Genomic DNA, 144,179 nt, shown 5'->3' on the forward strand with positions numbered 1-144,179 from the left:
AACTCAGGGCAATTCTCCCAAATGCTGAGATTTCAAGCATCACAACCAGCTCTTGCTAGGAGTTTTGTGATTACTGACTCAGTTTCCTGAGTTGGCCTATTGGATTGTCTGTTCCTTTATGAGTCACTGTTGGTGTTGTGTACCTCTAGGGATTTGTCCCTTTTGCCTAAGGCATATATTGTGTCGGTGTTTAGCTGTCCCTGCAGTTCCTCCCCACCCCCATGTGATCCCTTTGTTACTGTGATGGACAGTGGATATATATGTATTTGGAAAACTGTTCTCAGAATTCCAAATAGACCATTTGTAGTGGTTTTATTCAGGTGTCCCCCATAGTTAGGTGTTTTGAATGCTAGGTTCCCAGCTAATGGAGATTTGGGAATTAACACCTCCAGGAGGCAGTGTATTGTTGGGGGTAGGCTTATGGGTGTTATAGCCAGCTCTCTGTTGCCAGTGTTTGGCACATTCTCTGTGGCTATTGTCCACCTTATGTTGGCCAGGGGGTGATGTCCACTCTGTGCTCATGCCATCATTTTCCCCTGCTATCATGGAGCTTACCCTCGAGTCTGTAAACCAAACTAAACCCTTTTTCCCCCAAAGCTGCTCTTAGTCAGGTGATTTCTGCCAGCACCTAACTGCAACAGTAAAGTGGTACCAAGGAATGGGATTGCTGCTAGACACCTGACTGTGTGGCTTTGGCCTTTTGGAGCGATTTTCAAGAGGAATGTGGAAGAGATGCCTTGCTGTGCTATAAGTACAGCTTGATGGTCTACTCTGGTAAAATTCAGACCTGAATGCAGTAAGAATTATGGACTGTGAGGTTTGGCTTGTGAAGGTGAGTTTTGCTTGGACTGGGCTAGAAACAGTTTGTCTGAGAGGCTTGGTGTTATGCCCGTGTCGTGAGAATTTGTGCAGGGTTGCATTGCGTAGAAATGGACTGGTGTGAGCAGAGGGTTATGGCACAGAAAGAAATCTTTAGGCCCAAACTGCTGCCTGTTCAGCTGCAATTGTGAGATGACAACCATTGAGATTGAGCTAGCTGACTTGCACTGGGCAACAGGAAGAATGTAGACTCTTTTGAAGGGGCCTGAGTGCTCAAGAAGTGTCCTGTTCTTCAAAGTCTGCTTTATTCCCTCCTAGGTTAACAAATTGGCACCCTACCTGGTATTGTGGAATATAAGAAGTGAAGGAAAGAGAGGGTCTTGTGTTTTGGAAACAGCCATGGGCAGTGTGAAACAGGTTTGCTGGACGCCTTCATGGAGACCCAATGGAGCTGTGAGGATGAACCGTAGTTTGCAGTGGAGACCTAGGGAGATGCCAGGACCATGAGATGGCTGCCAAGGAGAGCTGTGGGCCCAGGATGAAATTTTCCAGGACTGTAAGTAGCCCAGCTGGAGGGGTAGAATTGGAACTCCAGAGACTTGTTGCTGGTTAGAATTATCAGACTTGGAGACTTTCCACTGACTGGAGTTGTTGTTGGACTTGGAACTATAGCTTGATGTTTGCCCTGTTTAAAGCTTGTATTGGTTGAATATTTCTTTGCTATGCCCAGTGCCATCTTTTGCAGTATGAATGTTTATTCTGTGCCATTATGGTTTTGGGGGAGTTTTTTTTTTTTTTTTTGGCATTATGGCTCAATTAAAAGACCTTGAATTGAGCCAGGTGTGGTGGCACACGCCTATAATCCCAGCACTAGGGAGGTAGAGGTAGGAGGATCATCATGAATTCAAGACCACCCTGAGACTACATAGTGAATTCCAGGTCAGCCTGGGCCAGAGTGTGACCCTACCTTGAAAAACAAAAACAAAAACAAGAACAAAAAAAAAAGATCTTGGATTAGAGGGATTTTTGAACATCACTGGATTGATCAAAACTATGGGCACTTCTAAAGTTGGACCGAATACATTGCATTTTACATCATGGATGGTTATGAGTTTATGGGGGCCAGGGGTGGAATGTGGTGGTTTGATTCAGGTGTCCTCCATAAACTTAGATATTCTGACTACTAGGTTCCCAGTTGATAGATTTGGGATTAACACCTCCAGGAGGCAGTATATTGTTGGGGGTGGGCTTATGGGTGTTATAGCCAGCTCCCCCTTGCCAATGTTTGGCACACTGTCCTATTGCTATTGTCTACCTTATGTTGGCCATGCGGTGATGTTCACCCTCTGCTCATGCCATCATTTTCCCCTGCTATCATGGAGCTTCTCAAATCTATAAGCCTCAAATTCTGCATCTATACATACTATGGGAACACCCACCTCAGAGTAGTTATGAAGATTGAATGATAGCTCAGGGAAATAGTGTTTGACCTAACAATGAGAAGTACCCTTTTAATCTTTAATTCATGCCTACTTGTTTAGTGTATTGATGTTACCAGTATATTATTTGCACGTGTGCATGCGTGTGTGTGTGTATGAATGTGCCAGAGTCTCTTGTCACTGTAATCAAATGCCTGTCTAGCTTTATATGGGTGAATAGGGAATTGAACCCACACCAGCAGACTTTACCATCCCAGGCCCAACAGCCCACAGATGAGAATGTTCATGCCAATAAGCGCACAGAAGTTGGTGTGATAGTGCCTCCTGGTGGGCACACCTAGACTGCACCTGATAAGTACCTATGGCAAAATTCAGCTTTCTTCCAGTTACCCCAAAATACATCAGTATGTACTTTATTTTTGAGACAGGATCTCACTTTGTATCCCGGGCTGGCCTAAAGCTATGTAGTCCAGGATAGCCTCATACTCATGGAAATCCTGCCTCCCCCTCCTGAGTACTGGGATTACAGGCATGAATCACCACACCCACCTTCAGTGTGTACTTTCCTGTGTGTGCATCTTTACTGTGTGCAGGTGCATGCATGCATGTGGAGTCCAAAGGACAACAGCAGGAACACTGTCATCTCTTTTTGAGATTGGGTGTTTTTCACTGGTCTGGGGGCTTATCATCTAGGTTAGACTGCCTACTTAATGAGCTCTAGAGATCCTCATGTCTTTGCCTCTGCGGGGAGGGGGGGCACCTCAGGAACTTAAAAGTATATATATCCAGATTATTACTGTTGTGCATACCATGCCTGGCATTTTACATGGATACTAGAGATCAGACTCAGGCCCTCCTACTTGCAAAGAAAGCACCTTGCCCATCGAAATATCACCGAGCTCTTCAGTGTTTAATCAAAAGCAAATTTTAGCCAGGGGTCGTGGCACACACATTTAATACCAGCTCTTGGGAGGCAGAGGTAGGAGAATCCTCATGAGTTCAAGGTCACCCTGAGACTACATAGTGAATTCCAGGTCAGCCTGGACTAGAGTGAGACCCTACCTCAAAAAACAAAAACAAAAAATTTAACTTTGAGAAAATACTATTATGTAGCCCACACAATCCAGGTTCACAAAGTGCCAGCTACCTCTGTAGTTACTCATGGCTTATTGTTTCCTGATCCTCTTGAGGGTTGTCTGTGGCATTTGATTATCAGATCTCATCAGTATCTTTCACTCCTGAGCCATTTCTTAGCCTTGGCATTGTTGGCGCTTAGACCAGCTATTTGGCAAAATATCTCTTGATAAGAATGTGTCTCCATTTGCTCAGGCTCAAGAAGTTCATAGGTGTCACACTTAGTCTTCAGAGCATATCAACTCTGGCAATGTTAACTCTGAGTATCTCACCTATAAAATATAGGACAGCTGAGCTCCACAGCCAAGGCAAGCTGACTTGCCTACACACAGCTAGGATTTAGCCCCGGGGCTTGACAGCATAAATGAGCAAAGTCCTCCACCGCCATCTTGGTTCTTCTCAGAATCTCAGCTGGCAGAAACCTAAGGGCTTGGCTTTTATAACACAATCCCATGTCAAGTGGTCTCAAGCCTCTTTTTCTGCTTCTGGTTCTAGAAAACTTTTTATTTCATAAATGATGCATGAGTACACTACCATTTCATGGGGAGGGAAAAAACATGTTTCCTTTAATCCCAGCACTTGGGAGGCAGAGGTAGGAGGATCACCCTGAGTTTGAGATCACCCTGAGACTACACAGTGAATTCAAGGTCAGCCTGAGCTCGTAGAGTGAGACCCTACCTCGAAAACAAACAAAAAAAACCTGTTTCAAAACATGTAACATCCCCTTTGAGAACTCTCCCCTTCCTAGTCCTTCCTCCTTCCTCTACAAGTAGCCACTGTGATTGGTTTGGTGAGGAATAATTATTCATATTACCAGTAGAAACACAACCAGTATTCTCGTTCCATAAGTGGTCATATTGTATACATCAGTCTTGCAGAAATTTCCCTAAAGACTGAGCTAATTTTTTTTTTTTGAGACAGGGTTTCATATTTCCCAGGCTGAGATGGTCTTGAAGTCATGCTCTTCCTGCCCCCATAATCTCCATCTTCTCAACAGCATCTTCACGTTCCAGCAAATGTATATATGAGAGGTTACTTAGCAGATCCCTTATGCATGGGTATCTAGGTTATTCTCAGCACACCACCCTGTGTACATGATCCAGTTTCTCCAAGGGAATGGTGTCTGAAAAGCCTGGATCAGCTGTGTGTGGTGGCACGTATCTTTAATCCCAGAATTCAGGAAGCAGAAGTAGGAGGATTGCTGTGAGTTCAAGGCCACCCTGAAACTACATAGTGAATTCCAGATCAACCTGGGCTAGAGTGAGATCCTACCTAAAAAAAAAAAAGAAAAAAAAAAAAAGCCTGGTCCAATTCAGGTGCTCTGAATAGATTATTCATGGTAGGAGCTGAGGAGGGTATGATGGGCTTTCATTCACTGAAAACTCTTGGGAACTCCATCAAGTGCTGGGCTGGGTTTTCATGTTCCAAGGGATCTCAGGATTCCAAGATAGGATAAGAGATGTGGAAGGGTTGATCTGGTCAGAATCCAGCCCCTCACATTCACTTAGCTAGAGTACGCCTGCTTTACCTGGTTTCCTCCTAAGTTTGCCTCTCAAAAGAATCTCAGTTATTTTTAAATTCAGAAATTTCTGGTGCAGCCTGGCCCCTCAGTGGGTGAAATGTCTTGTCTTCAACAGCTCCTGGTAGAGCAGCCTCAAGCTATATTCTGTTTAATGATGTCTCATGACTCACACCGTACTTGCAACTGACCAACCCAGAAAGGCCTCTGCTGGTGGAGAGGTTGGTATGTTCACTTGGATGCTGTGGTCCCCACTCGAGCCCAGCTGTGTCCCCAGTACACCTTTCCTCCTCAACCTCTCACGAGCTCTGTGCTGGGTGTGTGTGTCTTGGTGGTGGGGAGGGGGATCTTCTCTGATTCACACATGGAGGTCTGACTCAATGTTCCCAAAACTTCTGCCTAAGCATCATGGAGTTTATTAAATACACACAGTTGGGTCCCACTCCCAGAAGTTCTGAATGAGCCCAGGGATGTGCACTTTAAAAATAAAAACAATATTTTTATTTGCGACAGAGAGAAATGGGGAGGGGTGAATGAGTATGGGTCCAATAGAGCCCCCTGCCATTGCAAACAAACTCCAGACACATGTACCATTTTGTGCATTTGGCTTTACATGGGTACTGGGGAATTGAACCCAGGCCATCAGGCTTTGCAGGCAAGTGCCTTTAGCACTTTTAGAGCTTCCCAAGGATATTCTCTGAGTAGGCCTAGGCCCCTTCCTTGTGACTAGCAGGCCATAGTCTCTCTGCCTGGTAGGTTCTGGTCTTCCTCAAGATAATCTCAAGACTTGCCCTTAGTGATGTTGGGAGGCCTAGAGACTCACTTTTTTTTTTTTTTTTTTTTGGTTTTTCGGGGTAGGGTCTCACTCTGGCCCACGATAACCTGGAATTCACTATGTACTCTCAGGGTGGCCTCGAACTCATGGCAATCCTCCTACCTCTGCCTCCAGAGTGCTGGGATTAAAGGTGTGAGCCACAACACCCAGCTGAGACTCACATATTTTGCCCAAAGTTTTCTTGGACAGTGGGGCTCTCTCCCTAATTAGAACCCTCAATAACCTTCAATCTGTCCTACTAACACCAACTGAAGGTCAATCTCCCTGGGAATCTGCATCCCAGGCAGTTCTCCAGGTGAGTCCTTTAAGTCCAATTCCCTCCACATCCCTAAAAAGACAGCTCTAAGAATCAAGTCAAAGTGGTATGTGTGTTAGCCAGGCATTATGGTGCATGCCTTTAATCCCAGTACTTGGGAAGCAGAGGTAGAATCACTATGAGTTCAAGGCCAGCCTGAGACTACATAGTAAATTCCAGGTCAGACTGGGCTAGAGCAAGACCCTACCTAAAAAAAAAAATAAAAATAAAAAAATAAAAAAGTGGCTTCCTGATTGAAGTGCCCCCAGGCCCCAATTCCCACATACCCTGCAAAGGAGGGTGTGCGCTGTGGGGGCAGAAAGGTAATGAGAGCGGAGGAGATAAACCACCCCTCGCATTTCAGCCAAGCCACGGCTGAATGCACAGAAGAATAGGGAGACAAGCAGCAGTGCTGCTTCCATACTGTTCCTGATAATCAACACCAATGTAGGAGACAGACCCTGAAGATACTCAACACCTAACAAAGTAGAGATCCACAGGCTTCTAAGGACTCATTACTGAAGTAGACCTAAAACTCACCCACCACCACTCAGGGAATTTTGAAGAAGAGGGGGCGGAAAGATTTCAAGAGCCATGGTTGAGACATCATGCCCAGAGGCATTCCCTTCCTCCCCCAAAATAACTGACTACTGCTCCCACAAAGCACGAACTACAACCCCTGGGGAATACCTGTAACACCCTGGGGAGGGTCCCCAACATAATGGGGGCAGGGATGAGGGAAAAGAGGGTACCAACACATGATGTATCCATATGAAACATCTTGTTAATAAATTTAAAAATAAAGAGAGTAAAAATAAAATATAGAGGGGTTGCAGAGATGGCTCAGCAGTTCATGCACCTGCTTGCAAAGCCTGATGGACTGGGTTCAATTCCCCAGTACCCACACAAAGCCAGATGCACAAAGTGGCACGTGAGTCTGGAATTAATTGGTAGTAGCAAGAGGCCCTGGCATACCATTCTCTTTCTCTTTCTACCTCCCCATCTCTCTTTGCAAATAAATAAATAAAAATATGAAAAACAAAAAAAAATGTGGTTTGTCCAGCCCCTAGTCATGATATGTTGTTTTAGTGGCAAAAACAGTCCTGGACTATGTGTCTCTCCTGAAGGCAATGCCCACTCCCCAGAACTCTGTCAATCCAGTGTGTGCAAAGGCTTTTGGGTCATCTGAGATGCCATATGGCTGTCAGAGCCGAGGTTCAGCTGTGTTTGAAAATGTATCGGTTTATAACCCAAGTGAATGAACTTGACCATGTCAGGATGTATACTGTGTAGCTCTGGACCATGTATTCAGACCTCTCTTCTCTACCATCCCCTGTAGGTCTTTCAGTAAGGTTAGACAAACAGACAAATGGAACCAATGTATATAAACAGAACCCCACTTTATTAGCAGTTAGTTCAAGATTGTACATTAATGGAGGAAGGTTCCCCTGTTTAACACAACCCAAAACGGCTGGTTTAAGAGCCCTCTTCAGGTGAGCTGGGTAGCATGCCCTCTGCAGCCCCTCCCCACACCCTCAGGGAAGGAAACCTCTGTCTGCTCCCAAATGTGCCCCCCACCCACTCAGTTGGCCCTCTCTTCTCCTCTCCCCAGAAAAACCACATGAATTTCATGCACAAATTACAAAAAGGGGCCTTCTTGCCCATAAGAAAAGCTAGCTCAGTCATAGAAAACCCTCTCCACCCTCAGGCTCCTCCAGGTCAGAAAGAGCAAGAGGGGCAAGTTTCTTAGGAGAAAATAATATGATTCTCCCCAGCCCTCATTCCCTGGCTGTCAGCAGAGACTGCACACAGAGCTGGTGCCCAGCCCACAGGGGAACTAAGACATTATAACCTGCCCTTGGAACTGACTGGGGAGGCATCCAGCCCATAGCTGACAGCCCTGAACTCCAGCACTGCCTAGAGCACCTGGACTGCCACCCTCACTGCAACTGGAGCACAGATGCTTCCTGCAGCCCCCATGTCCTCATTCTATAGAAGAGAAACTAAGGCCCTGCAAGACTCTCACAGCCACCCACTGTAGCCAATTAGGACAAAAATGTCACAGATCCTGCTTCGAGTCCACTGTTCTTGTCCTCAACACAGCCTGAATAAAGCACTCTCCATGTAGACCCTTCTCAGCCCAGTAAGAGGCCAATCTCTGCTCCAGTGCACACAGACCATCTAGAAAATGAAGGTCCCAGGACCACAAAACAGAAAGGTGGATGGATAAAACAGAGATGAACGGATAGAAATGGAAAACAAAAGAGAGATAAATGCTATGTTTGGTGCACTGCAGCCAGTCCTTGGGGTCAAAGTGGGCTGCCCACCTTCTCCAAGCTGTAGCCATTCACTCTGACAGTTCAGTGCCCCAGCCCAGCCTCAGAGCCCGAGTCTCTGCATGCTGCAGTGCCCTCTTCCGTCCCTTCCTTCCAGGCCCAGCATGATGCTGCCTTTCCAGGAAGCCCCTTTCCCTCCCCTGAATGGTTTGGCACTTGCTACAAGAGTGAGACACACCTTAGGCAGGAGGAAAATGCCAAATCAACAAAAAAGGCAAAAATATCCCTAAAAATACAGGGGTTAAAGAAGCTAGTATGAGACCAACAAGAAACAATCAGATCTGGAATGTGGGATTTCTACATGACAACAGACCCACTGGCCTTAAATATAGTATCATTTAAAAACACTGATGGGCAAACAGACTTTTCAGCAAAGAGATTTAAAACACACATACATACACTTATAAAATTCAATGGCTGCACCCTGACTTGATCCAATTCTAAAGCCAGGTATAAGTTATTTGGAGGACAACTGAGGGAACTTTGAATACAGATTTCACAGCAGATGCTATTAGGCAATGACTATTATCTTGGTTGTGGTCTTGGTCAGTGAGTAAGAAGACCTTATCTTTTATAGATGCAGGTAGAAGCACCAAGGGGTAAAATATCATGACACCTGCAACTTACCTTTTAAACTAAATCCAAAGCCACACATACACAGAAAGAAAGAGAGAGAGAGAGCAGGAGAGGGAAAGAAATGTGGCAAAATGTTAATAATTTTAAATCTAGATGTTGAATGGTGGGCATTCATCGTCAAATGTTTGGTTAGCCATTCCTGTACTTACTCCTCACTAACACACTTGTGGGGATGGATCTGTGGCGGGACCCATTTTTGCAGGTGAGGCCAGCAGTGTCTTCTGCTGGGAACCAACAAGGCCTCCTTAGAAAACTCAGAAGCACCACTACTTGGCTATCAGGGCTTGAAAGGGGCCATTTTAAACCTTATTCTTATCTTCCATGTGGTCACATGTTTGCCCCATGGAAAGCTCCAGAACCCTGAAAGACTGCAACGGCTGTAGGTGATGCCCACAACTGCACTCACCCTAGGGTAAAAGTGATGGTGAGGACAGCAGCTAGGACAGGGTGGGGGAGTTGCCAGCACAATTTAAACTATTTCTCTCTCACTTTTTTTTTTTTTTTTTTTTTTTTTGGCCAAATGTTTGCAGTGAATCAATGGACATTAAGGATAAACAATACTGCCTGGGCTCACCTTGGCCTTTCTCATCTCCTGGAACTGAGAATACCTAGGACAACTTATCCACATCCCCAGCCCCAATATCTGTAACTGTGGCAGTGTCTGGGCCCAGCAGGGCCTCAAGAAAGACTGGTTAGAGGGAGGGGATATAGCAGCAGCAGCCTACAGACTTACAGAAGGTAGCAGGACCAACACCTGCTCTCAGAAGGAAACTGACCAAAATCTGTAATATCTTTTCTGCTCTCCCAGGGTCTCAAACTGTCTGCTGTCACCTCACACTAGCATCAGGAAGAAATGGAGCTGCCTGACCAACAAGGGTCACTCTGGCTAGCCCAACTCTACTCTTGCAGAATTTCATACCAGAAGGTAGACATCAGAAGAAGGGAGTTGTCATTCTCCCAGATCACAGACCCAGTTCTCACTGAGGGGTGGGAAGCAAGGCTCAGGGTATGCACTGGGGAAGTCTTTGACCCATAGTGAGTCTGTTTCTGGCTTGCAGGCAAGGCATTGTGAGCATGGAAGCAGACATGTCCTCAGGTACTCAATAGGGTTCCAAGGCCCCAGTGAAACACATGATGCAAACATGGCTCTGCACAGTGAAACTGTGTGCTGGTCCCACTAAGCATCCCTCCTTCTTCTCCACGCCAGTGGAGAACTTGAAAAGACAAGCTTGGAATAAAGACCAACTTGGTCACTGGTGGGGAAGGACCTCCCAAGGTGGGAAGAACATGATAAGGGAGCAAATGCAAGTCTGGAAAGGAGAAGGTTCAAAGGCACCTGGCTGGGAAGGAGTGGTTTATCCCCATATCCTGGAATGACCATGGCTGTGACTGAGGAAGGGACAGAAACCTGGAACACAGTAGGGTATCAAGGGTGGGCTCAGAGGCAGTGTAGCATTGGAAGATGAGCACTGAGCTCAGAATCAGGGGTCCTGAGTTCAACTCTTGGCCCTGCTTCCAACAGCTAGGTGACATCAGCCAGTGAGCCACCTGCCCATCCTGAATCTGCTTTATAAACACCACAGGATCCTTCTAAACCCACGATGCTAACATCTTCTGAACAAGACCAGGCTCTCCAAAAGGAATATCCTGGGTGTCAAGTGAGAGCTGAATTGGCAGTTGCAGGGGACCAGGGACAGCCACCCCAGCCTCAGTTACTTCACATTGTTAAAAGGGGAGCAGGAGCAGAACCTAAGCAGAAAACAGCCCCGAGACCCTGGGGTCTACAGAGACCAGCAACAGATCCCCATGGGCATCTTGCTCTAGGGCAGCTCCCAACCTAGCACCATGTAAGGGAGAATGCAAGCCAGCTCTGGGCCCCCCAATCTACTACCCTATCCCTGGCTATTCCCTGTGGACAAAACATCCCAGGGACATTGGGCTTTGTAGATTCAGACTTCCTGGGGAGAGTTGGTCTTCCCTGTTCATGTCACCATCTCTGTCCCCTCTATGAGACAGGGAACAGATCTTCATCCCATCTCCCTAAGGCCCAGACTTCCCTCCCTTCCACCTCATACCTAGCCTTAAGATACCCTTTGAGGCTGGGGCTTGCCACCATTGTGTATGACTGACTTAAAAACAAACATAACCAAAAAATAAAATATGTGTGTGTGTGTGTGTGTAAGTATGTATGTATGTATGTATACACATATACATACACACACACATACATACATATATATGTATATATACATATACACACACACATATATGAAACACAGTGTAACCCTAGCACCCAGGGTATAAACTCTGGCACCAAGAACAAAAACAAAATATTAAACTACTTTAGCTTCTTAGTATTTGGGAGGTTAAGAGGAGGTCTCTGGGGACCCTCAGCCACAGGTCACTGGGCAAAGCAGCAGATGGCAGTCTTGCTAACTGCCATGACTGCCAAGCTAAGGTGGTGGGTGTGGGATGAAGTATGTACATGGGAACATGGACACTGGCAGACTCCCGACCTGCCTCAGCCTTTACCACAGGAAACACCACATGTCACATCCAGAGTGAAGAAAAGGGGCAGAACCAAAGCCTGAGTCTCTGGCCCAGTGGCATGGCCTAGAGGAGGCCTTGAGCACTGGAACTTTGGGTGGGTACTGGAGGGACCAGAGAGTCTTTTCCCCCAAAGGAAGGTGAGACTTGACAGTATTAACCCAAATGTCCTTTCAAGGTGACCACCCTCACATACAACCCAGGGACTGCTTCTAGGTGACCGGCTTGGCATGGCCTGACTCAAAACCCTTAGGAATGTGGCTAGTCTTTTCTCCCTGGTTTGACAAAAGACCCAGCTGCACTCAGGGAAACATGGCAGCTAATACTGAGGGGACATCCTGCTGGAGCAGGGAGCAGTGGGACAATGGAAAGGGAATGGGTGGTAGAACACAGTGAGGAACAGGAGAGAGTCTCCTGGACTCCTCCCTCCAGGAAGCAGCCTTCCACCAACAGGAAGTGGCCTCCTCAGCTGGGAGGCTGTGAACGGAATGGACCTCTGGCATCAGGGAGGTCCTGTAGGCCACAGATCCAGCAGTGGAGGCTCCAAGGCGCTTGTGGACCTGCCCAGGCTTCTGGCCCCAAATGGACCTTAGCAGAGTATTGCTGATCGTGCTTGGCCAGCAGGGCCCAGCTTCCCTCTTGGCAGGTCAGTCTGGATCAGTGTGAGGCAGGACACTGTGGCCTGCCATCACAAACATCTGTCTGGCTGTGGTGGCACGAGGCTACCTGGTGTTCTGGAGGTCCTCCCGCAGCCAGGTGGGCAGTGTCTGGCCCATCTTGTACAGCAGCTTGGAGAGCTCGATGTTGTGGTCCCGGTAGTAATCCTTCAGGAAGGCTCGGGACTATAGCAAGAAGAAGGCTCAGGTTGGGAAGACAAGCAGGTTCAAGCGTGACCCTGCCGTTAACCCCATGATCTGGCCTCAGGCCATACATTACTGACTTATTTCCAATCTTCTTGTGAAGAGTAGCCTCAGAGAAAACACCCATGTGGGAGAAGCCCCAAAGTACAGGGCACAAGGTCAAAATTTTTGTGACAGGCAAAAGCAAGCATTCATCAGAACCAAAGGAAAACAGGAAGAGGGAAATAGAACAAGATCTTCCTGTGTATGTGTGTGCACACAATGTCCTCCCCTACAAGAGTGATCTAGCCTTCTATTCCACAGGCCCAAATCCTTGGGTACAGTCCCCAACTTGACCTCTTTACTCCATAACTACACCTTGCCCAGCACATGTATGGACACCCCCTTCCTTGGGCTCCCCCTGGACTAGGGAGTCCTGGGAGGCAGAGCATAGCATCTGCTTCATCCTCAGGACCTACAGAGCTGCTCTGTGCATAAGGTAATTGACACTTGCTTGACTAGAGCAATTCTGACCACTATGGCCGAGCCTGCATTTCCTCCTCTAGATAATGACCAATGCCCAAGAAACACAAAGGCCAGTGCCATGCTGCATGGCATAAAGGGGATAAAAGGCCTCCCCCAAGCAGAACCCCTCCCTACTCACCCCAATGCCATGGGCAGTGTGTCTACTACTTACATCCAAGTCCATCTCTGGGTATTTCCGTCCCTTGCTTTTGCCCAGACACTTGGTTTTTCCTCCTTCAAGCAGTTGGCACCAAAACCCTTTCTTTGGGTCAAACCTATGGAGATGGGAAACCTGTGGGTGAGTGCCCCAGCCCTCTCCCCCAAGAACACGTCCACAGACCTGTAATACCAGCAGTCTCCACCCACCCACCCACCCATCCACACACTGGGTCATATGCAGACTTTAGGCTGACATGTGCCACCTATGGCCTAAGTGTGGCCTAGACAGGCTACGTGCCTTTCTCCCAGCAAAAGCACCCCATGTTCCAGACCACTTGAGACTACACAAACAGCTCAAGTTCCTTTCCAAACTCATAATGTGGACTCTTTCCCTTTCTGCATGATCCTAGGAGGTGTTTTCAAAACATTCCCTAATTTATCTCAGAGAAGCCTCTTTCATTTTCTTTTCTGTTTTTTATTTTTAAACCCAAAATAGTCTTCTTTACCCTCGCCCCAACTTCAAAATGATAGCAGCAGCCAGGTGTGGCAATACACACCTTTAAAGCACTTGGGAGATTGAGGTAGGAGGATCACCAGGCTAGCTTGGGCTACAGAGTTAAATTCCAGGTAACTCTGTGGTAGAGTGAAACCTTGCCTTAAAAAGAAAAAAAAGAAAGTGCCGGGCGTGGTGGTGCACACCTTTAATCCCAGCACTTGGGAGGCAGAGGTAGGAAGATCACCATGAGTTCAAGGCCATCCTAAAACTACATAGTGAATTCCAAGTCAGCCTGGACTAAAGTGAAACCCTACCTCAAACAAACAAACAAAATGCCAGCCACATACATACTGTCATTAAATACAGTGACCCTCAAAGGTAAGAGTTATACCCTACAGAAGGGGAAACAGAGGCTTCAAAATCCAGGGTCACAGAACTTAGTGATGGGTTTGGGGTCCTAATGTAGACATTGGTGACACATTACCCATACCCAGGGTGCCACACTTCCTACATCCAAGTAAAGCACTGACTTCCTTGCTTCACCTTCAATACCCATGACAATGAGAAGGGAATATTCCCAGGAAAGCAGCCAATAAGAATGACTTTCAAAGGGGAAAGTGGGGGTGGGGAGGGAGGGAATTACCATGGGATTTTTTTATAATCATGGAAAATGCTAATAAAAATTTTAAAAAAAAGAATGACTTTATTCTTCCTTCTTTTGGGACTCCTCAGACTGCAAATGTCACCCATCTGTGACACAGCACTGGAGGGCAGCCTCTCCCAGTACCAAGCCCTTGTAACCTAGGCCAGTACTTACTATGAGAAGGCATTCTCAACACATTTGTCCCAGGTTCTAGGTAAGTGGGCCTATGAACTTTCAACAGTAGTATTTCTTTCACTAACATGACACTTAAAGTCAAAGCCTAATGCTAGAAATCCATGTGGAAGTTGGGGGTGCTTGCTGGTCTACCTCACATAGATAAAACACCTTGAAAATGTTCAGCCCAGACTGAACCGAAATGAACTGAACAGTAGGCTCCAGGGTAGGGTGACCAGAGCAGAAACTTTTCTCAAGTTTACAGCTTTGATAGGACATAAGCCACATTGGCATTAGCTTTTCTGCTGAAGGGTCATCATGGAAGAACTATTGTATGCTCTCTCAACCTTGCCATCTTCACCAACCCTGTGTCTCTCCCAGTGATGCAAGCCTTTATTTTCTTGGCCCAGGTGCCAGGCCAGTGAAATTACCCTGTTGGAAGGTCAAGGGAACACTTACGCCAAGGTTTTGTGGTAGTCAATGGTGCTGGTCACTCCAAGGAATTTCTGCACCGTGTCCATCACTTTGGCAGGTTCTGTTCGCAGCAATTTGCCATCCAAGACCAGAATCTAGAAAGAAAGGAGAAAAGCTCTTTGGACTCATTTTTAGCCCAGGGGCAAAGTTCCATTGTAGCAAGAACAAGGTGGGCTACAAACACACTTTACACCCTTCTCAGTATACTAGCTCCTCGAACTTGGACCTGCAGGTATCTCTGACCAAGGTTCAGTTCTCTGTGCCTAACTCCCTCTGCCAGCTTCCCAGACCCATGTAACCCACTCCCAGGATATAAGCTAGTAACATAGGCCTGCCTACACCTAACAAGTCTACAGCATTCCCCCTCCCCTTCCAAGCCTCCAGCCCACACCAGTTTTTCAGTCTGAGGTTTCTCTAAAAGGCCTCCAATGATCTAATGTCTACCACTCCCATCAGGCTCCTCTTCCCAGCTTCCTACTCAAGATTTTCCAGGTCCCCTTAGACTGAAGTCACACCCCATCCCAAAAGACAGGGAAAGACAGCTACCTGGTTGGCATGAAAGGCGCCGAGCCAGCGCTCAATGTGGGTGGCATACCAACCAGGAACCAGGCAGCGGTTCTGGAGGGCACGCAGTTTTGAGGACACATCAGGGCCAGCTGTGATCACCTCATGGAAGGTATACTTCAGGGCCACTGGGTCATCATGGGCTCGCTGGTGCTGTAGGCAAGGGAAGAAGGTAAGTATGCCACAGGAAGCAAAAGGAACAGGCCTTTGTAAAACAGAAGCCCATGATGTGGCCAGGAGGTCCTGGGCTGATGTCTTGGGTCTGTCTCTCATAGCTGTTTGGCCTTAGGGTGTCACTAGCCCTAGAACCTCAGGATCTTGTCTTTTTAGGGTGAGAGTTGAGCTACATCAGGTTCCCAAACAATGATCACTGAAAGCCTCTGAGATTCTTGCTGTACAATAAACCAGCACATGCCAATGTCAACATTGTTTTTCAAGTCAATTTACTTTAAAAATACCTTAATACCACCTCTATAAATGGAAAACTAGAATCAGGTATCATTTGCAAATGCCAGCAAATATGAACATCTGCTCCAGGCCCTATAGCCAAAGCTCCCACAGCATTTGTTGAAACAGAGTATGGCCTGTTAGAAAGGACATGAGAGCCACTGGCACCAAATGGAGTACTTTCCTTTATGAAAGCCCTGGATTTTATCCCCACCACCAAAAAAATAAAAATAAAAGCCGGATGTGGTGGTGTACACTTTTAATCCCAGCACTCAGGAGGCAGAGGTAGGAGGATCTCCATGAGTTCGAGGCCACTCTGAGACTATATAGTTAATTCCAGGCCAGCCTGGATCAGAGTGAAACCCTACCTCAAAAGACCAAGTAAATAAATAAATAAATGAATAAATAAATAAATAAATAGATTGGGAAAAACTATAAAAGGGGTAATGGCAGGTCTGATATATGTAGAACCATACTGTGGACCATCAGCATCTGTACAATTCTTACAGTCCAACGCCAGAGGTCAGGGACCTGTCCATCAGGTGATCTCCAACCTACCCTGTTCATTGAGGATCACACATAGGGCAGGATGGGCCAGGCAATACCATACATGATGGTATCCCACTCTTCCTGACCTCCTTAAGACAGGCCAGCACCCTTTCTCTCCTCCCAGCACCTTCTTGGATTATTCACTCATCTGACAATAGACATGAAAAAGAATAAGGTCTTACGTTTAACAAGACCTGTATTCAAAATGTCACCACATGAAACCTGCTGAATCCTGGCTTTCTTATCTGTGCAAAGAGGACAAATATACATTCACTGTAGTGGTTTGAATTTAAATGTCTCCCATAGCCTTAGATATTTTTTATTAAGAGTAAGCTTCCTTGAGCTGGAGAGATGGCTCAGTGGCTAAGGCACTTATCGGAAAAGCCAAAAGACACAGGTTCAATTCCCTAGTAACCACGTAAAGCCATATGCACAAGGTGCATCTGGAAATCATGTGCAGTGGCTATAGAGGCCCTGGCGTGCCCATCCTCTTTGCCTCACCCTTCCTCTCTCTCTCTCTAATAAATAAAGTATTTTTAATTTAAAAAAAAAAGATTAAACTTCCTACTTAGTCTTTAGCAGGCAGAGCTTTGCCAGAGGAGGTATATCACTGGGGATGGATCTTCAGTCCAGCCCTACTAGGTATGTTAAGAGTCACCTTGTGCTTGTTGGTGTTGGCTTCTCTTTCTCTGCTGTGGATGTATGCTGAAGTCAGCCAGCTTCTTCTGCCATGACAAAGCTTCCCCTGAAATCTCTAAGCCTAAAAGAAACCTTTTCCTCTCATAAATTGCTTCTGATCTGATGTTTTTACTAGCAATGAGAAGGCATCTGCAATACACTCACACACACACACCCTCTTGCCTTCTAGAAAACTACTGTGACATTCCAGTGAGGTTGCGTAAGTCAAGTGTTATCATGAGTGTCATGAATACCAACCAGGGGACTGACTGGACACTTGTGATTTTCTTGATGGCCTACATGCTCACACATGAAAGCAGGCCACCAGCCCTCAGTGTCTTGCTGGAGGCCAGGAGCACAACAGGCAAGAAGAGAAGCTACATTCTGGATTTCCCTGAAAGACAATGCCCACAGGAAAATGGGTTATCACAGCATAAGCCAGGTCCTTAGAGTACAAGAGGCAAAAAGGGCGCCCCACACCCCATTCTCAGGGAGTGACTATAGGGTGTCTGAGAGAAAATCTGCCCTGTGGACCACACAACACAGCAAGGTCCCAGGAAGAAGCCACTGAAGCATCAAGTGAGGATGCAAGTAGGGTGGCAGGGAAACTGCAGGCCACAAGAGACCTTTCCAGCCAGGACAGTGGACATCTCCCAGGTTATGGGCTAAAGCTCAGATGTCTCCTCATACCAAGGCACCAGGATCATTTCTAAGTTACAGTTCTTGGTGGTGTGGGACACTCTCAGAGAGACTTGTGAGCAGAAGAAGGCCACCCCCATCAGCCTCCACATCAGACTAGGAAACATCCCTGGAAGCCCAGCAGACTGCCCTCAGAAAAAATTGAGTCAGGTCACAGAAAAGCAAGGAAGTTCTGCTTGCCACACACCTGGTGTGAGGACTATGATTCATTTTCCTCAAGCTCATATTATAGGCCAGGTGATCTTTTGAATTCCCTGTCCCCTCCAGGCAAGTCCCATCCTCCTCTGAGCTATCTCTGCCTGCCACCATGACTGGTGAGGAATCTACAGTTAGCATGGGCTAGATTGCTGCTTGTCAAATCCAGGCTGTGTTGAGCTTATGGATTTTGTGGCGGGTAGAATCCCAGGCAAGACCCATGTGAAGCTGGGGATTGGCAGGTAGCTGGTGGTTGACATTAAGCATCAATTCTGCCTGTCACCACTGCTAGGCCAGAAGTGCCGTGGAGGCAAAATGATTCTCCCCCATTACCATATACCAGGCACCTTCCGGGCTGTTCACAGTGGTGCTCGTCCAGTATTGGTTGGGTGAGCTTTGCACAAAGCCCACATGCCCCTAGGAATCTGGCCTTAGCACACTCACCTGGTACCAGGAATAGGCTCGATCAGCTGGGTTGATGAGAATGGTAAGGATCTTGGCTTTGGGCAACAGGGCAGCTGCCCGTCGTGGTGCCACTTCTGAATCAAAGTAGTTGGCACTTTTCTCAAAGTAGAAGTCAGATGTGGTGTTGGAAGGGATAGGAAAGAACTCCATGTACCTGCAGGAAGCCCAAAGGTGGAGCTCAAGGTCAAAGCTCATGAAGAAGGGGCAGGAGGAATGCAGCATGACAGGGTGAGGGTTGCTGGGGAAGGAGAAATACTTCCTCAGAAAGCAAGCAAGTCACACTGCCCCAATCAATTAGGGTTTGTTTCTTTCTAGGAGTGGCTATTATTCTAGGAATGGTCTCATACTCCAAATTTGTTCCTTTTTAGTGACCATGGAGTCAGGAAAATCTGAAGATTCGTGAGGGTGTGAAGTGGGTTGTGGGGCCTGGGGAGAGAATTCTGTCATACATCCTAAACTCTAGGCACTCTCACAGCTAAAAGGCCAGGCCTGACTTCTGCCTCTAGGGCAAGCTAGGCTCAGAGCAACACCCACCCAGAGTAGACCAGCCCAGGAGAGAGAAGCCCTCACTGCTTCCAAGCCTGGAATGGTGTTTTCTAACCTGTCCCTGTGGACCTGGAAACAGGGGAAGGAGACCCTCCTGCGACCCCTACCCCCAATCCAGCCCACTGTGGGCGAACACAGCTTTCCATCTAATGTCAAATCTCCCACCCAGAAGTCCACACCCTCCTGGAAACGCAAAATCAGTATACAAATTTGGGGATTTGTGAAAAACAAAGTATAACTTAAAGGTACAGCATCTCTTCTCTTCTGTGACGGGGGTTTCTCCAAAGTTGTCCTAAGGATCCTTTAGCAGAATTATCTGGGGCTTGAGTCTAACAAATCTTGGGAATGGGGTCAATAAATCATCTCTCCCTCACCTCTTTCTCCCTCTTTATCTCCCTCTCTTGTGCGTGTGGGGGGTATGTGTGTGTGTGTATGTGTGGTGTGCATGCACGTTTATCTATTGTGGGTATGTACAAACGTAGTATATGTACATGTGGAAGCCAGAAATAGATGTCAGGTATTTTCTTCTGTTGTTTAGCACTTTATTTTTTTAAGAAGATAATAAATATTCATTCATTTGACAACTATTCTGTGCTTGGCACTTTTTTTTTTAATCATGGAAGATACAGCAGTAAACAAAACCTACCTAGTCCTTTTCTTCCTGAAATTCACATTCCTATGATAGGACTGTTTTTTCCTTCTATTTCTAATTTTTTTCGTGTGAGAGAGACAGAATTGGCACACCAGGTCCTCTAGCCACTGCAACTGAACTCCAGACACATGTGCTACCTTGTGTACATGTGTCATCTTGTGTGTCAGACTTATGTGAGTTCTGGGGAATCAAAAGGCATCTCTCTAGACCTCCACCTTATTTTTTGAGACAGGGTCTCTCACTGAGCCTAGAGCTCACCCATTCAGCTAGACTACCTAGCCAGTAGGTTCTAGGGATCCTCCTGTCTCTGCCTCCCCACCACTGGGATTATAGATGTACTTGGCTTTTACATGGCTGTATGTACAGCAAGCACTTTATCAATTGAGCCATCTCTTCAGCCCCTCCTCTTTTTTTTTTTAACCAATTGTCTTCATTTATAATTATGACCTCAGAAAATACAGGCTGTGTTTCCTAGGCTTGGAGCTATACATTAGCAAACCTAACCTTTAACCTTCTTGGTGTAAGTGTTCACATACTACATGCTAGCGAGCTGCTGAATGCCCTGGGGTAAGATGGTTGGGTAGAGAGGCCTTTACCATGTGGACAGCTCACCTACATTAACCTTTCTAAATTCCCAAACGTGCTGACTTATAATTATACATCTGGCCGGGCGTGGTGGCGCACGCCTTTAATCCCAGCACTCGGGAGGCAGAGGTAGGAGGACTGCCATGAGTTCAAGGTCACCCTGAGATGACAGAGTTAATTCCAGGTCAGCCTGGACCAGAGTGAGACCCTACCTCGAAAAAACAAAAAAAAAAAATAAAAAAAAAAATAATTATACATCTGGCCACAAGAGGCTCTAGGTAAGAGAGTGGCATGTAAGAGAAATTTAGAAACATAGGACAGATAAATAGGCAGATGATAAGTAGATAAAAGAAATAGAAAAAACACGCCCCCCCCAAAACACATAGAAGGCCTATATCCCTCTACCCAAGGAACTTATTACATAAGAATAATAAATAATGGTAACATATGAACATATAAGTCTTATAAAAGAGATAGCAAAGAAAGATACAAATTGAAAAACTGGATAGAAAAGCTATCCCATGTTGCCCTTCCCTGTATACACAACGACCTCTAGGGAAAGTTCTGGTGGAAAGTGTGACTCTACTGACCCCCAGGGAGGCCCTGCAGGGCCCACAAGAACCCCTCTTTCCTTGCAGCTGGGCCTCATGCTTATGAAGGGCCAGCTCTATCAGATACTTGGATTTTCACCCTGTTGTAACCAGCCGGCCTTGGCACTTGGGCAAGACCTTCCCTCCTGAGGACTCAGATGTTGCTGTGCAGATAGGGAGGGACTGGACACCCCTTCAGCACTCTCTGACCATGAGCCATACTGCAAAGGGCAAAGGACATCATCTAGTGTCCTGTTTGCAATAACACTCTCACTCTGACTCAAAGGTCAATGTGCCTTGTCTCTGTTTACAGGAACTTCAGCTGCGTGTGAGCAAACACCAGCTGCTTCCTGCTGTGAACACAGAGGCCTCCCCAGCTGGCTCCATGATTGCCTTCCTAGCCTGCTGGAGATAGAAAGGGCACTCACTCACCAGTCGATGCCTTTGTGATAGTTGTGGCCATTAAAAAACTGGATCTCCTCAAAGGTCTCAGAGCTGGGGTAGTTGCTGCTGAGGTCTGGGTGCATGCCCAGGAACAGGTAGAGGGCCGTGGTGCCTATAGGAGGGGAGGCAGCTGAAATTTTGGCCCAGCCTCCAACAGAACAGAGTCTGCATTTTGGGCCTAGCTCCCCAGTACTTGCTGGGAGGTCCTAGGAAAATCGTTCCTTTCTCTGGGTCTGTTTCCTTATCAGTACAATAGAAGACTGTATTAAATCCAGGGTGGCAAATACAGGGCACCCATACAAACACCCTGACTCTTGTACCCTTACAGACATGACTAACCCATTATAGCCTCCTTCATCATTAAACAGGGACTCGGCCTCAGCATCTCTCTCATCATAGCACTCTAGTCCCAGCTTACTGTTTCATCAGAATCTCGGAACTAGATCTTCCTGTGGTGTGGTCAGCTCTTGGCCTTTGTCCGCATGGACAGTTGGGAACAACCCAAAGAAAAGGAAGCTCAGGCCTATTGATGTGAAATTCTTTCTCTTTTTTGTTTTTATTTGCTTATTTGTTTGTTGCTGTTGTTACCTAGCAAGGTCATGCTGTGTAGCCCAGGCTAACCTCCAATTTACAATCCTGCTACATCAATTTGTTTTGAGTACTAGGACTATAGACATGTGTCACTATGTCCAGCTAATATGAAACTCTCCATGAGCCAGGAAATCCATCCTCTCCTGTGAGTGCCTCTCCTCACTCCAGCTTCTCCTCTCTTGTCCTTAGGAGACCCTTCATTCATTCCCTGGGTGTTCTTCCTCTTCTCTCTTCCCCAGGAGACCCTTCATTCATTCCCAGAGTATTCTCTCTGTAACCCAGAAGGAGGCTATAGGCTTTGGAATCATAGAGAACAGGCCTAAGACATGGAACTGTCATTTGCAGAAAGTCACTTAATTTCACTGAACCTTGAGTTTCTGTCTGTAAAATGCAGCTCCCATCTGTGCCTTACACATTCATGCCAATGGAAAATGCCTAGCAATAGTGTTAGTGCTTCTTTCTCCTGTACTTCTGGCAAACATGATTAAATGACTCTTTGCACTGACGCAGTTTTGACAAACACTGCTCAGACTTGCAGAGCAGCTGATCTGGACTTTCTGCCTGGGCTCAGAAACTTCCAGAACATGGAAAGCTCCCTGAGGCTGTGGTTCAACACAAACAGAACACCATATTTTTTCCTCTACTTTCACCACCCACACTGATAAGAAATCCATGCTTGCCCCAACTCTGCCCCCACCTCTGGGGAAAAAGATAAAATATTTGGGAATGGGACCACAGCAAGGCAACTCCCAGAATTCTGTGGCTAAGAAAGCAAGTAGTAGGGAGACTGGGCCAAAGATCAAGAGACCTGCCTGTTTTCTGGGGGCCAATGATGAGGAGCTTTGGGAAACGGTCACACGTTTTCTCCTTGGACCAGATGTCTTTGTGGCGTTTGTCCTCACAGGGGTCCTAAAATAACAAAGGAAGGGATGTGAGAGAGGTCCAGAAACCCATGAATGGACTCTCGCTGCAGGTAGGGTGTGGCTCTTAAAGCCCTGTCTGACAGACCTGACACCTCCCTAAGCCTCATCACATCCCCACCTCTAGATACCATGTAACAACAGGCAGGGACCACTGTGAGTTAGTATCATGTCCCCCACAGATACCACTGTGAGTTAGTATCACGTCCCCCACAGAGACCATTGTGAGTGAGTATCACGTCCCCCCCAGAACCTGGCAAGTGTTCAGCTGTGGGCTTGGAGCTAACAAGAACTCACAAATACTTGTTGACATTAGCTAGACAAGCACTGTCTGAACTAGGGTTCAGTAAACTCTCTCTATGGAGCCTGACAGGCCTCTTGGGAAATGTTCAGTAAACACTGTAGGCTTGAAGTATTCTCTGGTCTCTGTGGCAGCTTACTTGACTCTGCTGGGGTACCACACAAGTAGGCAGGTAGACTAAGAAGGAGTATGACTAGCTGCCAACAGAATGTTTACAGAGACAGGCCAAGGGCCAGATTTAGCCCAAGAGTGATTGTGTAAATTCCTACTCTGACTATAGCTTCTGCTTTCAATTTTTAGTAGCCCCCAAGTACAGACTTACTTTCCTCAGGACTGCCCCAAACTTGCCCTTGAGCCCCTTTTCAGTGGCTCTGAACCCATTGCAATTAAAGGGCAAGAAGAGACTATGTGAGTGTCCACTCAGGCAGAGAAGATGCTCTTGATACTTTATCCACATGAGGCTTACCCCCAACTCTGAGGGGGCATGCACACAAGTCTGCAGGGGGAGACATGTATGATATGTACACTGTACATATGTGTGCCCAGGAGTGTACCAACACTGCTGAGCAAACATACTCAAGAGAGTATGAGGTGTGAGAAAAAAGCCTCAAGCCCACACCTGAGGCAAATGTCTGGGAGCAGAGGGCATGCTATCCCTGCAGCAAGGTGCTAGGCCATCCTGCCCACCTGCCAGAGTGGGTCCTTCTCCTCAGAAAAGATCTGGAAGTACTTCTGGGCCAGCTGCACTGGGGGCAGCGTCTGCAGCCTCAGGTTGGTCCAAGAATGCAGGAAGCGCACCAGGTGCTTGAAGGTGTACAGTCCCAGGCGGTCATTCCCATAGTTGGATAAGTGTGTCATGAAGATGCTGATCTGCTCCAGGGAAAGTGAAGGGAAGCAGTACTTACTGGTCAGCCTCTGAGCCGCTCTCACCCCCACCTCTGACCCTTCAAGCTACTGGTGACCAGTGTAAGGTATACTGGTGGGTCACACAGGACCTAAAACACAGCCAGGAAAAACTGGGGTCTGATGGGCTGCTAATTACAGGCTTAGGGTAGGAGGCTGAGACAGGACTTATTTGTAATAAATCTGGAGCAGGAGGTATGCACAGAAGATGAGGAATGATACTTATTCAATACTGCCAAAGTTAACATTTGTTAATAGCAGTTACTTCTAATTTACAGGTAGGAAAGAGAGGTCTAAAAAGCTCCAAGTGAATTGTGCATATGTATATGCATGTGTGTGCATGGGCATACAAACAAATAAAGACTAGATAGAGAACGTGCACCAAAAAAAGCTAGTACTTCTGTATTAAAGTGTACAATTTCAGGGCTGTAGAGATGGCTCAGTGGTTACTTGCAAAGCCTAACAGCTTGAGTTTGATTGCCCAGTACCCATGTAAAATCAAATACACAAAGTGGTACATGCGCCTGGAGTTCTATATGCAGTACTAAGAAGTAGCAAAAGGCCCTGGTGTGACCATATTCAGTCACTCTCTGAAACCCCCCCTTTAAATAAATAAATAATTTTTTTAAAGTATACAATTATGGGGGCTGAAGAGATGGCTTAGTGATTAAGCATTTGCCTGTGAAGCCTAAGGGTCCTGGTTCAAGGCTCAATTCCCCAGTACCCAGGTAAGCCAGATACACAAGGTGGCACATGCATTTGGAGTTCATGTGCAGTGGCGGAATTCCCTGGTGTGCCCATTCTTTCTCTCTCTCTCTGTTGCTCTAAAATAACTAAATAAAAACAAAAAAATTTAAGTGTATAATTACATGAGCTGGAGAGATGGCTTAGCAGGTAAGGCACTTGCCTTCGAAGCCTAAGGAGCCAGGTTCAATTTCCCAGTACCCACATAAGCCAGATGTACAAGGTGGCGCAAGCATCTGGAGTTCCTCTGCAGTGGCTAGAGGCCCTAGCGTGCCCATTCTTTACCTGCCTTTCTTTCTCTCTGTCTAATAAACAAATATTTTAAAAGTATACAATTACAACAGAGAAAAAAGAAAGCTGCAATGCTTTAGTCCAAATCACACAGCAAGGAGGGCCAATGCCAGAACTGGAGAGTGGACTTCCCAATACCCAGGCCTTTACATTTGCTTCTCTACTTTTCCATAGCAAGAAGCCTTATCAGCTATAGGCAGGCTGTCAGTGCCCAGCCCCACAACCAGCCTCAGGAGAAGCACTCACAGGATTGAGAAGCACAGTAAGGAAGAGCTCGCCCCCATTAATGATCTTGTCCAGCTCACTAGAACCACCAGGATACTCATTGTAGAAGATGGTGTGTGTGAAGAGGCCACAGGTCTGCCGTGGAAGGACCTGAAAGGGACAAAAAGGGAAGCTATGGCACAGTCAGTGGCCAAATCCTACCTGGACAATCACCTCTGTGACATCCTCTACCACCTGCCACAAACAGTCAGAACAAGCCTTACTCTGAGCCTTAGCACTTGCTGCTTTCGCAGGCCTGGATGCTCTTCCTATTATAGACTTTACACTATTACGACTTTATTGTCTACCCCTGCCACAGACCAGAGGCTTGTTAGGATTTTGTGTATTTCTGTGTCCCATGTCCCCCAAGAAGGGGCAGATGCATAGCAAAGCTCAAGAGGAGTTTTTGTTTTGTTTTTTTTCCCCAAGGTAGGGTCTCACTCAAGGCCAGGCTGACCTGGAATTCACTATGTAGTCTCAGGGTGGCCTCAAACTCACGGTGATCCTCCTACCTCTGCTTCCCGAGTGCTGGAATTAAAGACACGTGCCACCATGTGCAGCTAAAGAGGAGTTTTGAAACAATCAAATGAATGTGACAGAAATCTGCCTCACATCCTCATCAGACCCCTTTTAAAGAATGCTCACTCTGACCATGTGTGGTAGCACACGGCTTTTAATCCCAGTATTTGGGAGGCAAAGGTAGGAGGATTGCCATGAGTTCAAGGCTGCCTTGAGATACATAGTGAATTCCAGGTCAGCCTGAGCTACAGGCAAGACCCTACCTCAAAAAAAAAAAAAAAAAAAAAAAAAAAACCTCACTCTGATCACCTGTCACAGAAGCTAAGGAGCCTCAGATGCAAAGCTGACCCTAAACCAGGTAATCATAGCCATGCCTCCTAGTGATAGGAATTGGAACAAATTCCTAGTTTGAAGGTAGTCAGTCAGGGTTACCAGCCCCAAAAGAACTATTACAAGTCCAAAGAAAAGTCCTGACTTACCAAGATCCAAGATGTTGGCTGACCACCAACCCTTGTGCCCATCTTTTTTTTTTTTTTTTTTTTTTTATCAACAGCCTCCATATATATTCAAAGTAGCCAAACCCAACCACTCTGACTTGATGCCTAATTTCTATCCCCCAGGGTAAAACCTCCTGACCTAATGCCTGATTTACATCCCAGCCAACAAGTGGGGTTACCCCTTGGAAGCTTCCTACTTTACTTTCTAAGAATAAGACCTGCTTAACTTGCCCTTCTACTTTGTCTACACCTAGCAATCCATTGCAGGTTGTACAACAATGGACTAGAAAGCCACTGGCTTGGGAAGTTCTAGTGACTGTTGAGTATCCAGCACTATAACCCCTAAGCCAAGACCAATTAGAGTTCAGAAAAGCTCCAACACTCTCAAAATCTGTAACACATGGACACAGAGATTCTATGTCCCCAGCCACAGGGACACTTGCCATGATGCCATTGTGGATGAAGCCACGGCGATAGCGAGCAGGCTTCAGGTGGGGGTATTCCTCAGTGCTGGTCACCCGGATGCTCCACACCTGCTTCCAGGCCTCATACAGCTGCACATGCACAGGATACACACCTGAGTGATGGGGCGCCACTGCATAGCCCATGTCTGTGGGAATACCATGCTCCTGGGAAGAGAACAAGCAGGGTAAGATGAACATGGAGTCCTTACCTTCAGGCCTGCATCCCCCTTTGTAAAACATAAAAGAAAAACAAGACGTTAAAATGACAGAGCAGTTGATCTAAGCTCATATGGTACAGAAGGGGGAACAGGCCTGGGATAAAAAGGGAGAGATCTAGAATCTCAGAGTGAGTGAATAGCAAAGCTGAGACTAGAGCTCTGGTCTTTAATGCACATATCCTGCATCCAGCTCAGAGGATTCAAGCTCTTCAAAGTGAGGGAATAGGACTAGGGCTTTTCCTGCAGTCATCTGCCTCTGCTTGGCTAATAAGCCCAGGTCAGTCTTTCTAGCACCCACCTTCCTCCCTGAGCACTTCTGTCAGCTTCCTAGAGTCTCCTCCCTGTCTGGAGATGAGAGATTGAGTTCTGGGGTGACCTCCCTGAGCCTCGGTTTCTTTTCTGTTTTGGTTCTTTGAAGGGGGTTGTTTTTATATTTTGCTTTAGAGACAGGGTCTCACATAGCCCAGGCTAGCCTCAAAGTTGCTATACAATGAGTCTGCCCTTGAACTCCTGATCCTTCTGCCTCTGCTTCCTAGGTGCTGGGATTGGACATGTGCCATCATGCTGGTGAGCCTCAGCTTTTTGACACAGAGTAGCCGTGAGGCTTCTGTTAGGAGACAGCGACTATCAAAACAGTTCGACCCAGGCCCTAGCTCAGAGATGCCATAAAAGTATGTCAGACTGAACCTTAATAGCAGTGAGAGGGCAGCAGTCCATGACCCCAGCCCAGCCCCTAGTCCCCCCAGCTTTGCCCTGCAGGGAATCTTACTCACGACAGCGAACTTCTTGTTCAGGGCCATCTGCTCAGCCAGCACGGACTGGTTATGGAAAAGGTGGGGCTGCATGTGGCTCCACATGTGGGGGAACCACCAGAACTCCTTCACATAGGAAAGCAGCAGATCATCTCCAGCATCTTCAGCATCAGTACCTGCAGCCCCACATACAAAGCTCAGCACAGCTGGCTCCCTAGGCCCCAGCCCACGGATGTCATGCACAGCCACAGCCATGACCACCCAGGAGCTGTGTGGAAAAGTCCTCTGAACCCTAGCATAGAGCCAGGGTTCCAGACTGGACTGCCTTTGCCTCTGTGGGCCCTGGCATTTGACACAACAATCTCATTTCCTCTATCTCTCACATACCTGGTCTCATCCTATTCTAGTAATCCAAAGTAGGTCATTTCCCCTTCTACCCATTGACTTGTAGAAGCTTCTGCCTCATACTTACCATTGCAATTACCTCTAAACTGCTAAGAGCTAAGAATATTTTTTAAAAATTGCAGAAACCACAAATAAAATTCCCAAGGTGGCTTTGGGCCATCTTGCCCACACTCCACCTCTACCTTTCACTGATCAAATCAGTCCTGCCTAGAGACCCAGAAGCTTTCTTCCCAGACAGAGGGCAGTGCGAGGGATGGGCTCTGCAGACAAGTTCAGGACTGGTTCTCATTCCCCCTCCCCAGAAAGGCAGCATGTGAGGAACTTGGGAGAGCCCCAAAAAGGAAGAATGATATGAACAAGTTCTACACTTACAGCCTTTAACCTCAGCCTTGCTACTGTAAATGAGATTCATTATGCTGGTCATGTTGGGGTATGCACAATTACAGGGAACATTCATTGTCTATACTATGCACTTCTGTAGCATTCTTAAAATTCAACATTTCTTTTAGAAGGGGAAATCATTTTAAAAGATAGAGGTAGGCTGGAGAGATAGCTTAAGCCAAAGGACCCAGGTTCAATTCCCCAGGACCCAGGTGAGCCATCTGATGCATGCATCTGGTACATGTAAGGTGGTACATGCATCTGGAGTTGTTTGCAGAGGCTCAAGGCTCTGGCATGCCCATTCTCTTTCTCTCTCTCAAATAAAAATAAGTAAAAATTTTAGAAAATGCTAGAGGTAAAGGAGAGACAGGAAGAAGGGGATACAGTGTAGTGCAGCACAACCAGAAACCAGGAAGGGCCACATGGAAACTAGTTGATGTTACTGTCCCCAAAACACCCTCTGCCTGAGAGTGGGCCACAAGCTCTTTGCCCCATAGGAATGGTAGGCTTATATGGAGCCCTCTGAGAAGGGTCCTAAGGTAGCAGGTGAGGAGGAACCCCTAGAAGCTGTAAAAAAGATAAGGGGAGACCACATACCTGTGTGGAAGAATTTCCCTGAGTAGCCCAGGTTGAAGGTGAAGTTTGGGATGTGTGTGCGCAGTTCGTTCTGTGTATCAAACAGGGCCTAGGATAGGAAAGAAGATAGGCAGCAGTTACAGGAGGCCAGTGCTATGACCTCTCTCTATGATGGCCTGAGGGGTGTCTGGCTATAATTTAACCAACTACAAAGATGGCAGGTCCCACCAAGACATGAAAATGTACAAGACTGGCAGTGTAGTTCTGTGAATAGAGCCTTTGCCTGACACCCAAGGTCTGGTCTGGGTCCCATCTCCAGTACCCCCCCCCAAAAAAAAGCAAGACCCTTGCTCAAAAGTTACAAAGAATGTCATGCAGGTCTCAGCAGAACATCTGATCACACAGAAGCCAACTGTCTCAGCAAAGGTCCTGTGTTATAGTACAGTTGAGAAGCCAGCTCTGTGCCACCACTTCTACCAGGCTCTTTCAGGCCTGAGACCTGAACTCCAAGCCTGGCTCTGCTACACATGCCTAAAAAACTCCAAAACTTCTCTAAGCATCAACTATAAAAGGGGACCAAAAGATCTCTGTTCCTCACAAAGCTCTTGGGAGAATTAAGTGAGATATGGCCTATAAAACTACCTGATGGGCTGGAGAGGTGGCTTAGAGGTTAGGGTGCTTGCCGACAAAGCCTAAGGACCCAGGTTCAATTCCCTAGTACCCACATAAGCAAGAGGCACAGGGTGACACATGCATTTGGAGTTCACTTGCAGTGGCTGGAGGCCCTGGTGTATCCACTCTCTCTCTTTCTCACTCTCTCATTTCTCCCTGCTTGCAAATAAATAAATAAGGATTAAAAAAAAAAAAGCCTGATATGGCCAGATACAGTAGCTTACTCCTTTAATCCCAGCACTCGGGAAGCTGAGGTAGGAGGATCACCATGAGTCGGAAGCCAGCCTGAGCTAGTTCAAGGTCAGCCTGGGGGGGAAAAAAAAAACAACTTCCTGACATGTGAGTGATGAAAAATGAGGATCATCGCAATATCACCACCATGAGTCTCAGAGCTTTCATGTGAAGTATTTCTCCTCATTGGTGGAATGCAAAGCTAGTGTGACAGGATATACCACTTGCCCTCATAGCCATGCTCCTGTGTGACACTCCTAGTGTACTGCAAGGCCACAAAAGGGTATAAACCCTGTGAAACACATGTGCAGCTATCTTCCAGGTTAGGACTACAGGGTTACAAAAGGTGTGAGAAACTGCAAGAGCCCAGTGCATCTGACCACCATCTGGTAGACACACATGCTCCAGTGGTGTGGCCTTGGGCAAGTCACTTCGCCTCTCTGAGCTATAGTGCCCTCCTTTGCAAAATGGAACTCCTAATAATACCCTCTACACTATCTACTATGAGAACCCAATAAAGCAATGCCCACAGATGGCTAAGCTTGGAGCTTGGCTCTCACTAAAGTTTGGATGACCACTTCTGTCAGCTCTATGTAAACTGTGTTGTGTGAACAGTACTATACAAACTAGCGAAGGAAAGGTACAGTTGTTACCTGTTCTTGGTACGAATGAGAAAATCTATATCCCTTTCAGACTCCAAAGAATCATTAAGGGGAATGAGGCTGGCTGAAGAAGTACTTAACAGTCTGCTCTGAGCTAAGTACGCAGAAGAGGGTATCTCAATTTGTTGTCTATAAACATGGCTCCTAGCTGCTACTGCTAAATCACCTGTCTCTTTAGGAATGGGGGAAGTGAGCCAGGCATGGTTACACAAGCCTGTAATGCCAGTACTCAAGGCAGAGACAGGAGGATCAAGAGCTCAGGTTCAAGGTCATTTTCAGCTGCAGAGTAAGTTCCAGACCAGTCTGGGATACAGGAGACCCTGTCTCTTCCCCTTCCACCCCCGCCCCTCAAAAGGATGAGGGCCTGGAGAGATGGCTCAGGCTCAGCCGTTAAAGGCCCTTGATTGCAAAGCCTGCTGGCCCAGGTTCAATTCCCCAGCTACCCACATAAAGCCAGATAGATATTCAACTGCAGCAGCAAGAGACCCTGAGGCACCCATACATACATACACACACACACACACACACACACACACACTCACACTCTCCCTCCTCCTCTCTCTCTCTCTCTCTCTCTCTCTCTCATGGCACACATACAGAAGCAGAGAAAGAGACAGAAAAAGGATAGAAGGACAATAAAAGTCAAGAGTATTTGGGAGGATAAGCATAATGAGGTTGAGGCCAACCTAGCCTACATAATAAAGGAGAGGGGGAAGGAGGAAAGAAAGAGAGGCAGAGAGAGAAGAAATGAGGAAACTAGTACTTCACAGGAGGATTGCTGAGAGTTCCAGGCCAGTCTGGGCTACAGTGTGAGACCTCGTCTCATAAACCATAAACCATGGCTCCATGGATAAAGTATTTCCTGCTCAAGCCTGAGTACCCAAGTTTGATCCTCTCTAGATACCATATAAAAAAATCTGAAAGCTTGGCAGGCTTTTGTGACCCCCGCATGCTAACAGTGGGATGGGTGGTGGAGGCAGAAGAATGTCCATGAATTTCATAGCAACACAGCCAAGAACAGCAGCAGAGCGAGATCCAGAGAGACACCCTGCTTCAAACGAGATAGAAAGGTATGGACTGACCCAAAAGTTGTCCTCTCACCTCCACACATGCATGTGCCCTCACTCTCTCTCACACACACAAAACATGTACACACACATACACACACAGGGACATACAAACAAATACAAAATACGTAAATATGAATGAGGAAATTAAGAAACCAAAGCAAGTGACCCAAGGCTCACATAGGATGTGGTAAGCCTAGTAACTGAACTGACTTCCTGAGGAGTTCACTCTGGACCACAGTCTCTAGGGCACTCCCCTGCTCAAGAAGTGATGACCTAGGTTGTAGTGGAGGAGGCACAAGCCTGAACCACTGAAAGAGCATGTTAAGCAGAAAGCAGAGCCCTCTGCTTTGCTGGAAGTTGGCCACACATGGCATGAAGATGTTTAGAGGGAAGGCTCAACTGGAAGGAACTTATATCTTCCTTCAGCAGGACAGCCCTTGAGGAATTAAGTGCCTGGTGGGAAAACAGTGCATAAAAGCAGTTCAAAGCAATACTTACCCAGCAAGTCCAGCCACAGCAGGCGGCCTGCAGGGCAAAGCCTGGCCATGTGGACATGCTCCCCACCTCTGTGCAACCCCAAGTAAAGAAAATAGCCTAAAGCCTTCCCCTAACTCCTCTCATTGCCCAAGTCACCTAGTCAATCACAGTCACATTGGGACTTGATTCAAGTGAGGTCTCCACTCACAAGTGCCACCTAGTCTGCTCTTCTCTTCGAGGTTGTGAAGAGGCCTAGAGCAGGACAGGAACGCAAACCCCAGTGGTACCTTCCCTCCAGACCAGCCTTGCCTGAGGTTTCAGGTGCCAGGAAGATAACAATAACAAGTCTGCAATGCTCAGAGTGTGCCTGCCAACCCTGTCTAAAGCCTCCCACAGCATCAGAGGGCCCTGAGTTTGGTGCTAATACATAATAAACCCTTGCTAATCTCCTATAAGAGAGGACACCCGGTCAGCAGGCAGCAGTGTCTCTGGAGAATTTAATCCTTTGTTTGGTTTTTGTCTCCTTTATTGTTATGCTTGCCCTCCACTGTGGCAACCCACACTGATGCCCACTTGCACTAGCATGCCGTCTCCTAATAAAGGAAAACTGCATTTTCAAGATTGCTTTAATGGTCTCCATCTGCAGGCTTATCTTTCTTGGTGATAGTTTGCATGTGTACAATCTATGCTTTGCAAAGTACTTTCCCAAACAGTTTTGTTTGGTAAACAGTTTTTGAATCAACACACGATCTAACTATCTGTACACCTCAGTTAAAACACAGTGGATATGTCACTCTCAAGCTCTCATTCTTAAGAATTTTGTGTGAGTTCTGATAATGGCACAAACATTTTTAGGAGTTAAAAAATTACATCTGGATTAAAAAGCAAATAAACAACCTAGCAGAGATAGACCCCTTTTATGTTTCTGTGCCTGGGTCTGTTTCCTTAGATAACCACCAGACCAGAGGGTTAAAGTTTCTCCACATTAGCCAGGCGTGGTGGTGCACACCTTTAATCCCAACACTCAGGAGATAGAAGTAGGAGGATCACCACGAGTTGAAGGCCACCCTGAGACTAGAGACTACATAGAGAATCATAGTGAATTCCAGGTCAGCCTGAGCTAGAGTGAGACCCTACCTCAGAAAACCAAAAAAATAAAAATAAGAAATAATTGAGGTTTGCTACACCCCAATCTCACCTTCACATCCTCCACCTTCATGCGTGTGCCCTCCTTGCCCACGAAGATGTCGTCGATGTCCACCAGGATGTAGCGGTCCAAAGGCAGAGAGAGGCGCTTACCCGTGAGGAAGGCCACGGCATCCACGAAGACCAGCTTGTGCAGCCAGAAGTTGAGGTTGTTGCCGAACAGCACACGTTGGATGCCATCATGGAGGCCCAGGTCCTGGACCACTGTGGCATGCAGTGCAGCGTGCAGGCCAGCATCCGCACCCAGATGTGGGATAGACTCAGATGAGCGTGTCTTGGCCAGCAGCACCGGCTCATAGGTAGAGTGGTTGGACTGGAACACAGTCCAGTCCTCACCCGGTAGCACACCCTTCTCCACCTCACTGGGTCGTGTCACGTAGAGCAGTGGGGACTTGGGGTTGATGCTGCAGTCCTTTAGGCCCAGGTTTGAGTGCAGAAAGAGTGGGAAGCCCTTGAGCTGTGCACTCAGCAGGCTGTTCTCATTGGCCTGGAGCAGGGGTGGAGTGGAAAGGAAAATATCCATCAGCTCCAGAATCTCAGATGTAGACAAATAAGGGTAATAACAACAATATTCAAAATCCTTGTGCCCAACCCTCCCATACTCCACTCCCGTGACCTGCCAGCAGACTCACCGATGCCGGTTAATAGGTTTCTACACTTTGCTTGCGGAATGCTATTAACACACCCAGTGACTCATGGAGTGGCAACTGCCACACTCATTTTACAGATAAAGGAGACTGAGGCCCAGAAAGGACTAAGGCAACACATAACACAGTCTAGCAGTTAACAACATGGACTCTGCTACCAGCCCGTCTGGCCTTGGGGTAATCATGTCACCTCCTTGGCCTTAATACTTATCTCCATCTGGGTGGAGGGTTAAACACTGGTAGCTTCAGCACTTAGTCCATCAGTCTTTCCAGTAGCTTTGTTATCCAACTGCACATAGGCAGAAACTGATACTCACAGAGATGCTGTCTTTAGCGACACAATGGGCCATGTTTCAAAGACAGGAAGTCAGGCCCTGGAGCTCAGTGGTCTGGAGTTTCTAAATGGGCTTTGGGCTACACCCCTTCAGGAGACTTGCATGTACGCCAGTGAAAATCAAAGCAGAGATGTCTTACCTCACCCATCCCTGGCATGCAAGACCACCCTCCTGCTGAAAAGCAGCATCCTCTCTCCCCTCCCCAGCCTCACAGCTCCTCATGCCCTCACATGCTCAGATATTTGACATACAATCATCCTTGTTCTTATGCCAATTCCATTCTCTCTTCCTGGGCTGGCAAACTCTTGCTCATCCTTCAAAACCTAACACATATAAACTCTTGTCTGCAATGGCCTTCCTATCCTGGCCAAGCCTCAGCTGCTATCCTATGTTCAGTGTCCTTCTCTTATCAGCCCACAACCACCTGAGGACAGAGGCTTTATCTTCATCTCTGGATCTCTAACATCCAGTAACTGGATTTTAAGACTGAAAGAGAAAACAGACGGCTGCTGATACCAAACACAGAACAGCTAATGGTTACAGGTTTCATTTGTTCATTCCACAACTATTTGCTATACTAGGCGCTGTTACATTAAGTATTCAGTGAGATTCAGTGAGAAAAAAAAAAAAATTGGCCCTTGTCTTCATGAACCTTAACTTCAGCATGGGGAAGAGATATTCATCAAACCATAGGAATAAGAACAAAATATCATGGTATGCCTATACAGAGAAGGTCACAGCTACAGATAGATACAGCTGGCTCTTAGAGAAGGGGGTTTGTGGAGCTATGTAAAAATAAGTAATCTAGTCAGGAGAAATTGCTCAGCAGTTAAGGCTTGCTTACAAAGCCTAACAACCCAGAGTTCAATTCCCCAATACCCACATAAAGCCAGATGCATAAAGTGGCACATGCACCTGGAGTTTACAGCAGCTGGGGGCCCTGTCATGCCCATTCTCTCTGTCTGTCTCTTTTCTATCTCTCTTTGTTTGCAAATAAATAAATTATTTTAAAAAAGAAGAATGAGCTAGGTATGGTGGTACATGCCTTTAATCATAGCAACTTAGGAGGCCACCTGAGACTACATAGTGAATTGCAAGTCAGCCTGAGCTAGTATGAAATCCCACCTCAAAAAAAAAAAAAAAGAAAGAAAGAAAGGGGGCCCTGAGGCAGGAGAGAGTTCTGCTTGGTCAGAAAACAGAAAGGGGCCACAGAGAGATCAAGAGAAAGGAGGGAAGAGGCAGAAAGGCCAGCCAGAGCCAGACCTGCAGATCTTTGAAGATCTGATGAGAGAGAAGATTCCATGCAAGAGTCTGAGGTAGAAGTGACATGTTTCAGACACACACACACACAGACACACAATAATTTTAAAGCCAGGCATGGTGGCACATGCCTTTAATCCCAGCACTCAGGAGGCAGAAGTAGGAGGACCACTGTGAGTTTGAAGCCACCCTAAGACTACACAGTGAAATCCAGGTCAGCCTGGGCTAGGGTGATACTCTACCTCAAAAAACAATAATAATAATAATTATTATCATTATTATTATTTTAAAAATACTACTAAGATATACAGAATGAGTGGCACCTACATGGTGTCTCATGCCTTTAATCCAAGCACTCAAGAGGCTGAGGGAGGAGGATCATCATGAATACAAGGCCAGCCTGAGCTACATACTGAGTTCCAGGTCAGCCTGGGCCAGAGTGAGACCTTGCTGAAAGAGAGGGTGAGAGAGAGAAAGCCCACACAGTGGGCAAAAAAATGAGTCCATAAGGGTAAGGTAGCATTGCAAGCAAAGTATCAAAGGGCTGCTCTGGTAAGCACCATGACAGGGCACATAGCCAAGCAGTGAGTAGGGGGCTGGGTCTAGGCTTGTGCCTTGTGCAAAGTTGTGCCAGTCAGAAGGTGCCTTTTACTAATCATCTCCATTGGCAGGCTTTCTTCTTAGGCCCACAAAGGCTCTTCCAGGACTGGTCTTGTAAACTGATACGGAGCCACACTGGATCTCCAAATGTAAGGTACACCTAGCAACCCTTCCCCATCCTAAACCAGCCTGGGTGTTGGGGCTCAGGGATGAGCACCATCTTCAGTGTATCTCCCTCAGTTGCTAGCTTCCCACCACCCCAATTCAGCACTAGCCCAGGGTGAAATCTGCATGTATTATGTGGGGCCAAGACATGTCAGGCCCTGTCTACCACCACTAAGCACTGGGGAGCCACCCGGACACAAGAACTCAGGGATCCCATTTCAAAGGCCCTGAGCTCAGTGCCAGGTGCTAGCAGCACATCCAGCTGTAAAAACACTTTAGGAAGGAATAACAGCTATGCCACTAGTAGCTGTACCACTGACAGGACTCAAGGAAGGAAGTAGGGGGCCTGGACATAGCAGAGACTAGCATTCTGAAGGCCCCACCAAGAATAAGCCTCCTTCCTGCTCCTCAAGACCCAAAACTAAAGTGCCTACTCCATGAGGCAGTTTTGAAAATTTAAAGCATGATAGGGTCTACAAAGCAATGAGTTCACCATCTAGCACATTCTGAATACTTGGTGAAAAGTCAGAAGCCTTTTCCAGTCCTCAGCCAGGTTGCATTCAGAGGCAGAGCATCCACAGTTGCAATGTGTGACAGTGCCAGGAATGTTGGGGGACTTGTACTTGTATTCAACAAGCAAAAGCACAGAGCTGAAGCCTGCCTTGCTGCAGAAAGAACTGAGGCATGCCTTGACCACTAGGGGGCGTACATCTGAGCAGAAATATCACAGGTCCCTGCTCAAAACCTGGGAAGGGTCTTGTCTTATGCAACCAGGTAGAAAGAGCTAAAGACCATGATTTGCCATTGACCCCAGTAAGACTCTGGGCATGTCCTTACCCCTCTCTGGGTCTCATGTTCACCTTCTCTAAGTAAGAACTTGGTGCCCCATAAGGTCAGTGCTCTCTTATACCAACTGTACCCAATGTTCTCCACCCAGTCCCTGGCATGTGGTTCTTGTATTGCACAATGCAGTACTTCCACTGAGTACAGTGTATTCAGGCTCCTGGACTCAGCATAATAAGACAAGACTTCTGGAGTCAGGCAACCTGGGCTCAAATCTGAGATAATACTTGCCTCAGTTTCCTTCTCTCTTAAATCAGTAAGCTCTCCACCTGCCTCAGAGGACAGCTTATTAGTGTGAAATAAGCTAATTTGTAAAAAGCTTGCAGGAAGAGCATGACACTGAACAAGCTCTCACTAAATGTAGGTCATTCTGATGATTCTCAGTCCTAGGGCCCCTTATCAACCTTAATGAAGTTCATGGTAGAAAAGAGTACAAAGTCCAAGAAAAAAACAAAACACACAGAGACAACCTGACTTTGTGCTTCTGTGAAGCTGTAAACCAGGCCAGTACTGACCAGAGGGTGCTCTGCGGGAGATATCAAGCCAGTTGAGAAACAAAGCCCACCAGGTCTTCAAGCCACCTGACTGAAGGACTTCTAAGGACATTCTCGGTTTTTTGTCTCACAATATCTTTGCAATAGCAAAGCCTCCTGCTGTATTAGTGTGTGAAAGAACTTGCAGCAGGAGGTTCGGAGCTCGGGCAGCCCCTCCCAGCACTGAGCATAGGGACAATGCACAGGCAGGTATGGAGTGTGGATCCCTTCTGACGCCATGCAAGAGCCAGCATTAGCCCAGTGCCCTTCCACACTCAGCTTGTTTTCATGTTCATCACTCCTGCCACAGCTTCTGTGTTGTTGATGCCAGTCACCCACATTACTCTACTGCTGCAATGTCAGCTCCATGAGAACAGGGGCTTCATCCATCACAATTCCTCTGTACTCTAGGGCCTACAGGGCCCAGGATGGGAGGTGCTCAGCAACTTCCCCCAAAGCGCCTAGGTCAAGACCCAGCTCCTCTCTGCATTCACTTTGCCTGACCACAGCCAGGGGATGCCCCTCCCACGGCTCCTGCCCCCTCCTCAAGGAAAGATTCTCTGATAAGCTTTTAGCAATGACCTCTTATCCCAGGGCTGGTTCTGGAAGCTCCACAGAGTCCAGAGCAGCACCCACATACCTACTGGGATTTCTTTCCCTTTCTTCCCAATGTAAAATGGCTCAGCCTCAGTAATTACACAAAGTCTACAAATTTCTATTGCAAAGAGGAACAGCATGGGGCAGAGCACCCAAACTACCAGTTTCTTAACCCAGAGGTTCCTAGTCTCAGATAAATAACTTAACTCTCCTGTACCTTCACTTGCTCATTTGCAAAATAGGGATGTACTCCCTCTGTTGGAAGGTTTCAGGGCACCTTGTACCTCACAAACAGCCCTGTACCTCCTTTCTCAGGTGCCCTTTGTATGCTGAACCCCATATGTAGCAGGCAATGTTCCCCCAATACAAAGTTCACCAGCAACAGGCACATACCATTTAACCTGCATGATAAGTCTAGGAGGTAAGTGCTACCCAATGTACCCATTTTATGGATGTGAAATGTCAGGTACTCGGCAAGCAAGTGTGAAAATGGGGCTCAGAACTGCCTAAGGACTGGATCCTTGCATACCTTGAAGAAGCCAATGATGCCCACACCATAGGCCACACAGTACTTGTCCAGTAGCTCCCGGTTCCAGGCATCCAGGTTGACATACTTGAGGATGTTCTCGTATATGATGAGGGCGAAGCGGCCACGGCCCTTGTCAGTGAGCGTGGGCATGTCCCCCTTGCCTGGCGCAATCTCTGTTCGGTACTTGAAGCGGCTAGATTCCAGGATGGCTACCACCTCCTGGCCTAGCTGAGAGTAGAGGCTCTCCACAAATACCAGCACCAGTGGGTCTGTGCGGGATGGTGCAACTGCCTGCACAGGCTTGAGTGGTAGTAAGCGGCTTGGGGCTACAGGTGGTGGGTCTCCACAGTCAGACTCAGGGGCATCTGCCGAAGGCTCAAGGCCCCGCTTCCAGCCGTATAGGTAGTAGGCAGAGACAAAAACACTGAACAGGCAGAAGACAAACAGCAGGAACAGAATAGCCTGTGGGGACACGTGTCTACACAGCCTCCGGAAGCATGCCAAGGCAGGCATCCTGGCCCCTGAGAGCTCAGGCAGAGGAGGCCCAGCCTGTCCTGGCCACCCCAAGGTCCCGAGAGATGTCCACTAATGGAGATATTCAGAGACTTAGGAAGCAAGATGCTCAGCGGGCAGTAGAGTGGAGGATCCGGGCCCTGGCCCTTCCTCCCAGCCAGGGGCGCAGTCTGCAGGCTGTTCTCGCTCCTTCCTTCCTCTGCGCCCCTTTATGTCACCATGGCAAACCCCCTCGTGGTCCTGTGCAGAGCAAAAGTGCCCCAGTGCGTCAGGCCCTCCTGGGGGTGCTGAAGAGCTGTCCAGAGGATAGTGGGCAGACCACTGAGTGCTGCATGCTGTTCTCTCAATCAGACCCACAAGGTGAAGGCTGTGGAAAAAGGTAGAGAGTCAGAGCAATGTTTCCAGGGTCAGGTGACTACGGACACAAGTCCTGTGAAGGTGGGCCCACTTACTCAACTTGATGCAATAACAATCTTTTGTAACCGCTATGGGCCTCGGCCTCCCCAGCTGTGAAATGAACAGACAATAAATAGTAGCTATGTCACAAAAGGTGAGAGGATACAGTCAAACAATGTACTAGAATCATTCAGTATCTGCATGTATCACCAGAAGTAGTAGCTGCTACTTTTCATTATCATTAGGCCAAGGCTAGGCCAAGAAAAATCCAGGAATAGGAAAAACAAAGTGAGACGCTAGTAGCAAGTCCTGGAAATAAGAAATGGAATTCTAAATCAGGACAAAATAGCACATCCTCCCTTCCCCTCCCCTCCCTGCCCTCCCCTTCTCTTCCCTTCCCTTCCATGGCCTTTTCTTTCTCTGACCCTGGCAACCTGACCTCACAAGAAAAGACCAAGTGTCCTGACAGAAGCAGCTATGCAGGAATCCAAACCAGGCCTGTGTGCAAATGCCCCAGTGGTTAAGAGACAAATGCATCTAAGGAGGCTGATACAAGAATCACTCAGCAACAGCAGTGATCAGCATTTTCCTGAATGCAGCCATGTGTCTCACTTCCTTAAACACATGCTTGCAGGGTCTGCCTGAGGATCCACAGGACCAATGAGGGGCTCCCCTGTATTGAGCCTTGTCCACTCAGGCATCCAGAACTCTGTGCTCAAACTCTTCCCCAGCTCAAGGGGGATGCTGGAAAGACTAAGCAAGATCACACATACTGTGTAACAGCCCAATTCCCATGTCCCACAGCAGTCCCAGGCATGGCCCTCCAATCTCTCCTATTGGCCACAGATGCAGAGAACTGGCTGGAGAGCTGACCCCACCAGCTTGGAAGCTGAAGCCTGTGCTGAGACAGCCAGGCTGGGAACTGAAGTCAAGGGCTTGGCCTTAGGGGGTGATGAGCTTTCATCTCCTTCCTAGACTCAAGACTATCTGATGTGCTCTGCATAGGTACCACATGTCAGGCAGCCAACAGATGCACTTCTAGGAATCCATCCCTATGTAATCATTGTGGAAGCACATAAAGATTGCCCCACAAAGCTGGGCATGATCATTCTCAGTGAACTTACCCAATCACAGAAAAAAAATCGACACATAGTCTCACTCATCTGCAACACCTAACCTGAATTTGCCCAAGATGTCTTACATACCCAGCAAGTACCTTATGGACTAGACAATAAGATGGATGGGAGGGCGGGGAGGGAATCAAAGGGTGGAAAACAGTAATCTGGACCCAAACGGCAATGGTACCATAAAATTCTACTTCCTAAAAGACAGACCAAATGACTGAACCTTCACTAGTCCCTTACAGGAAACACCTGAACCACAAGACACTGGAGAGGGTAGGATCAAGACTGACCTAAATCTCCTACATCTTCCTTCCCTCCCTCTCCCCCTCTCCCCTCTATCTCTCTCCTCTCTAACTCTTGTATATTAGTTATCTTTTTCCTCAATTTCTTAGTGGACACTGACCTGTAACCCCCACTTCCAGCTTGGGCCTACAATCCACAATGAGCTTTTGATCAGAGAAACCTACAAGGTTTCCCAAAACAATGACAGACTTCTGTCAGAGTAATTGATGACCCACCAAAGGTCAGTGGTAAGACCCTATTGCTGAAGACTCCATACGCAGCTGACGCGTAAAATGGAATGACGTGGCTGGAAGCCAGGAGAGAGTCAGTCCCCAGACAGTCAGCATGTCTAGTGCCAGAAGGCGCTACATAGGCGACTGGGGGAAATGACCAAGATCTGTCCAAGCAACACATTGTTTAACCTAAGTAGCAACAATTAACCGGATGTGATACCCACACAAGTGCAATAGTGGTACACAGCCATGGTGAGGAATCAATTGCTCTTGATTTGGCTAACTGATCCACTCAGTGGTACTAGACCCTTAGCTGGAGCTGGGAAACAAGTCAGAACCATACCCAAACACAAGCCCACTCTACAATATCAAGCTACCATCAATCACGGGGTATAAGAGGGCCTACACCTATCAAACTGTCTATCAAAAAAGTAAGTGTTATCTCAATTTTCTGGGTGCTAACTTACTCTCCGTTGGAGAATCTGCTTCTCTTTTCCAGATAGATGCAGATCCTAAGAAGAGAGCTGCCCCAACATACCTCAGAAGGGGCCCAACTGAAACTAAGGACAACTGGCGAAATAAGCAAGGGTGATGTTTTCCTGTGAACTGGATACCAGCACAAAGGGGAAGGAGATCAATGCAGAGAAAAATCAACTCCTACCAAATCAGAGAGCCAGAGCCTCAGAGGCCCCCAACACCTCAGCACTGAAGCAGACCAAAAATGAACCCAACATGGCTCAGGGAAATCTTGCGGAAGAGGGGGCGGAAAGAATGTCAGAGTTACATGTTGGGTCATGATTTTCAGAGACATTTATCATACTAATAACTGGGGGCTAACTCCACAATGCACGACCCATTTTCAATAACAAGGAGGGTCTAATGGGAGGGGGTAGATCACAGATGAGCCTAAATAATGGTACCAAAATGCCTGTATTTACTGAAAAGAAAACTAATAAATTAAATTTAAAAAAAAAAAAAAAGCTGGGCATGGTGACAATTGCCTTTAATCCTAGAATTTGTGAGGCTGAGGTAGAAGGATCATCTCAAGTTGGAGGCTAGCCTAGGGCTACAGAAGAAGTTCCATGTTAGTCTGGACTGCAGCAAGACACTGCCTCAAAAAAAAAAAAAAGGTGGCTAGCCAGATGTACAAAGATATACAAAGTGAGACATGCATTTGGAGTTCCTGTGCATTGGCAGCAGGCTCTGGCATGCTCACACTCTCTTAAATAGCAGTTGTGGTGATGCACACCTGCAATCCCAGCACTCGGGAAGCTGAGGCAGGAGGACCACAAGTTCAGGCCAGCCAGGACTGCAAAACCAGACCCTCTTTCAAAAGAAAAAAGAAAAAAAACTATACAAATAAAAACAGAGAAATCTCAGCCAGATGTAGTGGCACACACCTTTAATCCCCACACTAAGGAAGCAGAGATTAGGGGAATTACTGTAAATTTGAAGCCACCCTGACACTACATAGTGAATTCCAGGTCAGCCAGGGCTAGAGTGAGACCCTACCTTGAGAAACCAAAAAAAGAGAGAGAGAGAGAGAGAGAGAGAGAGAGAGAGAGAGAGGGAGGGAGGAAGGGAAGGAAGGAAAAAGAAAGAAATCTCAATATCTCAATGTAATGATGGAATCCTAGGCAGACATCTGCATTATTGGCCGATCTACAACATATACTCTTGAAATACTAAAATTAAATAGTCTTTTTTTTTTTTTTTCTTTTTGAGGCAGGGTCTCATTCTAGCCCAGGCTGATGTGGAATTCACTCTGCAGTACAGGCTGGCCTGGAACTCAAGGTGATCCTCCTACCTCTGCCTCCTGAGTGCTAGGAGTATAGATATGTAACATCATGCCTAGCTTGTATTATGATTTCTTTTTACTTATTTATTAATTCATTTACTCACTCATTCATTCATTATAGGCATGAGCTACTATGCCAGGTTTTGAATGGTTGTTTTTCCAATATTTTTATTTATTTGCAAAATAAAATTATTGTTTGTAAACTGAGATGGGGGGATATGAATATGGGCACACCAGGGCCTCTTGACACTATAAATAAACCTCAGATGCTTCCACCACTTTATGCAACTGGCTTTACATGGGTACTAGGACATTGAACCCAGGCTGGCAAGTTCTGCAAGCAAGCACTTTTACTATTGAGCCACCTCCCAGTCCTGAATTGTGTTATTTTTGTTAAATGCTTTTATGTACAAGCTAAAGACTGGTACTAAATATACACACAAAAACATGATTATCTCTAGGTGATTTTCATTTTCTGTTTTTTCTTTGTGAAATGAGGATTTGATACTTGTGCTGTTATACACCAGGTGAGCCTGAGCACGAGGCATCCCACCCAGGACTTCCTGCCTATTAGAGCAGGCTTGGGGTGGGGACCTATTTTACCTCTCATGTTGTAAACTATGTGCAGGCCCCTGGAGAAACAGAGGACACCTTTCAAGAATGCAAACATTATGATGCCAGGACCCGAGTATAGAGGGTGGGGAAGGCAACGGTGTCTGGTTGCACTGAGGAGTACTTAACCCATCCAGAGGGGTGGGGGAAAGCAGTAACTGAGCTGGCCAGAACAAGAAGGAATGGTGCATACCATGACCTGGAGATAAGGAAGTGAGTGGTGCTGTCCAGGATTTCCTACAGTTCTGAGAGTAGGGCAAGAAGGGGCAGGTGTCCTGGCACAGCCAGGAAGACTAGAGTAGCTGGCATCCCAATTATCAATGATAACAGCTATTTGCAGGTGCAGCCAGGGTCAGACCCACAGGCTGATACAGAAGCACAGGATGCCCTGGTGGGACCCTATCCACATTATTCACCCAGCTCCACAGAAGAGGAGAGTGAGCCTGGGTGAGAGTAACTGACCCTAGTCTACTCCATGGACAGCTTCTCTGACCGTAAATGATGTAATCTACCATCTCAGGCATTTGGGGGCCAGGGACTCCTGTGGAGCTCTGACAGGTTTCAGATATAAAACATACAAATGGTTGCCAGAGGCCAGGGGTCAGAGGGCCAACTAGGTGGAGTACAGAGAAGGCCTAAGATAGTGAGAGCACTCTGTAACAATGTCATAGTAGATACTATCCAGACCCATGGATAATACAAAAACCTGCTGTAACTGTGGACTCCGGACAACTGTGATGTGTCCATGTGGGCTCAACAGCTATAACAATGGAACACATTGTAGAGGACAGCAAGAAAGGGGGAGGCTGGGCTAGGGCATGGGATCATGTGCTTTCCTGTCGGTTTTACTGTGAACCTAAAACTACTTTTTAAAAAACTAAAGAGAGGCTGGAGAGATGGCTTAGCAGTTACAGCACTTGCCTGCAAAGCCAAAGGACCTAGGTTCAATTCCCCAGGACCCATGTAGCCAGATGTATCTGGAATTCATTTGCAGTGGCTAGAGGCCCTGGTGTGCCCATTGTCTCTCTTTAGAAAATTTTTTTTAAATATATTATAAATAAATAAATAAATAAAGGGGAGCTGGATGTGGTGGCACATGGCTCTAATCCCAGTACTTAGAAGGCAGAGGTAGGAGGATAGCCATGAGTTCAAGGCCAGCCTGAGACTACAGAGTAAGTTCTAGGTCAGCCAGGGCTAAAGTAAGACCCTACCTCAAAAAAAAAAAAAAAAAAAAAAAAGCCAAGTGTGGTAGTGCACACCTTTAATCCCAGCACTCAGGAGGCAGAGGTAGGAGGATTGCCGTGAGTTCAAGGCCACCCTAAGACTCTATAGTGAATGCCAGGTCAGCCTGGGCTACCGTGAGACCCTACTTCAAAAACACAAACAGCCGGGCATGATGGCGCACACCTTTAATCCCAGCACTTGGGAGGCAGAAGTAGGAGGATCACTGAGAGTTCGAGGCCACCCTGAGACTACATAGTTAATTCCAGGTCAGCCTGGATCAGAGTGAGACCCTACCTCGAAAAACAAAACAAAACAAAACAAAAAACAAAACAAAAACACAAACAAACAAAAAACAACAACAAAACAACAAAAAACAAAAAACAACAAACAACAAAAAACAACAACACAAACACCAAAAGACAAAAAACAACAACAAAAACACCAAAAAACAAAAAACAACAACAAAAACACCAAAAAACTAAAGGGGTCAAAAAACAAAAAACTAAAGGGGTTAAAAAAAGGGGGCAGTGAAGAGATGGCTTAGTGGTTAAGGCGCTTGCTGTGAAGCCTAAGGACCCAGGATTGATTCTCCAGTTCCTATGTAAGCCAGATACACATAATAGTGCATGCATCTGGAGTTTGTTTACAGTAGCTAAAGGCCCTAGTACACCCATTCTCTACACCCCCATGTCTAATAAATTAATAAATAATAAAAATACTAAAATGCTGGGCTTGGTGGTACACACCTTTAATCCCAGAATTTAGAAGGCAAAGGCAGGAGGATTGCCATGAGTCTGAGGCTGAGAATACATAGTGAATTTCAGGTTAGCCTGAGCTAGAGTGAGACCCTACCTCAAAAAACAAAAACAAAATCAAAGCCAAGTATGGTGGTACTTGCCTTGAATCCCAGCACTTCAAAGGCTGAGGTAGGAGGATCACCATGAGTTGAAAGCTATCCTGTGCTGGAATGAGACCCTGCCTCCAAAAACCAAAAAAAAAGGCAGGGGGGCTGGAGGAATAGCTTAGTGGTTAAGGTGCTTGACTACAAGCCAAAGGACCCAGGTTCGATTCCCCAGGACCCACATAAACAAGATGCACAAGGTGGCAAATGTATTTGGAGTTCATTTACCATGGCTAGAGGTCCTGATTTGCCCATTCTCTCTCTTTCTTTCTCGCTCTCTCAAATAAATAAATAAATAAAAATTTAAAAGCAAAAACAAATTTAAAAATAAGGGCTGGAAAGATGCTCAGTAGTTAAAGAAATTGCCTACAAAGCCTAAGGACCCAGGTTTAATTCCCCAGTATCAACGTAAAGCCAGAGGCTCTAGGTGGCACATGAGTCTAGGGTTCATTTGCAGTGGCTAGAGACCCTGGTGTACCCATTCTCTCTCTCTCTCTGAAATAAATTCATAAAAATATTTTTAAAAAGAAAAAAAGAGAATAAAGGGGGGAAAACAATAAAGAGTTGAGGATGTAGCTCAGTTAGGTAGTGTTTGCACAGCATGCAAGAGGCCATGGAGTAGATCTCCAGAACTACATAAAACAGGGTGTGATAACAGGAGGATCAGGAGTTCAAGGCACAAGTTTGAGGCCAACCTAGGTGACATAAGACCCCCTCTTAAACACATAAAACTTTATAAACATATATACATATATATATTGGAAAAGGTACCAACTTCAAGGAATTCAGACTAGTTCCCCAGCCCTTTCTTGCTTTCTTCTTTTTCCCCCAAGCCTGGGTATCACATAAAGGAAGGGACCAAGTCAGCTTGTAAGCTCCCATTTTCCCTAGAGACAGAGTTTTTCTTTTTTTTATACTCAGTATCTTTTTGTTGTTGTTGTTATTTTTATTTATTTATTTGAGAGTGACAGAGAAAGGAAGAGACAGACAGAGAGAGAGAGAGAATGGGCGCGCCAGGGCCTCCAGCCACTGCAAACCAACTCCAGACGCATGTGCCCCTTGTGCATCTGGCTAACGTGGGTCCTGGGGAGTCGAGCCTCGAACCAGGGTCCTTAGGCTTCACAGGTGCTTAACCACTAAGCCATGTCTCCAGCCCTAGAGCCAGAGTTTTTATGAGGTCTTGGGATATGAATGAGTATGTAATGGTTATGATTACCAATCTGAAGATAAGAAAAGGACAGCTCCCAGGCAAAATTACTTGCCAGTCACAAACCAGGTGGCCAGACACATAGATGGTAGAGCTCATCTCTGGCAGCCCTGGAATCCAGAGGTGATGCTAATTTCTCAGACAGAGAGCAAGAGTCTGAGGGGAGGGAAACTGTCCAATGTACTGAGGAACCTTGGCAAACCCAAAGCTACTGCCTTCTCCTCCTTGAATAAGACTCCCTGTAGCAGACAGTTCCATGTTCCTGGGATGAACATGCAGGCCAGGCACAGTTTAGGGGGGAAAGGGATTTATTTTAAGCTTAGAGATCCCAGAAAATTCCACCAATGGCAGAAAAAGCTGGGTCCCATTCGTAAGTGCAAGTAGAGAGAAAAACCATCAGCCTGATGAGGTTTTCCAAGACTGTGAGTAGCTTAGCTGGAGGGGTGGAATTGGAACTCCAGAGACCTGTTGCTGGTAAGAATTGTTGGATTTGGGAGACTTGACACTGGCTAGAGTTTTTGGACTTGAAACTAGAGAGTTTGATGTTTGCCTTGTTTAATTCTTGTTTTGCTTGAGTACTTCTTTACATGTCCAATGCCATCTTCTGCAGTGTGAATGTTTATTTTGTGCCATTATGGGGTTTTTGAGGTTATTTTTTTGGTATTATGGCTCAGCTAAAAGATCTTGGACTGTGGGGATGTATGAATACCACTGGGCTTGATAAAAACTATAGAGACTTTTAAAGTTTGGTGAAAGTACTGCATTTTACATCATGTATGGTTATCAGTTTATGGGGGCCAGGGGCGGAATGTGATGGTTTGAGTCAGGTGTCCCCCATAAACTTAGGTGTTCTGAATGCTAGGTTCCCAGCTGATGGAGATTTGGGAACTAGCACCTCCTGGAGGCAGTGTATTATTGGGAGCCAGCTTATGGGTATTACAGCCAGTTTCACCATGCCAGTGTTTAGAATATTCTCCTGTTGCTGTTGTCCACCTTATGTGGGATGGGGTGATGTCCACCCTCTGCACATGGCATCATTTCCCCCTGCCATTGTAGAGCTTCCCCCACCACCACCACCCCGCAAGCCTATAAGCCAAAATAAACCTCTCTTTCCCACAAGTTGCTTTTGGTTGGCTGATTTCTACCAGCAATGTGAACCTGACTACAAAAGTCTCAGTGCCCCCTACTGCCCTGGACCTTGCTAACATAACCACCAGTCCTTTCTCCATGTTGGTCAGGCAGTCAGGCCTTCACTGGAGAAGTTCCCATTGTCAAGAATGCTTCCCCCTGACCCCTGAGACACATCCTCAATCCTAATTCCAATGTCACAGCCTCTCTGACATCATTTCTAATAAGCTCCCTCTAGCCCATCCCTCAGGCTCCACCCAGCCATTCAGTGCCAAGGCTGAAAGCCAGGCAGTGCCCAGGGACAGAGAACAATGTGCATTTCATGGCTTCTTTAATTAGGGAGGCTTCACCTCACAGTCAGACCTTCTAACTCCTCTTTTTATTTATTTATTTAGGCTTTTCGAGATAGGGTCTCACTCTAACCCAGACTGACCTGGGATTCACTATGTAGTCTCAGGGAGGCCTCAAACTCATGACAATCCTCCTAACGCTGCCTCCCAAGTGCTGGGATTGAAAGCATGAGCCACCACACCCAGCCTTATTTTTTAAATATTTACTTATTTACTCAACAGAGAGGGGGGGAAGGAGAGAATGGGAACACACCAGGGCCTCTAGCCACTGCAAACGAACTCTAACATATGTGCCAGCTTATGCATCTGAGTTTACTGGGACTGGGAAATCAAATTCCAGTTCTTAGGCTTTGCAAGCAAGTGTATTAACTGCTAAGCTATCTCTCCAGTCCTCTGTATTTTTTTAAATATATATCTTTATTTATTTATTTGTAAGCACAGAGAGATAGAGAGAAAAGAGACAGAGAGAATGGGCAAGCCAGGGCCTCTAGCTGATGCAAATGAACTCCAGACACATGCACCACTCTGTGTATCTGGCTTTATGTGGGTACTGGGGACTTGAACTCAGGTTGTTAGGCTTTGTAGGCAAGGACCTGAACCGCTGAGTCATCTCTCCAACCCTTAACGCTTTAAAAAAGGACATAGAAGCCGGGCATGGTGGCGCATGCTTTTAATCTCAGCACTTGGGAGGCAAAGGTAGGAGATCATCATGAGTTCAAGGCCACCCTGAGACTACATAGTGAATTCCAGGTAAGCCTAGTCTAGAGAGAGACCCTACCTCGACAAACCTAAAATAAAAATTAAAAAGGACATATTCCAGAGACAATGAACACATGTCCCCACCAGTCCCCATTAGCTGAGGCCCTATCCAGTACCTGGCACTGAGGCCATGAATAACCTTCGCTTTCTTCTTTCTCCCCAGAAAGGGACCAGGACCAAGTCAGCATGTAAGTTCCCCCTTTCCCTAGAGTCAGATTCTTTGAGGTCTTGGGATATGAATGAATAGTGGTTCTAATTCCTAACCTACAGATAAGCAAAGGACAGCTCCAAGGTAAAATTACTTGCCAGTATAAGGAAACCACTAAATCATTATTCAAACAGCTTTCTTCCTGACTTTAAGTTTCCCAGTACCCATGTAAAGGAGTGCTCTGGAGCCTGCAGGGACTCTTGGCTAGGCAGCTTGAGTAGGACAATAGCCATGGAAGTCTCCAACCCTCATCCAGGCTCCCATCACATTCTCCCAGTCCTAGACTCAGCTTTACCTGACAAGGTACTGGAGATAAGGAATGAGATGCTCTGGTCGTCATGGAGATGCTATGGCAACGCCACACTTTTGGGAGATACCAGGGTAACAGTGGCCACTGCTCTAGAGTTGAATGTCACTCACTACCCTATCTTTTTACCTCAAAGTGCTGTGGTCCCCACAATTCTCCCCAAAGCCCATAAGAGAAAGGGGAACTTCTTATAGTCTAAGGTATCCAGAGCATTGGGAGAAAGGTAGCAAGTGCTTGGGCCCTGGATGAATGGGTAGAGTGAGATCCTGTAAGTTTCCTTACTGCAGGCAGAGAATGAGCAAGTGTGCTTTTGGTTTGGTTTTTTGATGTAGGGTCTCACTCTGGCCTCGAACTCATGGTGATCCTCCCACCTCTGCATCCTGGGTGCTGGGATTAAAGACATGAGCCACCACACCCAGCCATACAAGTGTGCTTTTGAGGGTAAGGTATATCCAACAGTCCAGCTTGTGGTACTTAGCACCCACAGCATGACAGAAGGCCCTGAGAAGGGCTGCATGCTTACCCTCCTTCACCAAAACAACTCCAAAGAACAACACTATAGTGGTCATTAGCCACAATCAGAGGCTCAGACTAAAGCCAGCATTCTGCACTGACATCTTAGCTTCATTATTTATCAGGCTTGTGAACTTTCTACAATCTCTCAACTTCTCTGTGTCTCAGTTTCCCCCTTTTTCTTTTTATTTTTTGCTTTGTTTGAGGTGAGGGGGTCTTAGTCTAGCCCAGGCTAACCTAGAACTCACTCTGTAGTCCCAGGCTGGCCTCTAACTCATGGCTTTCCTCCTAACTCCTACTGCCACCATACCTGGCTGGTGGCTTTTGGCTTTTTTGTTTTGTTTTGTTTCACTTTCCCTTTTCTATCTCAAGGGTAGCTAGGCATGATGGCTCACATCTGTAATCTCAGTCCTAGGGAGGCTGAAGGAGGAAGACTGCCAGGAATTTGAGGTCAGTTTAGGCTACTGGGTGAGACCCTGACTATTTTTTTGTTTTTTTGAAAAGTAGGGTCTCACTCTAGCCCAGGCTTAACTAAAACTACTACATAGCCCAGGCTGGCTGTGATTATCAGTGTCGAGCCACCATGCCCAGCTTGAGACCTTCTTTTAAAAAACCAAAGGAGAGAAACTCTCACAAACAAGATTATGAACCATGTTTCCATAACATGCCTTAACTTTCCTGTGATTGCTGAATAAAGTATACTTAAGATTTTATTTTTACCAATGTTATTTTTACCAATCTTATCAGCCTATACACCTATACGATGCATTTCAGAAAGCACCTTATGACCTTGTTTACTGAAGAAAGTTCTGGGGCTCGGTATCTGTAGAGTACCACGAGGTGCCAGGCACTGAAGAGCAATGCTGTTCCACAGCTTCAGGTCTTTGGTCTCTGGTGTGCTGTTGCTACAAGGTGGGTGGGGGAAGGTCCCCACAGCCTGGAGTCCTCATCCAATGCACATTTTATTTCCAGCCTGTACATTCCTGATGATGCCCTTCCCATGCACACACTCCTAGCTTCCGTGCTCAGAAATACAGAAGTAAACTCACATACCAAAGGTGTCACCAGAGGCACTCAGGCTATACAGACAGTGGAAGCTAAGAAGAACTTAGTGAGGAAAGAGCCCTGCAGGCAGCTTCACAGAGTGAAATAGTGCAGCTTGGTCAAGGACCTCATCAGACAGTGTAGTAGAGGCTCCAGACACAGGCACTAGTCCCCCAAGTATCCAGAGCCATTCCCCACAGCTGGCCAGCATCTCCCAGGCTGCCACACCCCCCAGCAGTCACACCACCACCACCACCTAGTCCCACCCCATAGCCGCCAGCCAAGCTCCACCAGCCATCCGGCCTCAGCCTGCCCCACCCACCACTATCGAGGCAGCAGAGAAAATCCTCCTCTGCATTTGCTTCCCAGCTGTGCAGGAGTCTCTCCAGCACAATTCCACCCCAGGGATGCTAAGAGCAAATCCCTTCCTCTGCTGGAATTCCTGGTGCCCCATCCCCCAAGATCTCTGCAGTGCTGCCAAGCTCCTTCCAGTCAGTCACCCCACTACCAACAGGACCACAACTACTAATAAGTGACTGTAGGCAGTTTAGACTGGTGTCATAGAGCCACTGGGAGAACAGTATACTTTGCAGTGAGTAAAGGGAAGGGAACCAGGCACTGCACTGCCTAGGCCTGCTCCCACCCACCTTAACCCCTTTTCTGGTCCATTAAACTCCTCCCCATCCTCCTTGCAGGCCAGTGCCAGTTGGAGGTTGGACTCTGCCCATTATGGGTTTCAAAAGCCCTTGATGAGCAGCACTCCTGGGCTTATCCCTCATGCCCTCTGGTTCCCCAAAGCCTTCTACTTCAGATGCTCAGGAGCCTGGAGTCCTTGTCAATTACATTTCCCTTTCAGAGTCTGCAGAAGTCTCCAAGCTAACTGCATTAATTACAGGCTCTACTAGCTGCATCCTGTACTATTATCACCCTCCCATAGCATCCTGGTTTCTATTCCACTGCTCAGATGAGGAACAGAGGCCCTCAGCCTGAGGAAACTCACTGGGGAAACTCAACCCCAAGCCTGGGCTGGGCTCTTCCTCAACACCATGGCCCCTCTGTTTACTTGAGGTGGCTGGTGTTAGCCAGGTGCCCTGCAACAGTCTGTCTCTGCTCTGCTTTCTGCATTTGTTCTGTTTTAACATCCAAGGATCCTCCTTGGAAGCAGTCCCACACAAACCCTTCTTCCCTCAGCAAGCACACCAAAGTGCTGTTCGCCTCTGCTGATCAGCTTGGGTTTCTGTCCTGGGTTCCCTGGCAGACAAGGAAAGGTATGAGAGAACTTCAGGAACAGACAGCCCACACATGGAGAATCTGCATTGGATCCAGCAGGGCCTGACTTGAGTTTATCTTTGTGCCAGCTCTGACTTAAGGTTTACCAAGCAAACAAATGGCTGGGGGAAGGGTTCTGTGGAGAACAAGGCAGGGTAGAACTAGCTGCATTCCAAGGATGACTTCCCAAAACAGGGCTCTCTCTGCCAACCCGCCAAATCTGCCTGCAATAGTCAAATCCATTTCAAATGATTTTTGTTAGCTTCTGATCACAGACATTGAAAAAGAAAAGAGTACTTCTTTATAAATATCATAACCTCCCTTGTTGACAGCCTCCAACCTTGAGGGAACTCCTGCCTGTTACCACACTTGATATTCACCCTGAGAAGTGGGGTTCTGCATGTGCATTTTACAGACAAGGAAAATTGAGATTCAGAGAAGACAAGTGTGGTGGTTTGATTCAGGACTCCCCCATAACTGTATGTGTTTTGAATGCTTAGGTCCCCAGATGGTGGCAATTGACAACTGAAGCCTCCTGGAGGCAGTGCTTTGTGGGGGACAGGCTTATGGGTGCTACAGTCAGCTTCCCTTTGTCAGTGTTTGGCACACTCTCCTGTTGCTGTTGTCCATCTGTCGTTAGCTAGGAGGTGATGTCCACCTTCTGCTCATGCCATCATTTTCCCCTGCCGTAACTGAGCTTCCCCTTATAAGCCAAAATAAACCCTTTTTTCTCCACAAGCTGCTCTTGGTTGTGTGTTTTCTGCCAGCAATGTGAACCTTACTGCAACAGCAAGTAACTGGCTTAAAGTCACATAGCTGAATGGAAGTGGAACTGGAATGGCTTCTCCAAGCCCACCATAGAGCCCTGTTCATAAACCCTGAAGGGACCCCTGCCCAGCATGTCTGCCATGCCATTCTTCAGCCAGGTCTAGATCCAGGAGGTGGCTCCTGCAAGAGATAACCACAGAGCTGCAGGCCTAACTTCTCTAGCAAGGGGAGCTTCACTCCCAGAAAGCTTGATGGGCCAAAAGGGCACTAGGCCTCTGGAAAGATAGGACCTTGGCCAGAGGAACTCCTCTTTTCCCCCACTTTAAGGCCCCCACTGAGAAATGTGGACTGGGTATATGCCTCAGTCAGCAGCCTCATGCTAAGGAAGAGGAGGAGGAAAGGATATAGGTCAAAGCAGGCCATCTTTTTTTTTTTTTTTTAATTATTTATTTATTTATTTGAGAGCAACAGACACAGAGAGAAAGACAGATAGAGGGAGAGAGAGAGAATGGGCGCGCCAGGGCTTCCAGCCTCTGCAAACGAACTCCAGACGCGTGCGCCCCCTTGTGCATCTGGCTAACGTGGGACCTGGGGAACTGAGCCTTGAACCGGGGTCCTTAGGCTTCACAGGCAAGCACTTAACCGCTAAGCCATCTCTCCAGCCCAAAGCAGGCCATCTTGGACAGCATAATCACACCAAGGACAGTGGTGACCAGTAAGCCTTCTGGGTTGGTTAGTGCCAGGTCCTAAACCCAGCACATACCAATCACTGTCTCATTTACCAGTCATTTGTTCCCAGTGGAGTGAGTAAAAATTATCCCAGGCCTTGAACTTCTCCAATCTGCCACCCTACAGGAAAGTAGGAAGTGCTGCCCATCTCCTACATGTCCACCCCAAGCTGCCAGACCTCCTCTGAGGTTCTGAGGCATAGGCACATGCCTCCATGTATGATCCACATCAGCACTCTGGGCTCCCCTATACAGCCAGGAGATCCGGAACTGAGAACAGCATGCAGGCAGAAAGCAGAGAATGGCAGGGGGATGGGGGGACAGGAGCTTTTCCTTTCTGATCTTGGTTCCCCAAATGCAGACAAGCCCACAAATTCAAGATGGTGGTGATCATCCCAAAAGCCAAGTTAAGACTTGGAAACTCCAGAATACCTCATCTTTAGCACACCCCGGCTCTTATGACCTAGACACACCTGAAACCATACACATGATAGCTGAGTGCCTTTGGGCTCACCATTTCAGGGTTGCTGTGGCTCTGGAGTAAATCTTCACCTGATCTTGTTGACCTCAGAAACAGCTATGAACTCAAACAGATGTCCTGGAAAACTGCAGGAGAAACTGAGCCCTTCTTTTACATCACACAACTGCCACTCCTCTCTCTCCTTTCTTCTCCTCCTCCCTCAACAACTCTGCCAAGTGTTGGCACACTTGCAGAACCTGCTTCTACTCTTGAATGTAGACAGAACCCTGTGCCAGACTCAGGGGCTTACTGTACACTGAGACCCCCCCCACACACACACACACATACCCACTGCACACACTAAGACCAGAATGGCAGGAGACTGAAGACAGTGGTAAAAGGGTCCAGGGAGGCCAGTACAGATAGGGGAGCCAGGGTGAGAATGCAGGAGCCACCATATATCTTCAAGAATCCAGGCAGGTGGCTGCTCAATTTCTCTGCACTTGGCTGTGGCCTTTCAACAGCTCCATACTCCTCACTTTACATGGCTACACCTAATCCCAGAGGCTGGACAAATGTCATTACTGTCTGTTTAGTTCCCTCCTTGGAGGGAGGGAGGTGGCTCTAGGGCACCCTGAGCCCCCAACCCAGTTCCCAGAAGCTTTCTGCCTCCTCACCAGTTCCCTTGAAGGCCAGCCAGCTCTGACTCTAGGACCTCAGAAAGAGGCGATCTCTCCAGGTCTGCCCAATTCCAAGGGTCCCCACAGCTAGCAGGAACTAATAATAGATGCCCTCCATACTAAAGAGGGAAGCATGGCCCTAATCCTCATGCAGTGGCTTCTCTATTCCCTCTTAGGAAAGGTGGCAGCCAGGAGCAGTAGGAGCACTTGCTGGCAACAAGGATAACTGGATTCCAGCTGTGCCGGACTTCCCAGTTAACCACCCCTCCCACATTTAGTTTCTCTGTCTGTCCTGAGAAGAAGACTGATACTCCCTCTCAGTAGCAGCTGGCAGTCAAAGTGTCCATGACATTGGCTTTTGGCTCCTGCCCCACTCCAGCTAAGCTGATAGGCCCTTCCCATTGCCCTGTCCTGCAGATGAGGAAGAAAGGTAACTGGCAGGAGTATGGAGGGTGTCAGTCTGTGTAGGTGTCCAAATACTGATCTAAAACAGTTCTTAAAGAGCCAAGGCCCAGAGACAATAAGCAACTCAACCTATTAGACAGAGGGCTGGAAAAGCATATGCCCCCTCTGGAATGGCTTCTTGGCAGAGTCCACCTAAAGGACACCCAAGGAAAGCAAAAGGCACCTTGCAAATGGCAGAGGCTCAGGCCCAGGGACAGTGATATGTAAGTAGAAAAATAGATTAACAGGGGTGAAAGGCCCAAAGTGAGGTCAGGGGAAGAGACTGAGTAAAGGAAAGGTGGAGAGATATAAATAAATCACATGGAAACCTATTTTTTTGGACAATGGAACACTCAGGAGCCACAGATTATTGCTAGAAATTTTTCAGTGCCAGGGATGGGATACCTTCTAGTGAGTTGTTGGCCAGGTAGGTCCCCAATGCCCCCAAAACATTATAAGCCATTGCTGAGGCCCTTGGTTTCCCACAAGGAATAGATGGCAAGACCCTATTGCTGAAGACTCCACATACTTGGGCTGCAAGGCCACTGAGAAATCCTGCTGCAACTGAGCTGATAACCTCCTCCATGTAGACCAGCTGACAGAAAGCTAGAAGAAGCCATTCTGCATGCAGTTCAATGGGAGAAAGAGAAATCACCAGTGAAGATACTCAACAGTAGACACCACAAGCTTTAGATTTGGCCAGCTAGGCCAAATGAGCCAACGGGTACAATAGTGGCACATCTGTCATGGTGGAAACCAACTGCCCTCTAATTGGACTGGAGGCCCCCTCCATGGGAAGGAATACATCCCTGATACTGAAAACTTAAAACAGGGGTATTCATGAGTCCTGGGGGTATAACATCTGCTGCTGTCTGGCTAAATGTATATACTATGCTTATCAAATTGCCCAGTAAGCACTTATGTTCATACCCATATATTAACACTACCCTCACTTTTAGTAGAGAATCTTCTCTTTTCAGATGGCAGTGACCTTGGGATGACTCAGAAGGCATCATGGTGCTGGAAAGAAGTGACAGGAGTGCTCAGTATTGCAATATCTCTATCCCACCTTCCAAGGCTCAGGGTCTATTGCAGAAGAGGTGGCAGAAAGAACGTAAGAGCCAAAGGAAGGGTAGGACTCCTTACAACATGCTCCTTCCAGACAGAAAATGGCCTGGATATCCATGACCTCACAGTGCCTGACACTACCACAAGACCATCATAATAGGAGGGAAAGATCATGACATCAAAATGAAAGACTGATTGAGATGGGGAGGGGATATGATGGAGAATGGAGTTTCAAAGGTGAAAGTTGGTGGAGGGAGGGTATTACCATGGGATATTGTTTATAATCATAGAAGTTAATAAAAAATAATTGAAAAGAAATAAAAAAGTAAAACCAGCTTGGAGGGGGATTCTTAGACTAAGTGGCAAAGAGGGAGATGAGAAGCCGGGCGTGGTGGCACACGCCTTTAATCCCAGCACTCGGGAGGCAGAGGTAGGAGGATCGCCATGAGTTCAAGGCCACCCTGAGCCTACAGAGTTAATTCCAGGTCAGCCTGGACCAGAGTGAGACCCTACCTCGAAAAACCAAAAAAAAAAAAAAAAAAAAAGAGGGAGATGAGAAGCCAGAGAATAGGCTGTGGCTCAGGGAAGCACTGCTTCAGAGAGAAGCAGGAGGGGATCTACAGCATGCCAGGGGCAGCATAAGGTGGGTCAGTGGTGGGGGAGCAGCAGCAGGTAAGAGCTGGAAAGTGAGGAAGGGGCAGAGAGCAAGAAATAGGAAGAATAGAAAGAGAACAAGAGAGGAATGGAAGGTATGTATATGAACAAACAGTAGGAAGCTGAGGTAGAAAGATAGATATAAAGAAAATATATGTACCTGGGTCATGAAGAAGGCCAGAAGAAGGAAAGCCCACCTGCCATTTTTAATTTGATTTTTGTTTTGCAGTAGTGTTTCACTCTAGCCCAGGCTGGCCTGGAATTCATTATGTAGTCTCAGAGTGGACTCAAACTCATAGTGATTCTCCCACCTTAGCCTCCCAGATGCTCGGATCAAAGGCATGTACCACAACACCTGACTCTACCTGCCATTTTTTAACTGGAATACACATGCAAAACTTCCTCTTGGTATCACCTGACAGCTTTAGAAAGGCCAACAGGGATTTCTTCTCCATTCTAAGATAAGGGAAGTTGGGTTCCCAAAGCATAAATGATTTGCCCAAAAGCCCAAGGGAGATGGTGTTGAATGATGCTCTTTCCCCCTGTGCAGGGCTGGGTCTATTCCACAGGCTCAGAGTGCCAAGATGATCAGACAGTGAGCCTTCATGAAAGTGAACACATACAAGAGCTTACATCATGTCAGCACATCATATATTATCAATTGACTGTCCTGACACCTACATGAGCTAGTGTCCTATATCGCATTACCACACAGATTGGATGCCAAGGCTTTGGAAGGTGGGATGTCATGCCCAGGTTCACCATGCTACAAAGGAACAGAGCTGGCATCTAAACCCAGGCAAAATGGCTCCAGACCCTGAAGCCTATAACTCTGTGTTAGCTTTGTCTGGGAGGCTCCATCCCAAGCAGGAGTCAAGAACTCAGACACATCAAGTAGTGTGTGTAGCTGGCAGGGCAGGGCAAGATGACAGTAACAGGACAAGTAAAGCTTGTGGGGGAGAGAGAGAATGGTATAAACAACTGTCTGGGCATTAGGCCAGAAGTCTGAGCAAAGGACATGGGAACAGAAAGAGGTGACAAACATGAGGGAAAAGCCTTGTAAGATTTTGGTCAAGTACTTGCTCTCTCTGGACCTCAATTTACCCAAGTGTTAAGGGAAGTCCCTTGAATATTTCCAGAGGCCTTACCATTCCTAAAGATCCTTGGACCCTAGGAAAACAAGCACTGCCCAGTGACCCTAGCTACATGCCTCAGGGACTCTGAAACGTCCTGAGTTGTCCTGGCACAGTTCAACTGCTAGAGAAAGGCTCACAGAAACACAGGGCTCTGCTGGCATGCCAGGACCAGTGAAGTGTGGGTCCTTAGGGGGTCACATTCCATTCATTGTCAACCTCTCCATGGCTGGAGCCCTGGAGCCCGCACCACCCAGCCTGGACCCAGACCAGGAACCAAAGCCCAAGTGCCTACAAGAATGCCACTCCAGCCTAGCCATGTTCATGGCCCTCCCCTCCTGGTGTTTTTTTGTTTGTTTGTTTGTTTTTGTTTTTGTTTTCTAGGTAGGGTTTCACTCTAGCCCAGGCTGACCTGGAATTCACCATATAGTCTCAAGGTGGCCTCGAACTCATAGTGATCCTCTTACCTCTGCCTCCAGAGTACTGGGATTAAAGGCATGCACCACCACACCCAGCTTCCTGTTTTGTTTTGTTTTCTTGACAGGGTCTCATGTATTCATGGCTAGTCTGGTTAGGTACCTTCAGGATGATACTCAACTTCAGATCCCCCTACCTTAACCTCCTAAGTGCTAGGATTATAGGTGTGTGTCACTATGTTTGGCTTTGTTTTCTGGTTTTTGAATGTTAATTTATATTTTATTATTTTTTGAAAACTTCATACTTGTATATACTATATTGTGATCATGTTCAGCCTTATTAGCATCTCTTATCCTACTCCTGCTAACCCCCTTTCTTTTCCCAAACAGCTCCTCCTACTTTCACACCTTTCTTTTTTCCTTATGCAGTTCTGGTGCAGGTGTCACAGCTGTGTTTTTATGATTACAGTGGTATATCCAATCTAGAAATCAGTATTTCATAGTACTCCCCTCACTCATTGGCTCTTACAGTCTTTCCACCCCATCATCCTCTTCCACCAAGAGAAAGTTTGAGGCTGGTTGGCCTTAGGGAGACAATGCCTCAGCATTTGGTGATCTTCTTGTCTGTCCCTTGAATACTAAGATTACACGTGTATACCACCAGGCCCAATTCCTGTTACCCATTTTTGTTGTTTTAATTTTTCTTGAGGCATTGTCTTGCTCTGTTACTATGGCACCCACACTGGTCTCAAACTCCCAGACCAAGCAATCTTCTTGTCTCAGCCTCTAAAATAGATAAAACTACAGACCTAGACATTACACCTAGCTGAAGAACCTTATGTGCCCCATTAAGTTCCACAATTTTACCTACCCCTCCAAGCCCCTCATAAACATTTCCCTAACCACTTGTATGCACACAAGGAGTCCTGTGAGAAACAGGAAGATGACCAACTTCCTCCCTGAGTCCTATATAAGATAGAGGTTACCATGGAAGTCAACAAAGACCCTTGGCTTAGGTCCACTAGGGCCAAGCCTGTTCTTACTCTGAAGGTAGAAGAGTCATTAAGATAGAACATGAAATCATAAGGAGAAAACAGACACAAGGGGGAAGTCTTGTGAGACTTGTAGATCAAGTGCCTTGCTCTGTCTAGATCTTAATTTGCCCAGCTGCTAAGGAAAGTCCCTGGGATATCTCCAGAGTCCCCACTTTCCTACATCTCAGCACCCATGAAAGCCCCATAGAACTATATATAAACATGCTCCTGCTCAAAAATGTCCATGGCAGACTCTTTCCAGGAGTTTGATATGTCCAAACGAGGATGTGGTGGGTCCACCAGTGCAAAATTCCGGATTTCCCTGGGTCTTCCAGTAGGAGCTGTGATCAACTGTGCGAACAACACAAGGGCCAAAAATCTGTACATCATCTCTGTGAAGGGGATCAAAGGACACCTGAATAGACTTCCTGATGCTGGTGTGGGTGACATGGTGATGGCTATAGTCAAGAAGAGAAAACTAGAGCTAAGAAAGAAGGTCCATCCAGCAGTGGTGATTCGACAACGAAAATCATACTGAAGAAAAGATGGGGTATTTATTTATTTTGAAGATAATGCAGGGGTCATTGTAAGCAATAAAAGCAAGATGAAAGGTTCTGCCATAACAGGACCAGTTGCAAAGGAGTGTGTAGATTTGTGGCCCAGAATTGCATCCAATGCCAGCAGCATTGCATGACCCTCCAATGTGTTTGTAAAATATACCCATTGAAAAATATTTGCTCAAAAAAAAAAAAAAAATCCATGGCTCTCACCACCTACTAGGTAAAGCTTCTTAAGCTGATAGACCACAAGGTCATTACTGCTACCAGCCTCTACTAACTGCATATGGTGTGTGCTAGGCCTTGGCTAAGTGTTTTCTGCACATTTCTCATTAAGCTCAATATTAACTCTGTGGAGGCTGGAGAAAAGGCTCAGCAGTTAAAAGTGCTTGCTAGCAAAGCCTGATGACCCAGGTTCAATTACCCAGTACCCACGTAAAGCCAGATGCACAAACTGGCACATGCGTCTGGAGTTCATTTGCACTGGAAGTAGGTCCTGGCATGCACATACTCCCTCTCTCGCTCTATCTGCCTCTTTATCTCTCACACACATCTTAAATAATTTTTTTAAGTAACCCTGGGTGCTGGAGAAATTGCTTAGTTGTTAAAGCACTTGTCTGAGAAGCCCAAGGACCCAGTGACCACATAAGTCAGATGCACAAGTAGCACATACATCTGGGGTATCTGGAGTTTTTTGCAGTGGCTGAATGTTCTCTTGGTCTCTTCTATCTCTCTCTGCTTGCAAATTAATAAAAATATTTTTTAAAGTAACCCTGTGAGACATATACTACAGGGGCTAGAGAGATAGCTTAGCAGTTAAGCTGCTTCCCTGCAAAGCCAAAGGACCCCGGTTTGATTCCTCAGGACTCACATAAGCCAGATGCACAAGGTGGCACATGCATCTGGAATTTGTTTACAGTGGGGCATGCCAATTCTATCTGCCCCCCCTTACTCTCTCCAAACAAAATATATATAAATAAGAAAAAAATAATTAATAAAAAACATATATTACAATTGGCCTTTTTAAATTTTTTTTAAACTTTTTTTTTTGGTTTATTTTTATTTATTTGAGAGAGACAGACAGACAAACAGGCAGATAGAGAGAGAATGGGTATGCCAGGGCCTACAGCTACTGCAAATGAACTCCAGATACATGCCCCCCTTGTGCACCTGGCTTATGTGGGTCCTGGGGAGTCGAGCCTCGAACCGGGGTCCTTAGGCTTCACAGGCAAGTGCTTAACCACTAAGTTATCTCTCCAGCCCTTAAAACTTTTTTAAGAGCCAGGCGTGGTGGTGCACGCCTTTAATCCCAGCACTCAGGAGGCAGAGGTAGTAGGATTGCCGAGAGTTCAAGGCCACCCTGAGACTACATAGTGAATTCCAGGTCAGCCTGAGCCAGAGTGAGACCCTACCTTGAAAAACCAAAAAAAAAAAAAAAAAAACTTTTTAAAATATTTATTTATTTGAGAGCTAGAAAGGGAGGGAGGAAGGCAGAGAGACAGAGAGAGGACAGGTGTACCAGGACCTCTAGCCACTATAAACAAACTCCAGATGCATGCATCCCCTTGTGCATCTGGCATACTTGGCACTAAGGAATTGAACCTGGGTCCTTAGGCTTCACAGGCAAGCACCTTAACTGCTAAGCCCTGGCCCATTTTTATAGATGAGAAATAGAGGCTCAGAGGTTGTCATTTGCCCAGAATCTCATTACCAAGCAACAGAGGAAGAAATCACTCATACTCACCTGATTCCAAACCCAGATACATAGCCTCTGTGCTATGTATTTTCTCAATGTTCCCTGCCACTCTCAAAACCCTGGGCCATGGGCTGAAGAGGTGGGTTAGCAGTTAAGGCATTTGTCTACCAAGTCTAATAACCCAGGTTTGATTACCCAATACCCAAGTAAGCCAGATGCACAAGGTTGTTCATGCATGTGGACTTAATTTGCAGTGTCTAGAGGCCCATTCTCTTTCTATCTCTCTCAAATAAATAAATAAAATCTTTAAAAAATAAATAAATAAAACAACCCTGGGCCAGGACAACACTACTATGTATAGCAGAGTAAACCAAGACACAGAATGCTTTGTTAGTAGCAGAGGCCTCCAGCATCCCTTCCCCATCAAAAACAAAACTCCCTCCCATGAGGCATGCCAGGAGCAGGTTCAGACAACCCCCCCCTCCCGGACCATCCGTCCTTTCTGTCAGAAGGAAAGGGAAAACAGATTTGCAGAGAGGATAGAACTGAGGGAGCTGGAGACCTATGTTCTCACTGAACAGACTCTCTGAGTTGGTAGGCATCCTGTGGGCACACCTCACATCCAACAGCATGAACAGCCTATGGGACCTACCACCAGCTTGCCCCTGACCCAACACAGCTGACCAGAAGCTATCATTTCTCTCCTTCGCCTTCCCTGTCTCAGTAAATGGCAATACTGTCCTTCCAGTTTCTTCTACCAGCAACATTCTCTCTCACCACCCCCATCTAATCCCTCAGCAAATCCATCAGCTCATCCAGCAAACTAAATCCAGAAACTACCCCTGTGTGCTCACCCTCCCTCCTACCACTGAATCTCTGCCCTCTCTAGTCTGGTGTCTGTGACCACTTCCAACACTTCATCTCATAACCCTCTCCCCACCACCATCCTCAGTTTCTTCTCCATGTAGTATCCAGAACCCTTATGCATGTACAGAAAAGCAGGTCAGTCCTCGGCCTCAAGCTTCCAGCAGCATCCCCTCCACTCAGACTTAAACAGCAAAGCCCTTTCTCCAAAGTCCAAACCCTTCTTCATTCGTCTTCCTGAGTTCTGCCTGCAGCCTTGATGTGATGCTCCCTCTACCTAGCATCCTCCTCCTCAGACTTTCCCAGATACTCTGTCTACTTCCTGTGGCATAACCAGGCCCTCCAGTTACATCTGCCATCCCTGAGTCTCCTTTACTCCCTTTCCAGACATTCATTTCTTGTTACTTGGCACATACATGATTCTATTCCACTGGTGGCATGACAGCCTGTGGTGATTTGACCCAGGTGTCCCCATAAACTTGGGTGTTCTGAATGCTAGGTTCCCAGCTGATAGAGATTTGGGAATTAACATCTCTTGGAGGCAGTGTATTGTTGGGGACAGGCTTATGGATATTATAACAAGTGTCCCTTGCCAGTGTTTGGCACACTCGCCTGTTCCTGTTGTCCACCTGATGTTGGCCAGGGATTGATGTCCACCCTCCGCTCATGCCATCATTCTCCCCTGGAGCTTCCCCTAAAGTCTGTAAGCCAAAATAAACCTTTTTTCCCCCACAAGCTGCTCTTGGATGGGTGATTTCTACCAGCAATGTAAACCTGATTGCAACACAGCCCCAAGACCAAATCAGTAACTTGGCCTACTTTATGCCCTACTATGTCACAGTTCTTAGAAAAAGGTCTGAAAAAAAGGCAATGTTTCCCAAAAATATGTTGAATGTGACTATTACCTTCCTCAATCAGACATGCCTTTGGTTTCTGATCCCTAGAGAATGGTCCAACCCTGAGCCAGCTAAACCCTTGAGACTAAATCCCCATTGATGACCAGTTGGACAGATGGACATATCTTTCCATCTCTCCCTGCCTAATACATTATCCTCTTGGGCCCTGGGTAGAACCTCTGTCCTGAGACTTGGGCTGCCAGAGGGAACATGGATGGAGCTGCTGCTGGCCTCCATCCTAGCCTACCACATCCACTCTGACCTCTCACCCCAGCAGGGGAAGGCAGGAGGAGGAGAAGGCTGCGGCCTTACCAGCTCTTTCCCTTCTGTCAGCAACAGGACTATCAGAAGAATTTTTTATTAGGAGAGAGGTTACAAAGACAGTTGGCCCATTGGAGGCATTACAAAGGAAGATGTTCAACAGGTCACTCACACACCCAACCAGTCTCATGCCTGCAGGGTGCTATGATCACACTGTCTTCCAGGCCCCAGCCTCCATCTCCCCATAGACAATCAGATGATTGTCCCAGCTGGATGAAATGCCACTGTGGAGGGAGGACGGGGCAGAGGAGAGTGGCACTGTTCACAGTCAGAAGAACTGCTGCAGTCCTACCCCAGATTCTCACATACACATGGCCAATATTAGCAGAGTCTCTTCCCTCTACGTACCTTAGTTTACTCAGTTATAAATGGTTTGTTCAGGTCTGGAGAGATGGCTTAGTGGTTAAGGTGCTTGCCAAAGAACCCAGGTTCAATTCCCTAGGACTCATGTAAGCCAGATGTCCAAGGTAGCACATGCATCTGGAGTTAGTTTGCAGTGCCTGGAGGCCCTGACATGCCTATTCATGTTCTCTCTGCAACTCTCTCTCTCTCAAATAAATAAATAAATAAATTGATTACATGATTTGTTCAGGCTTACACTTAATGTCTTAGCCTGTGTGCTACAAGACCACACAGTAGAGGGCCTCACTCAGGCCAGGCCAGGCCCTCCCTGTACAGCCTGACAGCAGAGTTCAGCACTTGCCCACTGAGTCCCAGGCTTCCAGCATCTGCCCCCTCCGAATCCAACCATGTCTCTCTTAGTGCACCCCTCTCCTGAGATGCTGCTGCTGCCTGAAGTGAACATAAAACCCTCTGAACCTGTCTAGTATGGGAATAGGACTCTTCACTCCACCTTCAGGGGAAGATTCAAGGGTCAGAAGGCAGGCTGATCCAGAACTGGACACAATGTGATCCCTTTACAACAAACAGGGACACACCCCTGCCACACCTTCCTTCCCACAGGAATCTTATTATGCTCCTTCAGTGTGTACAATCCTGATTGTAAGCACACCCCCATTGCCCTCAAAGAGCCATAGGAGAGAAACAGGCAGCACACCACCAAGCAGGAAAGACAGCATTTCCTGCCTTAAGGACAAGGTTGCAAACTCAGATGCCTTTGGGAACAGAAAGATTATGTAAGCACATGAAGTGGCTGGAGACAGTGGGTAGCACATGCCTCATCTGCAATACTTGCCCCTGGAGAATACAGGATTCAAGTTTTCAACTTTGGCATGACTGGGGTTGTGGGGTGGGAGACAGGGTCTCATAGAGCCCAAGCAACCCTCAAACTCCTGAGCCTCCTAGCTCTACCTCCAAAGTGCTGAGATTTCAGCCTTGAACTACCATGCCCAGCTAAAGCTTCTCATTTTTGAAGTAAAACCAGAAGTCTGGATTTTTGTGTAAAAATCTCCTACTGGCAACTACCTCAATTTTTGGCATGGGCCAAACAAAATGTGTCCATAGGGAAGATGTGGAATAACATCAGTTTTCATGTGTGTGTGTGTGTGTGTGTGTGTGTGTGTGTGTGTGTGTTTGAAAGAGACAGAGAGTACAGGCACACCAGGGTCTCCCGCTACTGCAAACAAAATCCAAATGCATGCACTACTTTGTGCATTTGGCTCTATGTAGGTACTGGGTAACCTAACCCAGGTCTTCAGCCCTTACAAGCAAGTGCCTTTAGCCACTGAGTCATCTCCCTAGCCCACAGAGGTTTTCTTAAAAGAGATAGAGAACACAAGTTGAGTTTGGAGGAGGCCTACTTCCTGAAGCTAAGGTAGCAGGGAAGGCTATCTGGGAGAGAATGTGTTGGTATTGGCCTGAAAGGATGAAAGGGAGAAATAGTTGTGAGGAGAAATCTTAAGGTGGGATTGGGGTACAAAGCTGGAAACTTCCTGGCCTTACAGGCTGGCAGGCCAGACCAGGGTCCTAAGCAACCTAGGTGGTCAGACTTTCCCTAAAACAACCTGTCCTGCTTGTTATCTGTCAAAACCCCCAAAGCAAGTGCAAAAGTACAGGCTTTGTTCTGCTCAAGATGGTGGAAGGAGGGGCTGTCAGCACAGCTAAGCTGTGGACTACCATCAATCTATAGCAGAATAGCAGGGGTCCAATTTCACTTGATGAAGCAAGCTAACAACAGCTCTGAGGAAGGGAGAGGAAGAGACAATGGAGAGGCAAAACGAAATTGAGAATCATGTCCTGCCAGGCCAGGCCCAGGTGTTGCATAACCATGTTCAGGACAAAGCCAGGGAGGACCTAGGCAGGGAGTCCCAGCATGCAGAGAACACTGTCCTTATTGCCTACCCACTACTGTTCAGCAACCTTCCTCTGCAACTTCCAGAAGACAGCCAAGAACAGGGCTGGGGAGGAGACCCAGGATCACACCACAAAGCTGCTGTGACAGCTTTGAGTCAGGCACTGGATAAGTCCTTCACAGGTGTTGTGTAAGTGAAAATATAGTCCCATAACTGCCATTTCATACCTGAGGAACCAGAAGCATCAAGTGACTTATCCAAGGTCACACAGCTCCTAAATGGAAGAGCTGGCTTAGACAGTCCTGTCTGAGTATACACTTGAAACCTTGGTGCTACACAACCCCAGGCTTTTGCCTGCCCCACAGGGCCCCTTGCATATGGCCCCTGCCCACCTGTTAGCTCTTCACAGCCATGCCTGGTTTTCTGCCAACTTAATGAAATTGACAATTCTTCCTTAAGAAAAATAATACACTGATTATACAATACAATAATATACAAAATGCTACACCTGACTTCAAGGGCTCATAGACGCCTGCACTGGCAGGGATGAGACGATCATGATCATGGAGTACCCTAGACATAGGAGGCAAGGCCATAGGAGAGGATATACCCACGTCCTCTAAGTCCCTACAGACATGGACACAATGGGAGCTCAAGGCCTAGTCATCTCTTCAAGACTGGGAAAACAGAATGAATCATAATACACAATGGCCTGTACCTCAGTATGCACTGGGTGTGACTCACAGCTCCCAGCTGCTAGACAGACAGGGCACAGCTGGGCTCAGCATCTGGACTTGGCAGTTCCATGCATCCTTCTCCCCACCACTAGCTCCACCTTGCTGCTGACCAAACTGGGCCTTCCCCAAGCCCAGCAGCGATGCACTTTTCTAAAGAGCACCCATAACGCTACCATCTCCGCAACCAGCCAGAGGCCTGTGGCTGGAAAGAGCAAGAAGACCTGGGTGCTTGCCCACATCCTCTGTCACCTCCCTTCCTCCTCTCTTCCTATCACCAACTACAAGATGAAGTCCTATCCAGCTACAAAATCCTGAGTGTAAAAACAGGTCTGACAACTTCACAGAACTCTGGGATCCTGAAGTTATATAAACATCCTTCAGAGAAACAAAAGTCAAACCTACAGACTCAACTTTTTTAAGGATATCAAGAAACCCTTTTTATAGTCCAGCTTCCCCCATCCTAATTCCATTGTTCCAAATATCCTCTCAGGACTTAAAAAATACATTTGGTTTCCGTCTGGAGTTTGGGCTTTTTGGTGCTCTTCCTTGTGAAAGCTACCCCACCCCTTCTTGGCAGCTTTATTTTATTTATTTATTTTTTTTTTTACTTCTTTTGGTTTTCCGAGGTAGGGTCTCACTCTAGCTCAGGCTGACCTGGAATTCACTATGTAGTCTCAGGGTAGCCTTGAACTCATGGCAATCCTCCTATCTCTGCCTCCTCAGTGCTGGGATTAAAGGCATGCACCACCACGCCTGGCTAAAAATAATTTTATTTATTTATTTATTTACTTAAAAAAGAAAGGGACTAGAGAAAGAGGGAGGGAGGAAGAGAGGGATGAAGAGTAAGAGGGAGGAAATGCGCACACTGGGGCCTCTAACCACTGCAAATTCCAGACCCATGCACCACCATGTGCATAGGGGTACTGGGGAATCGAGCCTGCATCCATAGGCTTTGCAAGAAAGCACCTTAACTGCTAAGCCATCCCTCCAGCCCCCTCGGCAGCTATTTATTTTATTTTATTTTATTTCATTGAGTTGACAGAGAGAGAGAGAGAGAAACAGGCAGATAGAAAGAATGGGCATGCCAGGGCCTTCAGCCACTGTAAACAAATTCCAGACGCATGTCCACCTTGAGCATCTGGCTTGCATGGGTCCTGGGGAATCACACCTGGGTCCTTTGGCTTCGCAAGCAAGCGTCTTAACCACTAAGCCATCTCTCCAGGCCCCTTTGGCATCTTTTGAACAAGGCACCCCCATCTCTCTTCTCAGCATCAACCTGGACCATCCTGACGGAACAATTATCCAGCCTGCCAAAAGGGGAAAACAACACTTTGGGAATTAAAAAACAAAAAGTCCCCTGCAAAAAATAAGAGCCAGGCGTGGTGGTGCATGCCTTTAATCCCAGCACTCTGGAAGCAGAGGTAGGAAGATCACCATGAGTTTGAGGCCACCTTGAGACAACATAGTGAACTCCAGGTCAGCCTGGACTACAGTGAAACCCTATCTTGAAAAACAAACAAACAACAAAAATCCCTGAATTCCCTGGTTGGGATAGAGATAATTTGCATGTGTGTGCGCACACGTGCATGTTCATGTATGAGTACAGGCATGTGCATACCACAGTGTGCATGTGGTAGTCAGAGCACAATTTTTGAATGCCAGTTTTCTCCCTCTGTGGTGTTTGAGGCAGAGTCTCTCTCTCTTTCTCTCTCATTCTTACTATTGTTGACTTGCACTTGCAGTGAGCCTCCAGAAAATTCTCCTATTTCTGCCTCCCATCTCACTGACAGCATGCTAAGATCACAAAACTCCAATATGGCTTCCAGGTTTTTAATTGTTAAGCCATCTCTGGAGCCCAGGCTTCCAGATTTTTATAACTAGAGCTTTAACTAAGACACTCAGGCTTGCCCTTTACCCACTGAGCCATCTCTCCAGTCTGGGACAGACAAAATTCTAAGCTGTGGTCCCAATGATGATTGTAATACTCTGTGAAGCCTGAGCAAGACCCTGCTCCTGCTCAGGACTCAGGCCTCTGAGATTAAGAGGTTCCTACACCATCAGAGAATCCCTAGAACTTGGGAAGTACCTGGGGGACACAAGCAAGAAAGAATAGGGTAGATGGCAGACGCTGATCTGAGTTGAAGTGTTTCCATGGTATATCCATCCTTGAATCTGCCTACCAGAACAAGGGGCTGCTCAGCAGATCCCCTGGCAAATCAGCAAAACCTGGTTGTAATCCCTTGGGTCTAAACTCTGGACTAAAACTGCTGGTCTCTCTAAGCCTTATCTGCTGAAAGGGGTGGTGACAATTCCATCTCCCACTATTGTCAGGATGAAGTGAACACTTCATGCCTGTAATCCTAGCTCCTGGGAGGTACAAGCTGGATAGGGAGTTCAAGGTCATCATGGATACACAGGGAGTTTGACATCATCCTTGGCTACATATGCGATGTTGTCCCCCTTCAAAAATTAAAAAAAAAAAAAAATTCCAGATAAAGTGGCTCACACTTGCAATCCCCTCTGCAAATTTGAGCCCAGATTAGTCTACATAATAAATTATAAGCCAGCAAGAAGGGATACAGAGACCACAACTAAAACATAAAAAAGGGAGTAACAACCACATTAATCACAAGTCACCTGTGTAGAGGTGACAGTTAAGCATCCTTTCTGCACCTTGATACACTGTCTAACTGCTCTGATGTGGCATCTGAGGACAATTATTGTCCCTTTCATACAAATAAAGAACTTGCCCAAGGTCTCAACAGCAACTTGCCCCCAGTCTGTTTAGCATCAAGTCTTGCTTCCATTCAACCCTGGCTTGGTCTGGGTCTTCTAGCCACCACTCCAAGGTCAAGCTCCAATCACCTCTCTCTAATACCATCCAATGCTCCCTACCTTAAAAAGTTTCTTGCCATACACAGCCCATACAACAAGGGTCCAAGTACCTAGTTATAAGGGCAGCCACACAGCCACCAGTCCAATTCATCTGGTACAGCCACCGAGGAGGACACTGAGCCTATGGGCACGTTAAGCTACATGACAGGAGAGAAAGGGAAAAGTTTAGGAGTGACAATGGCAGAAAATCCTGTCAGGCTTCCTGGAAGCAAGTTCCCTCTCTCTCTAGACCTGATGACACAACCATCTCAGCCCAGTAGGCAGCACATTCAGAATCTAACCTCTCTCTTCTGTGTTTTTTTTTTCTTTATTATTGACAAATCTCATAATTATAGCCAATAAACCATGATAATACCCTCCCTAACCCTCACTTCCCCTTGGCAACTCTACTCTCCATCATATCCTCTCTCCCTCTCAATCAGTCTCTCTTTTATTTTGATGTCATCATCTTTTCTTCCCGTGCGTAGGTAGTGCCAGGCACTGCAAGATCATGGATATCCAGGCCACAGGCCATTTTGTGTCTGGAAGAGTACATTGTAAGGAGTCCAATCTTTCCTTTGGCTCTTATATTCTTCCTACCACCACTTTCACAATGGACCCTGAGCTCTGGAAGGGATGACAGAGATGTTTCAGTGCTGAGCACTCCTCTGTCATTTCTTCTCAACACTTTGGTGCCTTTTGAATCATCACAGAGGTCATCATCTCCTCTGTGTCTTAATCACATTCGAGCTCCTGGGCTCAGTTCCTACCTCCAGACCCATCTCAGATTCTAGGGATTCTTCCCTCCATCCTAAAGAGATATCACTTCCTAACTTTCTACAGTAAAAACCAGTTACCTCTGAACAAGCCCCACCTGCTGTAATCTTTCTATGTGTCAATGTCCTTCCAAAACAGGAATATTCCGTTGTAGAAACTAGCGCCCAGAGAGTTTTAGGAATTAGCTACTGGTGGCAGAGCCGAGACTTAAGAATTTAACTTGGTAAGGCACTTGCCTGCGAAGCCTAAGGACCCAGGTTCAATTCTCCAGGTCCCACGTAAGCCAGATGTATGTGGTGGCACACGCATCTGGGGTTCATGTTCAGTGACTAGAGACCCTGACACACCCATCCTCTCTCTCTTTCTCTCTCTGTCTCTAATAAATATATAAAAATAAATCTTTAAAAAAAGAATTGAACTTGGTACTCTACTTGGAAATACTTCCTATAACTTTCTACAGTAAAAACCAGTTACCTCTGAACAAGCCCCACCTGCTGTAATCTTTCTATGTGTCAATGTCCTTCCAAAACAGGAATATTCCGTTGTAGAAACTAGCGCCCAGAGAGTTTTAGGAATTAGCTACTGGTGGCAGAGCCGAGACTTAAGAATTTAACTTGGTAAGGCACTTGCCTGCGAAGCCTAAGGACCCAGGTTCAATTCTCCAGGTCCCACGTAAGCCAGATGTATGTGGTGGCACACGCATCTGGGGTTCATGTTCAGTGACTAGAGACCCTGACACACCCATCCTCTCTCTCTTTCTCTCTCTGTCTCTAATAAATATATAAAAATAAATCTTTAAAAAAAGAATTGAACTTGGTACTCTACTTGGAAATACTTCCTATCCTTCTGGAAATGGATCCCAGACAACCCTGACTCTGGAATACAGAGCTGAGAGGAGATGAGACATGTTCATAAGGAGCTGTAGTTCAAAGCCAAGAATGGAATGCCCCTGTGCAAAGTCCAGCCAACAGGTTCACACATGAAGAGAGCATGCAACAGCAGCTCTGAGAATCAGAAATGGCTACATGGAAAAAGTGAGACACCAGAGCTGCTCACTGGCAGGGGACAACTTGAGGGTGGGAGAGAGGAAGTGCCTGGGATATAGCCTTCTCACCAAAGCAGAGCTGAAGAGGCAGAAAGGGACAAGGGCATGGCCAAGCAGAGGGAAAGAGGCAGGCTCTGCTTGATGGTTGAGAAGGGTGGGTCACAGCATGCTGCAATCACATAGTGGGACACCTCCCATAGCTTGCCCTCAAATAAACAAATGCTCATTCACCATGTACATTTTCAATTTAGATTCAACCACCCTATATCAAGTAATAAGGAAGCAACTTAGCTCAAGATCTCCTCCATTAAGAAAAGAGTTTAGGCCAGGGATGATGGCACATGTGCCTTTAGTCCCAGCACTCGGGAGGCAAAGGTAGGAGGTTCATGGTGAGTTTAAGGCCATCCTGAGACTACACAGTGAATTCCAGGTCAGCCTGAACTAAAATGATATCCTACCTCAAAAACAAAATAAAAATTAATTAATTAAAAGAAAAAAGAAAAGTTTGATGGCACACTGGCCTTAGCCCTAAGGACACAAGTTTCAAGGCTCATCCAACCCCTTCCACTGAGCTCTAAACTACAAGGCCCAAGGTGATAGACAGAGCATCATGACAACCTTCAGGCTGGAGAAAACACATGCAGTGACCCCTAGAGATAAGGAGAACAACCCCTACCACTACACCTCCCCACCTTCAACCCGCCAGCCCCTTTCCCCAATTCATTATCCAGTCACAGTTGAGGATGAGATTGACCCTAATTCACAGACAGGAAATGAAATTAGAAGGACGGTTCTTCTGTGAAACCTCAGCCCAGGTTCTGGCTGTTGCTCCAGATGCTCTCAAGAGGTTGGGCTGGGTGTACTCTAGAGAACAGGAACTCTCCAACTGCTTCTTCACACATGGTAGGTATGGAACTTCCCAAGACAGGTAGAAAGGACCACTCCAGGAGCATGAGAAGAGTGAGGCTGGGAATGGGCTGACCACCACCCAATAGCTGAGTTCTCAGGTCAAAAGGGGACTGAGCCAGGCATGGTGGCACATGCCTTTAATCCCAACATTTGAGAGATAGAGTAGGAAGGGCACCGTGAGTTTGGGGTATTTGAGAATACATAGTGAATTCCAGGTCAACCTAGGCTAGAGTGAGACCCTACCTCGAAAAACCAAAAAAAATAATAATTAAAAATAAAAAAGGGGGGTGGACTGAGAGCAGTCACCCTGGCCAGACCCTGCTGGTGCATCCTCCTGTGCCCTCAACCACCTCTTCAGTCTCCTTACACACCCTTCAGCAATGGGATCTGGACCTAGGAGGTGTACTTCCAGAGTTAGCTGTCCATCCTGGGCTCTTACCCTTATGTTATCTCTGTACTCAAAAGCCCCACAGGATCAAACTATGCCCTCTGCCCCTAGGGAGCCTTTCCAAGATTGAAAAGCAGTGATAAGGTTCTTCCCTAATCCTTAGGCTACCAGTGATGCCACCCCTCAAGGGGCATCCTGCAGTATTCTTTCCTCCCCTCCATCCCAAGGCCTGAGTCAGACTTCCTCAGCTCTGCTGGGTCATACTTAGCAGCCTCTCTGAGTTGGTTTCGGCTGTGCCACTCTTGCCACTATCTCTGACCAACTGATCCTGAGAAAAGCATCACAATAAGATACAAACAAAAAAGGTGTGAGTTCAAATTCCAATGCTTTGACTCCACCCCATTTTCCCCATCTAAAATAGGACAGGGTGGAGTGCACAGCAGTGGCTACTTTGTGGGGTACTGTGAGATGTCAATACAGTGTCTGTAAAGAGCCTGGCACCATGCCTGGCATAAGGCACAGTAATAGGCACCACCTCAATGAATGCTTATAACTGTCTTGTCAGCTACAACATAAAGCCACAACTCCAAAACAGGAATTCTGTTCCCATTGTCTCCTTCCCAGAGTCTGCATCCTCAATCCTCAGTTTCTACTGCCCTTCCAGTGGCATCTACGACTAATCTAAGGTTACACTCTGCCCCTAGCCTTCCTTCCAATCCTGGTTTGCCATCCCCTGTTAGAGCAAAAGCCTCTTCAGTCAAAATCCAGTAGAAACTCACCCCATTTCATGTCCCCAGCCACCCCAGGCACAGACATTTTCCATACGTATTTTTAAAATTACCCCAACTTTCCATCTCAAGTAAAGAGCATCCAAGTCCTCCAAACAGTCCAGTTATTTCAAGTCATACTCAAAATTACATTCCAACCCAGTAAGAGAAGCCTGCCCAGGATCTAGAGACTTGCAGACCTGGCTGTGCTCCCAAAGCATGGACATATGGCCCAGAGCATGGGCAAGCAGAGAGCCCCAAGGCCAGAACAGAGAGAGTATTGAGCTACTGAGGCATCTCTGTAGTTTCTATGGAGTGCAGTTGTCTAAACTGGCTCCTGGGACAACCCATCTTTGGTTTTTATTCCTGACTACATCCTCAATCTTATTATAAAACCGTTCTTGCACATCCCCCTGTAAATGGAGGCTCCCTCTCCAACTTCTCTTGCTTTCTGGCTTTCTTTCTTCACCTGTTGACTTCCCCAGAGGCCCTGCCTTCCCTGCTCTGATCACAAAGACAAACAAGTGAGTCTGACCACATGACAAGGGACAGCCCCAGCGCTCAGGACCCCTTTCAGCTTTCTAGTCCTCTACTTAATCCTTTGCTTTTTAGAGCTAAGTGGGGGAATTTCCACTCTTGTTCCTACAAGCTGACAGTGATGTCAGCCTGGGAGAGCTCTCTATTCCCAGGGCCCAAAAAAAGCCTACAAACCATGCAAATCCCACATTCTGTACTGGGAAGCCTTGGAGCAATTAGGGCTGTGAGCACAATCCCTTACCCCCAAAGAACTTCATCATCCACTTTACCCAACACACTTACCCTCAGCCCCAGGTTTTTAAGATGTCATTAAACAGAAATTTGTTTTCTATCTTAAGTAATTACTCAAGACCCTCCCCCTCCCCAATCAGAGCTTGACTGGTAATCATAAGAGGTCACACCTAGGGTGTGAAAACCAGTGGGAGTCTTAGTCACTAATTCACTCATGGGGTCTATCCTAAGGGCCTACAAGGTGCCCAGTTCTGCCCTAGCTGGACTCAGAAACCTGTAAAGATGGGCACCTGTATAAGAATTCTACAATTCTAAAGCTGCTCAAAGTCCACATGCATACACAAGGTCTTTAAAGGCTGAAGCACAACGTCATGGCCCTTGGTTTGGCAATGAGAACCTAGCTGTATTCAAGTTACACAAGAGCTCACTTGGTATATAAATCCATGGCCTTGAGTCTTTATCTGCCCAAGGGTCCCACTCCTGGCCCTACCTCTGCCCTCTGCTAATCTGAAAGTGACCTGGTCTGGAGGGAGATGAAAGACTGTCATCCTTTGTGTGGTGGGGAAATGTCTGTTGATAAAGCCACCAGCTGTCCCCAACTGGAGACAGGCTCCTCCCTGCCCCACCCACACTGTGAGAGTAACTGATCTTGGACCATCACGAAGCTACAGCTCTGAGTCTAGGATCCAACTGACCTCCTCTTCTCTTGCTCCAGCTGCCCAGAGTAACAAGAGCAAGGGCACAAGACCTACCTAACCCAGGCATGTGCCAGGAAGAAGGGAATATAAGGGTGATGGGGAGGGAGGCAAGTCCACAGGAGTCAACTTAAAATAAAACCCTAAGCCCAGACTGACAGATCTTGTAAGAGACCTGTCCCTGAGACACACAGGGAGGAAGTCAAATCCCAGTTCCCTCACTTCCCATTTATACGACCTTTTCCATCCAGTGCCTCAGTTTCCCCTATGTAAAACGTGGCTAATTATAATGTGGGAGAATTAAGTGAGATTATGTAATAAATTTGCTAGGTGCCTGGCACATAGTAAACTGGATACTTGTTGAATGATATATAAGTATGCCAACATTTCCCTTCATCCTCGCTCTCACAGATAATTAATTTCACTCATTTTACTAGTGAGGAAGCAGAGGTTAGGGGAAGGTAAGGAACCTGCTCAAGGTCACATACTGGGAAGTGACACACACCCAGTCAACCTGACCCTCAGATCACAGGGCAATACTGCCCCAAGATGTTCCAGAGCTCCAGTGGGGACGGTGGGGAGGACAAACAATGGGATGCGAGGAGGCTGAAGTCAAGCTTGACAAGACTGCTGGTACGGAAAAGCCAGGTGGAGGAGTCCTCCGATTGCGGGCAGGTCCCCGCGCCCCCGCGTTCTACAGGCGTCCCTCCTCCCGCCCGTCCCGCCGCACTGCCGGGCAGCCCTCGGGCGTCCTGGGAACCTCAGGAAGGAAGGGGTAGAAACCAGGCCGCTTGGGGCCAACAGAAAACCGGTCCGGCCGCCTTCCCCTTCCCGAAGCAGGGACCCGGCCTCCAAAGTCCCTCCCTGGCGACACAAAAGTTTCCCCCGTTCGGGAGCCGGGGAGGAGGCATTCCTCGTGAGTGACATTCTCCGCGACCGACGGCCGCCGCGCCGCCAAGGCCCGCACCCGGCCGGCCCCGGGCCCGCGCCGCCCCCGCCTCTTTGTCCTCCCGCCGCCCACCCGCCCGCGCGGCGCCCGCGCGCACCAAACTTGCGCCGGCGGCCGCCTGGGCCGCGCGCGGCCTGCACGCCCTGCTCCCCGGCCCGCGCTGGGCGCCGCGCGCGGCCCGCCGGCCCGCCCGGCCCGGCCCCGCTCCGGCCCTCACCTGCGGCGGCCGCGGCCGCGTGGGCCCGAGGTGAAGGACGCCTGGGTCCCCTGGGCACCGCGCGAGTCGCGAGCGAGGCCGGGGAACTCGAGAGCCGCTCCGCCCCCGCCCCGCCCCGCCTCCCGGTGCCCGGCCTCGAGGCCGCGCCCGTCCCCGGCGGGGAGGCGTCCCCCGGCCGCGAGAAGTTGGGGACCAGCCGGGCCCCAATGGCCCCGGCGCCTACCTTCCCGGCCGCGGCCGCCGCCGCCGCGAGCCGGACTCGATCCCGCGGCGCTGGGCACGGGTCACCCACGCAGCCGGGGCTCGGGCGGAGGCGCGCGGCCCGGGGCGGGGCGGGGCGGGGCGGGACCTGCGCCGGAGCCGAGCTGGATTTCTCGCTTCCAGCCGGATTCTCCCCCGGCTCTCCGGGCCGATTCCGAGCCGCTCGGCGACCACGTGACGCGGGCTGCCTTTGACCCGGGTCTGAGAGCTGCTAGGGGCGGGGGCCCGGGGGTGTCAGATGCGGGACCCGTGCAGGCCCCACGCGGCGGCCTCGGGTCCCGGAGATGAGGACCCTGCGCAGACCAAGCCCCGGGGAAACCGACAAGTTATTTGGGGTCAGAGAGGGAACCGCGCTGGGGGTCGGAGAGGCCCCAGAGGGAAGGAGGGAGACAAAGACGCATGCCCGGCAGCGCCTCCCGGAGCCTACGAGCGCTCGCCGGCCCCGGGGACCCTGGGACTAGCCCTGCTGGCCTTTTGACATCGCTTCAGGGTCTCTTCTGACAGCTCAGGACAACAGGTCCCTCCTTGAGTAACCCCTCTAGGGCAAGACCTTCTTCGCGCCACTCACCCATTTCCAGACTACAACACTCCTTTATTTCTTTTACTGTAATGGCCTGGTTCACTTAATATTTTTATTGTTTACCACAGTGTCAGTCTCCCCCAAGATGTTCGCAGCTGAAGCCTCTCTGACACACAGTAGGCAGAGGAAGAGGTCGACCACTTTATGCAAAGGCTTCTCCACCTGATTTGTTCCCCACCCCCAATGGTGACCCATCTATTCCAAGGACCTTGAAGTTGAGCCAGGCCACAATGGTGGTTCCATTAAACACATGAGATCACTGAGTTTCATGTGCTGGTAAAGGCCCCTAACAGCTAGTGCTGAGCCCCAACTGCTCCCAGCCCAAAGCAGTCAGTCTGCCATCGGTAAGCCAGTCTGTAAGCTGGGGAATGTATGGTCAGGTGGAAGTGGGGGTGTGGATGGTGAGCCCCTTAAAGGTCCTTGCAGATGACCAGGTCTCTCCCCTCAGATCCTGATTCTGTGGGTCTGTGGTGAGGCTGGGGCACATGTGGAAAAGTAGGTTGGTCTAAGGACCCTCAGAGGCCCAGGATTGTTATGGGTAGGAAAGGAAACCTAAGTACCTAAGAGCAATCAGAACAGAAAGAAAGAATGCAGAGAAGGCCATCAAGACCTGGGAGGCAAGGTAGCCCCATTCTCGTTCCCCTAAAGGGGGCCAGGTGTCTACTCATGTCTCAGGGGAGGGGGAGATGTTGAAACCTAAACTCACAGAGATGCTGGGAGAAGGGGTGTGCAGTGACTGCTCTGTGTGCTCATGTGACACCTCTGGACAGGACACAACCAGATAGGACTGCCAGATGGGACTGAGCCTAAGGGTAGTGACTGAAACTCCCACCTGCAGGCCCCATACAGACAGGCATGTGACCTGCATATCGCAGCCACACCGGTTTGCCCAGGGGAAGCAGCCACAGACCAGCAAATCTTGGTGATCTGGGTTCCTGTGGTAAGCAGTTTAAAGTCCTTGATATGGCCTTTTAAAATTTTATTTATTTATTTATTTATTTCTTGGGCTTTCAAGGTAGATTGTCATTCTAGCCCATGCTGGCCTGGAATTCACTATTTAGTCTCAGGGTGGCCTGTAACTCCTGATGATTCTCCTACCTCTGCCTCCCAAGTGCTGGGCTTAAAGGCATGCGCCAACATGCCTGTCTTTATATTTCCTTGTTTGTTTGTTTGTTTGTTTGAGAGAGAGTGGGACAAATAACGAGAGAGAATGAGTGTACCAAGGCCTCCAGCCACTGCAAACAAACTCCAGACACATGCATCTGCCATACATGGGTACTGAGGAACTGAACCTGAGTCCTTAGGCTTCACAATCACCTTAACCTCCAAGCTATCTCTCCAGCCCTTAAAATCCTTGAAAATGGCTTGAGTCTTAAGCAGATTAAGCCCCTACAAAACAGCCCAGAAAGTCAGGTTCATCTGTGTGTAGCTCTGTTAACACTATGTTCCAGCCACTGTGCTTTTGTCCAGGCAGCTGCAAAGCTGAAAGAGATGGGTCTGCATGCTCAAGACATGGGTGGGGGTGAGATAGAGAGCTTATTTGGTAGTGTGCTTATTTCCTGGGTCTGATCACTCGGGATGGTGGTTCACTTGGTTTTTGTTGTTGTTTGGTTAGTTGGTTGGTTCGTTGGTTGGTTCGTTGGTTTTTGAGAGAGAGAAAGACAGACAGAGATAGGTCTTTGCAAGCAAGCACCTTTAACTGTTGAGCCATCTCTCCAGTCCTGTGATAGTACACTTGTAATCTCAGAACTCTGTAAGTAGAGGCAGATGAATCAGGAGTTCAAAGTCACCCTCAGCTACATGATAAGGCTTATTTGGTATGTCTTTCCTTGTGTCTGAGGCTGGCCAAGCTGAGTCTATGGGGAGGAAAGTGCTAGTGCTGTGGCTCACAAAAAGAGGGGTGCAAACAGAAAAAGCAAGTGAGGGGACTAGTGGGAGAGGTGGCCCCTGAGGAATGGGTGGAGCCCCAAGATGGAAATGGACATTCTCAGTGCAACCCACAGGGGCTGAGTGGGACTGGCTATAGAAAAAGCTGAATGGAGTGTGAGGGAATAAGGAGGAAGCAGCAAGGAAAGGCTAAGCCAGAAAACTGGAGGGTGTCAGGAATAGATGAGGAGCCTGGACCTTATCCTGAGGTACTATGGGAATGAAAAGGCTGTGAGCAGGTGAAGAAAGTAGTTACCTGTGGGAGAATGGAAGGGAGATGGTCAGCTAGGTCAAAGGTACAGTTAAAACAGGCTTGTGGGGTCAAACCTGTTAGTCAACTCCATGTCCCTAACAGCCTTCCCTACTTCTGAGTTGGTCAGCTGAGCCAGACACATTCCAGCTGACTAGAAGTTACCTAGGGAGGTGGGGAAGCCTAGGCCCCAGCTAGAGAGTGGGCCCACACTAGTGTAAATGGGGCCAAGGGCCAGAATTTTCTTTTTCTTTCTTTCTTTTTCTTTTTCTTTTCTTTTTTTTTTTTTTTTTTTTTAACTTTTTGGGTTGGAGAGATAGCTCAGCAGTTAAAGGCACATATGTCTGGAGTTCCTTTGCAGTGGTAAGTGGTGCTGGCATGACCATACAATCTCTCAAATAAGTAAATAAATATTTTTTAAATATTTTATTTATCTATTTGCAAGCAGAGAGAGATAGAGAGAATAGGCATGCCAGGGCCTCCAGCCAGTGCAAAAGAACTCCAGATTCATGTGCCACTTTATGCATCTGATTTATATAAATACTGGAGAATCAAACCCAGGTCATTAGGCTTTGCAGACAAGCATCTTAACCACTGAGCCAACTCTCCAGCCCCTAAATAAATATTTTAAAACTTTTCATTGCCCCCAAAGATTTCTGCATTCATAACCCTATCATGAATGCCAGTAACCAGAATGCCAGAATGGGGGCAGAAAGAAAAGGTATAAGAGGATGGCACAAGGGGAATGGGACCAAGACCATTTGTCCATATGGTAAAATTCCTAATAAATTTAACAAAAAAACTTTTTATTGACAGCCTCCATACATATACCTAATGTACCCTGATCATTATAATCCCCTCCAGCCACCCCCATCTTGTATACTTCTCCACTGAACCACTTCTTTCCAAATAATCCCTCTTCTATTTTTATGTCATCTTTTTTTAAAATTTTTTATTTTATTTATTTGAGAGCAACAGACACAGAGAGAAAGACAGATAGAGGGAGAGAGAGAGAATAGGCGTGCCAGGGCTTCCAGCCTCTGCAAACGAACTCCAGACACGTGCGCCCCCTTGTGCATCTGGCTAATGTAGGACCTGGAACCGAGCCTCGAACCGGGGTCCATAGGCTTCACAGGCAAACACTTAACCACTAAGCCATCTCTCCAGCCCTATGTCATCTTTTTTTTTAAAAATTTTTTTGTTCATTTTTTATTTATTTATTTGAGAGTGACAGACAGAGAAGGAGAAAGAGAAAGAGAAAGAGAAAGAGAAAGAGAAAGAGAAAGAGAAAGAGAGAGAAAGATTGAGAACCGGCGTGCCAGGGCTTCCAGCCACTGCAAACGAACTCCAGATGCGTGCGCCCCCTTGTGCATCTGGCTAACGTGGGTCCTGGGGAACCAAGCCTCGAAACGGGGTCCTTAAGCTTCACAGGCAAGCGCTTAACTGCTAAGCCATCTCTCCAGCCCTGTCATTTTTTTTTTTTTTGACCCTCACTTTATGCAAGACTTGTATAGATAGCCTCAGCCACCATGAGGTCGTGAATGCAATGAAAGACAACATTCTAACACATTGCTCCCCATTGTATGGCTCTTATACTTATTCCATATCCTGCAATGGTCCCTGAGCCTAGTAGGACTTGAATTCTAACCATGCCCAAAATTCTTTTGGAAGGAGTCAAGGTAGAGGCTCACTGTAGCCCAGGCTGACCTGGAACTAACTCTATAGTACTAGGCTGGCCTAAAACTCATGGCAATCCTCTTACCTCTGCTTCCCCAGACTAAAACCATGCCAGCATTGCCCAAAAGTCTGAGAAGCACTACCTTGCCCCTCCTTCCCCTGAGGACCTATGGTCAAGCCCCTTCCTCAGGCCCTCACTGCCTGCTTGACATCCCTTTGCTGTCCCAAAGCCAGCTCCAACTCAACAAGTCAAAGGCTAACCTCATTGTCTTCTGCCCAAACTTGCTTCTCCCCATCTTCCTTTGAGCCCATACCCATGCCCAGTCCAGAACCCTGACACAGGCCCTCTTGCTCCCACTAGCCCTCCTATTGGCCTTACCTCGAGGGTTTTTCTCTCTTTCCCAATCCCATTTATCCTTCACTCCAACCTTCCTCCAGCGCAAGCCACCATGCAAATAGTCCTCATATCTCTCATTCCTCTCTCCCTTCCCCCTTGCTCTTGACCTTTGATGCTATATCATCATGCCTCTTTCCTACTGAAACCCATCAACACCTTCCCACTCTCCTAGGATAAGCACCCTCTGTGGGTATCTGGCTATCACTGCTTGTCCTCAGTGGACATATATCCCCACCTTCTCAGATTGTCCTATTCCTTGGTAAGGGTATGGACTTAAGCCAGTATTCTGGGCTTGAACTCTGGCTCTTCCACATATAAACTCTGTTGGTTAGCTTCTCAATCTATGTGTGCTGCTTTCTTATCTCTACCATGTAGGCAACAATTTTCTATGCTTCTGAGGATTGTCTGAGAATTACATGGGTTATATATGGGTTTTGTTAGGGTTTTTTGTTTGGTTTTGAGGTAGGGTCTCTGACGCTAGCCCAGGCTGTCCTATAACACGCTCTGTAGTCCCAGGCTGGCCTGAAACTCACAGTAATCCTCCCACCTCTGCCTCCCAAGTGCTGGGATTAAAGGCATGTGCCACCATGCCCACCTTAAATGGGTCATTAAATGTAAAGCCTTTCCACATGACAAATAGTTAGCTAAATGATTCACTGTGATCCTTTAGCTTCTGTTAAACTCCATTTCCTTCCAGGCTTCTCTTAACCCCCAATGCAGCCCAGGCCTCTTGGCATACACTTCACATCTCCTCCCTTGTCAACCTTCTAGTACCTTGTCGGCTTCCCAGTTCACTTATCTAATGCAAAGGTCCTTGAAGGCAGGACTGACTTTGTCTCAGACACCAGATACATGTTGCTGCCTAAACAGAGGAACATTAATAGAGGACTGAGTTTACCTGCAAAATGTCCAGCAAAGGCACCCCATACATTCCTTCATTTAACATGTTCAGTACTTTAGAATCTTCCTCACAGGGAACTGGCAAGGAATTGGGAAGAACAGACCAGATAAGCAAGACAGATGTGACTTCCATAGGTCAAGGATACACCATATTGCCTTTTGCAAGGAGAGGGCTGTAAACACACAGGAAGATATAATACAATGTAACCATCTTGTCTTAGAAGTCTGCAGCAGTTTTGTTGCCCAAAAGATTAGGAAAGGTTTGGAAAAGTGAAAGTAAAGAGAAACAAATCAAAACTAACATTGCTGTCTTTTTAGACTCCATCAGGAGTTCCTGAAAATATGGTTTCTTTAGAGCAAAAAGAGTATCAGTCCTGTTCCAAGTATGTTCTGGCCACCTCTCTTTCTGTGCCCACAGACCTCCTATCTGACCTTCAAAGTCCCATTTAAGCAGCACCTTCTCCAGAAAACCTTGTCATTCCGGCTAGAGGTCTATAATGGGCCATGATCCCAGATTTAGTGACTTTCTGTGAATGTAGTGGGAATTTTCCAAGATTAACCAAATTTCATGTTATTTGCTTTAAAAAAAAAAAAAAGATTAGGGCTGGAGAGAGAGCTTAGCAGTTAAGGCATTTGCTGGCAAAGCCAAAACAAACAGCAGGTTCAATTCCCCAGTACCCACGTAAAGCCAGATGCACAAGGGAGCACTTGCAAGTGTAGTGCCTTTGCAGTGGCTAGAGGCCCTGGTGTACCCATTTTCCCCCTTTCAAATGAATTAATTAAATATTCTTAAAAATTAAAGGTAATTCAATGGATGTATAACCACATTTAATTTATGTTTGGACTTCAGTGGAAGCACAAAATAGCCTCTCTCTGACCATGTGACCTGCTCTATGATTTTGAAAACATGACCATCATAATCATAGCACTGACCACATGGTGTAGCTTGTTTCCTCCCACTCACTGAGACATACACACACAACGAACTTTTCAATGATAAGGACATATTTGCTGCCTAGAAAAACTTTTTTTTTTTTTTTTTTTTTTAGTTTTTCAAGGAAGGGCCTTGCTGTAGCCCAGGCTGACCTGGAATTCACTACATAGTCTCAGAGTGGCCTTGAACTCATGGCAATCCTCCTACCTATACCTCCCAAGTACTGGGATTAAAGGCATGCGCTGCCACACCTGGCTTTGGTATCTGTTTTTAAAAAACAGAGATAGGTTCACCTGGCATGATGGTGTACCCTGAGACTATATAATGATTTCAAGTCTTCCTGGGCTATAGTGAGACCCTATCTGGGGAAAAAAAAAAAAAAAAACGAAGGAAGAAAAGAAACCAGAGAATGTCTGAGATAGATGGGAACAAATTAGCAGCAATTACTTTCTTTGTTTTTTCTTTTTTTTTAGTTATTGGCAACCTCCCTAATTATAGACAATAAACCATGATAATCCCCCCCCAAGTTTCCCCTTCATAACTCCACTCTCCATCCACCTCCCTCTCTCAATCAGTCTTTTATTTTGATGTCATCATCTTTTCCTGTTATTATACTGGTCTTGTGTAGGTAGTGCTAAGCACTGCAAGGTCATGGATATCCAGGCCATGTTGTATCTGGAAGAGTGCATTGTAAGGAGTCCTATCCTTCCTTTGGTTCTTATATTCTTTTCACCACCTCTTTCACAATGGACCCTGAGTCTTGCAAGGTATGATGGGAATGTTTCAGTGCTGAACACTCCTCTGTCACTTCTTCTCAGCACTATGGTGTCTTTTAAGTTATCCCAGAGGATACCGTCATCTGAAAAGAGAAGCTTCTCTAACCAAAAGTAAGAGTAGCATTAACATATGGGTATGAACATTAAATAAAGTGTTTACAGGACAGTTTGGTGAGCAAAATATGTGCATTTAGCCAGACAAAAGCAGATATTACACTCATAAAGCTCATGACCTCCCCACCATAGGCTTTTGATTTGGTGTTCAGTACCAGCCATGAATTCCCTCCCATAGAGCAGGCCTCCAGTCCAATTAGAGAGCACTTGGTTTCCCCCATAACAGACATGCTACTATTGGACCCATTTGGTCATTTGGCCTGGCTTGCCAAACTTGAGGCTTGCAGTGTCCATTGTTTTCATGGCTGGTGACATCTGTCTTCAGTAGGCCTGCACGCAGTGCAGCTTTTTCCAGCTTTCTGTCAGTTGGTCAACAGGGAAGAGGTTTTCAGCTGAGCCCAGTTTGATTTCCCAGTGACCTCAGACATGTGGAGTCTTCAGCAATAGAGTCTTACCATCTATTCTTGATGGGAAACCAAGAGCTTTGGCAATAGCCTATAATGTTTTGGGGGCATCAGGGACCTCCTTGGCCAACAACTCACTGGAAGGTATCCCATTCCTGGCACTGAAATTTTTGTAGTAACAGTCTGTGGCTTCTGGGTGTGCCATTATCCAAAAAAGTAGGTTATCATGTGGCTTATTCACAATATCCTGAATTTTGGTTATCCCACCCCCCACACTCCTTTTACTCATTCTCTTCCCCTGACCTCACTTAGGCCATTTCATCCACAGTAATCTACTTATATATATAGAATACTATCCCCTTATGTCCATCCCCTCCTCTCTCCCTTATAGCCCTTTCTAGCTTACTGGCCTCTGCTACCAATTTTTACTCTAACTCACTCACGGGTCTGAACATTTGTAACTAGGAACCATGTATTAGAGAATACATGTGATGTTTGGCTTTCTGGGCCTAGGTTACCTCACTTAGTATAATCCTTTCCAGATCCATTCATTTCCCTGAAAATTTCATAATTTCATTTTTTACCACTGAATAGAACTCCATTGTATATATGTACCACATCTTTATTATCCATTCATCTGTTGAGAGACATCTGGGCTGGTTCCATTTCCTAGCTATTGTGAATAGAGCAACAATAAATATTGTTGTGAATATTTACTAATATCACCATAAGGTAGTGAGAAGTATCCTTAGGATATATACCTAGGAGTGCTATAGCTGGGTTATACGGTAAATCTATTTTTAGCTGTCTCAGGAACCTCCAAACTGATTTCCACAATGGCTGTACCAGACTACCTTCCCACCAACAGTGCACAAGGGTTCCCCTTTTTCCACATCTTCACCAACATTTATTGTCATTTGTTTTCTTGATGATAGCCATTCTGACAGGAGTGAGATGGAATCTCAAAGTAGTTTTAATTTGCATTTCTCTGACAGCTAAGGATGTAGAATACTTTTTAAGATGTTTGTATACCGTCTGTATGTCTTATTTTGAGAACTCTCAATTTAGTTCCATAGCCAATTTTTTAAAAAGAAACTTATTTATTTTTATTTATTTGAGAGCAACAGACATAGAAAGAGGCAGAAAGACAGACAGAATGGGCACACCAGGGCCTCCAGCCACTGCAAATGAACTCCAGATGCATGTGCCAACTTGTGCATCAGGCTTACGTGGGTACTGTGGAGTCGAGCCTTGAACCAGGGTCCTTAGGCTTCACAAGCACCATTTGCTAAAGAGGCTGTCTTTTCTCTAATGCATATTTTTGGCATTTTTGTCAAAAATTAAATGGCTATAGCTGCCTGGATTTACATCTGGGTCCTCTATTCTGTTCCATTGATCTATGTGTCTGTCTTTGTGCCAAGTATCATGCTGTTTTTGTTACTATGGCTTTGTAATATAGCTCAAAATAGGGTATGCTAATACCTCCAGCCTCATTTTTGATGCTTGAAATTGTTTGGGGCTATTTGAGGGTTTTCTTGTGCTTCCAAATGAATTTTAGAATTTTTTTTCTATTTCTGTGAATAATGCCATTGGAATTTTAATGTGGATTATTGTATTAAATGTGTACATTGCTTTTGTTAACATTAACATTTTCAGGACTTCTAGGTAAGATGGTGGCTTAGGAGCCACACCAAACCAGCCTAAGGAGGGATTTAAGCAAAGCCCCAGCAAAATACACTCTTCTGAAAAGTGAAAAAGTATAGATTATTCTTAGACCCAAAGGAGAAGCCCAAGAGACTAAGACCCACCAGAAAGGTGGAAAATGCCCAAAGTCCCACTGAGGCAATCCCAATCCATGATCTGCATGCCTGCCCAGTGCAGTCCCTCCAGTCCTGCCAGGTGCAGCAGCAGCAGCAGAGACAAAACAACAGATTTTTCAACTCCATCAGCCTTCTTGCAAAGTTAAGAAATCTGAAGGAAAAACAGCTGAGATCAACTAAAGAGCTACTGAAAATGCAAGCAACTCCAGAAGTCTGAATTCTCCCATCTCCCACCATCAAAACTGCGAACCTCCAGCATTCAGCCTTCAGTGGCAGGGCAGCCAGCACAGCTGATTAGAGGTACAGCTGCACAGCACAACACTGAGGAATCAAGGCGGGCACTCAGCATTGGTGAGATTGGTAGCCACACCAAAAGGTAATGAGGCTGACAAAAAAAAAAAAAAAAAAAAAAAAAACCACATATACACAAGGCCTGCACTACAAAAGCTAATTTCTCTTTCCTTGTCAGGGCAGGTTATGGGGTATATATTCTGGATTGCTTTACCATTTTCAGTCAACCTGTATTTGGGGGTTGAAAATTGTTGCCTTTAGTGCTTTCATATATATATATATAGGGCCTTTGTTTTTTGCTTCTGTCATTATTGGGGATTGACCTGGAACCCAACTCAGAAGAGAAATCTCTACCTCCCAGATAACAAGATTAAGGGTGTAGAACAACATACACCCTTAGGGATTTTGACTTTATATGACTATCTGTTTGTTTTAATCCCCAGAACTGCATACTTTGTGTGTTGGTTTTTTTTTTTTTTTTTTTTCTGTTCTTTTATTGAGTTTTCACTCAGAGAACACAAGCCAAATACATGTCTTATGGTGGGGGGCCCTCTGGGGCCTCCAGTCTTCTAGAACAGTAAGCAGACACTCCTAGTACCATTCATGAAGTATCCATTGTCTGGACAGTCTCCTCAAGCACCTCAATCTCCAACGTGGTGACTTTCTCAGTGAGGACAGCTGTGGTCCCTTTCTCACATCTGTAATGACCAAACCTGGTCCCCTTCTTGTTTGGCACTGAGTACGGGCGAAGAAAGTCCAGCTTGCTCTTACTGATGACACACAAATCAATGTTGCTTCCAGACCCCAGGTCATTCAAGATGCCAGCTGAGATGGCTTCACTCACCAGCTGCTTAGCCTCTTCCTCCTCCATATCTGGCCTAAACTTATCTTCAAACACAGCCATAGCTGCCAAGGAACCGGAACCCATGGTGACATAAGGCAATTTATCAGTTGATCCATGAGGATAGATGCTGTAGAGATGAGGTCCAGTAACATCTACTCCCCCTAAAACTAGGGCCGCACCAATGTAGCCTTGATACCTGAAAAGCATCTGCTTCAACATCCGATTGGCCGTCACAACTCTGGGAAGGCGACCAGTGGAAAGGGAATGGAGCTCCAAGTTGGAAGAAATGAGCTGGGTTGTCATGTCTGTGTCTGCAGCTGTCCCAGCACCACAACAATAAATATTAGGGGAGATGAAGTGAATTTTTGAACAGTTCTTGTCAGCCACAACCATCCCTTCAGTTGCTCTTGTATCTGCTCCAAGAACTATGCCATCCTTATACACCACCCCCGCGATGGTCGTGCCCGTTTTCCTGGCTTTTGGAAGCTTCAGCCCCTTCTTTGCAAAATCAGCTTCCAAAACGGCATTCCTGCGGCAGTTATCAAAAGAAAAGCCTCCAACGGGCGCCTCTAACACAGACACGGCCGCCATCTTCCCAAGTTTTTTTGTGTGTTGGTTTTTATTGATTGTATATGTTACTTAGTTGAAGTTTAGAATTTGCCAGTAAATTATTCCACCCATTCCACTAGAATACTTCCTTAGCAAGCAAACTCAACACCTAGGATTAATTCTGTGGCTTGATTGGGGGACAAGAGCTACACCTGGCACCTTGAACTCATATCCTGAGGGTATATAGAGGTGGATTGCCACATCTGGGAACACTGCAGATAAGTAGAAAACCCAAGCATCAAATCAATTCAGGATGCAAAAGTCGCTACAATATAATACAAGAAACTCAAAGAATCAAGACAATACAGTCCCATCAAAAACTATAAATCCATCAGAAATGATCACCAATGAGAATGTTTTAGATGAAATGTCTGACAAAGGTTTCAAGAAAATGGTGTTATCTATGCTCAAAAGAATCAGAGAAGAAATGAAGGGAATCAAAGAAGAAAACAAAGTAATCAAAGAAGAAAATAATAAACTTCTGAAAGAGAACACAGGAAACCAGCTTAATGAAATAAAGAGGTCATTACAAGATGTGCATAAGGAAATAGAAATACTGAAGGTAAACCAGGCAGAAATCCTGGCTCTGAAGACTACAGTCAATGAAATTATAAAAAAAAAAAAAAAAAAAGAAAAAAAAAACTCTGTTGAAAGTCTCACCAGTGGAATGGGTGAAGGAGAGAACATAATATCTAAACTAGAAGACCAGATGGCAGATCTATCTAGTCCAACAAAGAGTAAGACAAGCTAATAGCAAGGTATGAATGGGAATTTCAAGATATCTGGGACACTATGAAAAGATCAAACATAAGAATTCAGGGTATAACAGAAGAAGAAGAATTTCAATCCAGAGGCTTAGTAGGTGTTTTCAACAAAACCATAGATGAAAAATTTCCCTAAATTGGGAAAGAAATGCCCATGCAGATACAAGAAGCTTTTAGAACACCAAACAGACAAAACCTGGAAAGAACCTCTCCTTGCCATGTTTATAATTAAACTACTACACACACAAACCAAAGAAAATATATTGAAAACAGAGAGAAAAAGCAAATCACCTACAAAGGCAAGTCCATCAGAATAACTGCAGATTACTCAACACAAACTTTAAAAGCCAGAAGGGCTTGGAATGATGTATTCCAAGTTCTGAAAGATAACAACTGTCAACCAAGATTACTTTATCTTGCAAAGCTATCTATCCAAATTGATGGAGAAATAAGGACATTCCACAACAAAAACAGGCTAAAGGAATTTATGACAACTAAACCAGTTCTACAGAAAATACTTGAAGGAAATATTAGTGCTGAAGAGAAAGCAAAACACACAGGAGGAAAAAGGAAAAAATAAATCACACTCAAATAACAGTTAAAACAAACAAACGGAACACAGGAAACACTACAAAATAAGAAGAATGGCAAGAATAAATGCATACTCTTCAATAATAACTCTTAATATCAATGGCCTCAATGCACCATCCAAAAGATACAGGCTTGCAGACTGGATTAAAAGGCAGGATACTGTCATTTGTTGCCTCCAGGAAACTCATCTGTCAATAAAAGATAGACATTGCCTTAAGGTGAAGGGATGGAAAATGGTATTTTAAGCAAATGGGCCTAGGAAACAAGCAGAAGTTGTTATCTTAATAACTGACAGGATAGACTTCAAACCAACATTAGTGAGGAAAGATAAAGAAGGTAATTTTATACCGATTAAAGGAACACTCAAGCAGGAGGACATTACAATCCTAAACATATATGCACCTAACATGGGGGCTCCCAGTTTCATCAAACAAATACTATTAGACTTAAGGTCACAGATAACATCAAACACAATTGTAATGGGAGACTTCAATACCCTACTCTCATCAATTGACAGGTCATCCTGGCAAAAAATGAACAGAAAGACATCTGAATTAAATGATGCCATAGAACATGGACCTAACAGATATCTACAGAAAATTCCATCCAAATGCTACAGAATATGCATTTTTCTCAGCAGCACATGGAACATTCTCTAAAATAGACCATATATTAGGACACAAAGCAAATCTCCACAAATATAGGAAAATTGAAATAATCCCTTGTACTCTATCTGACCACAATGGGATTAAACTGCAAATCAGCAACAAGAAAAGCTACAGAACATACAGAAATTCATGGAGACTAAACAGTACACTATTGAATGATCAATGGGTCATTGAGGAAATCAATAAATTCATAGAGTCAAATGATGGTGATAATACAACATACCAAGACCTTGGGACACAATGAAGGCAGTCCTAAGAGGGAAATTTATAGCTCTAAGTGCCTATATTAAGAAATTAGAGAATTCACAAATAAACAATTTTTTTTTAATTTAATTTATTAGTTTTCTTTTCAGTAAATACAGGCAGTTTGGTACCATTATTTAGGCTCATCTGTGATCTACCCCCTCCCATTAGACCCTCCTTATTATTGAAAATGGGTCGTGCATTGTGGAGTTAGCCCCCAGTTATTAGTATGATAAATGTCTCTGAAAATCATGACCCAACATGTAACTCTGACATTCTTTCCGCCCCCTCTTCCACAAGATTTCCCTGAGCCATGTTGGGTTCATTTTTGGTCTGCTTCAGTGCTGAGGTGTTGGGGGCCTCTGAGGCTCTGGCTCTCTGATTTGGTAGGAGTTGATTTTTCTCTGCATTGATCTCCTTCCCCTTTGTGCTGGTATCCAGTTCACAGGAAAACATCACCCTTGCTTATTTCGCCAGTTGTCCTTAGTTTCAGTTGGGCCCCTTCTGAGGTACGTTGGGGCAGCTCTCTTCTTAGGATCTGCATCTATCTTTTTTTCCCTCGTTGTTTGTAGTGCAGCTAGGCGGTCGCCATCTTGACCGGAAGCCCACAAATAAACAATTTAATGCTCCACCTTAAGGCCGTGGAAAAAGAACAAGGCAAACCAAAAATCAGTAGATGAGAAGAAATTATAAAGATCTGGGCAGAAATTAACAAAATAGAAACCAAAAAAAAAAAAAAAATCCAAAGAATCAACAAAACAGAGTTGGTTCTTTGAAAGGATAAACAAGATTGATAAACCCTTAGCAAATTTGATCAGAAGGAAGAGAGAAGAGAATAAAATTAGAGCTGAAAAGGGCACCATTACAACAGATGCCAAAGAAATTCAGAAAATTATAAGGACATACTTTAAGACTATATATGCCTCTAAGTTTGAAAATCTGAAAGAAATGGAAATGGATGATTTCCTTGATTCATATGACCTACCAAAATTAAATCAAGATGAGATAAACCATTTAAATAGGCCTATAACAAGTGCAGAGATCCAAGCAGTTATAAAAAGTCTCCCAACTAAAAAAAAGGCCAGGCCTAGATGGATTCACTGGTGAATTTTACCAGTCCTTCAGGGAAGAACCAACACCAATGCTTCTCATACTTTTCCATAACATAGTAAAGGAAAGAATTCTACCAAACTGCTTCTATGAAACAAGCATCACCCTCATACCAAAACCAGGCAAAGACAGAACAAAAAAAGAAAATTACAGACCCATCTCCCTCATGAACATAGATGCAAAAATTCTGAATAAAATATTGGAAACAGAATACAAGAATATATCAAAAAGATTATTCACCCTAACCAAGTTGGCTTTATCCCAGGGATGCAGGGATGGTTCAACATACTCAAATCAATAAATGCAATACATCATATAAATGGACTGAGGGACAAAATCATATCATTATCTCAACAGATGCAGAAAAGGCATTTGACAAAATCAAATATCCTTTCATGGTAAAAGTATTATAGAAACTGGGACTAGAAGGAACATATCTCAACATAATAAAAGCTATTTATGACAAACCTACAGCCAACATAATACTAAATGGTGAAAAAGCTTTTTCACTAAATTCAGGAACAAAACAAGGGTGTCCACTGTCCCTACTTTTATTTAATATAATACTGGAAGTCTTAGCTATAGCAATAAGGCAAGAGATGCTCATAAAAGGGATAAAAATTGGAAAAGAAGAGATCAAATTATCACTATTTGCAGATGATATGATTCTATACATAAAAGACCCTAAAAACTCTATCAGCAAACTGTTAGAGCTGATAAACACTTTTAGCAACATAGCAGGATACACAGAAATATGCAGAAATCAGTAGCTTTCCTATATACTAACAATAAACATGTGGAGGATGAAATCAGGGAAGCTCCATTCACAATTGCCTTAAAAAAAATAAAGTACCTTGGAATAAACTTAACTAAGGAAGTGAAGGAGTTCTACAATGAGAACTTTAAAGCACTCAAGCAAGAAATTGCAGAAGACACAAGGAAATGGAAGATATACAATGTTCTTGGATTGGAAGAATCAATATTGTGAAAATGTCAATCTTACCAAAAGCAATCTACACATTTAATGCAACCCCATTAAAATTCCAATGACATTCTTCACTAGAATAGAAAAAAAATCATAAATTTCATTTAGAAGCTCAAAAAACCTTAAATAGCCAAAATGATTTTGAGCAACAACAATAAAGCTGGTGGTATCACCATGCCCAACTTTAAACTGTATTACAAAGCCATAGTAACAAAAACAGTATGGTATTGGCACAAAGACAGAAATGTAGATCAATGGGACAGAATAGAGGACCCAGGTGTTAGTCAGACAGCTATAGCCATCTGATTTTTGACAAAAATTCCAAAAATAGACAGCCTCTTCAACAAATGGTGCTGGAAAAACTGGATGTCTACATGTAGAAAGATGAAAATAGATCCTTGTCTTTCTCCATGCACAAGAATGAAATCCAAGTGGATCAGGGTCCTTAGTATCAGACCTGAAACTCTGCTAGAGGACAAGGTAGGGGGAACCCTTCAACATATTGGCATAGGTAATGACTTTCTGAATATAACCCCAATTGCTCAGAACATAAAACCACTTATCAACAACTGGGATCTCATGAAATTACAAAGGTTTTGTACAACAAAGGACACTGTGAATAGAGCAAAGATACAACCTACAGAATGGGTGAAAATCTGCCAGTTACACATCTGATAGAGGATTAATATCAAGAATATACAAAGATCTCAAAAAACAGAACAATAAGAAATCAAACAACCCAATCAAAAAATGGGCTAAGGAACTAAATAGAGAGTTCTTACCAGAAGAAATACAGATGGCATATAAAGATCTAAAAAAAGTGTTCTACATCCTTAGCCAACAGGAAAATGCAAATTAAAACTACCTTGAGATTCCATCTCTCTCCTGTCACAATGGCTACCATCAAGAAAACAAATGACGGGCTGGAGAGATGGCTTAGCGGTTAAGCGCTTGCCTGTGAAGCCTAAGGACCCCGGTTTGAGGCTCGGTTCCCCAGGTCCCACGTTAGCCAGATGCACAAGGGGGCGCACGCATCTGGAGTTCGTTTGCAGAGGCTGGAGGCCCTGGCGAGCCCATTCTCTCTCTCTCCCTCTATCTGTCTTTCTCTCTGTGTCTGTCGCTCTCAAGTAAAAAAAAAAAAATTTAAAAAAAAAAAAAGAAAACAAATGACAATAACTTTTGGTGAGGATGTAGTAAAAGGGGAAACCCTTCTGCACTGTTGGTGGGAATGTAATCTGGTATAGCCATTGTAGAAATCAGTGTGGAGGTTCTTGAGACAGCTAAAAATAGATTTGCCATATGATCCAGCTATAGCACTCCTAGACATATATCCTAATGACTCTTCTCACTACCTTAGAGATACTTGCACAACCATATTTAGTGCTGCTCTACTCACAATAGCTAGGAAATGGAACCAACCTAGATGTCCATCTACAGGTGAATAGATAATAAAGATGTGGTATATCTACACAATGGAGTTCTACTCAGTGGTAAAGAAAATTGAAAATATGAAATTTGCAGGAAAATGAATGGATCTGGAAAGGATTATACTAAAGGAGGTAACCCAAGCCCAGAAAGCACATGTTTTCTCTTATATGTGGATCCTAGCTACAAATGTATAGACTTTTATACAATCTCTTCCCCTGACCTCACTTAAGCCTTTCCCTTCCCTGTAATCTGTTCTTCTATTACATATCTACAATGCCATCCTCTTAAGGATTAATACTTCCTTACTTAAGGTATTAATACTTCCCTCTCCTCCCTCCCTTATAGCTTTTTTCTAGCTTATGGGCCTCTGCTACTGATTTTTGGTTCCAGATCACACATTTTTAGAGTTCAAATTAGCCAATCATATTAGAAAAGACTAAGCTCACCAACATTCCTCTAGCTGTGCTTAATAGGAGCCTGCAAGCTCCTCTCAGGGTTGCCATTATGCATAAATGGTTGACCCCATGTTGGCTGATTCTGTGGAATAAACACTCTTTGTTTTTACATACTATTTGAGTCTGGGGTCTTTCTTCAGCTGTTCTTGGACCCTTACAGAATGTTCTGTAGATATCTGTTAGGTCCATTTGTTCCATGACATCATTTAATCCTGATGTGTTTCTCTATTTTTTTTTTTTTTGTTCCGGGATGACCTGTTGATTGATGAGAGTAGAGTACTGAAGTCATCTACTATAATTGTGTATATGTATACATTTTTGTTTTGTTTTGTTTTTCGAGGTAGAATCTCACTGTAGCTCAGGCTGACCTAGAATTCACTCTGTAGTCTCAGGGTAGCCTTGAACTCACGACGATCCTCCTACCTCTGCCTCCTGAGTGCTGGGATTAAAGGCCGCTAGGCCTGGCTTATATATTTTTTTAAAGTGACAATAAACTGGGAGTGGTAGCACATTCCTTTATTTTCTTTTTATTTATTTGAGAATGAGGTAGAGAGAGAGAGTGGGCATGCCAAGGACATCGAGACAAATATGCCACCTTGTGCATCTGGTTTACATGGGTCCTGGGGAATGGAACCTCGGTCCTTTGGTTTTGCAACCAAGTGCCTTAAACAGTAAACCACCTCTCCAGCCCTAAAAGTATTAAAAAAAAAAAAAAAAGAAAAAAGAAAAAGAAAAAGAAAAAGAAAGAAAACAGAGACCCAAGAATGGTATCACACACCTTTAATCCCAGCAACTTGGGAGGTAGAGGTAGGCAGGTCTTTGTGAGTTTGAGGCCACCCTGAGTCAAAGTTCTGAATTTCAGGTCACCTTGGACTACAGAGAGACCCTACCTGGAGGGAGGGTGGATTGACGGAGGAAACAGCAAACAAAAAAAAACTCAGATACCTAATTAAACATACCCAACAATGTTGATTTTTAGCTTGATATGGCAAGATGATTGTGACCTTGACACAGCATAAATGAATGTGTTATCTCTTGTGCAACTTTTGATGGATCTGGTTTGTTCTTAACAATGTCTCCTCTTGAATTAGTACCTGATTTTGTTACAAGTTTTCATCCCAATCCACTGGGAGAGTGGGGCAGTTTTGCTTTTGTCTGTTGGACAAGATCACTGGATTCTGAGTCTTTTGAGAAGATACAGTGAGGAATAGCCAGTTGTACATATCATGACAGTGGGAAAAAAGCAGAGAGCCTTTTCTTTTCTTTTTATCTATTTGACAGAGAAAGAGAGACAGAGAGAGAATGGGCATGCCAGGGCCTCCAGCCAATGCAGACCAACTCCAGACACATGCACCCCTTGTGCATTTAGCTAATGTGGGTCCTGGGAAATGAACCTGGGTTCTTTAGTTTTGCAGGTAAATGCCTTAGCCACTAAGCCATTCCTCCAGTATAGAGAGCATTTTCTTATTGTTAGGAAGCTTTGACCCAATACACCAATTCCTGGGGGTTCCACAGCAACCAGACAGATCAATGAATGTTTCCATGCCCATTTTATGGAAAAGTAAGTGAAGGTTTGGCCAAGAGTTTCCCTCAGGGGCTGAGAGTTGACTCAGTGGTTAAAGATGCTTGCTTGCAAAGCCTGCCTGCTAAGATTCAATTTTCCATACCCAAGTAAAGCCAGAGGCACAAAGTGGCACATGCATCTGTTCATTTGCAGTGACAAGAGGCCCTGGTGCACCTGTCTCTCTCCCCCCCTTACAAATAAATAAATAATTAATAAACATATGCTTTAAAAAGAATTTCCCTCAGTTTGCAAAAAAGCTGCCCAAATTCTTTCAAGTTCCTGTAATGTTTAGCTTAACAGAGAGATACCTGGAAGGACTGTGAATAACATCTTTAAAATCCTCAGAGAGAGAGGAGAAGGGGAAAGGGGAAAGAAGGGGGGGAGGAAGGGAGGGTTCTGCTAACAAATGTAAAACCCACTTCTGCAAACAAATGTAAATCAATGAATCAACTTTAAGGGTGTCCATTGTAATGTTCCAATTATAAGCTGACAAAGAAAAAGAAAAACATTTCCAGACACCCAAAGTTTCTAAGTGATCCTTAATTAGCAAGCAGTTCTACATTCTGTGAGGGTCACAGCAGTTGGAGGACTGAGCCTTGGCCTAGCTACAGAACAGGTTTAAGGCCAACTGAGGCAACCAGTGAAACTCAGCCTCAAAAGAAAAGTTTTTGTTTGTTTGTTTGTTTGTTTGTTTGTTTTTTAAACTGGGTGTGGTGGCACATGCCTTTAATCCCAGCACTCCAGAGGCAGAGGTAGGAGGATCGCTGTGAGTTGTAGGCCACCCTGAGAATACAGAGTGAATTCCAGGTCAGCCGGGGCTAGAGTGAGACCCTACCTTGAAAAAAAAAAATTGAAAGAATTGGGGGTGAGGACTGCAGAAATCACTTAGTGGTTAAAAGTGCTTGCTTAAAAAGCTTTGTGATGATGAAGATGTTGTCAACTTGATCTGTTTAGTAATCCACAGAAAGCCCTTTCCGGTAAGTCCCTGAGGTTGCTTCCAGGAAGGATTAACTGAAGGGGGAAGTCCTTCCCCCAGAATGAGCCCTTCCCCCAGAGTGGGGAGCCCTGCTCAGAGGGGAACTTTATATAAGGAAACTCGGGGTGGAAAAAAAGTCCCTTTCTTCCACTTGGCTGCAGGAGCTGCTGGCTGCCTTCCAGTGTGGACTGAAGACTAGCATCTACTGAAGACCAGTGTGGATTGAAGACCAGCGGCTCTTTAGGAAACCTACAGGCCTTCAGTGCTGGATTGGGACTGCTGAGGCATCTAGCCACATGGACTGAGAAGCTACTGGGTCCCTTGATTCTCGGGGGACTACAACTGCTATTGGACTAATGTAATCTAATCCAGTAAATTCCCTTTTTAATATAGTTCATTCTAGTGATCTGTTCCTCTAGAGAACCCTGACTAATACAAGCCTGCTGGCCCAGATTCATTCCAAGCAAGCAAAGTGGGACACAAAAAGTGGCACATGCTGGACGTGGTGGCACATGCTTTTAATCCCAGCACTCCAGGCAGAGGTAGGAGGATCATGTGGGTTCGAGGCCATCCTGAGGCTACATAGTGAATTCCATGTCAGCCTGGGCTAGAGCAAGACCTTACCTCAAAAAACAAAACAAGCAAACAAACAAAAAAAGGGCAAAGAAAAGTGGCATATGCATCTTCTATGTTTGTTTGCAGTGGCAACAGATCCTGGCACACCCATATACACACGCAAATAAATAAATCAAGTTTTAAAAAGGCTGTGGATGTTGTTTGCTTGGTAGAGTGCTTGCCTAAAATGCATGATGGCCTGGGTTTGATTCCTAGCACTGGCATAAACCAGATATATGACTCTGCATGTGAGTAATCTCAGCACTTGAGAAGTGGAGCAGCAGGGTATGAAGTTCAAGAAGATCCTCCTCAGCTACACAGTAAGTTCAAGGCCAGCCTAGGATATATGAGACCTTTTCTAAAAAAGGGGTGGGGCCAGACATGTGGTTTAGCAATTAAGGTGCTTGCCCACAAAGCCAAAGACCCAGGTTTGATTCCCCAGGACCCATATAAGACAGATGCACAAGGTGGCATTTGAATCTGGAGTTCCTTTCTCTTTCTGTATCTGCCTCTTTCTCTCTATCTCTCTCAAATAAATAAAGACTTTTTTAAAGGGGGAGGGGCTGGAGAGATGGCTTAGTGCTAAGGCACTTGCCTGCAAAGCCTAAAGACCCAGATCCAATTCCCCAGTACCCATGTAAGTCAGATGAACAAGGTGGTACATGTATCTGGAATTTGTTTGCAGTGGCTAGAGGCCCTGGCATGGCTATTCTCATTCTTTCTCTCTTCCCTTCTCTCATAATAAATAAATAAATAAAAATATTAACAGTAAAAAGACTTCTTAGCACTGAGAGGCCTCGGGTGCAATACCTAGTACAGAAACAAAGGATTTGGGACTGGGAAGATAGCTAAGTGGTTAAAGACAGCTGCTTGCAAAGCCTGGAAGTCCAGGATTCAATTCCCCAGCACCCATGCAAAGTGACACATGCATCTTTAATCCCAACATACCTACAACAATGGGAGGCAGAGTCAGGAAAATCCAATGCTTATGAGTCAACTAATCTAATATTCCCTTTGCAGTCTAGCAGTTAATTTGTAGTAGAAAGAAAAAGAAGGTGGTGAACCATTGACACCTTGAAGTTGTTCTCTGATCTCCACATGTGCATCATGACACACACATAAAAAATAAACTAACAAACAAAAACAAAGGTCTTGCCTAGGCTCCTGCTGACTTCAGAGCATAATTCCAGCAGGGCTTTGGAGAAGCATAAGTTCAGACAGGGATGGTCTCAGCTGACAACATTCAGCTCCTGAATCTGCTCTTTGATCCAGCTCTGGATCGTAGCCCCAAGTCCTTTCCAGCCTCAGTCCTACTCCATCCACACAGGAGCCCGGTTGGAGAGGCAGTCAAGGCAACTTGCCATCAGCACATAAACTCAGTGTCAAAGCCAGCTTTAAAGCTTTGTCACTGCCCCCTTTGCTATAGTCAGGGAAACTGAGCCTCAGAGAGGGCTACAGGGTATCCCAGTCCCAAGACTCAGGGGAGACCTAGCTCAGGCACCTGAAAATCCTTGGCTCGGCATCCAAACATAGGTATCCATTACTTTGCTCCCAGCCACCTTATGCTTTGCAGCTGAGGAGACAAGCAGGGAGTCATGTCAGCCACATTTTCCATGGGCAGCATGCTTCAGCCTAGGCTTCCCCTCTGAGGAAAGCCCCAAGGTTGTTCTACATCGTTAGGAGAACCAGGGAGGAAATGACAAAGATCCTGCAATAGAAAACAGCTCAACTTTGAGTCTCTGAGGATCTGACTGTAATAAAGCAGAGATGAGGAGGGGTGTTGAGGGTTCAGCAGGAAGTCAGTCCTAGACTCAAGATTTGGAAAAATACAAACCGTGCAGTGAAATAGGCCTAGGGGCAAATGCCCAGAGCTGCCACATGTGGCTAAGTGGTCTTGGATCCATAGCTTCATTTGGCTCTCTCTGGCTAGGCCCATCCATGATGAGAAAATGTTAGTGCTGCTTCAGATGCCACTCCAGGAACCTGACAGGGACCATCTGCTATGTTGTGCTGCCATATACTCCACACATGCACAAATGCATGCATGCATGACTGCTTCCAGTCAGAAATGCACAACAGGGAGGAAGGCTTTGAACTGTTCCATCAGAAGATATTGCAGACTCTGTCTTAATTTGCTGAGCAGCATAAGTTTTATAAGAACATGGTACTAAATAACCTTCTTAAAGTACTTACTGTGCATAGGCTTTGCTGAGAACTTGTGAATACTTAGCTCTCCTGCAACATTATAAGAAGGTATGATAGGGGCTGGAGAGATTGCTTAGTGGTTAAAGCGGTTGCCTGCAAAGCCCAAGAACATGAGTTCAATTTCCCATTACCCACATATAGCCATATGTACAAGGTGACACATGTATCTGGAGTTTGCAGTAGCTAGAGGCCCTGGCATACCCTTTCTCCATCTGCCCCCCTCTCTCAAATCAATCAATCAATGAAGATATGATATTATCCCTATGCTTCAGATGGGAAAACGGAGGCAAAGAAATGCTCAGTAGTCCTGAGGTTTTGTTGCAGCCAAACCCAGAGCTAACATCCCTCATTCAGGGCCCTGTGAGTCCTCGTTCAGGTTTTTCTAGCAGGCACTGAAGCTTGCAGGGACTGGACTCTTACTTTTTTGGGTTGGTGCCACTCAGGACTGCCAAGAGTTTAGAAGCAGCAGCAAATCAGCCTGTGGGGAGTGTATGTGGGAGATGAAGCAGGCCCTTTGTCAGAAACGAATTCTGCCTTCTGCTGCTTCCTACTGCATAGCAGGGCAGGAAGAAGGCCTCTGAGAATTTTGGCTTCAGCCACTTTGTTCTCCCTCCCTCATCCTCTCTCTCCCCAATCCAACTCTGGACCTTCCTCTTTCTTACCCAACCATAGACTTTGAACTTGAGGTTTACTCACAGGCATACTTTTCAGAGTGAGGGCAACAATGCAGGCCAGGACCCTAGGGAATGGGTTCTAGTTGCTACCAAGAAATGCAGAGTGATTTTCTTTGTGAGTGGGCAGAACTGCCCTAGAGGAAGAGATGAGGACCAGCCATGTGCAAAACTCATGTGTGCACAACATTTATAAAGATTCTATACACTCTCTATAGTTGTGGTATTAGACCTTCCTGGCCATCCAGGTTAGAGTTATGTTACATTGCTATTATCCTGATTTAACAGAAGAGGAAGCTGAGGCTCAGGAGGATTAAGCTCTCATTCATGATTATACAGACATTTAGGGGTAGAAATAAATGTTTACCCAGGGTTCCAGAGACTGAAGACTAAGAATAACCATTGTTATTACTGCAAATATTTAGCTATCTCTGACTCTGCCAAGAGCTTTCCTTTCATTACTTTATTTAATCCTCCCAACACTTTGTAAGTAGTGATTTCTTATTTTACTGATGAGAAACTGAGCTTCAGAGAAGCAGTTTACCTGTACATCTACCTCATCATACCCTAGTCTCATCTATTTGGAGTGTCAGAGTCATATTTGAACTCAAGTTTGTTTGGCTCCAAAGTCTCAGACTTCTTAGGCAACATATGGCCATCACCCTATTTACCAGGCAGGGCCTAGGGCAAGCCTGGCCCCATCCAGCTTCCTCTAGCACTGCTCCAAGCCTGGTACACATAATCCTGGAACTCCCACAGCAGGTCCTGGCAAATGTAACAGGTGCTACAGTATTTGGGTCTACCATCCTGGAGCTATATCTATGGGCAAAGCTTTCTATATAGCAGCAGCCCCTGGCCAACGCTAATGTGGCCCACTGAAACATGCATGGATAAGCTCCCCATGTGTACATATAGACTCATTTACCACCCACTTATTCACTCATTCATTCACCAAACACCAGCCAAGTAGCACGTATATTTCTACATATACACCTACTTCTTTTGCCAGCCTCTCCCACCATGGCCAGCTACATAATTAGTAGAACATAGTGCAAGCTAGGAAAAGTGGTACATGCTCATAATCCTAGTACTTGGAGGCTGACAGGCAAGAGAATCATCTTGAGTTTAAAGTCAGCCAAGGCTACAGAGAGACCTTGATTCAAAAACACCAACAGAGCCAGGCATGATGGCACAAGCCTTTAATCCCAGCACTTGTAAAGCAGAGGTAGGGGGATTGCCATGAGTTCAAGGCCATCTTGAGACTACATAGTGAATACGAGGTCAGCCTGGGCTAGCTTGAGACCCTACCTTGAAAAACCATATATATATAATTTATTTACAAGCAGAGAGATAGAGAGGAGAGCAACAGTGACAGAGAAAATGGGCACACCAGGTCCTCTAGCCACTGCAAATGAACTCCAGATGCATGCACCACTTTGTGTATCTGGCGTTACATGGGTACTGGGGAATCGAACCCAGGTTGTTAGGCTTTGTAGGCAAACACTTTAACTGCTAAGTCATCTCTCCAGCTAACCAGCTCTGTTCTTGACACTCAGCCCAGAAATTGGCACACAGTAGGTGTCAATAACTTTGTTAGTGGCTATGTTGGTGCATTCCTGTAATCCTATCACATAGGAGACAGAGGCAGGAGGATTACTATAAGTTTGTGGTCAATCTGGACTATGTAGTGAGTACCAATTCAGCCAGGGCTACAGTGTGAGACTCTTTGTTTCACAAACAGAAAAATAAAAAAGAGAAGGGGGACTTGGGAGAGTGATGGTTTAGTGGTTAAAGGTGCTCAACAAAAAGCCTGGGTTCAATTCTACAGCCACCCATATAAAGTTGGACAGGCATTCATTTGCAGTAAGAGACCCTGGCATGCCATTCTCTCTCTCTCTCTCTCTCTCTCTCTCACACACACACACACACACACACACACACACACACACACTTTAAAAATTTAAAGAAAATAATAACCACAAAATGTTGTAAAACAGTGAATTAATGAATAAACACACACACACACACACACACACTCCCACTTTATATCTCCCTCCCCTTCACCAGGCTAGCATAGTTTTGTTCCTCAAATGTTCTAGAATACCCAAGATATTTTAACGCGAGCAGCTGATGAGACCAAGAGTCAGGCAGCTCTCCAGGCCTTGAAACAAACAGGACAGAATGTCAAGGAAAAGAAAAGAGAGAAGGAAAAGTGTGGGGAGCCAACAAGAAGGAGAGAGAAGGAAGACAAGTGAAGCTCAGTGATAGTCCCTTAGTAGTGAGACTAGTCATTACTGTTAATACTGTGCTTCTCCTTGGCCCTTTCATCCAGGCTGGTGGGGAGGTTTAAAGGATGAAAGATTGGGGAAGCAGCTCTCAGATGCAGGTTCCAGGATTTCACAATCAGTCATTATGCTTGGCAACCCCCTTCAGTCACTCTCTTTGTCCCCCCGGGGAAGCTGTGCAACTTGAGTCAATGCTTTTCCAGGTGGGATCCAGCAGAGGACCTGGCCCTTCTGAAAGAGACAGTGGCTGCTGGGGGCAGGGCTAGAAACCCAGATAATCATGGTGGAGGTGCCAGAAAGGGGAACCCATACGGGTTGGCTGAAATGCAGGGGCCCTGACCTCAGCTGAAATTACAGCTCCATCCCTCAGGCTGACCCTATCCCCACTCACACCAGGATCTGTGAGGCTCTGGGCTCTGCCAGGTGGCAGTGAGAGCCGGGTGATACTGGAACTGGAAAATCTAACCAAAGAGTCAGAATGGCCATCCCCTCCACCTGGCCCCAGGTCATTCTGGGTCTATTCTCTGGCACCCTTGTTTCATTCATTTCCTTGAAGGGGCATCATCTCTCCATCAGCCTTGACAGCTCTCACACAGTGATGGTTGTGAGCTCTGAGCTGCCTAGACTGTGAATGAAGTACTCATAGGGGTCTCCTCCAACCTTTTTACATTAAACATTATCTAAAGGCCCCTGAAGTCACATCACAGTCCTGATCTTTCCAATGACCTCCAACTACTTGTACAGGTATTTCGACTAGGGTGTCAAACAGATGAACCCCAAACATGTTGCCCAACATAGCAGGACCTGAATTTGATGTACACCTTCACCCAAGCTAGACTTCCTTTGCGTTTCCCTGTCTTTGTACTTGGTCTTATCATCCACCTATCACCCTCAGCCCTAGGTCCAATTCATTTGAAAAGGTTAGATTCTGCTTTGAAAATCTCTCTCAGTGGATTTTGGCTTTGGGGGTATAGCTCAAAGACAGAGCACTTGTCTGGCATGTGAGGCCCTGGAATTGTTTCCAGTACCCCACATATCTGTATGTTGTTCTCCTACTTCACAGCCACCATTGTGGTCTGAGCCTTGCTGTCTCTCATTCACACAATCTACTTTTCCTCCTTTTCCCCCCAACTTTTGAAATTTTAATTTAATTTAATGTATTTATTTATGTTTTGTTTTTTTGAGGTAGGGTCTCACTGTAGCACAGGCTGACCTGGAATTCACTATGTAGTCTCAGGGAGGCCTTGAACTTATGGCGATCCTCTTGCCTCTTCCTCCAAAACCAGAGTTGACTTATTTCATTATTTAATTTAATTTTAATTTTGAGACAGGATATCACATAATACAGTCTGACTTTGAACTCCTGATCCTCCTAACTCTACCCCTCAAGTGTTGGGATTACAGGTACATGACACTCAGAGCTGACGTTCATGCACCCAGCATGCTTCCACTGTGCCACTCTGCTACTAGAGCTGACTTTTAAAGGTTACTATTAGAATGTGCTGTTCCCTCCTTAAAGCTCTTCACTGCTATCCCATGATACCTAAACTCTAAGCCCTACTCTTATGGATGAGCACAAGGCTTTTCCCTCTCCTGTCCTACTACTGTCTCCTTACATTCTCTTATAGGCTCTTATCAGGCTTTGGCAGTCTTTGGCTCCTTTCTAGCACAGTGGCCCTCTCCTTGTAACCTCAGGTCAGCTTCCCTCCCAGCACTTACGTCAGTGTGTAAAGATAAAGTTATTGGCATGTGACTTATTCAACTTTCTAATATCTCCCACATTCTATGGTTCTTTCTACAGGGAAAGAGATCCACATCTTACATTGCTTTGGCTCACTAGTAGTACCTGAACATAATGGGGTTAACGTAGGTGCAGAATGAATAGATGCCCAGGATGTGTATTTCATTACTCCCAACTGAATGGGTCTATTCTTCCCTTGGAGTGGCTCAGAGAGGATCCTTTGCAAGTCAGTCTGTGGCATGATGAGTGCACAGAGGCCTGGATGCAAGCTTTTTCCACTTGCTTGTTTCTGAAAATTAAAAATAAAAATAAAAAATAAAATTAAAATTGGCATTGGGTATCACTTTGGCCTTCTCCTGCTTCAGTTTCTTGCTATGTAAAACTAATCCTTATGTGCTGATGCATAAAGGCATAGTGTGTTCACCAAAACCCTGGTTACATCACAACAATGTGCTAGGTAGGATGTCCTACTCAAGTGCATACCTTGCCTGCCAGCCAAATAGCCAAGGCCAATCCTTCTGCCATGTGCATGGAATTAGGCGCCATCTAGTGGGCTATTGAGCAAAAGTAGGTATTTCCTCACCTTTGTGAGCTTTGATCTCATCTCCTACCTTTTCTCCCCTCAAACACACAGACATCCCAAATGTCTGAGTGATCTGCAGTTCCCTTTGCCTCTGATCTTTCTAACAGGCTGGGACGGACACACACACACACACACACACACACACACACACACACACACACACACACCCTTATCCCTGTCCTGGCTGATTACCTGTCCCAACAGACAGGTCCCAGCTAGAGATGCTTTCCCCTCACTTCTATTCCTTACCACATCACCCAAGTTTCTTGCTCAGAGGCACCATTCTGTTCAGCACTGTTCATCCAGGTAGGCCAATGACAGTGTGGAAGATGGACACTGGGGCTGTCCAGAAAGGGTGTGGGGCATAGCCTCAGCCTGAGCCAACTTCAGACTGTATTAATCCTCTACCAATGGAAGTGTGCACCTGACCCAACCCCCAACACCTGTTCCTCTGCTGCTCTTGGCCCTGTGTGTCACACAGACATGCAGTGGGTTCCGGAGCTCCATTCAACCCTGCAGCCATGACTCCGACTGCTTCAAGGGGACTGGGGAGGGGTGCAGCACTGTTGAGAAGATCTGGCCTCCCTGTCCCAAGGCCAACTGGGCTGAAGTTGGTATCTAACTCTAAGCTGTGTCATGTGAATTAACTCCCCTTCTCTGGACCACCACTTCTTCCTACTGTTCCTTCTCTCCTATTTGCAAACTATTCTCTACCCGGAGAAAAAGATGGGGACTATAGGCAAGTGAAAGCATGTGGCTTAGAAGGGAGCTTCCTGGGTGGGCTTGAGAGATCAGCAAAGCACTTGGGCTCTGCTTACTTAAGGCATATGCTTTCTTTTCTCTTTTAAAATTTAGTTATTTATTTGTTTGAGAAAGAGGGAGAAAGAATGAATGGACACATCAGGGTCTCCAGCTACTGTAAATGAATTCCAGACACATGTGCCATCTTATGTGTCTGGTTTATGTGGGTCTGGGGGAATTGAACCTGGGTCCTTAGCTTGGCAGGCAAGTGCCTTAGCCACTAAGACATCTCTCTAGCCTTCTTTTTTATTAAAGCATATATTTTTAGTTTTTTTTCTTTCTTTCTTTTGAGGTAGGGTCTTACTCTAGCCCAAGCTGACATGGAATTCACTGAGTAGTCTCAGGGTGGCCTTAAACTCACAGTGATCCACCTACTTCTGCTTCCCAAGTGCCAGGATTAAAGGCATGTGCCACAATGTCTGGCTAGTTGTGGCTTTTTTAAAAAATATATATTTTATCTACTTATTTATTTGAGAGAGAGAGAATGGGTGCTCCAGTGCCTCTAGCCACTATAAATGAACTCCAAATGCATGCGCCACCTATTGCATCTGGCTTTATGTGAGTACTGGGGCATTGAACATGGGTCCTTAGACTTTGCAGACAAATGCCTTAACTGTTGAGCCATCTCTCCAGCCCCTCGTTTTTCTGTTTTGAATATTTTTATCTATCTACTTGAGAGGTAGAGAGAAAGCAAGAATGAATATGTACATGCCAGGGCCTCTTTCCTCTGCAAACAAACTCCAGACACATGTACCATTTTGTGCATCTGGTTTCACATGGGTACTAGAGAATTAAACCCAGCCCAGCAGTCTTTACAAACAAGCATCATTAATGCTGAGCTATCTCCCCAGCCCTCTATGCTTACTTTTCATTCACACATTCCACAGTGTTTAGAAACCACCGGATCTGAAGAAAAAATAACTCAGTCAGTACATGCCTGGCATGTATGAAGCACTGTGGGATTAGTCTCGAGCACATATAAAACAGAGCCAAGCATGGTGGTGCACACCTGTAATCTCAGCACTTGGGAGATGGAGGCAGGAAGATCAAAAATTCAATATCACCAGGCCAAAAGAGCCAATGGGTGCAATAGTGGCACATCTGTCATGGTGGAAACCAACTGCCCTCTAGTTGGACTGGAGGTCCGCTCCATGGGAAGGAACACATCCCTGATACTGAAAACTTAAAACAGAGGTAGTCATGAGTCCTGGGGATGTAACATCTGCTGCTGTCTGGCTAAATGTATATACTATGCTTATCAAACTGCCCTGTAAGCACTTTACTTAATGTTCATACTCATATATTAATGCTACTCTCGCTTTTGGTAGAGAATCTTCTCTTTTCATATGGCAGTGACCTTAGGATAACTCAGAAGGCATCATGGTGCTAGAGAGAAGTGACAGGAGTGCTCAATACTGCAATATCTCTATCACACCTTCCAAGACTCTGGGTCCATTGTGGAAGAGGTGGCAGAAAGAATGTAAGAGCCAAAGGAAGGATACACAATATACATCCAGACAGAAAATGGCCTGGATATCCATGACCTCACAGTGCCTGACACTACCTACAGAAGACCATCATAATAGGAGGAAAAGATCAATAGATCAAAATAAAAGAGAGACTGATTGAGAGGAGGAGGGAATATGATGGAAAGTGGGGTTTCAAAGCGGAAAGTGGGGGAAGGGGAATTACAGTCGTGGAAGTTGTCAATAAAAAATGAAGAATAAATAAGTAAATAAGTAAATTCAACATCAACCTCAGCTAAACAGTGAGGCCAGCCTAGGCTATATCTTCAACTTCTCATAGCTTTCCACTGCCCTCAGAAGTTCTAGAACTTTGGCAGCAGACTTTCCTCTGCCTTCAGTGTTCATTATCTCTTCTCTTTCTTTCTCTTCTTCCTTCCTTCTTTGCGTTTTTAAAGGAGGGCTTCACTCTGTTTGGGCTCTGAAAGGCCCAGGCGTGAGGCCTAGTGGAAATTCCTGACCCTAGCTAAAGTTTGGCGACCTGTCTCTGGCCTAATGGCTTCTGGCCTGCCACCTTCACGTGGCAATTGTAATTACCATTTAAATAGTTAAAGTTTACTATTGGCCCTTATCTCTTCTCAGTGTGGTTTTTCTCCGGTGGCCAGGAGAGGTTTCTGAGTTGTCGGAAGCTCATCATCCTTCTCAACCCCTAGGGAGGAACCAGCAGGCCTGGTTCTTCCCTCAGCACTACTTACCTGCTCAGGAAGGCCTAGAACTCAAAGCTATCCTCCTACCTCAGTCTCTCAAGTGCTGAGTCTTTCTCTCCCCACCCCCCTTTTTGGCAGGGTCTTGTATAGTCCAGGATGGTCTAGAACTGGCTATGTAGAAGGGGCTGGTCTTGGGTCTTGGTACTCCTGCTTTTACCTAAATTCTGGGATTACAAAAGTGCATCACCATGCTGGGCTGGAGTTTTTGTTGTTTGTTTCTTTCTTCCTTTCTTTTTTTTTCTTACTTTTGTTTGTTTGAGGCAGTATGTCACTCTACCTTAGGCTGACTTGGAACTCTATAACACAAGCTGGCCCAAACTCATGATGATTCTCCTATCTCAGCCTTCCAAAGTGCTGGGATTTTTTTTTTTTTTTTTCCAGTGCTGAGGACCAAACCCAGGGCCAAGCACTTACCCACTGAGCTAAATCCCCAACCCCCAAGAGTGCTGGGATTTTAAATGTGAGCCATCACACCTGACTTCATCTTTTTAAATTAAACTAATTTAATTTTTTATTATTGACAACTTCCATAATTATTGACAATAAATCATGATTAATTCCCTCCCCCCTCACTTTCCTCTTCACAACTTCACAATCCATCATATCACCTCCCCGTCTCAATCAGTTTCTTTTTTATTTTGATGTCATCATCTTTTCCTCCTATTATATTGTGTGTGTGTCTAGATAGATAGATAGATAGATAGATAGATAGATAGATAGATAGATAGATAGATAGATAGATAGATAGATATAGATATATCTTGTGTAGGTAGTGCCAGGCACTACAAGATCATGAATATTTAGACCATTTTGTGTTCAGAAGAGGGTATTGGAAGGAGGCCTATCCTTCCTTTGGCTCTTACATTCTTCCCACCACCTCTTCCACAATGGACACTGAGCCTTGCTATGTAACCCAAGCTTGCTTCCAACTCTCATTCCTCCTGCCTCAGCCTCCTAAAAGCTGGAATTGTATGCATTCACCACCATGTGTTACACTTGGCCTCTTCTTTCCTAACCATCTTCCCTACTTAGGTCACTTGTTCCAGTGTTTTTATTAATACCTGTAAGCCTTCCCAAAACCATCTCAATCTTAGGCCCTAGGTCCAATCATCAGATTAAATGTATCAGCCAGTATGTTTGTTCAGCAATGCCTTGACTACATTAGAATCCCTAATCCATTGCTTTCAGCCTCTCCATATTGCCCCTCACTCCTTTTCCAGCCATCCAGCTACCCTCTGTCTCCATTCTTTGGCACTCACTCTCTGTTCTTTGACATACTCTCAAGTTGTTGCAAAATCACAGCCTTGGGCTGGAGAGATGGCTCCACTGTTAAAGGCACTTGCTTGCAAAATCTGACAGTCCGGGTTCAATTCTCTTGTACCCATGTAAGCCAAATGCACAAAGTGGCACATGTTTCTGGAGTTTGTTTGCAGTGGAAGAAAGCACTGGTGTGCCCATTCTTATACTATCTATCTACTTATCTTCTATCTCCTTCTGTTTGCAAATCAATAAGTAATACTTTAAAAAAATTCATAGCCTTGGTTAAACCCAACACTTTAGAAGTCCCATTCCATTCCTGAATACATGTAGCGGGCCCATCTGGAAAAAATAAACACGTAATCTCAAATGGACCCATGGTGCTGCTCAGGAATGATAACCACTCTCCTGGCCTCACCTCCAGTCTTTAGCGTCTACTCTGCACCTAACCTGACTGTTGCCTACTGCTGGGAACTTTCACAAGGTCCTACTATTACCACACATGTCAACCCTTCCCATCTTCCTTTCCATTATCCACATCCCCACTAATGACAATGTTCCACTTCTGTAGGATAGTCTCGGAACTCTCACATGCTCAAGACCAGAGCTTCAAGCATCATCTTTCTACTGAAGCATACCTGTCAATCTCCGAGATTCCCTCATCCTTTGATTTTTGGGAGGAGTGGGGGGTTTTGAGGTAGGGTCTTGCTTTAGTCCAGACTGACCTGGAATTCACTATGTAGCCTCAGGTCGGCCTCGAACTGATGGCAGTCTCCTAGCTCTACCTCCCTGGTGCTGGGAGTAAAGGCCATGCCCAGCTGTTTGGGTTTTTTTTTGTTTGTTTTTTAATTTTTAATTTTTTAATTTTTATTAACATTTTCCATGATTATAAAAAAAATCCCATGGTAATTCCCCCCCACACACACTTTCCCCTTTGAAATTCCATTCTCCATCATATTACCTCCCCATCTCAATCATTGTACTTACATATATACAATATCAACCTATTAATTACCCTCCTCCCTTCCTTTCTCTTCCCTTTATATCTCCTTTTTAACTTACTGGCCTCTGCTACTAAGTATTTTCCTTCTCACTCAGAAGCCCAGTCATCTGTAGCTAGGATCCACATATGAGAGAGAACAAGTGGCACTTGGCTTTCTGGGCCTGGGTTACCTCACTTAGTATAATCCTTTCCAGGTCCATCCATTTTTCTGCAAATTTCATAACTTCATTTTTCTTTACTGTTTGTGTTTTTTAAAATACATTTTAGGGGCTGGAGAGATGGCTTAGTGGTTAAGGTGCTCGCCTGTGAAGCCTAAGGAACCAGGTTCAATTTCCCAGTACCCATATAAGCCAGATGCACAGGTGGCACATGTCTGTGGCTTGAGGCCCTGGTGCACCCATTTTCTCCCCCCCAACCTCTCTCTCTCTCTCTGCTTCTTTCTTTCTCTCTCTCTCAAAATAAATAAATGAATTTTATATATAATTTCTTTTCGCTGGGCATGGTGGTGCACGCCTTTAATCCCAGCACTGGAGAGGCAGAGGTAGGAGGATCACCATAAGTTCGAGGTCACCCTGAGTCTACATAGTGAATTCCAGGTCAGCCTGGGCTAGAGTGAGACTACCTCAAGAAACCAAATAAATAAATAAATAAAAGAAAGAAAGATTATTTGAGAGAGAGAAAGCAAGACAGTCCCAAGCCAGGGCCTCCAGCTGCTGCAAATGAACTTCAGATGCATGTACCACCTTGTGCATCTGGCTTACATGGGTCCCAGAGAATCAAATCTGGGTCCTTTGGCTTCACAGACAAGTGCCTTTACCACTAAATCATTTTTCCAGCCCCTTGTCTTTTTGTTTTGTTTTGTTTTTCAAGGTAAGGTCTCAGTCTAGCCCAGGCTGACCTGGAACTCATTCTGTAGTCCAAGGCTAGCCTCAAATTTACAACTATCCTCCTTCTTGTGTCTCATGAGTGCTGGGATTAAAGGTGTGCACCACCATGCCTGGGCCATTCTCTCCCTCTCTCTCTTTTTAATGTATTTATTTGGAGAGAGAGAAGAGAAGAACACAACTGTCTCTTACTTCTGCAAATAAATGTTCCATCTGGTTTTACATGGGTGTCTGGGAAATTGAACCCAGGCAGGCAAGCTTTGAAAGCAAGTGCCTTTAACCAGAGCAATTCCCCAGCCCCCAAACTTTCCCATTCTTTATCTTTTTTTTTTTTTTCACAAAACTTGGGGGCTGTGTACACCTCCCTCTGTCTCCTAACCATGCTCTGTTTAAGCATTTGCATTCCACCCTGCTCTACAGCCTCCTACACTAAAACTGTTCTTGTTTAAAGTCCTCAGCCCACATCTTCCTGGAACTCTCAGTGCACTGTGGTGGTTTGATTCAGGTGTCCCCCATAAATTTAGGTGTTCTGTAGTCTTCTCTCCCTCCCTCCCTCTCTCTCTCTCTCTCTCTCTCTTCTTTTCAAGGTAGGTTTCCCCCTAGCACAGGATGACCTGGAATTCACTCTGTAGTCTCAAGGGTGGCCTTGAACTCACAGTGATTCTGCTACCTCTGCATTCTGAGTGCTGGGATTAAAGGTGTGCAATACCACACCTGGCTTAATTTTGGTGTTCTGAATGCTAGGTTTCCAGCTGATAGAGATTTGGGAATTAAAGCTTCCTGGAGGCAGTGTACTGTTGGGGGCAAGCTTATGAGTATTACAGCTTGTGTCCCCTTGCCATTGTTTGACACATTTTCCTGTTGCTGTTGTCAACTTGATACTGGCAAGGAGGTGATGTTCACCCTCTGCTCATGCCATCACTTTTCCCTGCCATCATAGAGTTTCCCCTTGAGTCTGTAAGCCAAAATAAATATTTTTCTCACAAACTGCTCTTGGTCAGGTGATTTCTGCCAGCAATGTGAACCTGACTGGAACAGCTGCCCATTCTCCCCTCTCCATTCCATATCTTCATGTGCTCCCGGTTGTATTCTCTGTGTTGTCCTTCCAGCTCACTGTTCATGCTTCCTTTTCCCTGGATGTCTCCTTATCTTATCCCATCACTGTGTAGCCCAGTCTGGCCTCAAATTCATGGTGGTCCTCCCACTTCAGCCTCCCAAGTGGGATTACAGGTGTGCTCACCACAATGTGCATGTGTGTTCCATGTGTATGTGTGGGTGTGCATGTGTGTAGAGGTCAGAGGTTGACATTGGATGCTGGATGTCTTTCCTCACTCTGTGTGTGTGTGTGTGTGTGTGTGTGTGTGTGTGTGTTTGAGGCAATGTCCCACTATAGCCCAGGCTCCCCTGGAATTCACTATGTAGTCCTAGGCTGGTCTCCAACTCACAGCCATCCTCCTAACTCAGCCTCCCAAGTGCTAGGATTAAAGGCGTGTGCCACTATGCCTGGCTACAACCTTGTTTGTGTGTTTGTTTAGTTAATTTTGGTTTCTTGAGATAAGGTCTTGCTCTTGCCCACCCCAGGCTGATGTGACATTTGCTATGTCTCAGGGCGGCCTTGAACTCGTAGCGATCCTCCTACCTCTGCCTCCCAAATTCAGGGATTAAAGGCACAATACCACACCCAGTGATTTTTTTAAAAAAAATTATTTATTTATGCTATAGAGAGAATGGGTGCATCAGGGTCTCTATCTTGTGCAAATGAGCTCCAGACACATGTGCCACCATGTGCATTTAGCTTATGTGGGTTCTGGGGAATTGAATCTTGGTTCTACAACTTCACAGGAAAGTGCCTTAACCACTAAGCTCTTTCCAGCCCCCCTTGTTTTAAATTTTATTTATTTATAAGAGAGAGCGAGAGAAGGAGAGAGCACTATTTTTTTAAGATAAGGTTTTACATTGAAACTAAAGATCACCAGTCACACCCAGCTTTTGTATGACTGTTGAGTCCAAACTTAAGTACATATGCATGTATTTAGTCATCTCCCCAGTACTGCAAAAGCCTTTTTTCTTAAAATTATCTTTTTATACTTTATTCATTTCAAACCAGAGACAGAAAAAGAGTGAATGGGCTCACTAGAGCCTCTAGCAGCTACAAATGAATTTCAGATGCATGTGCCACCCTGTGCATCTAGCTCTATATGGGTACTGGGAAGTCGAATGCAGGTTGTTAGGCTTTGCAGGCAAGTGCCTTAACTGCTGAGTCATCTCTCCAGCCCTAAAAATTATTATTATTATTATTATTATTATTGTTATTATTTGGGGGGGTGTTGAGGAAGGGTCTCACTCTAGCCCAGGCTGACCTGGAATTCACTATGTAGTCTCAGGGTAGTCTCAAACTCATGGATATTCTCCTAATTCTGCCTCCCAAGTGCTGGGATTAAAGATGTGTCCCACCGTGCCCAGCTAAAAATTATTAGTTTTTGATTTTTAAAATATCACATTTTCCCATTTCCTTAGAAGTACAGGCTCAACCATGTTTATTGCTGCTCAATTCATAACAGCTGGGAAATGGAACAAGCCTAGATGTCTCTCAACTGATGAGTGTATAATGAAGATATGGCACATTTATACAATGGAGTTCTGCTCAGTGGTAAAGAAAAATGAAGTTATGAAATTTGTAGGAAAATGGATGGATCTGGAAAGGATTATACTAAGTGAGGTAACCCAGGCCCAGAAAGCCAAGTGCCACATGTTCTCCTTCATATGTGGATCCTAGCTACAGATGATTGGGCTTTTGTGTGAAAAGGAAAAAACTCAGTAGCAGAGACCAAGAATCTTCTCTTTTCAGATGGCAGTGACCTTGGGATGACTCAGAAGGTATCATAGTGCTGGAAAGAAGTGACGGGAGTACTGAGTAACATCTTGATCACACCTTCAAGGCTCAGCATCTAATGCGGAAGAGGTGGCAGAAAGAAGGTAAGAGCCGAAGGAAGGATAGGACTCCTTACAACATGCTCCTCCAGACACAAAATGGCCTGCATATCCATGACCTCACTGTACCTGACACTACATACACAAGACCATCATAAGAGGAGGAACAGAGGACTTCCAGTTAAGATGGTGGCATAGGAACCATGCCTAAGCAGCCTAGGGGAGAAGAAGCCAAAGAAAACCCAGCAAAATACATACTTTTTCTAAAAAGTGAAGTGTATGAGAAATTAAAATGGTAGCAGAGAAGTAGGAGAGTCCCAGAGCATCCAGAGCCCACACAGGCAGGCCGAAGCAGCTCTGGCAGAAGAAGCGGTGGTGGAAGCCACAGCTCCGGCAGCGACAGCAACAGCTCCAGCACTGGCAACAGTGGCTCAAGCAGCAGCAGCTATAGCAGCAGAAGTGGCAGGCCCAGCAGCGGCAGCTTCAGCAGTGGCATTGGCAGGCCAGCAGTGGCGGCTTTAGCAACAGCAATGGCAGCTTCGGCAGCAGCAGCAGCGGGTCCAGTGGCAGCAGCTTCAGCAGCAGCAGTGGACGTTCCAGCAGTGGGGTTGCCCATCTGTAGGGCCATAGTTGCCAGGCTCGGTTTGCCCCATAGGAAAAACCAGTGTCCAGCTCCAGAAAACAGAACAGCAGTCCAGCGACCCAAACAGCCTACTTGACTGAGACTAAAATCATCCAAAAAGGTAAGTGGGATTGCACCAGGGAAGGGTCTCACTTGGTCACAAGCTGACTTGGAACCCTCAACAGACCAGAAATCTTAACCTCTTTGTTGATAGAGGATCTGGTTGTTATAACACCTACTCTTGCATAAACACTTGGTGCTGATGTTGATTAAATGTGTACAGTGTTTAGTTAAATTTTAGAATCTACCTGCATTTTATTCCACTCAGCCTACTTGAATACTCCCATAGCAGGCAAACTCAACCCCTAGGAATACTTTTCTAGATACTCTGAGAGTGTTAAGAGCCACATCTAACACCTTAATCTCCTACACTGAAGATATATAAGATGAGATCAATTGATACAGCTAAGAATACCCAGCAAACTAGGAAATCCAAGCATTAACTTAATCCAAGATGCAAAAATATATACATTATAACACAAGAAACACCAAAAATCAAGACACTATAAATCCATCAAAAAGTATTAATACATCAGAGATGACCTCCAGTGAGAATGAGTTGGAGGAAATGCCCGAGAAAGATTTCAAAAGAATGATTGTAAATGTGTTCAAAGAAGTCAAAGAACAAATCAAAAGAAATAAAGAGGAAATCAAAGGAATCAAAGGAGATGCAGGACACCAATTTAATGAAATAAAGAAGGCAATACAAGACATAAATAAGGAAATAGAAATAATAAAGAAAAACCAGTCAGAATTACTAACAATGAAGAACACAGTTAATGAAATAAAAAACTGTAGAAAATCTCACCAGTAGAATGGATGAAGGAGAGGACAGAATATCAAAGTTAGAAGACCAGGTGGCAGATCTAATACAGTCCAAAAAAGAGAAAGACAAACTAATAGAAAAGTATGAGTGGGAATTTCAAGATATTCGGGACACTATGAAAAGATCAAACATAAGAATTCAGGGCATAGTAGAAGAAGAATTTCACTCCAAAGGCCTAGTAGGTATCCTCAACAAAATCACAGAAGAAAACTTTCCCCAAATTGGGAAAGAGGTGCCAATGCAGATACAAGAAGCCTTTAGAACACCAGCCAGACAAAACCTGGAAAGAACCTCTCCTTGCCATATTATAATCAAACACACAATCCAAAGAAAAAATATCGAAAGCATTCAGAGAGAAAAATCACGTTACCTACAAAGGCAAGCCCATCAGGATTACAGCAGATTACTCAACACAAACTTTAAAAGCCAGAAGGGCTTAGAGTGATGTATTCCAAATTTTGAAAGATATCAACTGTCAACCAAGGTTACTTTATCCTGCAAAGCTATCCATTCAAACAGACAGAGAAATAAGGACATTCCATGACAAAAACAGGCTAAAGGAGTATTTGAAGACAAAACCAGCTCTACAGAAAATACTTGAAAGAATCCTTCATGCCGAAGAGAAGGAAAAGCACACATATAAGGAACCTAGAAAAAACAAGCAATACTCAAATACTAATTAACACAAGTGATGAAAGGTAGAACCAGAACCACACACACACACACAAAAATGGCAAACATAAATACACACCTTTCAATAATGTCACTTAAAATCAATGGCCTCAATACCCCAACCAAAAGACATAGGTTTGCAGACTGGGTTAAAAAGCAGGATCCTACAATTTGTTGTCTCCAAGAAACTCACCTTTCTACAAAGGATGGATATTATCTTAGGGTGAAAGGTTGGAAAACAGGAGGACATTACAATCCTAAACATATATACACCTAACATGGGGGCACCCAAATTCATCAAACAAGCACTATTAGAACTAAGGTCACAGATAACACCAAACACAGTGGTAGTGGGTGACTTCAACACCCCACTCTCATCAATTGACAGATAATCCTGGGAAAAAATAAACAGAGAGGCATCTGGACTAAATGAGGTCATAGAAGGAATGGACCTAACAGATATATACAGGACATTTCATGCAAATGCTGCAGAATATACATTCTCTTCAGCAGCACATGGAACATTCTCTAAAATAGACCATATATTAGGACACAAAGCAAATCTTAACAAATTCAGGAAAATTGAAATAATTCCTTGCATTCTATCTGACCACAATGGAATTAAACTACAAGTCAGTAGCAAGAAAGGCTATAGAGCATACATAAAATCATGGAAACTAAACAATACACTATTAAATGATGAATGGGTCAATGAAGAAATCAAGAAGGAAATAAAAAAAATAGTACTCCAAAAAGTATGAAAATCTGAAAGAAATGGATGAGTTCCTTGATTTATATGACCTACCTAAATTAAATCAAGATGAGATTAATCACTTAAATAGATCTATAACAAGCATGGACACCTGAACAGTTATAAAAATCTCCCAACTAAAAAAAAACCATGCCCAGATGGATACACTGCTGAATTTTACCAGAACTTCAAGGAAGAGCTAACACCATTGCTTCTTAAGCTTTTCCATGAAATAGAAAAAGAAGGAATTCTACCAAACTCCTTCTATGAAGCCAGCATTACCCTAATACCAAAACCAGCCAAAGATAGAACAAAAAAAGAAAATTACAGACCAGTCTCCTTCATGAACATAGATGCAAAAATTCTTAACAAAATATTGGCAAACAGAATACAAGAATATATCAGAAAGATCATTCACCCTGACCAAGTAGGCTTTATCCCAGAGATGCAGGGATGGTTCAACATACGCAAATCTATAAATGTAATACATTACATAAACAGGTTGAAGGACAAAAATCACATGATCATCTCCTTAGATGCAGAGAAAGCATTTGATAAAATCCAACATTCCTTCATGATAAAAGTCCTACAGAGACTGGGAATAGAAGGAACATATCTCAATATAATAAAGGCTATTTATGACAAACCTACAGCCAACATATTACTAAATGGGGAAAAACTGGAAGCTTTTCCACTAAAATCAGGAACAAGACAAGGGTGTCCACTGTCCCCACTTTTATTTAATATAGTTCTGAAAGTCTTAGCCATAGCAATAAGGCAAGAGACACACATAAAAGTGATACAAATTGGAAAGGAAGAGATCAAGTTATCATTATTTGCAGATGACATTATTCTATACATAAAGGACCCTAAAAACTTTACTAGCAAACTGTTAGAGCTGATAAAAACCTACAGCCATGTAGCAGGATACAAAATAAATACACAGAAATCAGTAGCCTTCCTATATGCTAACAACGAACACACACAGGATGAAATCAGAGAATCACTCCCATTCACAATTGCATCAAATAAATAAATAAATAAATTACCTTGGAATAAACCTAACAAAGGAAGTAAAGAGTCTATACCATGAGAACTTTAAAACACTCAAGTGAGAATTTGCAGAAGACACTTGGAAGTGGAAAAACATCCGTTGTTCCTGGGTTGGAAGAATCAATATTGTGAAAATGGCAATCTTACCAAAAGCAATCTACACATTTAATGCAATCCCCATCAAAATTCCAAAGGCATTCTTCATGGAAATAGAAAAAACAATACAAAAATTCATTTGGAATCACAAAAACCTCGAATATCTAAAATAATACTGAGCAACAAAATTTTGATTTTAACCTATACTACAGAGCCATAGTAACAATAACAGTGTGGTACTGGTACAAAAGCAGACCTGTAGATCAATGGAACAGAATAGAGGACCCAGATGTAAGTCCAGGTAGCTATAGCCACCTGATATTCGATAAAAATGTCCAAAATACTCATTGGAGAAAAGACAGTCTCTTCAGCAAATGATGTTGGGAAAACTGAATATGTATCTGTAAAAGGATGAAAATAGATCCTTTTATCTCTTCATGCACAAGAATTAAGTCCAAATGGATTAAAGACCTTAACATCAGACCTGAGACTCTGAAGCTGCTAGGGGAAAAAGTAGGGGAATCCCTTCAACTATTGGTCTGGGCAAAGACTTTCTGAATATGACCCCAGTTGCTCAGGCAATAAAACCACAGATTAATCACTGGGACCTCATGAAATTACAAAGATTTTGCAATGCAAAGGACACTGTGAATAAAGCAAAGAGGCAACCTACAGAATGGGAAAAAATCTTTGCCAGCTATATATCTGACAGAGGATTAATATCTAGGATATACAAAGAACTTAAAAAGTTAACTAATAAGGAATCAAACAAGCCAATCAAAAAATGGGCTATGGAGCTAAATAGAGCATTCTCAAAGGAAGAACTACAAATGGCATATAAGCATCTAAAAAAATGTTCTACATCACTAGTCATCAGGGTAATGCAGATTAAAACTACATTGAGATTCCATCTCACTCCTGTCAGATTGGCTACCATCATGAAAACAAATGATCATAAATGTTGGTGGGGATGTGGAAAAAGAGGAACCCTTCTACACTGTTGGTGAGAATGCAATCTGGTCCAGCCATTGTGGAAATCAGTGTGGAGGTTCCTGAAACAGCTAAAGATTGATCTACCATATGACCCAGCTATAGCACTCCTAGGCATATATACTAAGGACTCATCTCCTTTCCTTCGAAGTATGTGTTCAACCATGTTTATTGCTGCTCAATTTATAATAGCTGGGAAATGGAACCAGCCTAGATGTCCCTCAACTGATGAGTGGATAATGAAGATATGGCACATTTATACAATGGAGTTCTATTCAGTGGTAAAGAAAAATGAAGTTATGAAGTTTGCAGAAAGATGGATGGATCTGGAAAGGATTATAGTAAATGAGGTAACCCAGGCCCAGAAAGCCAAGTGCCACATGTTCTCCCTCATATGTGGATCCTAGCTGAAGATGCGTGGGCTTCTGCATGAGAAGGAAAAAACTCAGTAGCAGAGGCCAGTAAGTTTAAAAGTAGATGTAAAGGGAAGAGAAAGGAAGGGAGGAGGGTACTTAATAGATTGGTATTTTATATATGTAAGTAGAATTATTGAGATGGGGAGGGGATATGATGGAGAATGGAATTTCAAAGGGGAAAGTGGGGGAGGGAGGGAGGGTATTACCATGGTATATTTTTTATAATCATGGAAAATGTTAATAAAAATTGAGAAAAAAAATACCACATTTTATTCATATTTTACAAAGGAGTGCAGAAAGGGGAAGGCTGAGAGGTTAAGGAAGATAAAGTGGGGAGAAGAACACCACGTGAAGCCCAAAAGCCCATGTGGGCCATGTGTAGCTCAGCAGTCCATGTGACCAAATATGGATCTGTAGAAAAAAGTATGGAAAGAAAAAAGAAAAGTTAAAGGAGCTCCTGCCATGTGGAGAGCTAGAGGGGATAAAGTACCCATGAGTAAGGGCTAGGGGGCCCTCCCAGCTGGGACTGGGCTAGGGCCTAGACCAAGGCCCTCCTGGCCAGCCCAGGCCAGGTGGAGGGAAAATTCACCCACAGCTGGAAGCTCACAAATGTTCAGACAGCCTGCCCTCCCCTTGCAAAGGTATTTATAACCGTAGGGTTGTGGGCTGTCTTTTTGGCCCAGGTGAGCCAGAGGGCCCCCTGGTTGGTTAGGACGAGGGGCTGTCTCAGGAAGAGATTAACTCTGGCAGAGTTCCAGGTTCTGAACGTGACCAACCACAATGTTTAAATCCTATGAAAAACCTCCCTTCCAGGAGGGGTCCTGTTTGTGAGAAAACAGTTCTTCGGAAGTAGGCAAGAGATAAGAAAAACTTTCCTGCCCTTTTTACCTTTAGGGGTCCAGTCACCCCAACTCTACATCCCTTCATTTCCTCCTGTCATGAGAAGACACTCTCTGCTGTTAGAGGACAAGGGGTGATGATGTCCTGCTGAATGGGGCACAAAGTTGTGTTGGTTAGTTAGTCTCTCCCAGAGAGAGGAACTATTCTAAAGGACCCCGGAATTGTATTGATGGAGTGTAAGAAGGTAGTCTTGGAAGAGAATGTTGGATAAAGAATAAAAGTTAGGATTTTATGAGAAGTCAGCACACAGCAATCTGGTCACTTTTAGGATTATCCTTCTTGTGTACTTCTAGGCCTTGGGAGCATTTGAGAGAATCCAGGTAGATGGAATTGGATTGTCTCAGGACCACATAGTCTGACATAGTCTGAATCTATTTTTGTATGGCTTGTAAAACAGATATTAGCAGATTTATCAGAAATATATATAAAACACTTAACTTTGATACCATATTTTGTAAAATAGCCTTCCAGAGTGTACCTTTTTAAATGTTCCTGGGATAGCCAGGGCCAAAGGTTGGTACCATAGAGCCATTGGATGCCATTAAAGGCTGTACAAATACATTTTTAGTATCACCACTTATTTAAAGATGTCCTGGCACAAGTTAGAAGAGATTCACTGTTGTTCCCAATATAAGGAAGTCTTTTTATTTTTTTCTTTGAAATATAGTCTCACTCTAGCCCAGGCTGACTGGGAACTCACTATGTAGTCTCAGGGTGGCCTTGCTAACACATGGCAAGCCTCCTAACTCTTCCTCCCCAGTGCTGGGATTAAAGGTGTGCACCACCACACTTGGCTAAATTATTTTATTTATTTATGTTTATTTTAGAGGCAGTATATGAGAGAGAATTGGCATGCTAGGGCCTCAGCCACTGCAATTGAATGCCAGAGGCTTGTGCCATATAGTGGGCATGTGTGACCTTGCACTTGCCTCACCTTTGTGTGTCTGGCTTACATGGGATCTGGAGTTGAACATGGGTCCTTAAGCTTCACGGGCAAGCACTGTAACCGCTAAGCAATCTCTCCAGCTCAAGGAAGTCTTTTGAATTAAGCAACCTTCAGTCAGAGTCATCTATATATTTTTTTTCCATATTTGAAAATAACCCTTTTGACATCTATGGTTGTTTTTCCTTATTATAGAATTAGAACTATTAGAGAGGAGGACAATATGTATTAATGCCTTGTTTGTTTCCTCTCTTGAAACACTCTTGCTATATTGCTTAATAGGCCATTCATATATTTGAAGTATCCCTTTACCTTTGGTTATACATTTCTCTTGGAGTGTTTAAGACCAAGCAGATAGCCAAAATTTAATCAGTATTAACTTTGGTGGTCATGAACGGCTCTCCAAAGGAGACTTTAGGGACTCAGGAGTAGCCCTATAGCTTACTGGTGTTTTCTGTCTGTTAGGATGAGTCAGGGCCATGCTGGCCAAGTAATTTTCCCTTATTTGGAAAGCCAGGAGGGCTGAGTGCTCCTCAGTTGTGACTCTCCTATTTCAGACTGTACACTGATGTTTTGTTTGGGTCTTCATATCCTCCCTGATCAGAAAGACAGGTGACTTACCAGGAGGCCAGTGTAGTAGTATCCCATCATCTCCAGTGGCCTCATAACCTCATAACCTGGGAGCACAGGCCAAAATATTGGCTTTTTTGCTCCAGTGATTTCACTTGGGTTTGGCTTCTACATAGGTGATAAATCCACTTAAATACACTTAGAAAGGAAGTTATACCAACCTGGATGTATGTACATATAAAGTACATTTGATTACTGGAATAGGTTTAGTTAAAGAATTGCATAAGAACTTAAAGTCATTTTGTCCAACCTTTTAAAATTTGGTTGTCCCATGGCAGCATAAGCCATATCTAAGGCATAGAAAGTAGGCATACAGCCTTTAGATATCTAACAGTTATAAATACAGGCAGAACCTGTTTTGAGTCTTGAAAACAATACAAATCTAAACCAATTAATTTAACCTAGAAATTGTCCGAAAAGGACAAGCAAGACAGTAAAAAGTCTTAGCACCTGTGTTTGAAAACATCTTTGATTAGTCCAGATACTTGTATGGGTACCAATTACCCAGGGAACATTGGAAACATAACCACAGAGCTTGAAATTATGTCTCTCAGATGAGAAGACCATTGTTTGAGCATGAGGCTGTGCCCTAAAGTAGGGAATATGATGTAAGAATTAATTTTGTTATAAGCACTGGATTTGAGATGCCAGAAATGAGAGTTACTTTACGTACAATAGAGCAAATTTTTTTTTTTTTTTTGAGGTAGGTTCTTGCTCAGGCTGACCTGGAATTCACTCTGTAGTCTCAGGGTGGCCTTGAACTCATGGCAATTTTCCTGCCTCTGCCTCCCCAGTGCTGAGATTAAAGGCATGCACCACCACTCTCAGCTAGAATCTTGTTTTTGTTGAGCCCAAACAGCTAAGCTCTAATACAACCCTTAATAAATCTGTTTTAAAAGAGAAAACACCATTTGACAACCAATGTTTTTAGTTTAATCTTGATAGTAATTGATTTTATGTACCATAGAAATTTTTATTAGAATAAAACAATCTTATGTTTTAACCCATGACTTAAAATTGATAAAGCTTAGGCAAGCTATCCCAACATATTTTACCTAACAGAAGATGAAAGTTATCATTACTGAAAATAAATCACTTAAACCTAAGTGATTAAACCCAATAATGATCATTCAATAGAATTAGAATAAGACAGAAGATACCTTTAGAGTCGCAATGTCTTTAGGTATCAGTACCTCAACTTTGGAAATTAAACATTTACATGTGAACCTTTATCTTAAGACTCAGTTTCTCCACTAGTTAAAACCCTGACACATAGAGGAAACTAGTTTACTGAGTCTTAAAGCCAGTTTTTATTTAATTTTTTTATTTTCAAATTTTTATTAACAACTTCCATGATTATAAAAAATATCCCATGGTAATACCCTCCCTCGCCCCACTTTCACCTTTGAAACTCCACTCTCCATCATATCTCCTCCCCATCTGAATCAGTCTCTCTTTCATTCTTATGTCATCATCTTTTCCTACTCTCATGATGGTCTTGCATAAGTAGTGTCAGGCACTGTGAGGTCATAGATATCCAGGCCATTTTGTGTCTGGGGGGAGCAAGTTGTAAGGAGTCCTACCCTTCCTTTGGCTCTTACATTCTTTCTGCCTCCTCTTCCACAATGAACCCTGAGCCTTGGAAATTGGGACAGAGATATTGCCGTGCTGAGCACTCCTATCATTTCTTTCCATCACCATGATGCCTTCTGAGTCATCCCAAGGTCACTACCTATGAAAAGAGAAGATTCTCTACTAACAGTGAGAGTAGCATTAATATATGGGCATGAACATTAAGAGAAGTGCTTACTGGGCAGTTTGATAAGCATAGTATATACATTTAGCCAGACAGCAGCAGACGTTACACCCCTAGGGCTCATGATTACCCCTGTTTTAAGTTCTCAGTATCATGGATGTATTCCCTCCCATGGAGGGGGCCTCCAGTTCAATTAGAGGGCAGTTGGTTTCCACCATGATAAATGTGTCACTATTGCACCCATTGGCTCATTTGGCCTGGCTGGCCAAATATAAGGCTTGCAGTATCCACTGTTGAGTATCTTCACTGATGATTTCTCTTTCTCCCATTGAACTGCATGCAGAATGGCTTCTTCCAGCTTTCTGTCAGCTGGTCTACATGGAGGAGGTTATCAGCTCAGTTGCAGCCGGATTTCTCAGTGGCCTTGCAGCCCAAGTATGTAGAGTCTTCAGCAATATTGCTGGTGGGAAACCAAGGGCCTACTTGACTGAGACTAAAATCATCCAAAAAGGTAAATCTATTGCTGGTGGGAAACCAAGGGCCTCAGCAATGGCCTATAATGTTTTGGGGGCATCAGAGACCTTCCTGGCCAACAACTCACTGGAAGGAATCCCATCCCTGTTAAAGCCCGTTTTTATAACCCTTAAACCATAATAAATTAGTATCAGTGAGCTGTTAATGAGTGAGGTCTTAACCATAAGATTCGGCTTCCCTCATTAAAACCTTGGTATCAGGTAAACACATTTTAGATTTTATCCTTCCCTGAGCAACTTTCATTACTATCATAATGTCCTGGTGATATCTACTCTTTTTTTTTCTCCCTCCCTAGTCCCCCCAACAAACTTTTTTTCTTGGGTTCCCGGTTATAATAAAACAGAAGTTCCCACCTGGAGCAACTGTTTTAAAGTTCTCATCTGGGTTGGTTACCAATTTTTGTAATTTCTTACATATATTACATGTTGACTAAGTTAAGAATTTATAAAAATTGCCTCCTCCACGGTGTCTTCAGTTACATTAGTATGTTTTCTAATTGTGTCTTTAAGTCTCTGGAGAGAAGTAATGGACAATTCCTGTTCTCCATTGTATTATCTAAATGAGCCCAGTTTTTTAAAAAATATTTAATTAATTTGTTTTTTATTAACAACTTCCATGATTACAAAAAATATCCCATGGTAATACCCTCCCTCCCTGTACTTTCCCCTTCGAAACTCCATTCTCCATCATATCCCCTCCCCGTCTCAATCAGTCTCTCTTTTATTTTGAAAGAATGTAAGAACCAAAGGAAGGGTAGGACTCCTTACAACGTGCTCAGACACAAAATGGCCTGGATATCCATGACCTCACAGTGCCTGACACTACTGATGCAAGACCATCATGAGAGTAGGAAAAGATGATGACATAAAAATGAAAGAGAGACTGATTCAGATGGGGAGGAGATATGATGGAGAGTGGAGTTTCAAAGGTGAAAGTGGGGCGAGGGAGGGTATTACCATGGGATATTTTTTGTAATCATGGAAGTTGTTACTAATAATTTGAAAAATTATTTATTTAAGGCAGAGAGAGGGGTGGGGGAGAGAGAGATAGTGAGAATGGGTGGGCCAGAGCCTCTAGACACTGCAAATGAACTCCAGACACATGTCCATGTGCATCTGGATTATGTGGGACCTGGAGAATCAAATCTGGGTCCTTAGGCTTCGCAGGCATGTGCCTTAACCACTAAGCCATCCAATGGCTTATAATGGAAAAAAAGCCTAGAAGACATTCAGGCTAGGGGTCTTTGGTTCTGGATCTTCCATGTGGCCATGAGTCCCCCCCCACCCCCCTCAGCTCAGCAGAACCAGCTCCCAGGCTCTGGAGTTCAGCCTTGAGGTCTGAGCTCAACCCAGTGCATCCAGCTACAAAAGTTGTCACCTTTGCTAGGCGTGGTGGTGCACGCCTTTAATCCAAGCACTTGGGAGACAGAGGTAGGAGGATTGCCATGAGTTCAAGGCCACCCTGAGACTATGTAGTGAATTTCAGGTCAGCCTGGGCTAGAGTGAGACCCTACCTTAAAAAACAAAAACAAAACAAACAAACAAAAAAACACAACAACAAAAAAGTTGTCACCTTTACAACAGAGCCCACTGCCTGATTTTATATCAGTTTAGCCTCAAGTGATATAGCACATGTCAAATAGGACTATGATCCCAGCTGGGTGAAGCAGGCCAGGCCAAGAAGCCGTGGCAGAGTTAGGAGGGAGGAAGGGAGAGAGAGAGAGAGAGAGGACGCTTTAGCACAAAATGCAAACCATAAAACAGATTTTTGTTACTCCCAGAAACTGTATAAAAGATCTGGAGTACCCATGAAACCATTGGGAGGAGCAGCTGGAGCGTACCAGCAGCTCATAGAAGTAAAGTGGGAAAACCGAATAAAAATGTAGCTATTTGGGATGCAGGGATGGCTTAACTGTTAAGGCACTTGCCTTCGAAGCCAAAGAACCCAGGTTCAATTCCTCAGGACCCACGTAAGCCAGAAGCACAAAGCGACTCATGCATCTGGAGTTTGTTTGCAGCAGCAGAAGGCTCCATCATACCCATTCTCTCTTATCTCTCTCAAATGAATAAAATAAGCAAATTTTTTTAATTTAAAAAAATGTAGCTATTTGAGCTGGGTGTGGTGGCACATGCCATTAATCCCAGCACTCAGGAGGCAGAAGTAGGAGGCTCACTGAGAGTCAGAGGCTGCCCTGAGACTACATCATGAATTCCAGGTCAGCTTGAGCTAAAGTGAGACCCTACCTTGAAAAAAAAAAAAAGTGGCTATTTGTATAAAAATCAATCTCAAGATCTCTCAGTGGAACCTCCATTATGTAACAGGGAAATTGGGGTTTTGGGGTGCTTCCTGGAATCCCAAGCTCTGAGTTCATATCTGCAAACTAACCAAAGAATTAGAAATTCCACCAGATTCAAGAGAATGATTTTTTTTTTTTTTCCCGAGGTAAGGTTTCACACTAGCTCAGGCTGATCTGGAATTCACTACGTAGTTTCAAGGTGGCCTCAAACGATCCTCCTACCTCTGTCTCCCTAGTGCTGGGATTAAAGGCATGTGCCACCACGCCTGGCTCTGAAATACCACATTTTGTCCATATTTTACAAAAGAGTATGGAAAGGGGAAAGCTGAGAGGTAAGGGGAGATAAAGGAGGAGAAGTACATCACGTGGAACCCAAAAGCCCATGTGGGCCATGTGTAGCTCAGGAGTCCATGTGACCAGATACAGATCTGGGGGAAAAGTATGGAAAGAATAGAGAAAAGAGCTCCTGCCATGTGGGGAGCTGGAGTGGATAAAGAATCCATGAGTAAATAAGACTGTATGCTACCGGGTATGATCCCGGTGCCTTATTTACTGTCTGGTTGGTGACAACATTTCCCATTGCAGGCCTGGCAGGGGCAGGAACAGGCATTGCAGCACTCACCCTTCAAGGAAAACATTACAATGAGTTGAGAGAAAGTATAGACTTGGACATTCAGAGGCTGGAAATGTCCATTACTCATTTACAGAAAAATGTAGATTCCTTAGCTGAGGTTGTATTATGGAATAGATGGGGGTTGAACTTATTATTCCTCCAGCAAAGGGGACTATGTGTGGCCTTAAGGGAAGAATGCTGTTTTTATATCAACCATTCAGGTACAATTAGAGATTCAAAGGTGAAAGCACGAGAGAATTTGGAAAAATGAAAGAAAGAAAGAGAAGCTAATAGAGGATGGTTTGAGTCATGGTTCAGTCATTCCCCATGTTTAGTCTTGCTCTAGCTCAGGCTGTCTTGGAATTCACTATGGAGTCTCAGGGTGGCCTCGAACTTACGGTAATCCTCCTACCTCTGCCTCCCAAGGGCTGGGATTAAAGGCATGCACCACCATGCCCAGCTTGAAAAATAAAACAAAATAAAAATTGATGACTAGAGGGCTGGAGAGATGGCTTAGCAGTTAAGGTATTTGCCTGTGAAGCCAAAGGACCCAGGTTTGATTCCCCAGGACCCATGTAATACAGATGCACAAGGGGCACATGTGTCTGGAGTTAGTTTGCATTGGCTACAGGTCCTTGTTTGCCCATTCTCTATCTGTCTGTCTCTCTTCTCTCTATTTGTCTCGCTCTCTGCTTGCAAATAAATTTTTTTAAAAAATTGGGACTAGGGAGATGGCTAGTGATTCAAGGGGCTTGCTTGCAAAGCCTTATGGGCTGGGTTAGATTCCCCAGTACCCATGTTAAACCAAATGCACAAAGTGGTCCATGCATCTGGTGTTCATTTGCAGTGGCAAGCAGAAGCCCTGGTGTGCATTGCTGGCAGAAATCACCTGGCCAAGAGCAGCTTGTGGGAAAACGTTTATTTTCGCTTCTAGACTTGAGGGGGAAGCTCCATGATGGCAGGGAAAAACGATGGCATGAGCAAAGGGTGGACATAATCTCCTTACCAACATCAGGTGGACAACAGCAACAGGAGAGTGTGCTAAACACTGGCAAGGGGACACTATCTATAATATTCAGAAGCCCACCCCAACAATACACTGCCTCCAGGAGGCATTAATTCCCAAATTTCCATCAGCTGGGAACCTAGCATTCACAACACCTAAGTTTATGGGTGACACTTGAGTCAAACCACCACATTCTGCCCCTGGCCCCCATAAACTGACAACCTTACATGATGTAAAATGCAATGTGTTCAGTCCAACTTTAAAAGTTCCCACAGTTTCTTATCAATCCCAATGATGTTCAAACATCCTCATAGTCCAGGATCTTTTACCTGGGCCATAATACCTAATCCCCACCCCCTCAAACCCATAATGGCACGCTGCAAAAGATGGCATTGGGTATAGCAAAGAAATAGTCAACCCACACAAGATTTAAAACAACCAGGGCAAACATCAAACTCTGTAGCTCCAAATCCAACAACTTTAGTCAGTGACAAATCTCCAAATTTGGTAATTCTAACCAGCAACAAGCCACTGAAGTTGCAATCCTGCCCCTCCAGCTAGGCTACTCACATTCCTAGAAAACTTCATCCGGGGCTAGCAGTTCTCCTTAGCAGCCATCTTGTGGTCCCGGCATCTCCACTGGGTCTCTACTGCAACCCACCGTCTATCCTCACGGTTCCATCAGGTCTCCATGCAGGCAAACCAGCAAACCTGCTTCATACTGCCCATGGATGTTTCCAAAACAAAAGACCATGCTGCAGACTCAATGACCCTCTCTTTCTTGCATTTCTTATACTCTATAATACCAGGTGGAGTGCCAATTTGTTAATGCAGGGGGGAATAAAGCAGACTTTGAAGAACAGGACATTCCTTCAGCATTCAGGCTCCTCCAAAACACTGCATTCTTTCTGTTATCTCAATGCAGGTCAGCTGGCCAAATGTCAGTGATTGTAGTCTTATAAAATTGCAGCTGAAGGGGCAGCAGTTTCTGCCTAAAGATTTCATTTTTTTCTGTGCCATATCCCTCTGCTAACACAGTTCATTTCTATGCAAAGCAACCCTACACAAGTTCTCAAGACACAAGCCTAATAGCAAGCCTCTCATACAAACTGCTTCTAGCCCAGTCCAGGCAAAGCTCTTTCTCACCCTCTTAAGCCAAACCTCACACAGTCCATAGTTCCTACTGCATTCAGTTCTTTCAACAATAGTCCATCAAGCTATACTTACAGCACAACAAGGCATCTGTTAGCCAAGGTTTCAAATTCTTCCACATTTCTTTTGAAAATCAGCTCCAAAAGGCCAAAGCCATGCCACACAGTCTGGTGTCTAGCAGCAATCCCAGTCCTTTGGTACCAACATATATATTTTTTAATTTTTGTTTGTTTTTTTTGAGGTAGGGTTTCACCCTAGCTCAGGCTGAGTAGTCTCAAGTCTCAGGCCTTGAACTTAAGAACAATGCTTAATGCTTTTTTTTTTTTTTTTTTTTTTTTTTTTGAGGCAGGGTCTCACTCTAGCCCAGGCTGACCTATAGTCTCAGGGTGGCCTCAAACTCACCACGATCCTCCTACCTCTACCTCCAGTCTGGGATTAAAGGCTTGCACCACTATACCCAGCTCAGAAATATATATATTTAATTTTTTTTTGAGGTAGGGTTTCACTCTAGCCCAGGTAGGCTAACCTGTAATTCACTATGTAGCCTCAGGGTGGCCTCAAACTCACAGTGATTCTCCTATCTCTGCCTCCCAAGTGCTGGGATTAAAGACATGTGCCACCACACCCGGTTTATGTTTTCTTTTTTGAGGTAGCGTCTTCTAGCTCAGGCTGACCTGGAATTCACTGTGTAGTTCCAGAGTAGCCTCGAACTCACAGCGATCCTCCAAGTGCTGGGACTAAAGGCATGTGCCACCACGCCCAGCTAGAACAATACATCTTTTTTAGAACAATACATTTTTAAGAGGAAATTTTTCTTAAGTTTAACTGTAGATTTTTAGAATGGTGTCAATTTCAGTAAACAAGTTGCTATATGTAATATATGATTCATTATCAAACAAAAAGATTCATTATATAGGTTATATATATATTTGTGCATATCTATTGTCCAAGTTCTGCAATATATACCTGTTATCTATCATACAGGTTCTGTGTGTGTATGCATGTATGTATGTATGTACCTGTGTATATGTGTACTGTATCCACTGTTAGGGTTCTGCTTGCTTCCATCTATACGTTGTCTTTTTTTTCCAGGTAGGGTCTCACTCTAGCTCAGGCTGACCTGGAATTTACTACATAATCTCAGGGTGGCCTCAAACTCACCGAGATCCTCCTTCTTCTGCCTACCCAGAGCTGGGATTAAAGGCGTGAGCCACCTCGCCCGCCCAGCTTGATTGTTTTTGAGAGTCTCCTAACCCAGGCTGACCTGAAATTCACTATTCAGTCTCAGGGAGGCCTTGAATTCCCTGAGATCCTCCCACCTCTGCCACCCCAGGGCAAAGAAGGCAAGTTGCCTCATTAGAGCGGTTTTCTTGTTATTCCCCTCCACGCCCGTGGGTGGCGCTCCGCCGGTCAGGACAGCCAGGCCCCAGACTCTACGGCGGAAGTGCGTCTGCCGCCGCGCCTTCCGCACAGACCCGCCTCCCGCGGCCCCGTCAGCTTCCTCTGGCTCATGATAAAGAGAACCGCAGCCACCTTCGCACCAGAATGTTTTCGCTGTCTGTTAAGTCAACCATCTTCCCTGTGGGCAAGTCATAATCTCTCTGCAAACAAGGAAAGAAGCTCTTCCGGGAGCCAGCCGAACACTGTGACCTCAGCGGCTTGCTTCCGGGACGTGGAAGTGACTTGTCGCCCCGCCTCTTCCGGCTCTCTTTCCGGTGGTGGAGTCTGAAGAAGACGTTCAGGTAGGAGGCCTTCGCGCGGAGAATCGAGTGGCATCCTTGTCCAGAGATCTGTGCGGGGTCTGGGGAGCGGGCTTGGGGTCTGCCCATGCGAGCTGAGTTGGTTGCCGGGTGAGAGGCGTGCGGCCGTCGGCTGGGGACCTGACCGAAGGGCTCCAAGGCTGCGCCTGGCCGTGGAAGGCTCTGGCCGGGGGAGTGCGGCAGTGGATCTTCCCTCTAGGCCCCGACCTCCGCCGCGGGTGGCGCCGTGTGCTCTGGGGAGCTAGGGCCCTGGTCTCGTGTGTGGACCGACCTCCGCCAACTTCCTCCTGGGCAGCTGCCGGCCTGATCTCAAGTGCATTTGCTCCCAGGGAAAATACCAGCGACTTCATGTGTGTAGCGAGGATTCAAAAGGAACGTAGGAAAAACCAGGCCTTGTGTTTCTAATTCATAATGATTCTCGTGGTGGAGTCCCACACTTGGTGTGCTATTAGATGCTCAGGGCGGGCCTGAGTATCTAACATTGGTGTTTACCAAATGCCTCTCTGGTATTTACATTTCTTCAATTGTCTATTCCTAGCCTCATCCCCACTGTAGGACTGCAAAGCCGCATTGACTTGACATCGCGCCGTAACTTTTTTTTCTGTTGTAGGGTTTCACTCTAGCCCAGGCTGACCTGGAATTCACTACGTAGTCTCAGGGTGGCCTTGAACTCAAGGCGATCCTCCTACCTCTGCTTCCCGAATGCTGGGATTAAAGGCGTGCGCCACCATGCCCAGCTGAGAAATAGATTTTTTGGAGGGGGGTTCGAGGTAGGGTCTCACTCTATCCCAGGCTGATCTGGAATTCACTATGGAGTCTCATGATGGCCTCGGACTCACGGTGATCCTCCTACCTCTGCCTCCCGAGTGCTGGGATTAAAGGCATGTGCCACCACGCCCGGCTGAGAAATAGATTTTTTAACAATTATTTTTAATATTTCTATTTGCAACTAGAGCGAGTGGGCGTGCCTGTGCTTTTGCCACTGCAAACAAACTTCAGATGGCATGCCCCATTTTGTACCTGCGGCTTTATGTGGCTACTGGGGAATTGAACCCCAGGCTGTCAGGCCTTGCAAACAAGCACTGCAAACCGTTAAGCCATCTCTCTAGCTCAAGAAATGAATTTTTTAAAATGTATTCATTTGTGAGATAGGGTCTTGCTGGAGCTCAGGGTGGCTTTGAACTTGCCCATATTACTACCTCTGCTGGGATAAGAGGTGTTTGTCACCATGCCCAGCTAAGAAATGGATTTTGGGGGGGGGGTTCAGGGTCTCACTCTAGCTCAAGGCTGCCTTGGAATTCACTATGGAGTCTCAGGGTGGCCTTGAACTCATGGTGATCCTCCTACCTCTGCCTCCTTAGTGCTGGGATTAAAAAAAAAATAGTTGAGGCAGTGAGAATAGGCATGGTAGGGCCTCTAGCCACTGCAAACGAACTCCAGACTGCCACCATGTGTATCTGGCTTACATGGGACCTGGGGAATCCAACCTGGGTTCTTAGGCTTTGCAGGCAAGGGCCTTAACTGCTAAGTCATCTCTCAGACCCAAGAAATGGATTTTAAGGGAGCAGAGGAAACTTGGGGTTTCCATCATTATCCAGAGAAAGAGTTCTTTTTTTTCCTGTTAGCATTGTGGTTAACAGTGGTCTTTTCAGAAATGGCACCTCGCAAGGGGAAGGAAAAGAAGGAAGAACAGGTCATCAGCCTTGGACCGCAGGTGGCTGAAGGAGAAAATGTATTTGGTGTCTGCCACATCTTTGCATCCTTCAATGATACCTTTGTCCACGTCACTGATCTTTCTGGCAAGTGAGTATTAGGGTGGAGAGACATAAAACCCAGCTGCCAAGGGGCTGAGGCAAAAAAAAAAAAAAACGATACTGGAACTGGGAAGAGCAGTACTAGAAAGTGATAATGAAAGTATATATGGTCTTTCAACCCCACTTGACTGAGCCCCATGAAGGCAGTGGTCATGGCTGTCTTGTCCTGTCCAGGATCAAGATGTGTGTTCACGTTGACAGACAACTGTGGTACTCAAAAGCTCAGTGGATCTTTGTCAGGGTATGAATATAACTGCTTTTCCCAGGGAAACCATCTGCCGTGTGACTGGTGGAATGAAGGTGAAGGCTGACAGAGATGAATCTTCCCCATATGCTGCCATGTTAGCTGCCCAGGATGTGGCCCAGCGGTGCAAGGAGCTGGGGATCACTGCCCTACACATCAAACTCAGGGCCACAGGAGGAAACAGGTACAGGACTGGGGCTGGTTGGTGATGAGTCCTCTGGCTACCAGAGAGCTTGGATTTGGTTTTCAGTTGTGTCCTAGAGATGTAAGCATCTTTAAAAAAAATGGTTCCTAGCTAGGATTGGTGGCATATGCCCATTAATTCTAGCATTCAGAAGTTGAGGCAAGAGGATGTAGAGTTTGAGGCTAGCCTGGGCTGTGTATTAAGCCTCAGGCTAGCCTAAGCAACATGATGAGATCCTGTCTCAAAAAGTAATTTGTTCCTGCATGCTTCCTTAACCTTAATGTGTTGAATGCCTAGTGTATACAGACCTTGTGTTCTAGCTAGGAAAGGAGATGATGGCCTGCATCCTCCTTATGTGGCACTTTATTTGTGAACAGAAAGTATGGACACATCAGGGCCTCTTGGCACTGCAAACTAACTTGAGATACATGTTCCACTTCATGTATCTGTTTTTTTGTGGGCATTGGGATATGAAACTTGGGCCTTGCAAGCAAGCTCCTTTAACTGCTGAGCCAACTTTACAGCTCCAAGGGTCAGTCTTAACATACACAGCAAGGGCTGTGTGGTTTCTGTTTGAAGCAGATGTTAAGAAACAAAGGTAGGGCTGGAGAGATGGCTTAGCGGTTAAGCGCTTGCCTGTGAAGCCTAAGGACCCCGGTTTGAGGCTCGGTTCCCCAGGTCCCACGTTAGCCAGATGCACAAGGGGGCACGTGCGTCTGGAGTTCATTTGCAGAGGCTGGAAGCCCTGGCATGCCCATTCTCTCTCTCCCTCCCTCTGTCTTTCTCTCTGTGTCTGTTGCTCTCAAATAAAATAAATAAATAAAAAATAAAAAAAAAGAAACAAAAGTAATGGAGTTAGTGATGCATAAAGTATAGTTTAAGACTTAAATGATGAGCCAGGAGTCCTTGTGAAGAACAGGGGGAACATTCTAGCTAGGGACAGCTTCAAAGAAAAGTTCTGAAAGTTCAAATGAACTTTTTTGGGGAGTGGTATGAGCTGTTACAGGAGGCAAAGGTGTAGCCTTGCTGGGTCTTGGGGAACATCAAGGGCATGGGCTTTACTTTGTGTGAAAACGAGAATAGATCACTGCTGAGTGGTGAAGAGGCCACATAGGAAGTTCTTCCTATGATATAACATGGAGAAGTGATAGAAACTTGGGATCACAGCATAGGCTTTAACCAGGATGAGTGCAGCTCTAAACAATTAGATCCATAGGGTAAGTCTGAACTGCAGTTTGTTTTTGTACAGTCTAGGGAAAGTCACTTCTGTTTTTGAGTTTTTTGTTTTAATTTCATTTACTTGAGAGGGTGTGCTAGGGTATTTTGCTACTTCAAATGAACTCCAGGCATGTGCCACTATGCATCTAGCTATATATGTGAGAACTGGGGTATTATTAAACCTGGGCTGTCAGGCTATGCAAGCAAGTGCCTTTTTTTGGTTTATTTTTTTTTATTCATTTATTTGAGAACGACAGACAGACAGAAAGAGGCATGGGGGGGGGGAGAATGGGTGCACCCAGGCCTCCAGCCACTGCCAACAAACTCCAGATGCATGCACCACCTTGTGTACCTGGCTTACGTGGGTCCGGGGGAATCAAGCCTTGATCCGGGATCCTTAGGCTTCACAGGCAAACACTTAACCGCTAAGCCATTTCTCCAGCCCCCAAGCAAGTGCCTTTGTTTTAACCACTGAGCCAACTCTGCAGTCCCCCCACCCCATTTTTTCTTTAAAAGCAAGAAGCAGATAATATAGAGAATTGGCTTACCAGGGCCTCTAGCCACTGCAGAAGAATTCCTGACAATGCATCACCAAGTACATTTGGCTTATGTGAATACTTGAGTATCCAACCTAGTTCCCTAGGCTTCACAGGCACTCACCTTAACCACTAAGCTGTCTCTCCAGCCCCTTATTTTATTTTTTTAAGGTAGGGTCTCACTCTAGGCTAAGCTTACCTGGAACTGACACTGTAGTCCCAGGCTGGCTTTGAGCTCAAGCAGTCCTTCTACCTGTCTCCTAAGTGGTAGGATTAAAGGTGTGTACCACCACACCCAATTCCCCTTTTTTAAACATACTACATAACCACTTACTGGAGGTGGTGTTAAATAATTTTTTTAAAAGTATTTTATTTGTATTAATTGTATATATTTGACAGAGAGCTAGATACAGAAATAGGCAGTAGGGAGAGAGAGAATGGGCATGCCAGGGCCTCCCGCCACTGCAAATGAACTCCAGATGCCCCCTTCTGCATGGATCATGGGGAGTAGAACCTGGGTTTTTGGGCTTTGCAGCCAAGTGCCTTAATCACTAAGCTATCTCTCCAGCCCTTATTTGTTTGTTTTTGAGGCAGCGTCTAACTCTAGCCTGGAACTCACTCTGTAGCTAGGTTGGCCTTAAACTAATGGTGATCCTGCTACCTCAGCAAGACCATCTCTTAAAGCCAAAGCTAACATTGGTCATGCTGTGTAGCTGAGAATAACCTTGAGCTTTTTCATTGTGAGCAGAGAGTGAGTACAGGTATGTTGGCCTTATGGCCTCTTGCCACTGGAAATGTACTCCAGATACATGCACCACTTTGTGCATCTTGAGGGTACTGGGGAATTGAACCTAGACCATCAGGCTTTGCAAGCAAGCACCTTTAAACTGCTGAGCCGTCTCCCCAGCCCTGGTGATCCCCCTGCCTCCACATCCCAATTGCTGGAATAACAGGACTATAGCATAACTGGTTTTCTGTAGTTTCTATGATATCATACCCAGGGCTTTGTGCGTGCTGGGCAAACATTCTTCTAACTGAACTACATCAGCTACATTCCTAACCCCTCCTTTTAGCTTGTTGGAAGGGATTTTTGTTAAGGATGGTACATTACAAAAACCATAGTGACCCACAAAGCCCAGGGTTTTAATTCATCCAAGCCTTTTAGAGTATGCAGTTGTCTGAATTTGAGTGGTGGTCTTAGAATTCTTACCAGCTTGGTCAACCACACTTCATTCCTAGGACTAAGACCCCTGGACCTGGTGCCCAGTCAGCCCTCAGAGCTCTTGCACGTTCGGGGATGAAGATCGGGCGGATTGGTAAGTACCCCTTCTAGCTAAGACTTGATTTCTTTAAAAGCAGTGACCTCTCTCTTTCCCCAGAATCATGAGGCTTTATCTGAATATTGATGCTTGTTTTTTTGTTGTTGTTGAAGGGGTCTGTAAAAGGCATTATGAGGTTTGAAAGCCTTCCTATGTCACTATCTTCTCCCATTTGTATTGGGACCGCTTAGTGCCATTTCTGAATCTCTGATTTAGCAGTCTTGATATCTTCCTATGAAATGAATAATTGTCCTTAAATTTTTTTTTTAATTTAATTTATTAGTTTTCTTTTCAGTAAATACAGGCAGTTTGGTGCCATTATTTAGGCTCATCTGTGATCTACCCCCTCCCATTAGACCCTCATTGTTATTGAAAATGGGTCGTGCATTGTGGAGTTAGCCCCCAGTTATTAGTATGATAAATGTCTCTGAAAATCATGACCCAACATGTAACTCTGACATTCTTTCCGCCCCCTCTTCCGCAAGATTTCCCTGAGCCATGTTGGGTTCATTTTTGGTCTGCTTCAGTGCTGAGGTGTTGGGGGCCTCTGAGGCTCTGGCTCTCTGATTTGGTAGGAGTTGATTTTTCTCTGCATTGATCTCCTTCCCCTTTGTGCTGGTATCCAGTTCACAGGAAAACATCACCCTTGCTTATTTCGCCAGTTGTCCTTAGTTTTAAATTTTTTTTTAATTTTATTTATTTGAGAGCAACAGACAAGGCAGAGAGGGGGCCTCCAAGCACTGCAAATGAACTCCAGATGTATGTGCCACCTTGTGCATCTGGCTTATGTGGGTATTGGGGAATCGAGCCACCAACCGGGGACTTTAAGCTTCACAGGCAAGCGATTAACAGCTAAGCCATCTCCAGCCCAGGGATTGTCCTTTTTGAGAATCCAAAACAAAGGAAAGGTGATGATTCCCATTGATTGCCCTCACATCTGTCATATGCTGGCCCTGATCCTGTGCTGTAAAGTTGGAGCCACCTTTTCATCTTTTTTCGGGGGGGGGGGCGGGGAAGATAGGGTTTCACTCAAGCCATCCCTACCTCTGCTGGGATTAAAGGTATATACCACCACGCCTGGCTAATATGGGAGCCTTTTGTTGTTGTTGTTTACTTTTATTTATTTAAAGAGAGTGACAGACACAGAGAGAGGTGAGAATGGGCACACCAGGGCCTCCAGCCACTGCAAACGAACTCTAGACGCATGTGCTATGTTGTGCATCTGGTTTATGTGGGTCCTTAGGGAATGGAGCCTTGAACCAGGGTCCTTAGGCTTCACAGGCAAGCACTTAGCTTCCAAGCCATCTCTCCAGCCCCTCATACAGGAAGGAGTTTTTTAAAAGTTATTTTCAAGCAAAGAGTGTGTGAGAATGGGCATACCAGGGCCCTTTGCCACTGCAAACAAACTTAGGTGCATGAACCACTCTGTACATCTGGATTTACTTGGGTATTGGGAAATTGAACTCCATCTCTACAGCCCTATAGGGGAATTTTTGAGAAAATAGCAGGTGTGGTAGTGCCTACTTCATCTGTTGAGTACTGGAGACCCATATGGGAACAGTAGAATCTGCTGCTGGTTGGTTAGAGCTGTGGCTTAGGAAACTCTAGGATCTTATGCAGCTACAGACAATGACAAATCTCTTTCTCCCCACAGAGGATGTCACTCCCATCCCCTCTGACAGCACCCGCAGGAAGGGGGGTCGCCGTGGTCGCCGTCTGTGAACAGGACTTCTCAAATTATTTTCTGTTAATAAATTGCCTTCATGTAAGCTGTTTCATCTACAGTGCTTTCTTTTTTTTTCTTTTAGTTTTTCGAGGTAAGGTTTCACTCTAGCTCAGGGTCTCTTGGAATTCACTGTGTAGTCTCATGATGGCCTCAAACTCACGGTGATCCTCCTACCTCTGCCTCCCGAGTGCTGGGATTAAAGGCGTGTGCCACTGCTCCCAGCTTCAACTACAGTGCTTTCCTATATAAAGCTTGATCCTGTTTAGGTGTAATCAAAGTATGGACAGCCTCCAGAAAATTGTTATGAAGCACCAGGATCAGCTTGATTGTTAAAGAGCCAGAGCAGGGCAGCAACTCTTGATCCAAGTGTAGTCTGAGCAGAAAAGGAGCCTTCCATCCCCCCACCCTATATAAACCTGAGTGGGAGTGTATCTCCTTCCACACCGTCTGTGGCAGCTCGCTTTGCTGAGTCTTACCTTGCTTCACTTAGCAGATCTAGTACATAAAGTATATGTGGACTCAGCAGCAAGAAAGATGTGGTAGGTTCTTGATTTCCAGAAGCTTGCATCTAGCTGCAAGGACACAATGACACCAGGTGGTACTGAGGGTTTTGGAAGTTGTAGAGTCAGTAAGGGGAAGGTTTATTATGCTTTTTATTTTATATACCTTTTTTCTGAGATAGGTTCCCTAGTCCAGGTTGAACACCAACTCAAAGCAGTCTACCTATCTCTGTCTCTTGAGTGCTAGGATTAAAGGTGTGCACCACCATGCCCAGTGAGGCAAACTGATTTTTTTTTTTTTTTTTTTTTGAGATAGAATCTCACTGTAGCCCAGGCTAACTTGGCACTTCCAGGTTGGCCTCAAACTCATGTTGATCTTCCTACCCCTGTTGGGGTTAAAGGAGTGCACTGTGCTGGAGTACTGGAGAATTGAACCAGTGTCTAACCACCGAGCCACCTCTCCAGCCCCAATATTTTTTACTTTAAAAGGAATCTCAAATTTTGGTTAGATGTATGGCTGATGAGAATAAAGACTACAGGTTGGAGTGTAGCTCAGTGGTAGGGAGCTTGCTTAGCAAGCACAAGGTGCTGGGTTTGATCCTGAGAGCTTCCTTAGGTAGGTGGGTAGATCCCTAAGGACCCAGGTTCAATTTCCCAGAACCTACATGTATATAGTAGCTAGAGATCCTGGAGTGTGCATTTTATCCCATTTCAAATAATATTAAAATATATATAAACATTTATATAAATATATATAAATACATTTCTCATCTCTAGGCAACTAGGACTAAGTTGTTAAGATAATAGCAGAGCTGTCCTTGCAATTTACAAAAACAATGTCTTGAAGAGAAGTCTCACCTCATTTCAAGTCCTCTAGGTATTTGCTTTTAGATCTCTTCCAGAATGTCAGATACCTTCCTGACCATCACTTCAGGCCATCTTTAACAACCCTTTCTGACATTCCTGAGCTGCTGTGAGAACTTGTGCCAATATGATATGGTCAAATGCCAGGTGGCAGCAGTTAGGCTAGTAAGCCACCTGCAATGCAGTTAGCTGAGTTCTCATTATGTGATCCCTAAGCAGGGAGTTCTTGCAGCTCAGGCATAAGAGCTGTAGGGCAGATGAAACCAGTAAAATACAAATCTTTCACTGAAAAATAGCCAAAACAGAGTCAATACCTAAAGAAAATGCAAACCACAAAATGAGCTGGTCTTGAATTCAGAGTAATCCTCTCATGTTAACCTTCCAGGTGCTGGGATTAAAGGTGTGTGCTGCCACACCAGCTGACATTAGTTTTAATATATTTTATGCATAATGTAAATTTTGGGGGGCTGGGAGTGGTGGGCACATGCCTTTAATCCTAGCTCAGGAGATTTGAGGTAATAAAGATTGCATGAGTTAGAGGCCAGCTGGCCTACAGAGTGGGTTTAGGTCAGCATGGACACCCTGCCTCAATAGACAAAACAGGCAAATGTGGCACACACCTTTTAATCCCAGCACTCTGGAGGCAGAGGTAGGATTGCTGTGAGTTTGAGGCCACCCTGAGACTAATGAATTACAGATCAGACTGGGCTAGAATGAGACCCTACCTTGAAGAACGAGAAAATTCTTTGTGTGTGTGTGCTGTGTGGACGTGTATGTGCTCATGTGTTGTCCTATGAAGCCAGATAACACCTGCAGTAGCTGGAGGGGAACACTGTCTCCTTCCATCCTTCCATTTTTTCTTTTTTTTTCCTTTGGATTTTCGAGGTAGGGTTTTACTCTAGCCTAGGCTGACCTGTAATTCACTATGTAGTCTCAGGCTGGCCTGTACCCACGTTAACTGTCACTGGAGGAAGAATATAAACTATACTTCCTCTCCCAAGTCACCCCTGAAAGCCTATATCTGAGGGAACTATGGGAAAGATGGCCAGGTGTATGGGCAGAAACAAATCATGGTCCAACTGAGGACTAATGACAGCCCAATCCAAGTCTGCCAATACCCTCTGCCCCAAGAGGCCAAACTGGGAATAACACCTCTTAGTCCCCTGTCAGTCCACCTGGAATACTCTCCTGTCAGTAAAGCCCCACTCCAATGACTACCAGCCTGTGCGGGATCTGAGGGAAATTAATAAACGGATGGAGGATATCCACCCCCACAGTACTAAACTTGTACTCTGCTAAGCACTCTGTCACCTGAATGCAATGTTTACATGGTGCTAGACGTCAAGGATGCATTCTTCAGTTTGCCACTGGCCCCAGCCAGTCAACTTCTGTTTGATTTTGAATGGAGTGATCCATAATGTAGGTTCAATGGGCAGTTAACTTGGATCAGACTGCCACAAGGATTTAAAAACTCACCATCTGGGCTGGAGAGATGGCTTAGCGGTTAAGCGCTTGCCTGTGAAGCCTAAGGACCCCGGTTCGAGGCTCGGTTCCCCAGGTCCCACGTTAGCCAGATGCACAAGGGGGCGCATGCATCTGGAGTTCGTTTGCAGTGGCTGGAGGCCCTGGCGCACCCATTCTCTCCCTCTATCTGTCTTTCTGTGTCTGTCGCTCTCAAATAAATAAAATTAAAAAAATAAATAAATAAAATAAACTCACTATCTTTGACGAGGCACTCCATGAGGATCTGGTGAGCACTGCCAGGCCCATCCCCAAATAACCCTCTGGCAGCCTCAGATGAAGAATCCTGCCGCTCAGCCATAGAGGCCCTGCTGAGAGAATTGGACTGCATGGGCTACCGAGTTGCAGCCAGAAAGGTGCAGCTCTGTCAGAGGGAAGTAACTTATCTTGGGTACATACTCAAGGGGGCCCAATGCCTGTTGTCTCGAGCCTACAAAGAGACAATCTTCAACATTCCCTATCCCAGAACCTGGCAACAGGTACGTGAGCTCTTGGGGTGGGTGGTGTTTTGTAGACTGGGTACCCAGATCCACAGATGATGCCATGAGTGGCAAGAAAATTCCCTTGAATGGACTGCAGAAAGGGAAAAGGCCTTCTGCCAGTTGAAAAAGGCCCTCCTTGAAGCCCTGGCATTAGCTTTGCCAGACATCCACAAACCTTCCATCTTTATGTTGATGAAAACAAAGGCATACCTAAAGGGGTATTTCTTCTGATGAAAACTATTTAGTTCCATAGCCCTTTTTTTTTGTTGTTGTTTTGACTTTATTCTGTAAATTTGAGAGTTAAACATACAACCACAGAAGCTTTGCAGTACTGAGCAATTTTACAGCAAACATGGATCTTCACGCAGTCATCTCTATGTGACCCTGGTGGCAGAGGTACTATGAGAGCAGTTTGTCTGTCCTTGTGGCCTATCTTGTCAGCTTGAGGTTGTGTCGGAGCACAGCCTTGGGGAACCACAGCAGCAGTAGTTGGTTAGTGGTTGTGCATAGAACTGACTTGAAAGTTCACAGTGGAATAGCCCTATAGACCAGGCATGCCCACTGACAGAGAACATCACTTCTATTGACAAGATAATGTGTTACTCCAGGGCACTTTAAAAGCAGACAATATGCCGGTTGTGGTGGTGCATGCCTTTAATCCCAGACCTCGGGAGGTAGAGGTAGGATCACTGTGAGTTTGAAGCCACCCTGAGACTACATAGTGAAGTCCAGGTCAGCTTGAGACTCTACCTCAAAAAATCAAAAATAAAAAAAAAAAAAGCCAACAATAATTCTAGATGTCATAACCTATTCTGATAGTTGCTTGAGAGTCGATAACATTGAGGACCACTCACAGGCTTTATGAAGTCAACTTCAAATGTAAAAGCAACTTAGTTTACCAAAATCAACTTAACATTGGTGACAGGTTACAGTAAAACATATCTTTTGAGGAAAACTTACAAAGATTACATTATGGACTTACAATAAATTCAGAAATTGTTGTTCTTAAAAAAATACTTTCAGATCTTCCAACATACTTTAGATGTAAATTTTGTGAATCTACTTCTTTAGATAATTCAAAACTCTTAACAAAATATCATTTTGAAATATTTCTAAGGCCTAAATAAATAGATCAGTGTATCTGTGAAGTGACTACCTTATACAGAACAGTATTTGTCTCCACTAAGAACACCTATCCCATTCTAAAGCTGTCTTCCAGTAAATACCTTACACCTCACAGTGTTATACAAATATGTTTTTGGCATTTAAATACATCCTACTACATAGACAACTTTTACAGAAAGTTTCAGAGGTAAGAAAAAGAAAAGATGGGCTTGAGAGCAGCTGGCTGGAGGAAATGACCATCTACCTAGCTGGGTCCTCAGTCTTTTAAACAGTCTGCAAAGAGATGGCATACCTGGTCACCATTAATTACTTGGAAGAGGTCAGGCTAGATTCTCATATTTATCTTTCTTAATACTCAAAACCTTTTCAACTTCAATAACTCACTGCAGGAAAGCCCACTTCCCACTGAGGCTGAATGTGGCTGTGACGTGCTTTTGTTGAGTTCAGCTACAAAACACTAAGACAGACCGGGAAGGAGAGACTCTGCTCTCTCCAGTGAGGGAAGCGATGACGTGTGAATCACTAACGCTTCTAGGCATGACTTCACCCCATCAGCAGAATGTTAAAGCTCTATCAAATAAGACACGCAGAACCAAAAATGCCAATAAATAATGTCCAACACATACAGCTTTACTGGGGTCCACGTGGGCGTGGCTAAGGATTTCAGGGGAGAGCTGCATTAGCTACATTCTGACACTACAGGAAGGTCACCTGCAACTCAGTTTAAAAACACAAAAACTACTATCATCTAAACGTTAAGTATCACGATAAACACAAAGAGCTCAAAACATTGGACTAGGGCTGGAGAGATGGCTTAGTGGTTAAACGCTTGCCTGTGAAGCCTAAGGACCCCAGTTCGAGGCTCGGTTCCCCAAGACCCACGTTAGTCAGATGC

At 45.3% G+C, this 144,179-nt stretch overlaps 3 protein-coding genes and 1 pseudogene across 3 annotated transcripts; 2 read left to right on the forward strand and 2 right to left on the reverse strand.

The window, feature by feature from the left end:
* Positions 1-7,422: 7,422 nt before the first annotated feature.
* Positions 7,423-76,970, reverse strand: Ndst1 (N-deacetylase and N-sulfotransferase 1). The gene is made up of 15 exons (XM_045131984.1): positions 76,903-76,970; positions 38,938-39,817; positions 33,421-33,915; positions 29,132-29,219; positions 27,770-27,924; positions 26,758-26,943; positions 25,281-25,409; positions 23,784-23,966; positions 22,688-22,784; positions 21,273-21,396; positions 18,447-18,621; positions 15,417-15,587; positions 14,856-14,965; positions 13,097-13,199; positions 7,423-12,402 (listed from the first exon to the last, which is right to left on the reverse strand). Exons 2-15 carry the CDS (start codon positions 39,448-39,450, stop codon positions 12,283-12,285), a joined length of 2,649 nt encoding a protein of 882 aa, XP_044987919.1. The 5' UTR covers positions 39,451-39,817; positions 76,903-76,970; the 3' UTR covers positions 7,423-12,282.
* LOC101594533 lies at positions 60,462-60,884 on the forward strand (annotated as a pseudogene).
* A 10,742-nt stretch (positions 76,971-87,712) lies between the features above and the next one.
* On the reverse strand, positions 87,713-88,673 carry LOC123454157 (proteasome subunit beta type-7-like). Its single transcript, XM_045132751.1, has one exon. The coding sequence runs from the start codon at positions 88,665-88,667 to the stop codon at positions 87,834-87,836; it is 834 nt and encodes a 277-aa protein (XP_044988686.1). The 5' UTR covers positions 88,668-88,673; the 3' UTR covers positions 87,713-87,833.
* A 42,906-nt stretch (positions 88,674-131,579) lies between these two features.
* Positions 131,580-138,835, forward strand: Rps14 (ribosomal protein S14). The gene is made up of 5 exons (XM_045131968.1): positions 131,580-131,733; positions 133,404-133,554; positions 133,832-133,993; positions 136,987-137,063; positions 138,721-138,835. Exons 2-5 carry the CDS (start codon positions 133,406-133,408, stop codon positions 138,786-138,788), a joined length of 456 nt encoding a protein of 151 aa, XP_044987903.1. The 5' UTR covers positions 131,580-131,733; positions 133,404-133,405; the 3' UTR covers positions 138,789-138,835.
* The last annotated feature ends 5,344 nt before the right edge of the window (positions 138,836-144,179 follow it).

The sequence above is a fragment of the Jaculus jaculus genome, chromosome 13 (genome assembly GCF_020740685.1).
Source record: "Jaculus jaculus isolate mJacJac1 chromosome 13, mJacJac1.mat.Y.cur, whole genome shotgun sequence".
Taxonomy (NCBI): domain Eukaryota; kingdom Metazoa; phylum Chordata; class Mammalia; order Rodentia; family Dipodidae; genus Jaculus; species Jaculus jaculus.

What these genes read in the sequence shown, in the direction of transcription:
- Ndst1 (XM_045131984.1), bottom strand. Translation starts at nt 39,450, where the DNA reads ATGCCTGCCTTGGCATGCTTCCGGAGGCTGTGTAGACACGTGTCCCCA. An exon ending in TGAAGGTGGAGGATGTGAAG is followed by an intron (nt 29,220 to 33,420) that starts GTGAGATTGGGG and finishes TTCCTATCCTAG; the next exon opens with GCCCTGTTTGATACACAGAA. An exon ending in TTACTGTGCTTCTCAATCCT is followed by an intron (nt 23,967 to 25,280) that starts GTGAGTGCTTCT and finishes TCCCTGGAGCAG; the next exon opens with ATCAGCATCTTCATGACACA.
- LOC123454157 (XM_045132751.1), bottom strand. Translation starts at nt 88,667, where the DNA reads ATGGCGGCCGTGTCTGTGTTAGAGGCGCCCGTTGGAGGCTTTTCTTTT.
- Rps14 (XM_045131968.1), top strand. Translation starts at nt 133,406, where the DNA reads ATGGCACCTCGCAAGGGGAAGGAAAAGAAGGAAGAACAGGTCATCAGC. An exon ending in GTCACTGATCTTTCTGGCAA is followed by an intron (nt 133,555 to 133,831) that starts GTGAGTATTAGG and finishes TGCTTTTCCCAG; the next exon opens with GGAAACCATCTGCCGTGTGA. An exon ending in GATGAAGATCGGGCGGATTG is followed by an intron (nt 137,064 to 138,720) that starts GTAAGTACCCCT and finishes TTCTCCCCACAG; the next exon opens with AGGATGTCACTCCCATCCCC.